This window comes from Phyllostomus discolor, chromosome 9, assembly GCF_004126475.2.
Source record: "Phyllostomus discolor isolate MPI-MPIP mPhyDis1 chromosome 9, mPhyDis1.pri.v3, whole genome shotgun sequence".
Classification (NCBI taxonomy): domain Eukaryota; kingdom Metazoa; phylum Chordata; class Mammalia; order Chiroptera; family Phyllostomidae; genus Phyllostomus; species Phyllostomus discolor.
Window position 1 is genome coordinate 97,164,526 of NC_040911.2, and position 104,181 is coordinate 97,268,706.

Genomic DNA, 104,181 nt, shown 5'->3' on the forward strand with positions numbered 1-104,181 from the left:
GAGTCATTTGCTCCTTCATAGCCCATCTGCAGGGTGCCGAACTCCCTCCCCCTTGGGAGACCAGAGAGAAGATTCCCTTAGAAGTTTGGTTTTTCTGATGCCGGTATCCTCTCCCGGACTCTCTCCTTTGATATCCAGGATGGGGAATAAGAAGAACACACACGTACAAAAAAGCACAAAAACATCTGCCTGCTCTAAGATGGCTTTAGTGCCCCATCCGAGGCAATTTAATCAGCCCCAAGCCTTTGCAGCCTGACACCTCCGGACATGCCGCCAGCTGGCTCTTCGCAAACAGCTCTCCTGATATTTGCTGTGGGGACATGTGGCTGTCAGGAAGGGCCTGTCCCCTCGACAGGCAATGAGCTCAGGACTTGGGCATTGCCACACCTGCTCCTCTCCCCGAGGAGGGCAGAAATAGTTGTGCAGCCATGGACAGCATAGCCTTTTTTGAGCTTGGCTCTGTGTGTCTCCTGGTGTGTGGGCTGAAGGTGCAGCCAGGGGCCAACCAAGGCCGGCCGGGCCCAGAGGGAGGAGCGAGGACCTCTGTACCTGCAGTGTGGCAGCGGCTGTGCGAGGCCTGCTTCCCCCCAGGCCACGGCTTCCCAGATATTTTTGACCATGAGTCGCAGGAAGTATTTTTGCACCATGACCTGTAAAGCCCACGCACCCACACGCAAGTGAAATGAAAGTTTCATAATTCTGCACTCACCTTTACTGTGAGGGACGCATGCTGACCTATTTTATTCTGGTTTAGTCTAGTCTAGTCTGGTCTATATTATTCACTTATTCCGAGAGGGCTGGCCATGACCCATGACCCATGACAAAGATTTCAAAGTCCCTTAATGCAGGGATCTGGGTCTGGGAACTTGGATGGGACAGCACACTACATTGTTATTTTCACGGACCTCGTGCTGAAAGGTAGTCCTTCCTTCAGTTATGAATATAGGCAACAAATCGTAGTAGCATTAGCAGCCCTTGTGACACTGTCACTAATAAAAATCATAGGTCATTTTGTATCTCGTCATAGCCCTTGTGGACGTCTGGAAACAGCATTTATGCGCTTCACCAGCTTAGAATGATGGTTAAGATGCCCACTGCTAGATCTTGTAACTATACTTACTGCTGGGTCTTGTTTTTTCATTTGCAAATAATATATCAATCATGATATCGCTTATTTGAAAATATTTTGATCCTTGACTTTCCATCGAATGTGGTTCCTTTGTAAAGTTGTGTGTTTTATTTTATGCTCGTAACATTATTATTCTGAGAAGGGGGTCTGCGGGCTTCATCGGACTGCCCTGGGCATCCATGGCACACGCAAGTCTCAATAAATGTTTACGGGCAGAAGGAAGGCATGAGGGAGGGGGAAAAATGAAGAAGGGGAAAGAAGGAAGGTAATAGGAAAAAAACGAAGGAGGAAAAAAAGTCTTGATTTATCTCCGAATTGCAATGCTTACCCAGAGCTGACATGTAGGTGCCGGCATGTGCTGAGTGAAGGGTTGTTGTAGGTTTTGAGTTCAGTCTTGAAGTTGGGTTGTGCTTCAAGTTGGCTCTTCTGCAATATCCTGCTGTCTATCCAAGATCTTTGGCTTCTCCATGTACCTTTGAGAATCATTTTGTTGATGTCCACGGAGTAACTCGCTGGGATTTTGCCTGGGGTTGCATGGAGTCCCTGGATCAAGTTGGGAACAACCAGCATCTTGACAATATCAAGTCTTATATCCACAAGCATGGACAATCTCTCCCTTCATCTAGTTCTTTAATTTCATCCATAGTCTTTTCAGAGTTTTCCACAGATAGACCTTATACATATTTGTTGGATTTATAACTATTTAACTTCAGTGGTGGGGACGGTGCTAATGTAAGTGATATTACATCTTTTAGATATGACATTTCACTTGTTCATTGTTGGTATGTAGGAAAGAGGTTGACTTTTGTATATTAGTCTTGATGAGCTTTTTCCCTCTTGCTGCGTTCAAAATTCTCTCTGTCTTTAATTTTAGACTGCTCTGTTACAGCGTGTGTGGGAGAAGATCTCCTTGGGCTGAATCTGTTTGGGAGCCTATAGACTTCATTAACGTAGATGTCTGTCTCTCGCCCTAGATTTGGTAGGTTGTCAGCCACATTTCTTTATTTTTTTAATGTTTATTTTTAAAAAGATTTTGTTTATTTATTTTTAGACAGAGGGGATGGGAGGGAGAGAGAAGGGAAGAAATATCAATATGTGGTTGCTTCTTTCGTGCCCCCTACTGGGGGCCTGGCCTGCAATGCAGGCATGTGCCCTGACTGGGTATCGAACTGGTGACCCTTCGGTTCACAGGCCAGCACTCAATCCACTGAGCCACACCAGCCAGGGCCTTAACCATATTTCTTTAAATAAGCTTTCTGCCCTTTCTCCTTGTTTCCTCCTGGGACTCCCATAATTCATAAATTATTTCATTTGATGAAATCCCATAATTCACGTAGGCTTCTATCACTCCTTTTCATCAGTTTTTTCTTTGCTCTCCTCCAAATGGATCATTTCAAATGCCTGTCTTTGAGTTCAGAAATTCTTTTCTGGACTTGTTTAAGTCTCCTGTTTATGCTCTCTGTTGAATTTTAATTTCATTCATTCTGTTTTTCTAGCTCCAGAATTCTGTTTAGTTCTCTTTTTTTATGACTTCTGTCTCTTTGTCAAGCTTCTCATTCTGTTTGTGTATTATTTTCCTGATTTTATTGACTTGTCTTTCTGTGTTTTCGTGTAGCTCACCGAGCTTCCTTAGAACAGTTATTTTGATTATTTTTCAGGACGCCGTAGACCTCTCCATAACTCTGGGTCAGTGACATGAAAACTATTGTGTTGCTTTGGTGTAGGATCATATTTTTTTGATTTGTTTTTGTTGTTGTTCCCCGAGGTCTTGCATTGCTGTCCACATTTGAAGAAGCGGTTACCTCCGCCAGTCTTTATATCTATCTGCCTTTGGAAAAAAAATACCTTTCCCCGTCAGTCCTGCTAGGGATTCAGAGGTTTGCTCAGACCTTTTCTGTGGAAACATCTGCTTCACATGTCTTGTTTCCTCTCGGTGGGGGAGGTTCTTAAGACGAAGGCTCCTTAGACCTTTGCCCTCTCTCAGTGGGCTGGGTGCTGACAGCTTCCCATTTGCTTTCCCCAGGGTAGAGCTGAAGGCTCCAGTCTGCGTGCCTCCTTCCAACCCCGCGCAGTCAGGCCGGCTTTCCATGTGCGCTCACGGCCGTCTGCACAGACCTGCACTCACCACCCACGGCGTGTGTGTATGTGGTGCATATAGCGTTGGCCTTGCTTTAAAAAAATTATTTATTGATTTTTTGAGAGAGGGGAAGAAAGGGGGAGAGAGAACGAGAGAGAAACATCAATGTGAGAGCAAAGTACCAATTGATTGCTTCTCGTTTGCCCCCTGACGGGTATTGAACCCACAACCCAGGCATGTGCCCTGAGGACTGGGAGTCGAAGCAGTGACTTGTTGGCTTTGCGAGATGATGCCCAACCTAACTGAGCCACACCAGTAAGAGTGGGTCTTGCTTTTTGATCCGCTCTGACAACCTGTCCTTTAACTGGTGTGTTTAGACCATTGACATTCCAAGAAATTATTATTATTTTTTAAAATATTTTATTTATTTATTTTTAGAGAGGGAAGGGAGGGAGAGAGAGAGAGAGAGAGAGAGAGAGAGAGAGAGAGAGAGAAACATAAATGTGTAGTTGCTGGGGGTCGTGGTCTGCAACCCAGGCATGTGGCCTGATTGGGAATCAAACCTGCGATGCTTTGGTTCACAGCCTGTGCTCAATCCACTGAGCTACGCCAGCCAGGGCTGTAATTATTGAATATTGGATTAATATCTGCCATATTTGTAATTTTTTTCTATTTGTTGCCTTTGCTCTTTGTTCCTACAGTATTTTTTCTTCTTCTCTTCTTCTGCCTTTTGCGGTTTTCATGCAGCATTTTATGATTCCATTTTCTCTCCTTAGCATGTTCATTATACTTTTTTAAACACCTTTTTTAGTGGTTGCCCTGGTGTTTGCAATATCCATTTACAATTAATGTAAGTCCACCTTCAAATAACACTATACCACTTCATGAGTAGTGCGAGTACCTAATAATAACAAAAGAACCCTACTTTCTCCCTCCTGTCCTTTGTATCATTTCTGTCATTCAGTTCACTTATATACATCACATAGAAACACAAACACACTATGTACATAAGATATATACAAAAACATACATAATCAAACACAGTGTATTGGTATGGACAAACTGTTATTTGTTAGATCAATTAAGAATAAGAAAAAGAAGAGTTTTTATTTTACCTTCACTTATTCCTTCTTTGAAGTCTTCCTTTTTTTTTCAAATATAGATCCAAGTTTCTGACCTATATCATTGTCCTTCTCTCTAAAATACTTCGGTTAACATTTTTTGCAAGACAGTTGTATTGGCTACAAATTCCTTCAATTTTTGTTTGCCTGAGAAAGTTGTTACTTTTCTTTCACTTTGGAAGGATAATTGTGCAGGGTACAGAATCCTAGGTCGGTGGATTTTCCTCTCAGCACTTGAAGTATTTACGTCACTGTCTTCTTGCATGGTTTCTGAGGAGAAAGTGGATGTAATTCTCACCTTTGTTCTTCTATAGGTGACCTGTTTCTCTTCTGGTTTCTCTTGGGATCTTTTTCTTATCTTTACTCTTTTTGTAGTTTGATTCGTAATTTGCCGGGTGTCGTCTCTTTGGCATTTATTCTGCTTAGTGTTCCCTGAGCTTCCTGGATCTGCGGTTTGGTGCCCAGCATGAATTTGCTGAAATTCTTAGTTATTATTGTATCAAATATTTTTGTTGTTCCTTGCTCTCTTTCTTCTGTTTCTTGCATTCCAATTATGCGTATGTGTTCCCTTTTGTAGTTGTCCCATAATCCTTGAAAATTCTGGCTTTTTTTTTTCAGTCTTTGTTCTTTGCTCTTTGGTTTTTGGATTCATGCTCTGCTGGAGGGAGGAACTTACATTCTATTGGAGGGAGATAAGCAATAAACAAAATAAACACAATATGGTCTAAGTCAACAGGTGGTAAGTGTTATGGAGAACAACAAAGCAGAGAAGGAGAAGAATTGCGAGACTGTGTGTGTGAGGGGAGGTTGTTACCATAAACAGCTATAAACAGGATTTTCAGCTAAAGAGGCTGCTGGGAAGGTGATCTTGAAGGAGGGGATGGCGTGAGCCACGCGGCTAGCCTAGAAAGGATGTTCTAGGCAGAGGGGACAGCCCGAGCAAAGGCCCTGTGGTGGCAGCATGCTTGGCGCATTGGAAGATGGGCTGGTGGCCAGTGTGTCTGAAGGGGGTGAGGGAGGGAGAGTCATGAGACAGGAGATCAGATGGGGTGGGGGAGTCTGGGAGGGTGGCTGGAAAGGGGTGGCATTAGGTGAGCTCTTGTGGGCATGTGTAAGGCCGAGTGAGGAGGACAGTGACCACAGAGCAGGGCATCCTCAGGGGAGAGCTGGGGGGCGGGTGGTGAAAGCAAAGAGGCGGGGGGGGGGCGGCAGCCCAGGAACATATGGCTTTGCAGACCATGCCAAGGACTTTGGGCTGTACTCAAAATGTCATGGTAAGCCTTTGAAAGGCTTTGATGGTGGAGTGACATAATCAGAGTGACAGTGTGACAGAACTCCTCTGGCCACCGTGTTGAGAAGAGCCCGAGAGGGTAGAAACGGGGAGCCGGATCTGCAGGCGGCTGCGATCATCAGCCGGGTCGGGAGTGATGGCACGGCCCGGCGCTGGGCTGGCAGAGGGGCGAGAGGTACAGACTCCAGGTCTGTTCAGAAGGCAGAGCCCGTGGAAACCGCCGACAGGCCGTTCATTGCAGCTCAGTTCCTTAGAGCTAAAGTTAGGAGGCGACCTGAACGCTCTCAGCTGTAGGAGATGGATAATGACTGTGTACAACGAAACATGACGCAGGCTTACAGAAGAACGAGGAAGCCGTCTGTGTATCAATACAGAATGGTCTGCAAGGCGTGCAGGGCGGAATGAGAAACGCCAAGTGCAGGGCAGTGTATCTGGTACGTTACTGCTTGTGTGCGGGGTGAAATGAAACAAAGCAAAAGGAACACACACACAGACACCGCCCTTGGACGTGAGTATTCGGTTCTGCTTCCTTTCTTTCCGTCTTTGTCCTCTCTGCTTTCTAGTTCCCGAATTTGTGTTCTATTGGAGGGAGACAGGCAATCAACTACATAAACAGGTAAAGTAGGTTGTTTCGGAGGTGGTAAGTGTCGTGGAGGACAACGAAGCAGAGAAGGGATGGACTGTGCGAGCTGAGTGTGTGGCCCCCGCAGGCGTGGTGAGGCATCCTTACGAGACAGAGGTAGGAAGGCCAGGAGCACCCAGGTACCACTGACACAAGAGCCAAAAGACCGAATTGGGGCTTTGGTCCATCAGCACCGCATGGGGCAGGTTGCCACTTCTTGTACATTGGGGTGACGAGCCAATGACATTTTCCTATTTTCTCTTTCAGGTGAAGAGAAACAGCCAGAGCTGCCCCTCCAAGTCCCCCAATTCCGCCTCCCCTGCAGATTTTCACACCTCTGCCTTTCTGCACCCTCCTGAAAATAAGACAAGTTCTACCAAGCTTATTTTCTCCATACCTTTTTATTGAACTCTGCAGACCTCATTAAGGGACCATTTGCTTAGAAATTCTTAAACATTTGGACGTATTTTACAAGACAGGACAGCAGCTGGAGGTCACAATTTCATCTCATCACATGCATAAAAAGACACTGGGTTTTTTGTTCCATTTCCTCATGTGTGTGTGTGTGTGTGTGTGTGTGTCTGTGTAATGCTCATTTTCATCTTTACAGGTAGGACTGGAGACGTCAACTGACCGGAGATGAACAGGACCCAAGAAGACAACCTTGAGAAAAGAGCAACTAAGGACATTGGTCATTTATGGCTAATGTGATTGGCTTGGCCCCCATCATGGGCGGGGCGATCAGAATGGCTTTGCTGGCAGAAAAACCTCAACCTCACATCACGGTTCCTTGGAGAGACAGAGGGTCTTAGCTAACAGGACCGGGCATGTGCTACCATGGGGGCATTCGAGAAAAGGAAGACTGTGGGCTCTAAAAGCTGAAGGGCAGGCTGGGCCTCTTTTCCAGCCGGACTCCCATGGCTCAGGGAAGGCGATCCAGTTTCTAGGTGTCATCTCCTGCGTGCCTGCCCCCAGCAAGTCCCAGACCAGAGAAAACCCTTACTTGGAACCCTCGGCTTTGCTCATTGGAAAACCACCCTGTGGTCTCTGCATGGGCTATGTGTGAGCTAAACTAGAACAAGAGGCTGAAAATGCGGAGTGGGAGAGTAGGAAGGAAGCTGGGGCTGCCCCATAGGTCCCCTGGAAGTGTCGTTCTGAGAAGGCTGTGGCCCTGAGGGCAGACGAGTGTCAAATTTGGACATCATCTGGGCCCCTGACTGAGTGAAAGGACAGATGGCATGGGTGGGGCTACTCATCGGAGGGCGCCCCCCGCCATCTCCTTTCTCCCCAGTTAGCAATACCTCAAGCCAGGTAAGAACTAATGAAGTCCTCTCTTCACTCACACATGCGCTCATCAACCGTTCACTCAGAAATCACTTATACATTCATTCAAAAACACAGGCTGGATAACCCTGAGTTCCTTGCGCAGAAAATGGTGTTCCCAGACCTTGACCTTGGGTTAAAGCCAGGATAGGTCTGAAGAAAAAAGGGCCAGTTGCCAGCCCAGCAGCTGCTGGCCTTTTTCTTCCCTATCCGAGCTCAGAGGTCAAGGTCATCCAAGAGAGAGCCCAAAGCCCTTGTGAAGACCAGGGTCCACGAGCCAAGTCATGGACAAATCCAGCTCTCACGGGCATCTTCTCCTGTGCTTCCCTCCTTGTTCTCCAAACGTGGATGAGCTCAGGGAGGCCGGTAGGATGGGGCGGTCCACACATGACCCTGGAGAGCATCCGAACGGGCCGGAATTGGGAGCTGACGTCATTTTTCAGGATTGTCATACTGTCGCAGCCACTAACCTGAGCTGTGCCTGCAGGAAAGCATCTCCAAGGGGGGAGCCTGGAAACCGGCAGCTGCCCAGTCTATCCATTCAGACACATCCTGCCTTTCCTTGTGATAGGGCGGCCGGAGACCGCCTCCTCCAACCCACCCTGTACACACGAAGGGGGACTTTAAAACCTCTTTGTCAAATGCTCTCCTTGAAGAATGAGGTACCCAGACCTGGTGCAGGGGCTACAGAGGCGGGAGAAGGTGTTTGGCCCCCCAGTGGTAGACAAAGCTTTGTTTTGCTGTGAAGCTGGGTTCCGGCTGCCTCTCCCTTTTGGCCCTCCTGGATTTAACTTCCTTGGGTGGGGGCTTTCAAAGGATTTGAGTGGGATTTCTTATTTTATTTGCCAGGGGATGGGGAAAAGCCCTTTTAAAATGGTGCCATTCGCTATTGCCTGGGCAGTTTGCTCCTTAGGCAGCTGGTTAGTGGGTAAAAGATCATTGTCTTTTGTACAGAAATCCACAGGTCTGTGAGGGCACAGGGGCTGGGCAGAAGGGCTGAAGCACCTCGAGACAGCCAGCCAGAGACGGGGCTGCTTTGTGGTTGGCCTTGGGGGAGGGCAGCATGAGCGTCATCCCACCCCACGTGGTTCCTGCCAGGGCACTGAGAATGGGTGGGATGGGTGATTGACGGGGTCACTGACATTGTCCAAGATACGGAACAGGAGGGAACAGGGTCTTCCTGAACCACATTCCCAACCTAGAACCCCCTGTGAAAGCTGCAAATCCTACCATTTGAGCTCCTGCTAACAGCACTCCCTGCCTTTGCCTCAGTGGCTTGAGTCTATGCCCAGATGTTCCAAACACACACACACACACACACACACACCCCAGGAAATAAAGAGAGGGAGAGAGAGAATTTCCCCGGTGGTTCCGTCCCGTTGCTATGCAACGAGAGGGTCCCTCTGCCATCTCCACTTTGTATACCATCTAGCCTCTCTTGCAACACCTGCGGTGTCGGTGTCGGGGAGACCATTACCCAGCACAGCATCGAGCTCCAGGGTGGCGCAGCCCCTCCTACTAAAAGTGCTTTCTTCCTTTGCGCTGAAGCTGACCGCCCTGGCCCTGGTCCTCCTCTCAGACAAGAGAAACTCTCAGAGACCCGCCTGCAGCCCCTCTGACAGGTGGGTGACTTCTTCCTCAGGCGAGCCGCCCCACTCCCTCCACCTCTGATCTTTTCAGGATGTTTGCGGGAAGGCCTGGAGGGTTCGAGGTGAAGTTGAGGGGCCGCTCCAGTAACAGAGGCTCTTCTAATCCATTTCTTCACGTTGGAATGTGGGGCGTTCCCGAGAAATGCCAGGGGAAGACGGTCCCAGGGACACAGACTGGCCACCCGAAGTAAGCAGCCTCTTCCTAGCTGCAGACAGCCACGGGCGGGGGCGTTGGTTTATCTGGGCTCCAAACCCAGCAACCTACTGGGAAATACAATTTTTTTTTAATGTTCTTGTGCAGAAGTTTGAACAAATCTGGTCTGTTTTGTTTGGCTCTGTTTCAAATCAGATAACCAGGAATTTGGGGGCTGGGAAAACTCCGATTGGGGTCTCAGTCCAGAATAATAGACTGGTACTTGGATTAGTTTCCTCTCGGGGACGTTTCGGCGGGACGGGGCAGGGAGCGGTTCCCGGCCATCTAGGAGTCCGGATGTGGCTCCAGTCTCTGATTCGGGGCAGAGGTGAGAGCCCTGAGGTTGAGAGAGAGGCGGGTGGGGTATGAAAACTGAAGTGAATGCAAATTGGAGATTGTCTTAGCTTTCTTCATCTTCCTGCATGAGCTGATGGAAGGAAAAATTGCTTTTTTTTGCCAACGATCCTGCTTTGTGAGGTGTTCTCTGGGCACCCCCAGGGGGGAAACCGCCTGGTGGGATGAAGGTCAGGGCAGACCAGAGACCCCCTGAGGCCGAGGAGGGCGGAGGCAGCCCCTGCCATGGAGACGGAGCTCTGGCTCCATGAAGCCAGCAGCTGCAGAAGGAAGGGGAGACGAGATGGCAGATTCTGGGGACATGTCTTCTCGGGGTCTGGCTGCAAGCCTGCCTGGCCACTGGTTTTTGGTGAGGCTGCTGGCAAAGGATTTCAATGAAGAACTGATAAAAGGCTGATGTGATCTGAAGCCCAGCTTGTTCTCAAAAACCAGACCATGCTCCGTCCTTCTGATTCAGTTGCTGTCACGGGGAGCAGGGCGCTGGACATGGCAACGGGCCAGCCAGGAGGGGCCTGGGGGTGTCCTGGAGCTCAGAAACGAGGCCCAGTGGGCAGTTTGCTTGCATGAGATTTTTGGGTCCGAAATTTGGAGGGGGGAGAAGAAAACTCAGCCCTATCAGGTTCCCAAACGTGTGTGGGAATGAGCCAAACCAAGCCCACATCCCATCCTGATTTCGAGGGTCGCCTGCTCTCGATCCTGCACGTGTGTCCCGGATTCTTGGGAACAATGACGAGAAACACAGAGACAGGACGGAGAAGGTGACCGTGTCGACAGTCTCTAGGCCTGGGGGCAGGGATGTCTGCTGAGGACGTCACACCCTGGCATCTTTCCACGATCCCAGAAAGTCAGAATCAAGAGGGAGCAAAGAAAAGAAGCAGCCCACGGGACAATGGACGTAAATGAAAGAGACCAGAAGATCATCAGTGACGATAATGACCGACGACAAACCTCCTGAAGTGTTACTCTATATTACAAAAGAAAGTCAACTCAATGGCCCTATTATAAATTTGCTAAAAATACACTTTATATTTCTCTGAACAGAAAAATAGACTACTCTGAGATATGTGGACAACCTAGGATGTAGTCACACATCAGATACGTCTAGAGCCAGAAAAATGGCAACGGAAACTGCAGAGGTAACTCTGATTTGGTGGGGGGGGGCGTCCCGGGGCTGGCTTGGGTCGCTTGAGAGCAGCCGGATGCTGTCCTGTGAGCAGCGAGAGGCGGGGGAAGCTCAGCTCAGGGCTGGAGGCTGTGCTCCGTCCTGCTGGGGGACTCGGTAGAGCCTCCTTCCTCCCTCCTATCATCTTCGCAGCCACAAAACAGTCCTTTCCCAAAGAATCTCAGAGGCGGTTCACCACGCTCCCATGTGATTTGAAGTTCCTTGATGGGCGGCTGAAGCCTGGGACCAGCTGGCAGAAATATCAGGACAGGAGAGAGCTAGCGACCTGGCTGTAGAGACCCTTGTCCGTGGTGGACTTGAAATTTGCCTTTGCCCATGGGTTAGACACTCCAGCCGTGACTTGGAGGGAACAGAAATATACAATAGTTTACAAAAGTCAACAATACATTACAGCTTTACAGAGGAGAATCTTGTTGTGTGTGTGTGTGTGTGTGTGTGTGTGTGTGTGTTTCTCCTTAGAAAGGTGGATCTTATTAGGAGAAAGGGCAGAGACGAGGCTACGGTGACTAAGACACGGTGGAAGAGAGGGTGGGGTCAGTCCGACAAAAAGTCTGCACGGCCAGCAAGTCTCGGGGGCGAGCCGGGCGCGTTGAAAGGAAATGGCCTCCTCGGGGTTTTGCTGTTTCCACGTCTAATTCTTCCTTCTTGATCCCCAGTGCTTTTAGAGAAAGGGGTTTTCACGGGAACGAAGGTTCTCTCCTCTTTTTCCTCCCCCCATTCAGTGTGCTTAAGATAAAATTCCTAAAGAAGGCACCGAGAAATCTACTGCACCGGCGTCCTGTTGCCGTTTTTCTTTCCCCGGAGAGAAAAAGGCGGACCGAAGGGCTCCTCCAGAGCTTGCTCACCTTGCTCCGCTGGCCGCAGACTGTCCCCCCTCCGTGTGGTTGGGACACATGGCTACCTGGTCCCTAGCCCTTTCTGATAATGGTGGAAGCTGGGGGGACTCCAGGTCAGCTGGGTTCTGGACGAGTTTCACCGAGTTCGCCACAGGGACCAGGCATCCACCCGCCTCCAGCCCCTAGTTTTGTTTCTTTGGGTTGACTTGTTCCCCCCTCCCCCACTTTTATTGGTTCAGAAATGGGTGGGACGTGGACCACCAGGGTAAAGCAGTACCTGCTTCCAAACCATTACTGTCCTCTCCTCCATCAGTGTCTGTTGACCAAGGTCAGCTTCTCAGGGAGACTCCCCGGCAGGTTTCCTAGTGCGTGGACACAGGTGCGGGTAGGACGCGCACGTATTGAAAACCTCGGTGCGTTCCTTTTTGGCAGGTGCGGGCCTGGATAAACTCGCAGCGCTCTGTTTTCATCGGGCACAGGGTAAAAGCTATATTCCCGCAAGACATACACAAGTAAAAGAAAAAAAAATCCAAACGGAACACAATACTTTCTAAGCATAGTATATGCTGAGTTTCGATTATTCTGTTTCTATAAGAACTCTATAGGACTCTGGCTCTTCAGCCTGAAAAGGTAGGGTCTTCATGATACTTCTGAATTCGTCCTTCAAAAGTGACTCAATAAAATGCTACTTTAAGGTCAGACGAAATGCGTGAGGAAGGGAGGGCCAGGCCCTGTGTGACCACACAAGGCAGAAAGGGCCTTTGGTTACAAGGAGAGTTGCACCAATTGGTTATTAGTTTAAAATGAAAAAAGAGAGAGAATTTCCAATCTGTACACTTCTGGTCTGCTTCAACCAACAAACGAAATGCCTCAATTTGAAGAAGGGGTGGTAAGTTCCTTCTCAGTATATATGGCTATATTTAAACATGTTCACTTTCCTGATATGTAAAATAGACTATATTATTATTTTTTACAGATAGCATCAGCTCTAAAAATATCTGAATCAGAAATCACAACTATTTACTTTTATCAAAAAGCGTTTGTTTTCCCTGAAGTTTCCCATTTGTGCTGATGGCAGACATACACGGCGATGAAAACGAAGAAGAGATGACCCAGGGAGGACTGGCCTGTGGCCGTTCCTCGGTAGCCCTCCCCCCCCACCCCGCCCCCACCCCCCCACCGAGCCCCCAGGGGGCGCTGCTGCCGCCTCTCTCTGGTGTGTCACTAGCACAGCATGACCTCATCCTCTCTCTGTCCCTTAAGTCCCTTTGCATTTGCTGTCCAGTACTCCGAAGGTACTTTGGAAGTGTCAAGATACTTCAGCACGCATTATCTTTGCTAACAAAGCACAGAACAGGACTGTCCCCTCTTGGAGGGATCCGTCGTCCTGGGAGATGCCGAGAAGCAGAGGACACGCGTTTTTAAGGGTGATGGAATGACCCCACGTCACCACACCTGTGACAGGCGGCCAGCCTCTTGCCGCTGTACAGAAGGCGGGCAGAACGACTCTGTGACACTGGTCTCCTGAACAGGTGGGTCACGCTACTGCACTAAGGGGTGGACCAATAACATTGTATGAAGGACAGCGGAACAACACCATGTCTTGTTCCATCAGGAAGACATACACCTGTCACCGTTGAGGACTGACGGATAGACACTGCTGTCCTTGAGACGCCATCTCTTAAAACTGTGTTAGGAGAACAGCATCAGTCCATGGTACTAAAAACAGGCAGATCAATAACGTATTATCCTTACTGACAGACGGGCCAACGGCCTGGCATCATGCTACCCAGTGGCTCAACCCAATGTCACTGAACCGAGGAACAGCCAGCAACACCATGCGGTCAGACCGAACGCAAGCAGACCGATGCCAGTGCATCAAACGAGGACAGGAACACCGACACCAGGAGATACACTAGAATCGCTCACGGTAACGCACAGATACTTATTGCTTTTGTCTGTACTGGCTGCATTGATGGCTGCGGAAAGGAGAGCTGAGCTTATTGATACAGACAGTGACACCGAAAACACACCGACGGCTGGTTGACGAGAAAGAGAACGAAGTACAACACCCAGTGCCCCACCGCCTACCGTCTTCTTTTGAGATGTGCCTGTCCTGTACACGTGACCTTATGAGAGGCCCTCCTCATAGGCCGCGTACCCTTCCTTGCAAGGGGACTTAGGGGATGCTTCGGAGGGGCAGGGAAGGCGCCCGCAGGCTGTGGCCTGGCAGACGACAATACCAGCGCAATATCACCCACTGTGGCTGGACCCAGGCATGGACTGTAGCAACAACCCAACCACAGTCCCCGAAAGTAGCCCACGGGAAATAGTGCTTCTTTTAAAGTGCAAGATGGTGACACTGTCCCTGGTAGAACCTATTTTTGAAAAACATAAAGTGCTTTTTTATTTTAACTTTTTTTTTTAAAAACTTGAATACCACAGGAAACAAAAAAAAGGATTTCTATTATAGTAGATGCTTTCCCTGCCGCAGCAGGAAGTATTCAAAAGTCTGAACGGGGCGTTTCAATTGGGGATTTTTTTCTCCTTTCGTTTTGGTAGGTAAAAAAAGTCAGATCTTATTCTGTTCTTCAGGAACATACAGTCTTTTTGAATAAGCTATTTCTTTTGCATATTTGACACTTGCATATCTTTTGAGTCTACACCAGTGATGCACAGGAAATGTATTCACTCAATAACCCTAAAGCGATGCTCAGCATTCGCACTGTTGGCTGAGTGCCCGCCTTCTGAACCCTTCCCAGATGGCCAGGGGGCAATGAGAATTGAGTACAAGTGGTACAACTCACCCCGATGATATCTCAAAATAAAATCTCAGGTACTACGAAACAGTGAAGTCCATGAAGCCGTTTGAGTAAGGGTTTTGCACTGGGATCGTGGCTTACAGTGCAGGAATTTCTCCATGACACAAGCCTTCCCCCGGAGCCTTCCGACAGTGGGATCCATCCAGGAGGTGATGGACAGGAGTTCCCAGAGGTGGCCAGGCAACACCCAGAGCAAACGGGTCAACCCACTTTTTCAATACCAGCCACGCGTTCCAGTACCCTTCTCCAGCCGAGGCCAGGAGGGATCGGAGAGGTTGCCTTCGGCAGCGGTGATGGAGGGCCGTGAGAGAAGGACGGGGAGCAGGCGGCCTTGGTTACGGCTACAATGTGGTAGTGGTGGCTGAGAGCCCTGCTCGTGTCGCCTCCCAGAGAGGGCAGTGGGGGTGTCCCAAGGAGGCGCCAGGTCCTATGGCTTGGCCAGCGGCGTTCCGGTGGACCGACCGTGGCTCTCAAGGTCTTAGGGAGCTTTCTCTAGAGTCTTTCTCCTTTCTGGGGGCTTTGCAGAGCCTTTCCGTTTCAGAGTTCGTGCAGAAAGGCCCTGTGGCAGGTGAGCTGAGCGGTGCGCCTCGTTGGACCTGGCCACAAGTCTGTCCTCCGGGTGGGGTGGTTCAGATGGTCGGATCCCGCGTGCTCCCATGGGCCCCTCCCCCCGGCAACACCCGGACCTCGGGGGAGATGTGGTTCTCAAGCCTGCACTTCTCCTGACCAGCGGGGGCTTTTCCAGTCAATGTTTCCGCAGAGTAAATACAGTTCTGCCTCAAGAACTTCGGGGAGGTGGCTAAGGGGGAACTTTCAAAGTGGTTCTTTTCTGATCTTGCCCCGACACCGAACTTGGGACTGGTGCTCCCGTGCAGGCTTTTGGGAGGGCTGGAGTCCACACTGTACAGTACCTGTCCCTCGTCATCTGTGTCTGCATCGATGTACTGGTGGACACCTGCTTCGAAGTTGAATGCTATTGCTGCGGGTTTCTCGGGGGACCGGGGGGGTGTCCTAGCACTGGCTGTGGTGTAGACGGAGGACTCCGGGCTCAGCACAGATGTGTCCAAGAGTGTGGCACACTCCAGTCCAGCGACAGCAGCTGCAGCACCGCCCCGGTTCCTGAGAGGGTCGTGGTACATCCCCAGAACGGGGAGTAACGGACCGGATTCGCCCTCCAGGAAGTTGACTTTAAGTGCTCGGAGCTTCAGGGGGTTGTTGGTCTTCATGGAACTCTTGGGGCTCTCGATGAGGAAAGCAGAGTGATGGCTGGCCTCGGGGGTGGGGTTGGCCTCAACAAACCTACCACCACTGGTGCCCAGCGCTCCCCGCCAGCCCGTCTCTGGGGCCATGCTGCCCCCGGTCTTGCTGGGGAGCGACGCCAGAGGGCTGTGGGAGAACCTGGTGGCTTCAGGAAAGTCTGTGGCACAGCTAATGAAGCTATCGATGCTCGACATGCTTCTCATGTCTATGACCCCTTCCGTACGGGTGGGCAGAGGGGCCACGGGGCTGGGGATACTCTCCATCTCAAGTTCTTCCTTTGGTTTGCTCTGGGTTGCCAGCTCCTTGGTATTGAGGATGGGCTGGCTCTGGGCCTTGGCCATCTTATTGTACATGTCTTCCAACTGCTGGACGTTCAGATGCTGAGGGCTGGAAGATGACCTGGCCTTTTCAGGGGACCCCTGCTCCTTGGTTTCAAAGGACTTACTCGAGCTGGTTTCGGAGAGTGTCCTCTTTGTCCATTTCCATTTGTTGGGGGACAAGTGGTTATCTTGTACTTTTTCCTTCTTACCCATATTCTCTCCATTTTTCTCCACCACGATGTCCATCATCTCGATGCTCCGGGCGAAAGCATCTTTCATGTTCATGGACACAATGCTGCCGTTCCTCTTGGCTCTCTCCAGAGCCTCTCTCCGCTTGATTGCTTTCTCCTGCCTCTTCTGCTCCTTGTAGAACTCAGAGAAGTTGTTGACAATGATGGGGATGGGAAGAGCAATCACCAGGACCCCCGCAATGCAGCAGAGCCCCCCCACGATTTTCCCCAGCAGAGTCTTGGGGTAGATGTCTCCATACCCAACAGTGGTCATGGTAATGGTAGCCCACCAGAAAGAGGCTGGGATGCTTTTGAACTTGGTGTCCTCTTCATCCTTCTCCGCAAAGAAGACAAGGCTGGAGAAGATCATGATGCCCATGGCGAGGAAGAGGATGAGCAAGCCCAACTCATTGTAGCTCCGCCGCAGGGTGAAGCCCAGGGACTGGAGGCCAGTGGAGTGGCGTGCGAGCTTCAGGATGCGGAGGATGCGCATGATGCGGAAGATCTGGACCACGCGGCGCACGTTCTGGAACTGCAGCACGCTCTTGTTGGACTCGGTGAGGAAGATGGTGACGTAGTACGGCAGGATGGCCAGCAAGTCGATGGCATTGAGCGGGCCCTTGAAGAACTTCCACTTCTTGGGTGAGGACAGGAACCGCAGCAGGTACTCCATGGTGAACCACGCAATGCACACGGCCTCCACGTGGGCCAGCTGGGGGTTGTCCGTGGTCTGGCCGAACTCGTCAAGGCTCTGGAGCTCGGGCAGCGTGTTGAGTGACAGGGCGATGGTGGAGAGGACGATGAACATGATGGAAATGATGGCGAGGATCTGTGAGGAGAAGACAGTGAGACTTAGTCATCAACCAGCCGTGGGGTGACCACCTGAATACCCCGAGTCTGCAGGAGGCTCGTCAGCATTCAGGAGCGCTTCCCAGCACATTATTCACTGAGTGGCTGGAGGGCGGAGCTAAAAAGCCGATTTGTTCAAACCCATTTATTGTACAGATGGGGAAACTGGCTCAGAGAACTGAAGTCATGAAAGCTCATGACGGAGCCCAGAGGTTGACACATTTTTTCTATGAAGGGCCAGATAGTAAATATTCTAGACTTTGAAGTCTGCAGCTGCAGCTCGAAAGCAGCCTTAGCTAATACACAAATGACTGTGTGTAGATGAGTTTCAGTAAAACCATTGACAAAAAGAGGCAGCGGACAGCATGTGACTTGCGGGCCATGGTCTGCGGACTCGTGAGCTAGACCCGCGGTTCCTCACGACCACGGGGTGGGAACTGCTGTCACGACACGATACTGATGACAGTAAGCGACAGTCACCCTCCCCTGAGTGTTCACGGTACGCTAGGCACTGTGTTCAGCACTTTCCACGTGACCCCTTATTTCATTCTTACAAAACCCCCAAGGTTCTATCTGTAGTGTATTGCACTCTGTCTCCAACGAGTAGGGGGTGGGAATTAGGGTTCCGAAGCCAGGAAGTGGCAGAGCCGGGGCTTTCGCCTCCGCCAGTCTGACCCCAGAGCATGAGCTCCTCACGCTGTGCTAGAAACCAGGTGAAAGTTGCAGACCCTTTTGCTACGCCCACGTGACCTGGCAGGCGAGTCCTAGGAAAGGCGTGGGCGTCCCGGACCCACGTTATGAACTCCCAGCTGGGACCATGGACTTACGGAGGCAAAGGGTCGTGGCTTAACTACCTTTGAGGCCCCTGGGTCAAGAAGAGGGTTTGAAGCCCTGGCTGGCGTAGCTCAGTGGATTGAGCGTGGGCTGCGAAACAAAGTGTCGCAGGTTCGATTCCCAGTCAGGGCACATGCCTGGGTTGCAGGCCACGGCCCCCAGCAACCGCACATTCATGTTTCTCTCTCTTTCTTTGTCCCTCCCTTCCCTCTCTAAAAAAAATAAATAAATTAAAATCTTAAAAAAAAAGAAGAGGGTTTGTCCCACAAAAAGGGCTTACTGGATGTTTGCTGATGTGAATGGAGCCTGTGTTATTTGGTGGCTGATTCAGAAATGCAAGCAGATGTAATACGTTGCTCTGAGGGTCTTTTTCAAAACTACAAATCCAATCACATCCTCACATCATTCCCCTGCTTTCAGGTCAAAATCGAAGTCTCTAAAATTGTCTATCAGCTGCCCCCTTCCCACCTGCCGTCCTGTTCTCAGACTTGTCCCTCCCCTCGGCAGTCCCTGCTGCGGGGCTGCTCTGTCACCGAGCCTGTACGGTTTGATCCCGGCTGCTACTGACTGGCCCAGAGGTCGGACAGGAAGTCCAGGCTCCAACCAGCTTGACGTCAAACCCAAGCTCCAAGCAAGTGTGTCCCATGTCGCAGGGGACAGAGAAGCCATGAAGAAATCACGGGAAGCTGACCCTTTGAGAGAAGCCAGAGAACAAGGGGAAGGGGCAGGGTGAAGGTACGGTGAGGACCCGGGAGGTTTGAGAGAGGATGCAGAGGGTAGCTGTTAAGAGCTTGGGCTCTGGTGTCAGGCCACTTTGGGTTCAAGTTCCAGCTCCGCTACTTCCTTCCTTTGAGCCAGTTAGTTAGCCTCTCAAAGCCTCAGTTTCCTCATCTACAAAATGGGCTAATAACAGTATGTATGTCAGACAGCTGCTTTGAAGATTAAATGTATCAGCACACCCAGAGCACTTAGGACAGCTTCTAGCAGAACACAGCGAGGGTCTGACAAATGCCAGCTGTGGTCCTGGGGGACTATCTCAGCCCACACCACCCCATCGCCCAGACCACCCAGCCCCCTGTGGCCTGGCGAGTCTTTGCTTCCTGCTCTTGTTCCGAAACGGCCCGCTGGATCCTGCACGCAAACACCATTGCTGTTTGGGGGAGTGTGAGGGGCTTCTATCCCCCACAATGAATCCCCACTCAGGACTCCTGGCTGTCAGGTCCCTCTGCATTAGACTCCTCCTACCCCTCTCTTTGGCCTCACCTCCCGCAGGTGCCCAGACTTCACAGTTCTCTAGCTGCTCACGACTGCTGGTCAGTTCTGCACGCCTGTGCTCTTCCTGTCTGTCCAGTGAACTGTGAGCCACCTTAAAAAACCCAGCCCATGTGTCCTGTCCCTTCCACTCTGACGTCATCCCCAGGCGGGTCTGGCCACTCCATCCTTGGGGCTCCCCTAGTATTTTGCCATACCTCGGGGTACATGCCACATACATCGCATCACAGGGTAATGCGTATGCCCATCACTGCCCAGTATCTGTGAGCTTTGCGGGGGGGTGGGGGGGTGGGCAAGGATCAGTTCTTAGGCTTATCTCTGCACACGGCACCCAGCCCGGGGCATGCCAGCGGCAGGCACTCCCGCTGTTTGCTGGCTCTGCTCAAGTTCACCGAGCTACAAGTGCAAGGGTCAGGACCGGCATCCGGTTTTCAGGGTTACAACTACGTATTGATCATTCCCTATGTGTGAGGCGCTGGGGGTTCCACAGGCAGTGAGACGGCCCTGGGGTCTCTCTGGCCAGCTCAGAACAGGACAGGGAGCGCCACGCGACACAGAGCTTTCCCAGCCTCAGCAGCTTTACCCACTTCTTGATGTTTTTGCTATAATGGTGTCTTAAAAAAAGAAAAGACCTTGAGTTTTACATTCTTGGTCTCCACTCATTGAACAAAGAAAATTCTGCAGTCACTTTATAAACTATCTGATACGCACAAAATTAGTAGATCTAATTTATAGATGTTTATGAACCATAATCGAATGACATCTGTGAAGCCACACCCCCCGCCCAAGCTAAGAAACAGAACTCGTCACAGTTACGTGAGACTTCCTGTGTCCTTCTCCACCCCCGAGATAATCAGAATCTCTTCTCATCTCTCTGCTTTGGTGTAGAGTGTTGAACACAAATGTATGCATGCCCGGACAAACTGTTTCACTTGGCCCAGCGCTGACATCACACTGCACGTGTTCTTTTGCTACCTGCACTGCTGTTTCCTGAGTAGGAAAAAAAAAAACAAAACCCAAACCCAAAATGAACAGACAAAATCCACTAACCTTCTTTGTTTTACTTGAGCCTCATCCTAAGCAATAAACCGCTGCTTTTGCATGCTAGGGCTGTGCGTATTAAATATTCATTAAAATAAATATGTGATCATTGGAATAAAACACTTTGGCAGCGCACGTTGGGAACCGCTGCGTCGAGGTCAGGAGTGTGGATCCCGGACCTGGAAGCCAGCACGGCCGTTTACTGGCTGGGTGGCCTCGGGCACTGGAACTTTCCTTGCCTTAGTTTCCTTGTTTGCAAAATGAGGGTTCTACCAGCGGTTCTTTTGGCAAATTCTGCAGAGATGTTTGGTTGCCACAACTTGGGGGAAGGACAACTTGGTGGGTGGAGGCCAGGGATGTTGTTAAAATGTTTTACAATACACAGGGCAGCCCCGCAGGGAAGAAGGGTCCAGCCCCAAATGTCAGCAGTGCCAAGGATGAGACACCCCGGAATATACCGATTTCGAGCCCCTCATAGGCTGGGGTGGGGGGAGACTGTGCTTGCAAAGCTACTGGCTCAGGGCTAGCGAGGCCCAGAGTGGGTCTGAGCTCACGGGGCAGCCAGCCAGGGCCTTGGGCTGAGCCCCAAGATCGCTGCTGCAGCTTCTGACTCCAGCCAGGAGGGAGCCTGCAGGAGAAGGAGTGGATCCCTGGGGAGCCTGTTCCTTTAAGAGCTGGGAGATCCCATTTCCCCTGAGGCTGGTGGGGAAGCCTGCTCCAGTTTCTAACCCCTGACAACTCCAGGGGAGGCCTACATAATTGATGTCTGCGGACAGACCCATGAATTATGCACCCAGCTATCGAACAGTCCTCGGGGCTGTTATTCTAAGGCGGGCACCCCCTTTGTACCTGAGGATGTGCCCTCCCCTTCCTCTCCTCTCAGTCTAGGAGAGAAGAAAAGGGGGTGCAGAGGCCCTGCTGGGTCCTGGGTACCTGCTGCTCAGGGCTGGGTTGGGAGGGTCACAGTGCACCAAGCCCCCTTTCCGGTGTGTGAGCCCACCGAAGTGCCAGATAGCATGTGCAGTCTGTAGCCTGAGGGGCTTCCCTGACCCCTCCCCCTCCCGGCCCCACCCTCAAGACTGTTCTGTCTTCGGGACCCACTATAGTCAAGGCTACACTTCCTGGTTGGGGAACTTCCTAATGTGAGTTAAACCCTGTACGCCTCAGTTTCCTCATCCGTAAGGTAGGGATGTCTGTCATGGCAGGGGTGAAATAAGAATTCAATGAGTTCCTGGACTCTTAGATCAGCTTTTGTTATTCCACAGGCTTACACTTACTGATAAGCCGAGTCCCAACACTATTATTTCCAGGCTGTGTGGCCTTGGGCAAGTCACTTCCCCTCTCTGAGCCTCCATTTCCTTCTCTCTAAAATGAAGATGCAAGTAATCGAGCATTTATCGCATAACAGTCGCTTAATATATGTTACGTTATTAAATTAGTATTTGGGTAATTTATTGTCACCCCTGACCTGAACCCCAGACAGGTTTTGGAGGTCCGGGACTAGGTCTGAGGGTCCCAAGGCCTGGCTACAGCTGTGGACAACCCACAAACAGCCTCAAACGCAAATGAATGAGCAGCGTTGATCTGGTTTCTGAGATGGGTCTCAGCGGTGGGGGACCAGCCAGCACCCGAGTCCTCTCGGCCCCAGCTCAGGCCCCCGACTGGGCCTTTGCATTTCTGGCTTTGCTTTCCCAGGATCTGAGCCCAGCCGGGTTTGGGCAGGACTCCAGGGACTGGGGGAGCAGAGGCGGGAGCCAGGACCAGGGACTTGGAAGTTATCCCCAAATTCCCTCCCTGCGAGGAGGCTCTGGATTCTGGAGCCCGTTGCCTGCACCAAACGGGTGAGTGGGCTTTGGTGCTCCGGGAGAAGAGAGCTGAGAGCAGCCAGGCGCTCCTCCCTCGTCCTGTCCTCGTCTGGGGGTTGCTCACAGGGACGGCCACCTTCGGCTTCAGCAGTCAGCGCAAACTCGTCACGTCCTCTGCATACTCCCCTGCGCTGCCGGGAGTGTGGACGAGGCACAGAGTGTCCACGCGGAAAAGAGCCCGGGCTCACCTCCGCGAGGTGGGAGGACTCACGCAGAGAAGGGCGGGGGCTCGTTCACGGTCACGCAGCCCTCTGAGGTCAAGCCTGGACAGTGACAACCGGAGGCTCGGGCAGGCTGAGGGCTGCAGCTCGTGTTTAAGGGTTGCAAACTGCTTTTCACCCACATGCCCGTTCCCGGCAGCGTTGCTCATAATGGCCAGAAAGTGGAACCGACTCAGATGTCTATCAGCCGAGGTATAAATTCATACCTACGAAAATATGCACTATGCTAGGCCCATACCACGCGACGGAATATATTCCTCCATGAAAAGGAAAGAAGTACCGATACACGCGACAACATGGATGCACCCTGCAGACAGTGGGCTTAGGGAAGGAAGCCAGACACGAAGGCCGCACACGGTATGATTGATTCCACTTGATGAAATGTCCAGATAAAGCAAATCTGTAGAGACAGGAAGTGGTCGCCAGGGCGGCCACAGGATCACCAGTTAACGGGCAGGCGGGGTCTCATTTGGATGAGGACAACATCCTAAAACTGACGGAGGGTGACGTTTGCACAGTTTGGCAAATTTACCAAAAAAAAAAAAAAATCATTGACTTGACAAAGAGATTTAGGTTTTACATGAATGCTCCCTTCCTCCTCTCTCCAGACCATCTCCCGCATTCCCCACGGCACATACTTCACGTGGAACCCTGGCAGGACCACTTACGGTTCCCAAGCTTTACCACCATGGTGGCTCCCACCTGCAGATTCTCGCCCATGCTGTTCCCTCTGCCTAGAGTGCCCTTCCGCCCCCACTTTTCCTGGGTGATTCTCGCACCCCGTCCAGGCCTCAGCTCAGAGGCCATTCGTTCTCGTGAGCTCTCTCTGACCCCCAGCGGCAGGCTGGGCATGTCCATCCTCCGGACGCCCACAGCCCCCAAGCTTCTCCCGTTCACAGCGCTGATCTTGCCGAGCTGAAATGTTCTCCTCCGTGTCCCGCAACAGAACGCCAGCAGTCTGGCGCTGCCGTGTCCCCAGCATGAGACAGTGCTTGGCACACAGCAGGTGCTCCCTAAATAGTTGATGAATGCATAAAGCAGCGGGTGAATCCAACGAAGGCTCCGAGAAGGAAGTGACTTTTCCAGGGCCACGTGACCTGCACGTGGTAGATCCGGGACTCCGTCTCAAGTCTGTGGGGTTCCCAAACGGGTTTCAAGGACGGAGGAGGAGGTGGCTTCCGGACCATCAGACCTTCCTCTCCTTTTATGGCACTTCCGCCTCCCCCAGCTTTAAGGGTGGAGATTACAGCCAGGGAGTTTTAAGTAAAGGGTCACCGGCACTGATCCGATCAAGGGGATTGGGGGCACACTAGTCCTTGTCCCGGCCCTCCCTTGAGGACGGGGGCCCTGGGGAGGCATTGATGAGAAGTTGGAGTCAGGAGCCTGCAGGGGGCGCTCCTGGGCACAAAGAAACGGGAATCCAGGGATCTGTTCCCTTGGACAACAGGATGACGACAGAAGCTTTGGGGTGAGCCAGACACCAGTGGCTTTCATCACGAGAGGGTAACCAAGTCACGAAGCTGGAAAGGAGGTGGGGTGGCCCTGCAGGGGGCGTCCCAGGCATTGCAAACCAGAGGCCTGGGGCTGAAAACGCTATTTTCACGTATTTGCCCACGTTTCAAAATGGGGAGATTTCACATAAAAAATTCATGTTTTCTGATTCTCTGGGAAAATCAGACGACGCGTCTACACTCAACCTGCACTCCCGACAGCAACCATTGGCTGGCGCTGAAGAGCCAGTTGCCCACAGGGCCCCCTAGTTTGCTGCAGGCTCCTTCTCTCTTTTCTCCTCTGTCCGGGCTCCGCAGGCCTGGAGTCTGCAAACCCGGCCTGGTGCAGGTCCGAGGACTGCGACCATTTCCTGACCTGCTATGGCATATGAAGAGCTTTCCAGACAAGATCCGACTCTGTTTGCAGGAGCCTAGGGTTCACACTTGCCAAACCCCAACTCCCCGCGGTGACCTGACTCTTCCGAACAAGCTCGGGGTTGGACGGCCTCTTCCTAACAGTTCAACTGCATTCCCACGAGCCTTGCCAAAGCAGGAATTCTGGGAGCTCGTGGTGTTGCAACCTCTTGCCCATCTGAGGACAATGTCTCTGGTGACAGCGGGGGACTTGACTCTGGTCCCTGCAGAGGGAGGCACTGATAGGGAGCAATGGAGGGGGAGCCAATGTCCTTTCTGCTTGAGTGATTGCCAGTTCCCTACACTGGCTTAGGGCATTAGGAGCCGAGGAAGGGACTGTCAGTCTTAACAGTGATGAATGGCATTGGTTCATCCCTGCTGCAGAGAGCAGTGGATTGAATCAAAAACAAGGAGCACAGGAAATGTTAGCCAAGGACACTGTCCACAGGGTCTGCTGAGCCAACCCCTGTCCCCTTGTCCTCTGCGTCTGGCAGGATGGGGAGTGGGGAGGGTCCAGGGAAGGGCCCGGAGTCCCAGCACTTCTTACAAACTTACACTTAGTAGGAGCTTGCACCAACAATGGTTTCACTATTGCCAAGGCATTTGAACTCTTCCAAGCTGCTTCACATTGAAGCTGGACAGAGAGTGAGGGTTTTTAGCCTGCAAATGTTGATGTCGGACAGAGCCGTGTGGCAGCCTTAGCTCTTGCCAGCTGGGTGAGTTCTAGTCCATTCCTTAACCTCTCTCAGCCTTGGTTTCCCCTGGCGTGAAGTGGGCAGGATTGGAAGAAGAAATGAGACAAAGGTAGATGTTTTTAGTGCAGAGTTTGGAAGTTCTTTAGCTTTTGGGCCACCTGTAGGCTCAGCCTGGCATGGATGATCACAGCGTCTCTCTCAGTCTCAGTTTTCTTATCTATAAGTGGGCTCCCCTCTACCGCACCAGTATCTGTGAGGCAGCCATGAAATCACGGGGGGAACGGGCGTACCCCATCGACTGCCAGTGGTGCCAACGAAAGGTGAGTGTGGCTGTGACAAGTGTGAACAGAGGCCACCCTGCCAGCTGGAGGGCTCCACTGACCCGTGAACGGGTTGTTTGGCCCACACGGTGAGTTACTTGCCAACATTTATTTTCCCACCGAATCCAGGTTTCCAGCTTCTTGCAAAGACTCTGAAGCTCTGGCTACTGTGGGCTTACGTTCCTCTGGGACAGGCCCCAGGGCTGGAGCTAAGCACCAGCTTCTCCAGACCTGTGGCTTTCAAACCTTAACTGTGACTTGTTCATGACGCCTGCCTGGCCTCTGCAGGGATCTGGGTCTGTGAGCCAAGGAATAAGTCATCAGGAGTGCGGCCAGCGAGGAGGGAAGGGACTATGGCCTGCCAGGGACACCGTCACGGGGTCCTCGGGGAATGCTGGGGCCGCTGCTGGGCCCACGGGGTTCTCTGAACCAGGGAGGTGGGACGGAATCCCGTTGGTTCTAGCCCCTTGCCCATCCGTGTGTGGCCTGCTCTTCTGGGTCCCCAGGAAAGCTGGGTAGTTGCTACTTTTGAGCCTCAGGCTGCATCCTGCCGCCCCCCCCCCCCCCACACACACCTGTCAGGACTCTCTAAAGACCCTTGCCATTCTCTACCACTCACTCTGCCAATTAAAGTGATGGAATAAAAACCACAAAAGGGTGGGGAGGGGTGACTACTGTTACTTCAAGTGGCCCCGGAGGGCCTCTCTGAGGAGGTGACAGTGGAGCGGGGAGACTTGAGGGAGGCGAAAGAGCTTGGGCATAGGCATATCTGGGGACAGGCTGCTCCGGGAAGGGGCAAAGGCCCTGAGACAGAGACGAGATGGACGTGTTAGAGGAAGAGGAAGGAGACCGGTGGACCAGGAGCTGCCAGGAAGGCAAGAGGCACTAGAGATGAGGTCAAAGAGAGAGGTGAGGAAGGCCTGGAGATCTGAGAAGACGTTTTTATTCTGAGAACCATCCTCACCACAGAGGGCTTCTCAGCAGGCTGGGGCCTCGGCCTGATGCAGGCTCTAACTAAGATCCTCCGGCCGCATCTGGTAGCAGCCTGCAGGGGGACCAGGGGCACCGGAAGAGAAGCGGGAATCTGAGTGAGGAGGCCTGGCGGGTGTCCAGGTGAGAGATGGTGACTGCCGGGAATAGAGAAGACGGATTTTGGAGGTGGAAATCACCAAACCGCTGATGGCTCAGGCGCGTGAGGTCAGGGAAAGGAGAGCCTGGGAGGGAATCCCAGGTTTTGCTCTGAGCAAGCGGGAGGATGGTGGGGGCGTTTCATGGGCTGGGGAGACCGGGAAGGGCATGCTGGGGAGGCCAGAAAAGCTAGGACTGGGAGGGGCCAGATCCTGAGGGCCGTCCGTGCTAGCTGGGGGGTCTGCAGGAGACCCTGCAGGCAACGGGCAGCTAGGCAAGGTGTTAGCGCACTGGGAGAATATGCATTCTGCCATCCAACAAACGTTTACGAGGACAGGGTTCACGTTCTGCTCTCTGCCGGGGAGCAAGGCTCCCCCAACCAGCCATGGCTTACGGGCACGACTCAGCTTCCTGGGACCAGGACGTAAATTAGGGTGATCTCACCTGCTGAAGCATGCATCCCCGCCCCACCCCACCCCCGCCCCATTCCCTGCTTTAAGAGCTGACGTGTGTTTCAAAACTCTTTTTTTTAAAGATTTTATTTATTTATTTTTAGAGAGGGACGGGAGGGAGAAAGACAGAGGGAGAGAAACATCAATGTGCGGTTGCTGGGGGCCGTGGCCTACAACCCAGGTATGTGGCCTGACTGGGAATCGAACCTGGGACACTTTGGTTCGCAGGCCGCACTCCATCCACTGAGCTATGCCAGCCAGGGCTTCAAAACTCTTTATTTGCTCAAGGAGTGCCCGTCTTCCCCTCTACAAGCTCCATGAAAGCAGGACCATCTTGGCCATTTCTGTGTCTCCAAGGCCTGGACCTGTGCCTGGCACACAGTAGGTGCTCGATCACTATTTATTGAGGAAAAGATTTTTTTTTAAAAAAAAGCCTCTGTCTCCATCTTGAGGGAGTCTTGAAGGACTGAGGGAGAAGATATAAAATGTGAACTCAGGGCCAACTTCACAGTAGGCCTTCCATGAACAGTGATGGAAATGCACAGAAACCGCAGCCACACTGCCCGGAGCCTTGCCCAGTCTCGGTGGGTCTGGAGGCTTCCCCAGGGCAGGACGGGCCTGAGGAGTGGGTGGAGGGGGGAGAGGCAGCCTGTGACCCAGCCGCCCAGGCCCCCGTTTCCGGCCTGGACAGCGTAGGCGTGGTGTCTGCACTAATCCTCTGCTAAGCGGCCGGATGTGTAAGGATGTGTAATCCCAGGCCTGAACGTCCTGTCCTGTCCTGTCAGCTTTATCCTGACCTTGGCTGGGATGACCCAAGTCACGGTGGATGCTCCAGTCCCCTAAGGCCACCCAGAGCTGAGACCCTCCATAGAGTCAGGGCCAGAGACGAAAGGGGGCTCTCCTTTGATGGCAGAGGGGGTGGCAGGCTCAGCCAGGCCGCCCCGACCCTCCACCCCGGCCAGTTTGGGAGTGCATCTCTGCACCCCTCCCCCACTCCTGCATCTCTATCCTAGAGGCACCCCAATGGGGGCAGTGCCACATGCTAACTCACCGTGCTGGGCAAGTAAAGGGATTCATTCCTTCATTTAGCAAATGTGGATCACAGCGGTGACCAAGACAGACCTTGTCTTTAGGGTGCTGACCTTTGGGTGGGGGAAGCAGATATTAAATGAGGAAACATAAATTGAAAAGGTCACTTCTGATACTACAAAGGCAAGAGAATGGGTTAATGCGATAGAGAGTGGCTAGGGGTAGAAGGGCATTATTAGTTCTGGTGGTCAGGGAGGACTTCTCAGAGGAGGTGCCATCTGAGCTGAGAACTGAAGAAGAAGGATCCAGCTGTGTGCTGATCTGGGAGAGGAGCATCCAGGCAGAAGGACGAGATTTTTAATCTTCACAGATCATAGGAGTTGGCACTATTACTTCTATTAATTGAGGACTTGCTTTGTGCCAGGCTCTGTTTTAAGCAAAAACCTCTTTCATATTCAAAACGATCCATTTTGTACATGAGGAAACTGAGCCACAGAGAAGCTGAGTACTTTGTCCAAAGCCACGCGGCTGGCAAGTAGCAGACCTGGGGTTTGAATCCAGGGCTGCTCTCTCCTCCGTGTTCTATGGGTTGTTCCCTATCCTCAGAGCACAGGGAGGAGAAAAACTAATTGTTGAGCATCTACCTTGGACCTCTGTCATCTTTACCTGGCCCTACCTCTGAAGGCCACCCACTGGCCCCCTGCCATGGGTGTCTTTTTCCTCTAGTTCTGATAACACCACCCTGTCTACCTCCAGCTTTGGGAGTGGCCATGTGACTCAGGCTGGACCAATCAGCACACTTCATCCCTCCTAGCCAAAGTGATTGGCCTAGGGATGGGCATGTGACACAGACTGAACCACGGGCAGCAAATCCTGGGACTCTGGCCATAACAACTTGAGAGGAGGAGCTGTCCTTTGACAGGGACTGACCTGGCTGGGAGACTGGGAGTCTGGAGGCTGAGAGAGCTTCCTTGAGAGTGAAGCCCACCCCCAGGGAAGGCAGAGACTAAAGATGGAGAGAGACTGAGTTGCAATGACAAGTCCTAACGATGTGGTTCAAGGGCATGTGTATCTGGGCCAGAAGCCAGAGCCACTTCTGGACTTTGCAATTGCATGAGCCAATAAATCATCCCTCCCTTTCTTTTCCAGCTTAAGCCAATTTGAATTAGATTTCCATCGCTCGCAACTGAAATCAGAATGCTTTTCCTCCTGGAATGCCCTTCCTTCTCCTCTCTCCTGCTACCAACAGCATTATTCTTACAACCGCCATGAATATAGCCATCACTACCACCAGCAACGCCGTGACTACTTGTATTAATACTTCTAGCACCGCTACCAGTAATGAAGCCATCCTCTCCACTATGAATGCAATGACCACTGGGGCCATTACTGCTCCTGTGATTGATGCTGATACTATTATCACCTCTATTAACACCACACTATCCATTTGTAAACCTCTCCTCGGGTTACAAAGTTCACAATGCATGCTGGGTATTGTTAGTTCCATTGTAGGGGCAAGGAAACCGAGGTTTAAGAAGAGGATGGAACTCGCCTACAGCCATAGGCAAAGCTGCACAAATTCATTTCATTCATTCATTCGCTCACCTGCTCATCCATTTATTGAAGAAATGTGGCTGACTACCTTCTGTGTGAGGACAGGCTCCACCAGAGGCTGGGATGCAGTGGGGAACACAGACCCGGTTCCTACCCTAGAGGAGCTGCCACTCCGGTGGGCGCCAGGCCCTTCCAAGGAGCCTCCCTCCCAGGCCACACAGGAAGCCTGACCAAGGTCATCCTCCCCTTCTCAGGGGTCTGGGACTATAGTGGAGGGGCCCAGTTTGCAGGCAGAACTGAAGGACTGTTGTGGATTTTACCTCTTACCTGGGCAGCCTTGGGCTACAGGCTCAGCCTCGGAACCTTTTTCCCCACCAGACAGTGAACTCCCTGGGGGGGGGCGGGGGGAGGGGAATCCTGACTTTACTGCTCTGTCTCTGTGCAGTGCCTAGCGTGGGGCTGGGTGGACAGTGGGAACTCAGTAGGTGCTGGTTAGTGCCTTGTTTCTCAGAGGCAGAACTAGGTCCCGTTCTTCCACCCACCTACTCAACCGTCCATCTATCCACTTATCCAACATCCATCCAGTTTCATTCTTTTGCCTATCTTCCATTCTGGTATTCCTCCATCCACCCACTTCTCCATCTATCCATCATCCATCTTCCTTCCTCCTTCTTTTCCTTCTATTCATCCACCTACCCAACTTTCTTTTTTTTTTTTTTTTTTTTTTTTAAACTAATTTTTAAAGATTTTATTTATTTATTTTTAGGGAGGGAAGGGGGGAGAGAGAGAGAGAGAGAGAGAAAGAGAGAGAGAGAGAGAGAAACATCAATGTGTGGTTGCTGGGGGTTATGGCCTGCAACCCAGGAATGTACCCTGGCTGGGAATCGAACCTGGGACACTTTGGTTCCCAGCCCGCGCTCAATCCACTGAGCTACGCCAGCCAGGGCTCACCTACCCAACTTTCAACCCGTCCATTCTTTCACTTTCTTTCTCTTCATTTTTTCCTCCCTCTACTTTCTCCATTTTTTAATTCATCCATCTCCTATCCACTCATCCAGCATCAAACATCCTTACGTCTTCTATCATCCATTTACCTATCCATCCTTCCCTCCCTCCCTTCACTTCCTGTTTCATTTCCATCTTTCTTTTAATCAATTATTTATTCAGCCTCCAGGCATGTCAGGTCCTGCATCAGCTGCCATGGATAAAGTGACCACCACCTGATCCCTTCCTCAGAGACAGCACGGCAACCCAGAGCAGGGGCTGCTGCTCAGGGCCACGTCCCCTTGTCCTGACTGGACAGTCTGCCTCCTGAGCCCTCAAAGGTATCCCAGCTCTCACCCAGGCACTGTTTTTCTTGCTCGTGTTTGGAAACCTTCCCTAGAGTTCTAGCCCAAGGACCCGGCAGGCAGCACGTATACAAACAACCACTTTTTCCGGCTGTTCCTACAGCTCTTCTCAACTGCCTGCAGGGAACACAGTTCTGGGCCAGGCCAAATTGCTGCACGGCTCTGTACAAAAACAGTACAGTGCTGTTTGAGGACCTACTGTGTACTGGTATAAGGGGGTGTGTAACAGAAAAGATGACCTTAAATTTCTGAGTCCTAAGGCACCTTCCTGGTCAGCTTTTTCTTTTCACCCATTCTGGGGGAGGTGGGGAAGGGAAAGGGGAGTGAGTAACCAAAGTCACCACGCCAGTCTGTGGCAGAACAAGGGCTGGATTTGGGGTCTCCTGACCTGGCTTTCTGTCCCTTACCTGACTATCTCCCCATTCCTGCCAGTACTCCTTGGGCAGGGAAGGATGATTCCAGGCTCCAGGTTTTTGCTCCTGCTATGCTTCTTCCCAGCCCCCTTCCCTAGAAGGTTAACATTTTCCTGGCTCTTAGCAATTTGCAAAGGAGCTTGCAAGATGGAAGAAGCCACAAAAACCTTGATTCTCTCAGCCACTTTTTGAGGCACGCTGAGTTGCTATAGGGCTTACCTTCCCTGACAACACAGTCCCAATCCCGTGCTTCCTTCTAAAACTCTTCCTTCGGGTTTCCTGAGCCTGCTCTGTTCCTCCCCCTTCCAGCCTCTGGAGGGGCCGGGCAGGAAGTGCAAAGGATTGCAGCTGGCTGCATGTAAAATTTGGGGTGCTGGGGCAGGTGCCTGGCCACCTCCCACCAGCTCCAAGAGGAAGAGAGGTGCCCCAAGGGTGGCCTAATTTTCCAGTTTCTCAAGACAAACAAAAAAACCTATTCTGTCTGTGTGAAATCTCCCAAATTGTTAATGTTGGCAATTAATTAAAATATGTAAATGCAGTTTGGTTCAATCAACACACATCAACAGGCTAGATCTGCTCCTTCCCTCCTGCACGCTTGCTCGCTCTGCTGATAGCTGGTCGTCGCCTCCCCCTCCAAATTGCCACAGGAGAGCAGGCTCCAAGGAGAGTGTATTGCTTTGAATACAAATGACATCATAACAGTAGCAGCTAGTAGAAATCGGAGATCCAAACACTAGAATCACCCCTATGAGATATTGTTATTGCCACTTTACAAATGAAGAAAACAAGAGGCTCAGAGAGGTTAAGGAACACGCCCAAGGTCACACAGCTAAAGGACAACCTGGATTTGAATCCAGGTCTGTGTGACTCCAAGACTGCGATCTAGCCCCGTGGCGGCGGCACTGTCCCCGAGGAGGCATGCTGGGAATGTGAGGGTGGACAGGCACTGCTGACTGTCACAGTGCGGGGGTGGGGGTGCTCCTGGGGTTCAGTGGGTGGGAACCAGGGATGGGAGAGACACTGTGTGATGTGCAAACAGTCCTGCATCCTGAAGTCTTGTCCAGTCCCCAATGCCAATCATGTCCCCAGTTTTCTCCCTTCCCCCATAGTGGAAGCCATTATTGAGTGCCAGCTGTATGCCAGGGACTTTGGATCCAGAAGGCCGATGAGGTAGGTGCTATTGGTACCCCCATTTTATAGATGGGACAGTTGCAGCTTGCGGGGTGGGGGCTTGACAAAAGTTACATGCTGTGGCAGCAGGGCACCAGACTATGGCGAAAAAATTTTAGGGTGCAAAATTTAAGGCAATCCTAAAAAACCTCAGTAATCAAATAAGTCATATTTTCATGTAATATTTAAAAAAAGATTTTATTTCTTTATTTTTAGAGAGGGGAAGGAAGGGAGAAACAGAAGGAAAGAAACATCAATGTGTGGTTGCCTCCCACGCGCCCCCTACTGGGGACCTGGCCCACAGCCCAGGCGTGTACCCTAGACTGGGAATCGAACCTGCTGCGACTCTTCGGTTTGCAGGCCGGCATTCAATCCACTGAGCTGCACCAGCCAGGGCTTTTCATGCAATATGTTAGAAAAGCATGCAAAAAATCTATGGTGAGATTAGCTACATCTTCTGTAAAGACAGGGTCTGCCATGCAGAGCTGCACTGGCGTCTGAGGGAAAAGGAAGAACGAATGCTCCTGGTCCCAGATCTTCGTGCCCTAGATTGAGTGCCTTCCCCGCCTCCCCCCGTCCTGGCCCCCTATGGCAGAGTCAGGGTCCGAACCCGAGGCCATACCGATGGTGCCTTCCTCTCTACCTCTAGCCTCAGTAAGATGGGGAGTGGCGGCTAGGCCTTGATTGTGACTGGTTAAATTATAGGCCCCAGGAAACCACAGTTTGTAAAGCAAGAGACAGACAGGCCTTTAATTAGAGCCAGGCGGGTGGGCGGCTGGCTAATACTAAGTTCCCTAAGAGGTGCTGTACTGATGAATTCGCCGGCTTGCTCATCCACTCTGGAGGCCTCTTTGGAAACCTGCTCATAGAAAATTGGGTAAACAGCTATTTGTTCCCTGAGAGAAGGAAAAGGACTTCGCAGCAGGGTGACTGTCACCAGGGTGGGCTGTGGGGGCTGCGGATGGGGCACAAACCCCAGCTGACCTGCTGTGTGGCCTCGGGCAAGCCACAGCCCTCTCTGAGCTTGTTTGCTCATCGGTAACATGGGCATGAGAAGACCCACCTCTCAGGTGTGGAGGGAGATGAGAAAGAACACACAGTAGGCTCACACCCCTATGGGCTGGGTTCCAAATACAATCACGTGAGATGGATAGTCATCGTTTACTCTTGTAAATCACTACCTTTACATTGGGAGGACCTAACACCTGGAAGTTCAACAGGGTGGAAGTCATGCGGCTTATCGCGCAGACTGTGGTCTCCGTCTTTGAGGCTGGGGGGCCCGTGTCTAATGCGGGGGCCGGTAGGGGACGATGAGAGGGTGCAGGAGTAAATAAAGAAGTTTTCGCCCTGGCTGGCATAGCTCAGTGGACTGAGTGTGGGTTGCAAACCAAAGTGTCACAGGTTCGATTCCCAGTCAGGGCACATGCCTGGGTTGCAGGCCACGGCCCCCAGCAACCGCACATTGATGTTTCTCTCCCTCTCTCTTTCTCCCTCCCTTCCCTCTTTAAAAATAAATAAATAAAAGCTTTATATATATATATATATATATATATATATAAGAAGTTTTCTCTGTCTTCCTTCTCAAGTGAGAAAAATTCGGCTGTCATGAGTTTGATGCTTGGATAGAGAAACCCTGTTCTAATGAAAAGCCCGTGGCTGGGGAAGGGGTTCGTGGTGGTCGTGGTTCTGAGAAAGAGTCGGCAGGGGTTCTAGATTTCAGAGCTGCCTGCCCCTGGCCCGACCCCACATGGGAGCTGGCTAACGTCCACCGTGTGTCCACTAGAGTCCACGGGGTGAGTCTGGAGTGGCCGAGACTTCAGAGTGGGTTCAGCCAGGGGCTACTGACTTCCTTGGGAGTCTTTCGCAAGACTGGTTCAGACTGGCCGGGAGATAATTTGTGCTGCTGTTGGCTCCTTCGCTTCCAAGGATAATTACCAAGGACGTGCGCAAGTGGAAGAGCCGCTCGGGCCTGTGCCAGAGTCTGATAAGGGCCATGTAAATAAACAAGCCATTAGGCTGAGGATGGAAAGATCAACAGATACCCAACGGCCTCTACTCGGAGCCTGGCTGGGAGCTGGAGGCTGGGCGCTGTGATTCTCGGCGGGTGGCACTGCCCACAGGGACACGAGCTGGAAACCTGGGGGGTGGGGGATGCAGCTGGGATGGGAGAGGATGCCCCAGACCCTGAGTGGGCAGAGGCCTGCGTGCCAGGCGGCATGCCAGGTGACCTTGTGTTGCCCCAGTCAGTGCTGCTTCTAATCTCCCGAATGTAGGCTCGGGCTCTATTTTATACATAAACACACCAAATATCTTCTGCCAAGGTCTCGTGGACCCCGAGTTTCCAGAAGTTTAACCATCAGAGAGAGCAGGGGAAGAACAGATCTTTACCAAGAGTTACTCACCACGATGGGAGAAAATCACGCAGATGATGATGGCAGTGCCGTCTGCGGCCTCTGAGCTGCCAGCACACCTGGAGCTCTCTGTTTCTGTCACTGTCACACTCACGGTGCTTCTATGTATAGGGAGAGCACCTGACACCTTCGTGATGCTTTCTGGTGTCATTGTCACACCCAGGCATTTGTGTATTGAAATGCCTACAGGTTTAATATAAATTATTTTCTTGTAATTCTCCTTTCTGTTAAAGTTAGGACACTCTGTTGATTGGGGGTAGGGGTGGAAGTTCTGTATATTGGTAAGGTGTATCACCTACGAATTTTATTCTAGGGAAGTGGAGCGGTAACATCGGTTCATGCAGTACTGGATATCTAGAAAGGGGACTTAGGGTTGGGGGGCGAGAACGATCACCCTGAATGGTGTGTGTCTTTATGCCCCACCTACGGAGGGCTGCCTTCCTCCACCCTCTCCTACCTCCCTGATCGGGCCACATCTCTGCTTAAATTTTCATTTTCACTCTTTCTTTTTTTTTTTTTAATCATCACCCAAGGACATTTTTTCATTGCTTTTTAAAGAGAGAGAAAGGGAGAGGAACACTGATTTGCAGGTTGCCTCCCAAAAGGGCCAGGGCTGGAGACCAAACCCGCATCCTAGGTAGGTGCCCTGCCCAGGAATCGAACACACAACCTCTCGTTTACCGAACAGTGCTCCAACCCACTGAGCCCCACCGGCCAGCACATGCTTGAACTTTTTCTTTGTAAAATGTATTAGAACCAAAGTGCAGGGCCTGCACTTGCATGACCCTGAGAGTGAACGCCTTCTGACACTTTGTGCCCCGGGCGCCTCACTCGCCCCGTTCTCTTCCTGGCCCTGCCAACACAGTGGTGGGCATGTCCGTGACCCGCTGTGACGCCTGTCTCTGCCCCTGTGCTGGGCGCCCCAGTGCAGGACCCGGTCTGTGCTCTCCCTAGAGCGCCCTGACTGGTGCCCAAGGCATTGTGGTCCCTGGTTGAATGAATGCAGGGCTGCACATTTCATATACCTGAAAATAAAAATTAATACATTTTAACTCTATGGCACGGCTAAAAATGACCAGTGCTGGGCCAGGGGCCAGGCCTGCAAAGGTTAGCAGCACAGAGACAGACAAGCAAATTACTGCACAGCCGAGTGAGGTGGTCAGGGGGTGAGCGGCCGGTCCACTGCCTGGAGAAACCAGGTCCAGAGCGGGGAAGGGGTGACAGGAGACTTCCCGCAGGAGGAACCACTGGAGCGTGGGGGAGACCAGTTTGCCAGGCAGCCAGCAGCCAAGCGGTCTAACCTCGTACAGAGATGGATAGGGAAACTGAGTCTGGTTCTAGGTTCAACACTGCCGTGCCTTCTAGTGTGAACTTGGCCAAGTCTTTCCCCTTCTTAGAGCCTCAGTTTCTCCATCTATACAATGAATGACCTGTAGGGTCAGCCTGGCCTTCTAGGACAGAGGTCTCACACTGGCGGCTCTCAGGCGGAATGCCACCTGCTGATGGTTCTTACCCGCCTGACGCCAGGATGTATTCGAGCTGATCACCTACGCCTGAGGCCTGCGCGGGGCTGCAGGTTTTGCAGTCGGATGCTGATATTTCAGAGTACGCCTAGAAGCACTGGTTCTCCACCAGGGGCGATGGTACTCCCAGGGGATACTTGGCAAAGTCCGGAGAAAGTTTAGGCAGTCGTACTGGCATGGAAAGTGGTTGGGGGTGGGGCCTGCACTAGCGTCTGGTGGAGAGGGGTCTGAACTCCAAGAGTGCTCGGGAAGACCCCACGACGGGCAGTTCTCCAGCCCCAAGTGCAGCAGTGCCAATGCAGCAGCGCAGCAGATGCCTGCCCGAAGCATCGGGGCCCCTTCCTGGGCCACACCGGCTCCTGGGAAGGTCCCGCAGATCCTGTCATCTCTGCACTTGGTGACTAACCGCCATCACCACAGCTATTGTTGTCCTCTTGATTGCTTTGTCCCCACGCTTTCTCCCCTGCGAGGCCGGGCTCCCTGCTGGCTTCAAGTTCCCCGGGGGGGCAGGGTCTGTCTCTCCACTCACACTGGGGTGTTTCTGGTTCAAACGTCAAAGCACCCAGACATAACTCCCGCCTGCTAAGGCCCCTCTTTCCCACAAGGGCAAACAGACGCACAGAGTGTCACTGGCTTCACGGAAGTCACACAGTAATGGGGGCGCTGGGGCTAGAATTCGAACCCAGGCACCCCGACCTTCAACTCGTTTTTTGGAGCTTTTGTTGCTGGCAGCTGGCCTCCTTTGGGGTTCAGAGGTGCTCTGTCCTCTCTGCTCACCACTCTCTACGTCTTGCCGGTCACACCGGAGACCAGAACTTACAGTGGGAACAGAAACGGAAGCTTCTTGGAATTCCCTCCCCGGGTGACGTTAGCTGAGGCTTTGAGTTAGATCTCAGAAGGGCTTCCTGACAGTGGCGTGTTTGGGGGCAGCGGGGGAGTGGAGTAAAGGGTGGGAACTCAGGTGGCAGCGCCACACGGAGCTGAGCAAACAGGCTCTGGAGGCCGACCTGGGCGCTAGTGTGTGGGTTCGCCTCGGATCTAGAAAAATTCCTTCTCCTCTCCGAGTCCGTTTCCCCATCTGGGCCTTGGAGAGACCCAGATGCTGGCTTTGTGCCAGGGCCCTGTGTGTATGGATTAGGGGGAGAGGGGGACAGGCCGTGGATTCAGAAGACTCTGGGTTCAAATCCCAGCTCTGCCGCTCACCCAGCTGGGCATTCCTTATTGAGAGAGAAAGAGAAGAAACCATGTTGATGTTGTTTAAGTCATTGCCATTTGGGTCCCTGTCACTGCAGCCGAATCTGTGTCCTAAGTGATTCTGAGGATGATTGGGGGCACACTGTGTGCGGTGGTTAACAATGGCCTTTGTGAGAGGACAGGTTTCAGCCCAGACCTGACTGTGAGAAGGTGCTGACCACGGGAAGAGCCCCAGGCGGAGACCAGAAAGCACAAAGGCCGGGTCGGAGGACCCCTCAGGGCTACCGTAGGCGCCAGCGCCCATCCCACCGACAGGCTGTGTGATGCTTGTCCATAGCGTTCTCCCTCCTGTGCCAAGCGGCTTGATTTCTCTGAGCCTCAGTGTTCGCATCTGAGAAATGGGAAAAGGACTGTATTTTCTCCATAGGTAGGGCTTTCGTGAGGATTGATTGAGTTAGTACGCATGGGGTTTTTAGGATGCTGCCTGGTGCACACGGGCGGGTGCTCAGCAGACGGTGGATCTGTTCGCCGTTTTCTCTGAGAGAGCTGGTCTCTTCACCCACTCTTCCCAAGGTCAGAGGGGGCCTCACTCACGGCCTGATGTGCAAGGACTGCTCGGGCAGGTGGAAATTCTCTCTCTCTCACACCCCCCTCATCTCTTTTTCAATTCCATCCATCCGTCCATCAGCTGCCTGTCCATCCTTTCATCCACGCATCCATCTGCTCATCTACCATCTCTCTAGCCATCCATCCATCATCCACCCACTGGCCACACATTATTCAGCTATCGGCCCATCCACATAACCACGCAGTCATCCACCTATCCACCTATCTATCCGCTCACCACCCACCCACGTATCTACCTGCCTGTCCATCCGCCCATCTGTCACCCATTCATCCATCCAGTGGTTCATCCATTATTCAGCTGTCCACCCGTCCATGTATCCACCCGCTCACCCACCTGTCCGTTCACCCAGCCCTCTATCCAGCCATCCAGCATTTACGGAGAGACTGTGCCCGATTCTGGGGCTGCACAACCTAAACAGACCCACTCTATGCCTGCGAAGAGCCCGAAGTGCCTTAGGCAGGGTAAGTACCTAAGCTGCCTTAGGACACATGACGGAGTGTAGAGTTTGAACCCCGACTCTGCCGCTTCTCTCCCATGACCTTGAGAGAGTGGTTTTACGTCCTTCACCCTTAACTTTCTATCCCTCAAACAATGATGACCTCTACCTTCAAAGATGAGACGAGATAAGAAAGGTAGATTACTTTTTACAGGGCTTGGCACGTAGTAGGCATTGAAAGCATGGTTCCTGTTGTTCTAGTGGAAACCAGGGAAGGTTTCTTGGAGGCTTTCAGGCTCGACTTACAAGGAGGGGACAAATCTGGCCACGTGAGAGTGGAGGAAGGGAGGAGACGTCTAGGCAGAGGGCACAGGGAGAGCGAGGGCACGGAGGCAGGGAAGTTCAGGTTCACAGAGGGGCTGGTGGGAGAGGAATGCTCTGGCTCCCTCCCTCGGTGCCCTTGGGCAGCAGGGGCCAGAGAACTAAAAAGAACAGGAGGGCGGGACGGGCCCTGAGGGGGGCGAGGACCCGCGGCCCTGGCGACCCAGATAGCCACAGGCAGACAGAAGTGGGTCATGGGAATTAATCTCTGCCACACGGCGGGCTGCCCTCCACCCATGATCTGGGCTGGTGGGGCCTGGCTGGGTGGGAGGAGGTTTGTTTTCACACTTGGCTGTTCCATGGGCTTCTCAGACTTAACAAGGTCTAGTGGAGCTCTCGATCCTGTACCACCACCAGCTTCTTGCTAGGTTTTTCCTGTTTTGGAAAACAGCACCTCGATCCTCCCAATCGTTGGGCCACAAACCCGAGAGCCCGCCGAGGCTGCTGCCTGTCCATCAGACTCTGTGGGCTCCGCCCTCAAATGGGTCCACAGTCTGACCACTCCTCCCACCTCCACCACCAGCCACGCCCTTGTCCGGGCATCGGGGCACACCCCGTAGGACTACTGCAGTGGCCTCCTCCCTTCTCGCCCTGCGGGGCTCAGCTCCGGTGTCGCTCCCACCGGGAGGCCTTGCAGCCCGCCTTGTCACCGCAGGACGCTCGGGCAGGGCTCTCAGAGCACCGGGTCATTTCTTTCTTGACCAGCTCACTGTCTCGTACACTGGAACGTAGGCTCCCTGAGGAGGGGACAGGGACTGTGTCTGTCTTGATCCCTGATGTATGCCCAAATCCCTGGTACACAGTGGGTGCTTAATAAATGTTTGTTGGATGGATGGATGGATGCACAGCAGGGAAGTTGAGAAGACTTCTCAGAATCAGAGTCACAGACTCATGGGGGAATTTTTGAAACATGTGAGTGGTGAGACTCCTAAAATCATCATCGCCACCATGCCCAGTGCACAGATGTGGCCTCTAGGCCCAGGGAGGGGAAGGAGCCAGCCCTCAGGCACACAGCCCTGCCCTCAGGCACACAGCCCTTCCCGCGGCCGCAGAACCAAGCTGGGACCCAGGCCTCTCAGTGGGGGGCTCGTTCTCGGTCACGGCCTCACGGAACCCTGACAGTCTCTGCCGTCTGCAGACGCTGACGCACCAGCTGCCCCCCTCCCAGCCCCGTGCCAGCCCCCCATCTTCCCCTGCCTCACATGGGGATCTTTTCTAGATGTGTCGGCTTCTGGAAAACCCATTAGGAAGCAGAAAAACCACAGCCTCCTCCCCTTTGGGGTTTCCTTCATAACTGCTGGGGGTGGGGCGCAGTGGGGGTTAGCAAGGCAAGATCAGGAGTTCGTGCTGCCTCTGAGGTCACAGCCAAGGGTGGCCCAGCCCCAGAGCCCCCGCCCAGCCTGTGCCCTGAGTCCCGTTCCCCGCAGATTCCCGACGGGAAGGTCGGTGGCACAGACACAGGCCAGATCAAGCCGATGTTTGCAGCTCAGTTTGGTGGAGCGGCCTTAGTACAACCTCTTTGTTCCCTGAGCCTCCGTTTCCCCATGTGTAAGAGGGGGTGACACCACGGACATGACAGGGAAATGAGAAATCTTCCTTGCTCCCATTACAAGATGCCAGCCACCACTGTTTAAGCACGTACTGTATAAACTCTTCTAAGTGCGTTTATGTTGTGGCTCTGCAGCGGTTCAGAAGGGCGGCCGCAGGAAGAGGTGCATTTACACAAACAGCCCAGAGAGCGGACTCCCCTCAAACAAACACCCACGACACCCACAGCCTTATCTCGGTAACCACTCCGGCCCCTCCCCTTTTCGTCTTCTCAGTTGGTGGCTCTGACCCATTCAACTGATTTTATGACCCTCGGGGGGGGAAAGGCACTGAGGTATAGCTCATTTATACCTCGCAACGCCCTGCGGGAGGAACTATGAACCACCCCCACCTCGCATGTCCGTAGATCAGGAAAGGGCTTCAGGGAGTTGTGCTTGCCCGGGTGAGCGATGGAGCGGAGAGAGAGGCCGGGCCAGACTCCAACCCTTCACGGAGGTGCTTGGTGCCCCTTTAAGGGCTCAGGGGGTATGCAGGGCCCCTGCCTGGGACGGGGCCATGGAAACCTTTCCACCGTCCCCTGGCAACTTCGCCTCCCTGGCCCCAGGCAACTCATCTTCTGGTTTCCCTAAGCAAGACGTCAGGTTAGTAAAACAGACTCCACAGTTTAATTAAAACAAGGATCTGCGCCAGAGGGTCAGGGCCGGCCGGGGCCAGCCAGCCTGGGGACAGTGAAGTGCGGTTGTGTTGTGGGGGGGGGGCGGTGAGGAGAGGAGCTGAGTGAGTGAGAGAGAGAATATGACGGGAGAGGAGAGAAAGGAAGGGAGAGAGAGGGGGACAGATGGGAGAGGGAGGAGAGAATGGAGAGAAGGAGGGAGGGAGGAGGAGGAGGAGCAGGAGGAAGCAAAAGGGGGAGGGGGAGAGAGGACACAGACAGAGTCCGCCTGACCTCAGAAAAGTGAGGCCTGTTCTACTGTCGCCTCCTCCAATCTCTCCCACCAGAGAACCCCGAGTATCTTTCCACAAGATCTGATCTTGTCACCCTCCGCTCTGGAGCCCTCTGTGGCTCCCTAGTGCCTTCAGACTGAATCCAGACTCCTTGCTGTGGCTCTCAAGGCCCCTTGATCTAGCTCCTGCCCTCCCCTCACTTGCCCTCCTCCCTCTTCCCCAACTCCTTACCTCCCCCAGCCCGAGTTCTCCCCTGCCGCCCCCCCCCCCCCCCCGCACTGCTTTCCACACTAGGCTGCTCCCTGGGGCCACCGGAGGGCTGTGCCCTCTCGGCCATCCTCTGGTCCTTCAAGGTCTCTTTAGATATCACTCGGGGGCACCAGGCTGAACCTGATGGGCAACACCCCCTTTCTGAGTGCATGGCTCGGAGGAGGAGAGGACAGCAAAGAAGAAAATGAATGAAAGGAGACAGGATTTAAGGCGGGGATCAGCGTCAGGTGGAAGGGCCGACGGCCAACCCTTCTGAGCACCTACGTGTGCCAGGCCCTGTGCGGAAGACTCTGCGTGAATCTACCTGTTGCGTCTTGCTCCAGTCCTCAAGGTGGGGGCAGTGAAACGGGCCGCCTGCAGCTCTCAGGGCAGAGCGGGGCTCCCCTGGGGTGGCCTGGCTTCTGAAACCACCAGGCTTCACAGCTGCTCCAGACGGGGTGGGGGGTGGTGTGTGGCTAGGCGGTCAGGGCAAGGAGGGAGAGGCAACTTGACATTTGGTGGCTTGAGGTTCTCAAGGTACTCTGAGCTGAGACAAATAGGGGGCTGGCCACACACAGATGAAGGAAAGGTGGGGTGGCTGATATTCTGAGCCCAGCCCCACCTCCGCTGCCCCCCGCCCTTGAGTTTCCCTCCTTCCTAAAATGTGCTCGGCCCAGGCCAGTGTGAGTGCCGGGAAGGCCCAGAGCCAAGGCCGCCACCAAAGGCCTGTGACAGGGTACCGGGCTGTTTCCTCTGTGTGGGTGACCTTGGGAAGGTCTAGGGGACCCAAGAGGGGAGGGGTCACCAGCCTTTCCAGCAACCAGAGGTTGGGAGGGGGCCATGCCTGTCTCTCGGAACGTAATTCCTGTTTAGTTGTCACAGATGTGGCTTCATTCATTCACGCCCTCCCGCCTCATCAGGGCCCTCTCGCCCCTCTGAAGGCCTCCTTTAACCTCATCTCTTCCTTCTCTCCTCCTGCACGTTCCACTCGGGTCCCAACGACCTTCTTGCCATTCTCCGAGCACACGGAGCTAAACATGCCTCAGGGCCTTTGCACGGCAGTCCGCTCTGCCTGGAGTGCTCCCCTCATTCTGCAATGCCGTCATCCACCAGGCCTCAGCTCCCCAGGAAGTCGTTGGGGGGTGGGGAAACGGGGGGTCATTATGTCCAGACCCCCCAACCCCTAGGGGTCTTAAGCTGGGTTTTCATGATATGAGTGTAAGGTTGGTTATTCACGGCACCATTGTTTCCTGTATCAAAAAACGTGAAAGCATCTTCAGGGCCCATTAACGGGAGAATTTAGATAGACGGTGGGCCCTCCATACAACGGACCACTAGGCAGCTGCCGAAAAGAACGAGGTAGTCCAATAAGCGAAAATAGCCAAGGGGTGCTGTCAGTAAACAAAGTGTGACGAGAACCATTATGCGTAAACCAGCTCCCGTTCCAGTAAAACAGAGACCAGAAGAGCAGACACACACAAGGATCTGGGTCTCCTTCATGTGGACAGAGTATTTCTGGAAGAAACCGGCAACGGTGGCTGCCTCTGGGGAGGAGGGCGGGGGGGACAGGGGTGGGAGAAGGACTTTTCGCCGCGTGCCTTTGTGCACATTTTGACGTATACATTTTGACGTTCGTACAAAGCAAACGGATTACCTATTCCAAAAGCTGACGTTGCAACATTTTTAGAACTTTGGCCTTATCTCTAAACGGGTTGCGCGCACAAACGGGGCCACCGGGGGAGCAGGGGAGGAAGACTGCATTCGTCACGCGGCGCCACCCTCACGCCCCGTCACAGACTCGCTCCCAGAGAACGCCACGAGTTTAAAATGTAAATACACAGGCGAGCAGAACAGGCCCCGTGGTTATCTTGTGAGCCTCCCCCTCCCCCTGCACTGCAGTTTCACGCAGGTGGGTCCAAAGCCTGAATTGGTGGAATTTGATATTTTCAGTGTACCATAACTTCAGGAATTCTTCCGTTCTTTTCAAGACAAATTAATATTCTGGGAGTCTCAAAAAATAGAAGTCTCTCAGGCTTCTTGCGGCCCGAGGGGACCCTGTCTCCGCTCCCCTTGGGGAGAGACCGGGGAGGCTCAGAATAGGGAAACAGCCACTCCTTGGGGACCGTGCCAAGTTCACGGTCTTCATGATATAGGGCAGGGTCAGTCCTGCCCCTGAGAACATGTCCCCCGGTGACTGTGGGCAAGAGGGAATTCCCAGCCTACAGGGCTGGTCTTGCCACAAAGGGAGGGGTCTGTCTGTCTGTCTGTTGTTTTTTTGCTGCCTCTTTTGGAAACAGCCCCTTCTGGCGCGGAGCTGGGAGCCCCACCCAGTTCTGCCCAGCTCCACGGAATCGCACTGAGAGACGCTGGTGTTGCCACGGCTGCAGCCGGACTTAATCCAAGGTCAAAATCTCCCAGCGGCCTGCAGGGTGGTGGAAACGACCGAATGGCCCTGCTAATCGCGTATCTGAATTTAACCCCTTCGTGAGCGTCACCCTCTGCGGTCTTCACAGCCCGTGACCAGCCGGGCTCTCGCTTGATGCTCACGGCCCCCCAGGAGGCAGCAGGGGGGTTCATGACCCCCATTCCGCTGGCAGGGAGGCCGAGAGTCGGAGTGGGGAGGGATTGGTCTTCACTGAGACACCACCTACGAGGGGAGGGGTCGGGGTGGGGGTGGGGGAACAGGGTGGGCCTAGTCCAGGGCCTCGGTCCCTCGGGTGTGGGTGGGAGAGGCTCCTTTTCACCCGAGGGGCAGGGTTCGGGGCAGAGGCCCGATGACTCTAGTCGGGGCCGTCTTGCTGAGCCTGGCGACGGGGGAGGTGTGCTGAGCCACCTGCGACAATCCCAGAATACCTCAGGGCCAGCAAGACTTGCCAGACCCGTGTTCGAGTGGTGCCTGTAGCGTTCCCACCTCTCACCAGCCCCAGACAGACGCCCCGGTCCAGGCCACCGACCTTTTCTGCCTGGACAACTGCCATCACCTCCTCACTGTCTTCTTGCTCCTGTCCCAGTCCTTTATAATAAAACACAGTCCATTCCCCACATTCATCCAGCGGGGGTCCTGTTAGGGCCAGAGCCAGACCCTCTCCTTCTTCTTTGCTCAGCCCCCACCCCCACGTCTCCCAGTGTACTCAGAACAAAAGGCAAAGGCCTAACCATGGCCCACATGGCCCCGAGTGGCCTGGCCCCTCCTCACCTCTCTGACCCCTCTCTCCTCTCCTCTCCTCCCCTCACTCACTCCACTGTAGCCACGGTGCCCTCCTTGCTGCTCCTGGAGCTCTCCAGGCCCTCCCCAGCCTCAGGGCTCTCGCACTTGCCGTTCCCTCTGCCCCACAGATACGCCCTTCCTTTACACCATCACTCAGGCCTCTGCTGCGGCATTGCCTCCCTGCCACCACTCTCCCTGACCCCTCCATTTCGAACGGCACCTGCCTCCCATCCACACCTGTCCCCTCACTCCTGACATACTGCGTCTTGGAGAGCTGGCATCTGTTTAATGGTGTCTTAGTGTTCATTGTTATTTTCTCCCTTCTAGAATGCAAACCTCATGAGCTGGTGGGGAGGGGCCTTGATCGTTTTCCTTGGTTGCTGAATCCTCAGCACCTCGCCAGGGGCCAGTGTATGGTAGATACTAAGGAATAAAGATTTGTTAGAGGAGCAAACACACGATTCCAGGTCTTCGGACAGATGCCTCACGACTCGGACTGACTGGGCCAGAGGGCTCGGGAATCGTCACGGATCCTTCTCTCCAGGAGATGCAAACCCGACTTCCTCCTGGGGTCGGGCACTTCATCTGCCGGCCACAAGTCCCAGTCACGGCAGCGACAGTACCCAGTCTGGCTGTTTTGAGACTGGAGGCAAAGCACACTCCGTTTCCTCAAAGCAGTCAAACCAACACAGTGGTAACTTCTCAGAGCTCAAGGTAAAATTTACAGAGCGAAATCTTGCTCCAAATGCCTGGTGCAGGGGTGTCCAACCCGTGACCTGCTGCCCAGGATGGCTATGAGTGCGGCCCAACACAAAAGTCCTAAGTTTGCTTAGAACATTATGAGATTTCTTTTCTTTTTTTTTTTTTAAAGATTTTATTTATTTATTTTTAGAGAGGGAAGGGAGGGAGAAAGACAGAGGGAGAGAAACATCAACGTGCGGTTGCTGGGGGCCGTGGCCTGCAACCCAGGCACGTGCCCTGACTGGGAATCGAACCTGGGACACTTTGGTTCCCAGCCCGCGCTCAAGCCACTGAGCTACGCCAGCCAGGGCTATGAGATTTCTTTTTGTTTCCATTACGTTTGTGTATTTAATGTGTGGCCCAAGACAGCTCTTCCTCCTCCAGAGACCCCTGGACAAGGAAGCAGAGAAAAGCCAGGGTGATTTCTTTGTAAAGAGCAAATGAGATCTTATGCAAAGATTGGATTGGCTTCCATGTCAAAAAAACCATTCGTATACAGAAAATAATCATTCACAAAGACAGTTACCATTAACTGAGCAGCTATTACGGGCCAGGCACAGTGTGGAGTATACTAGGTACATTGTCTACTTAATCCTCACGCTATCCTTGAATGGTTATCCCTGCCTGCCAGCAAAGGACAGTAGGGCTCAGAGAAATAAAGTGCCTCTCCTGATACCCCAGAGTTATTAAGAGGAGGTATTAGGAAGTCAGTACTCAAACCCTGGTTTTCTTACCCCAAATCCAAGGAATGATCCTCAGAGAACACTGGGCCCGGCGACCGGCCGCTAAGAAGGCCATGTGGGTAAGTACAGTCTTGGAGGCCGGGGCCTGAGACAAATAAGGATCCTGCACAACAGAGGCGGCCAGTCAACGCAGCGCCCCGAGCTCAGGCTGGGGTCACGACTCCCTGCCGGTGGGTTCTTGGAGGACATCCAGAGCCTGGCCGTGTTCTCCTCAGAGACACGGTAAGAGGCGAGGGAGGGTGTGTTCGGGAAGTCTTCTCTGGGTTCCGTTCGAGCAGGCGCTCAGCCGAGGGCGGAGAGCAGCCACCTGCTCGCCGCTCCGCTGACTCATTTGTCAGCCCCCCTCCCCTGGTTCTGAGATGACGTCGTAACCCCAGGCTGGGCAGCGAGACCTGCATTTCCAAGTGCACAGCCCCTCAGGAGTGGGAGGCAAGGACACAAGGGGCCTAGGACAGACGGGGTAGGGACCTGCTTCACACGTGGCCCGTGAGGCAAGGTGAAAGGTGGCCCAAATGGACTCTGGCCAACGTGAAGCAGCAGGAAGACCTAGTTCGGGGATGAGCCCTTTGATAGCCCCAAGAAGCATTTTCCTCCAAAGCCTCCCGACCTGCTGATGGGCCCTGTGAGTCTCAAGACACCACTCCCACATTCGTCACCACTCCTCCACCAAGAGGTGAGGTTTGTGTCCCTTCTTCTTGAATTCGGGCTCTGCGATTGCTTGTTCAGTGGGCCAGAGCCAAAGTGATGTGGTGCCAGTTTCAAGACCTGAACCTCGAGAAGCCAGCATCACTCCCTTCCTTTGCCTTGGAAGGATCCCGCTTGGAACCCAGCCGCCATGCTGTGAGGAAGCTCAAGCTACGGGGAGCCGCTGTCCGGCCACGTGGGCGGGACAGTTGAGCTGCCCCAGTGGACGCCGTGTGTGAACATGTGGCAGACTCATGAACAAATAAGATTTTATTTCAAACCGCTACGTTTCAGGGGTGGCCTGTTGCACAGTCATAGGTAGCCAGAGCACCTTCCCAACTTGGAAGGCGTTTCCCGGGTCTTGCAGGAAACCCAAGTCCGGAGGCAGGACGTTAATAATAAAAGGGAGTCCTGGTTGTTTGAAGGAATAAATCAGGCCAGGAAACTTCACCTGTAACTAACTGCTCCCCACCTCTCTCCAGTGTCCTCAATAAGAAGAGCTAAGAATAGTCTCGGACTCTTCAGACAGAATCCTCTATTTCAGACAGAATCCTCTGTGAACCAAACACACCCCCTGAGCCCTCCGTGGTCAGGGGTGAAGGCGGCAAAGGTGGAGAACAGACGCTTTTCCTTAATTCAGGATTCTAGGTATTTTTCGTGGAACATGAAGTTGACTGACAGCTCCAGTCCAGTTTGGAATATCAGAGGCAGTAAGGCCACTGCGTAGGCAAGCACCAGAAACTGCTCCTTCTATTCTTCTCCGTTATCGATTGCACGGGGCTGCCATGGAGATGGAACCGGGAAGAGGTCAGGGGAGTTCAGCCTGTAAATTCTTCATTAACACCTCTTTTTCTAGGGCTTGGACCGGCTCCATGGAAGTAGGTGTGCCTGTTTTGCATGGAAGTGGGTTTGTCATATGATTTTAAAAGTCACTAAAACTCCATCTGTCAAATTGTCTCCCCCCACTCTCTCTTTTTTTTTTTAAGTTAGCTAGAAGTTGCAAAAGGGCTAGGACAAGGCTCAGGAGTGCCAGCAGAGGGGGTCTGAGCAACAAGACTCCATGCCTGCTCTGTGACGGACAGCTTCCATCAGCACTGTCTTGGAAAACACTCTCAGGGACCCAGCGGAAGTGGCTGTCTACAAGCTGCGGTCTCTCCACACAGTGGGACGCTGCTCACCAATGAGAAGGAACGGACTCCTGACGAATGCTACCCATTGGATGAACCTCCAATCCATCACGCTAAGTGAAAGGAGCCAGATACAAAAGGCCACGTATTGTGTGATTCCATTTCCAGCCAATGTCCAGAAGAGGCAGATCCATAGACTGAAAATAGATGGGTGGTCGCCCAGGCCGGGGGGCGGGAATGGGGAGCAGGCATGAGGTTTCTGTCGGAAAAATGTCGTGGAACCAGATTATAGGGATGGCTGCACCACTCTGAAAAATCTGCTGAAAGTTATTAATGTGTACACTTTAAATGAATGCATTTTAAGGTATGTACATTATTCCCCAGTAGAGCTGTTGTTTTAAAAACACAACTCAGGCAGTGTTGCAGGTTCGATTCCCAGTCAAGCCACGTACCTGGGTTGCAGGCCGTGGCCCCCAGCAACTGCACATTGATGTTTCTCTCTCTCTCTCTCTCTCCCTCCCTTCCCTCTCTAAAAATAAATAAATAAAATCTTTAAAAAACAAACAAACAAACAAACAAAAAAACAAAACACAACCCAGGCAAGGCAGGGGGAGGAGATGGGGTGGGGCCGGGAGTTGTTAAGGCGATAAACGAGCGTGTCCTGGTCAGAAGGGCGAGAAGCTTTGACTTTACACCGAATTGGGGAAAGGATGGAGCAGAAGGCCTGACTTCCTACTAGTCAAGAAGAGATTATACTGTGAGAGCAATAAGAGCTGCAAAGAATAATGACGGCTAACGCTTAGTCAGTGTTTATTCATGCCCCGCACTGTGCAAAGCGTTTTACAGGTATGAACTCATCTGCTCCTCTGGACAGCCTCATGAAGGATGATGGGAGGCGATTCCCCATAGGTCTCTTAATGTCCGCGTGCTTCGGGACAAGAGTCACTAGGAGCTTTGAGCTGAACTACCTTCTCAAGGACGTCTGTACAGCAAACGGCCTTGGGAGACAGAGGCAGTACCCGCCATGGGTTGTTTCCCAACCAGTAGAATAAAGGTAAGGTCTCTCTCAGGGGCGAAGGCTGGGCAGGTGTGCCAGCAGCCCCCCTATAAGATTGCGGGGGGGTTCTTAAACTTGGGAACGCTCAGGTGTGACAAACCCAGGTAGTGCCACACCCACCCGGGCCGTTCTGCACGTGCTCCCGCAGAACTTGTGGACCAAGAGAACAGACGTGAACATGAAGCTCACGTGGCCTGCTGTGCTGTGAGTAACGAAGTCCTTTGTCTCTGACCCCCCTGCCTCGTGTCTTCTGCCAGCATCCGTGAAACGGCGGCAGGCTGGCTTGTTAGCTTGCAAGCAAAGTAAAATCTCTGACCCTCCGCGGTTTTTGACAGTTGGCACGCACATGACCCCCATTTCTCAGAAGAGAATTCGGAGGCCCAGAGAATGGAAGATTCTTGTTCAAGGTCACACAGCCAGCAAGTGACAGAGCTGGGATGGAAACCCAGGCAGGTTGGGCAAAGCGGGTGACTGGAGCAGGGGATTGGCGCAGGTGATGGCTGGGCGTGACGGGAGCTGAAGGCCCCAAAGATACACAGGTCGTGCCTCTCACCCTCCCCACCGCACACACCCCCAGAGGCTGCCTGTCCCTACATCCGGCTGCTGGGGCTGAGCAGCCAATTTTGGATGGCCGAGATATATTTAACGGTGAGTCACGCTCTCCCCCAGCAATCAGCAGTGGCAGGCTCCGGAGGATGCAGGGAATATCTCTGGGAATCCATGCCTGAGGGTCACCATGGCAACCCTACCCGACTCACTTGCCAGCAGCTGGGATGCCAGCACCTGAATCGAAGCAGAAAATACTCTCATAGGCCAAGTGCAGCCAAGGACAGGAGCAGGCTTGCCACACGCCATCGCCAGTGGGTTTGACAGGGATTACTGTGGGGGGGCGTGAGGACTCGGTGATAAGGAAACCTCGTGGGTGCGCTGGTGAACTCAGCGTTCCCCGTGGAGGCCCGGTGCCCCTGGCTGGGTGGGACGAGGATGCCGGAGTCTCTTTCTGCCTCGGTTCCCCTCGGTCTCTTTCATAGGTACCCACCCTCCCAAAGAACCCTCTCTGCTGAGGCTTCTAACCAAGCACCATCACAAGAGGGAAAGACGCCTGGCCATGGGGGGATGTGAACCACAGACCTGTCTTTCCGGGTAATCCTCAGGACTTCAGAACCTGGGCCCAGGCAGCCACACTTACACACCTCCCTCCAATAGGAATATTGCAGTGAAAGCAGTTTGAAACCCATTCATTCATTCATTCATTCGTCAGTTTGTCCTCTCGACTGTTCATTCTGATTTAAATTCAGGGTCCATAGGTCCTGCGTAGATCTGGACTTGTTATCTCTCTATCCTCATCTCCTTCTGCTGTCCTTCTCTCAAACTCCATTCTAGCCCACTAACTAGCCTTGCTGCTGTTGTTCGAACACACCAGGAGCTTTGCTGCCCCAGGGCTTGTGTTTGTCCTTCCATCTGCCTGGGAAGTCCTTCCCCCAGACAGCCAGCCAGCCCCAGCTGGACTCCCGCCGGACTCCCTTCAGGTCTCTGCACAGAGCTCATCGCCTCCGAGAGATATTATCAAGACCACCCTGAGAGAAGGCACCTAATCCAGCCTAGCGATGAGGCCAGATACAGACACAAATATAGGAAAAGTCAGATTGTGACTCGGTTCCTCCTAATCGGAACAAGAAGAGGGACACTGAAAATGTGTGGCCGGCACATTGGACCTGGCCCACAGACAGGCAGGTTTTGTTGGGTCTAAAGAGTGTTTTGAGAAGACTGAATGAGTTGCTGACAGTTCTAAAATTCAGGAGGCTTCATTTGAAAATCCCAGTTTTCAACCTCTCTCGAGACACTGGAAAGTCAAGGTGCACATCCCTGAACAGGCCACAGCCGCCGGCGGGGCTGAGCAGCGTAGCGGCCAGCCCTTCAGACAAGCCGTGAGCGTTCTGCCCGCCAGGGTCCTCTTTGCTCAGTTGCAAGCCCACACCCAGCCTTGGGGATCTTTGAGGTGGAGGTGCGGGTCTCTGATCTGAGGTCTCCTAAGGGTCTCTGGTTTGGGATGAAGGGGATGGAGCACAGTCACGTTTTTGCTTTCGTCAGTTAGAACTGAGTTTCTGGACTACTGCAGGCGCTCGAGGCGAAGGCACTGGGTGAGCCAAGGCCCAGAGGTGTGGACGCGCAGGGCAGGTTCTAGGACTGCCGATAAGAAGCAGCCTGCAGTGGGGAGGGACCAGCAGTCATCTGGGGACAGGACTGAGAGGGCCTTGAATGCCTTGCTCAGTCACTTCTACTTCTCCTGAGGGCCATGGGGAGCCACAGGTGACTCTGGAGCAAGAAAAGGGACGCAATCAGAGTGAGCAGTGATGTGGGGAAGGGGGAGTGAGAATCGCTCGGGGTATCAAGCCTGGCCCAGGGGCCAGACGCCCTCCTGGAGCGCATCCAGGGGTGGGAGGGGTGGTGTCTTCCACCAGCACCCTCGGCTCCCAACTCCCTCCGCTGGCTGTCTTATAATAACAGCATTTTCAATACAGATGTTCTGGGCCCCCTGCTGCGGATCACTCAGCCACCCTTCCAGAGAGAAAACAAAAAGTGGTGTTTTTCCATGTCTATTTTAGTCCGCTGCCTGCATCTTTGTTCTCCTTGAGGAACACACGCTCCCAGGGGGCCCTGTGCTCAGCTGTGGCCTGGCAGCCAGGTCTGGACCACCGGGCTGGGCTCCACGGTGGGAGAGAAGCAGCAGGGGGAATCATGCCAGTTAGGCCAGGGGCTTCATGGGGATGCTGGTGTCATTACGTCCCAGAGCCAACGAGGTGAGGGGAAGGCAGGTCATCGCAGTCCACGTGCTTGTCCTAGATGGACCAGCTTTGACCATCCTGAGTGGCTAGGGAGAGCCCACCTTTGTTATCCCCTGAAGATTCTGCCTGAAATCTGGAAGTCTTTACTGTATGGGTACATTTGTGCCCATTTTACAGATGGTCTGGGAGGAGAAATAGGGGTTCTTCTACTCCTGGATGAATCCAGTCCCACCCATTTCACAGGTGGTAAAACTGAGGCCTGAAAAGGCAGCCCGGTTTGCTCTAAATTACAGAGCAGATGGCCACAGCCTGTGACTGAAATAGAAGAATGTGAAATCTCAGAGGGCATGTATTTTGTCTGCCTCGGTCACAGCCCTGTCCCTGTCACATAAAGCAGTAGCAGGCAAATAAGAGGCCTTTGATAAATATACTTTGGATGAATAAATAACATCTCTATAGCTGTTTTTTTACAAAGAGTTCTCACACACGGTCCCTGATTTTGACGTTCAGGATTGCCTTGCAAGTCAGGAATAGAGTGTGTCCTCATTTTCCAGGTGCGGAGATGGAGGTTCAGAGAGGTTTAGTCATCCACCTGAGATCACACAGCCCGGAAGTGGCAGAGACAGGATTTGAATCCCCAAGAACTGGGGGCTGGGTGTCCGTCACGACTTTCAGGCAGGGGAAGAGACTTGGAAATGCCCAGCTGTGAGGTAAAAGCCTTGATCGCAGGGACCGCTCCGGCCTGAATTACACTTACTGCACAGTCTGGGGGAGGAGCAAGGATGGAGACCAAAGGAGCAGCTCCTGGAAACGCCAAACGGAGTCGCCTTACGGCCCACCATTGCCACTCCTAGGTGCATGCCCACAAGAGCTGAAAGCCGCATCCACACATGAACTAGCACATGAGTGTTCACGGCAGCAGTCTTCCTGACAGCCCAAAAGTAGGGACAACCCAAATGTCCACCGCTGATGAAGGATCAATGACATACGGTCTACCCAGACAACGGAATCTCGTTCGCCCACAGAAAGGAACAAACTATGGGTCCCAGGTGCAAGGCGGATGCATCTGGAAGACACTTGGCTGAGCGAGAGAAGCCAGACACAAAAGGCCACGTATTACACGTGATTCCATGTCTACGAAATTTCCAGAAAGGGCAAATCTGCAGAGGCAGGAAGTGGATTAGTGGTTTCCAAGGGCTGAGGGCGAGTGGCCACGGAGACTGACTGCGAATAAGTATGAGGTTTCTTCTTGGGGTGATAAAAATGTCCTAGAGCTAGATCGTGGTGATGGCTGCACCGCTCTGTGAATAGACTGAGCACTATTGAATTATACATTTTAAATGGGTGATTTTTATGCCATGTAAATTATATCCCAGCCAAACCATTTTTTATAAAACACTAAAAGAAGCATTTCCATGACAACAAAATTTCAGAAGGGGGAATGCACAAATGAGAAAATGTCCCCGGGAATGAGCAGTCCCACACCGTCTTTATGATGTCTCGGGAAGGATTTCAAGATAGGATCGCAACCTGGAGCCCCGAGGATTTACCTGAGGGCTTGTTCTTAGAGAGTTAAGGATCTGTAGGACACTGCTTCCTGGCAGTTCTCCCAGATAGCCCAATCAGAGATGAGAAAAAGAACCCAGTGTGATGGTGGGTCTCACTTGAGGCCCGGGTGCTCTGCCTGAGGGTATCACTGTCCTCCCGTTATCCAAGTGAAGAAGAGGAGGCTCAGAGAGGGGAAATAACTGGCCCAATGTCACACAGCCGGTGCCTGGCACACTCTCAGTTACATTATAACACGTGGGACTTGTCCAGACTGGGACCTGGTCCACTTGCCAGTCAAATTCCTTGGTCTCCGTGGGCCTTGATTTCCCCATCTGTACTATGAGATACAGCTCATCCCCCTTCACTGTGCTGGGGTGGGTGGGCTTCAGCCAGACCATGCCCACCTGCCTGAGGTACAGTGCTTCTCCACACTTCACCTGAACAAAGCCAGATGTCTTTTCTCAGGGCCCCACCTGCCCAGGGATTCTAGGCTAGGTCTCTACTATTTTCCTCAATGCCATCTTTCTACAACGTGGCGTGCGGCTCACGCGCTGTGCGTTCCGCAGCCACCTCTCAGCTAACCCTGACGGTGGGATTCAAGAAAGAAGACGAAGTTGCCGCTCTGGGAAGCAGCTGCATGGTGCAGTTTTACAGGCTTTCTTTCCCCCGTGTTAAATGAGATGCTTTTTAGGGGCCCTTGCTTTACTTCTGAGACTGTAGGTTCGGCCTTGGAGTTTGCAGGCCGGAGAAAAAAATTTCCCACCGAAGTATACAGGCAAAGCTGCTAATGCATACCCCTTTCACACCTCCACCCACCCATCCTTCCACTCACCCATTCATCTGTTCATCCATCCATCCATCTCCCCGTTGACTTAGTTAATCCTACAAATATTTACTGAGGGCCTACTACGTCCCAGGAAACGTGTTAATCACTAAGTACAGTGGAAGAAAAGACAAAACAAGCTCTTTGTCCTCATGGAGCGCGCAGTCTGGTGGAGAAGACAGGCCTTTGTAGACGCACAAAATATCCACATAAGTTGGGATGAAGGCCACCCAAGCTGAGTTCAGAATAATAAAGCAGGCCTAATTTCTGCTGAGGGACAGGGGAGGGCTCTCTGGGGAAGCTGATATGAGAGATAAAGTCTGAAGTATGATCTACCAGTGAGGAATGCTCTTGGTGCAGGAGTAGAAGACACTGAGTAGAAGCAGCTGGAACAAATGGGATTCATCACCTCACACGACAAAAAGTCCTGAGATGAGGTTGCTCCATCCTGGCGGGACTCAACAGTATCATTGAGAATCCAAGTTCTCTATCACCTGCTCTACCATCCACAGAGGACTGCCGCCATTCCCAGGCTGGCTCACCTCATGAACCCAAGATGACTGCCATTGCTCTAGCCATCACACGAAGACATGACCACATCCAAGAGTATGAAAAAAGATCCTTTCATCCCCCTGTCATTTTTAAATAGAGGAAAACTGTCCCAGAAATGCCCTGGCAGATTTGATGAATGGCATCACATGTCCACAGCTAAACCACGGCTAGCGAAAGAAATGGGTCAACCATGATGGTCTCAAAGCAGCAGTTCTTACCCAGGGGTACATTTTCCCTCCAGGGAACCACTGGAGACATTTTCGGTTGTAATAGTTATGTGTGTGTGCATGTGTGTGTGACAATGCTATTGGCATGAAGTAGGTCGAGGCCAAGTACGCTGCTACACATCCTACTGTGTATAGGACAGCCACCCTGGCACAGATGGATCCAGATGTCATCAGTGCCAAGGTCGAGCCACCCTGCCTTGGACCAATCAGAACCAAACCCTCAGTCATGGGGGCAGCCGGCAGAAGAGCACAGGGAATTCGTTAGGGAAGGTTTCCTGAAAGCTGTAATAGCTTGGCTGAGTGCAGCCAGGTGGACCCTGGCCAAACCAATCCAGGTAATGAGTCAAGTCTAGCCTCCAGCCGTGAGAATGAGCAGAAGTGCAGATGGCCGCCGCCGCCGCCTTCCCTGCCTCTTCCAGTGGGACGGGAGCCCGCGCGGGCAGGGGCCTCGCCTGTCTTAGTGCTTTACCCTCGTTCCCAGAGCAGTGCCTGTCAACATGGGGAGGTGGGAATGCCCGTGAACACGGGAGTGCTCAACATGCCGTGGTCAAAGAATAAGTGGATGAAGTGGGGGAGACCTGCTCTCGACAGTGACCCCGACTCTGTAAATTCCTGGGTGTCACAGGCAGTGCGTGCTGTGGGCAGTGTTCTGGGAGATGCACGGGTGGGGAGCAGTCGGTCAGCACCAGCAAGATCCCGGAAAACAGGTCGACTCCACCATGATACCGACGGGGAGACCCAGGCACAGGGAAGGCAAGACCGCAGCCCTAGGCCACCCCCTAACGTGGGGGCAGATGCGGGCCAGAGTCATTGTGACCCTGTCCTGACCTCGCATCCACACCAGTGGGTAGATTTGAGTGATGGTTCAGAGACACGTGACCCACCGATCCCAGTTTCCAGTTCCTAAATCCAAGTCTGTTGTGGGAACGTGGGCACACCCCATCTCCCATCTCCTTCCAGAGCACCCCGAAAGGATGCTGAGCGGGGCCACTATTGTTTCGTCAGCGACATGCCCTGCTCAGCTTGCAGAATGGCCACCCGCTGGCCAACCAAAATAGCCCGTTCTTTCAAAATTTATTATTTGCCTTCTCTGCTAACCATCAAAATTATGGGGACCGTGTACGTATGATCCAAGTCTCCCACTTCTCTTAGACAACCAGGAGGCTTGGCCGCACTCCACCCATTTTTTTTTCTGCATGGCAGCCATCCCCTGGAGCCGGGCAGCGGCTGCCCCTTCAGTTAGGACACGAGCGCTCCATTGCACCCCCTGCCCTCCTGGAACCTCACTCGTGTCCGGCCTGCCTGGCACCGAGCGGCATTCCGAGACCGCCACCCAGCCCCAGCTGGTGGGGCACGTGTGAGTGGGTGGGGGCACGTGGAGACCCCCCCACCCCCGGGGGAGGACGGTCTCCCTGGGTGGCCATGGGAACACGCTGCCGTGTGTAACCACAACACATCTTCCACCTGAAACCGAGGGATGACGAAGTACATCTCTCTCCTCAGCTCAGGCACCTCCTGCTCCTGGGGGCCCCTCTGCAAGCGAAGAGCCGGAAGGGGGAGGGGTGTGAGCTGCCTTTTCCAACCGGGGCCCCACATGCAGATGCCTGCAAACACTCCACGTGCTCAGCCAGCCCCGAGACAGGGGCGTTGGGAGGGGCTGGTTCAGATGCCATCTTATGTAAAAAGACCAGAAGATGTTTGATTAGAGATAGAGGAAGGCGTGGGTGTCTGAGACAGGGCTCTGTTTCTGGGCAAACGTTCCGTCCCCCACTGCCTCCCTCCCCTTCACTTCCTCTGGGCAGCAGCACAGGCTGGCTTTGAAGCTCAGTGCCGCCAGCCATCTTCCCCTCGGCCGTGACCCCAGCCCCGCGCCGATGCCCTGGGGCCCCTCAGGCATCCGGCCTGTCTCTAGGCTGCTTCCAGGATCAGAAGGAAACGAGGGAAGGAAGCAGGGGAATCAGCCAGAAATAAGAAGTGCCCCACGCACGCACGCACGCACCGCTTCCCTTTGAAACGAACAGGCTGGAACCCGGAACGGCGGCGGAAATCGAAAATCTCATTGAGAAAAGAGGCACGTGGAGAAGGGAGTGCCAATTAGCACCCAGGCCCCCTCCTGGGACTGTCAGCCATAAATATTAACGGCCGTAATCATCTGGTATTAGTCATAATGCCTTGGAAATTAAGGTCATTTTACTGGGAGTAAATAACTGCCTTAATGGCAGCAAAAGGTGACTGTCGCTCGCTGGCTGGCTGGCTGCCTGCCAGGTGTGGCCCCCGCCAAGGTGATGGCATAAATCGGGAGAGACAGGTCCACTCTGTGAAGTGGGGCAGTGGCATCTAGGGTGGGAGGGGTGAGGGGGCAGGGCCGGGGCCGACCCTCTCCGTGTCCGCAGTCCCCACGCGGGGTCCTGGGGCGCCGCTGCTCCCACAAGGCTCAGCGGCTGAGGGCAGAGGGCCCGCGGCTTTCCATCGCGGCCTGGCGTCTTTGCTGCGCGATGTGGCCCCTTCTCTTCTCCCTCTCCCTCCTTTCCCATCCCCTCTTCGTCTTCCTTCTCTGCCTCTCCCGTCAGGCACTTGTTTGGGGGCCACGGGAGACACGGGAGACACAGACCTATAGCTCGCAAGGCTTCTAGTGTCCCCTCCCCCGTGTTTTTTTTTTTTAAATCCTCACCAGAGGATATGTTCACTGATTTTAGAGAGAGATGAAGGGGAATAGAGAGAGAGACGGGAGAGAGAGAGAGAGGGAAGGAGGGGAGTAAAGGGGGGTAGGGAGAGAGAGACAGAGATCAGCTGCCTCCTGCATGCACCCCAACCGGGGATCGAACCCTCGACCTTTTGGTGTACAGGACGATGCTCCAAGCAACTGAGCCACCCGGTCAGAGCCCCTCCCAAGTGTTTTAATTCCTTTTATAATTAGAAGGATAAAGAATGAACTTTAAGACTGCAGATTTAAAATGTTTTCACATGTACCTGTAACGTGAACACATTTATCTTTCCTTCACGCAGCCAGAATTTAGGGTTTCGTGTTTCTTATGGAGAGAAGCGAAGGAGCCGGGAGCCCACGGAATTCAAAGCACGGTCCCGCTTTTTGCTGCCCCCTCTTCTCCCCCTCGGCCTCCTTCTCCCTGTTCTCTGGGTCCTCCCCCTCCTCCCACTGAGCATGGGATCTTAAGTAATTAGCATTGCCTTCTGGAGTCTCAGTTTCAACCTGTGCAACACGGGCCAACAGTAATAACAGTAACAATGGAGTGAACCGACAGGAACCGGCGTTAAGCAGCATTAATCCCCCGCATTCCTGGAAGGCTCTGGTATGGGGGTCAGAGGCGTGGTCGATCTGAAAATCTCTGGGGACAGGGCCCCTGGTAATGCGTGTTCCCCTCCCCCTCCCATGCTCAGTGCACCATCAGGTCCCCTCTCTCCCCACGTCTTGGGCATTCCCATCCTCTAAAGGGTGAGTGCTTTCCCTGACCCTCTGGGAAAACTCACAAGGCACTTGATTACACTCGATGGAACAAATAATGCCTCTACATTCCAGTGAAAGAAAGCATCCATTATGGCTGGGTCAGGCAAGGTGGGGGGGTTAGCCAGGGCTGGATGGGTAACATGCCGTGCGCAGGACCCAGAGCCCTTGTTGAGACGTTATCATGAATTTCAAGACAGTGGCAGCAGAGGATCACACACAGTGTGGGGCCCTTCCGAGCAGGGGGCTGGAGCTGCCGCATGGGTGGGGCGCCCGTGACAACGCCCGCCGTCAGCACGGAGCTGCAGGCCAGGCCTGCGGGTGGGCGAGGCCGTGGGAGTGGGGGGGCGGGGATGGCAATGACTCCGATTCCCCATCCTTCACTCCACTAGCACAGCACCTGGCACATAGTAGGTGCACAACAAGTTCACTCACTCACGGTTCACTCGCTCACGCCTCTCAGTGCTGGGCCCACAGTGTCAGACGGGACCTCTCCCTACCGGCGGGGGTGGGCAAGGCTGCACCTCTGGGCCAGGCTTGCCGTCTGGCGGGTGGGCTGAGGACCCTGGAGTCTGTGCCCTGGATCCTCTCCCTCCTCCAGTCCCCCCAAGACAGAATGGTCCCTGCTTCCAAGTTACTCCGGCTATAAGCACCCCCACCCCTGCCAACTGCAAACATCACAGGCCGGGAGTAAAAATAAAAGCAAAATAAGGATAATCAAAACTGATAAAAGCCAACATTTATTAAGCACTTACTAGTTGTTATTCAAAGGACCCGCTATACCGTAGCCTACTCTCGTTCTCACAACAGCCTCCCGGGTGGGGCCTCTGACTGCCTCCATGTGGCACACGAGGGCACCGAGGCACAGAGAGGTCAAGCTGTTTGTCCGAGGTCACACAGTCAGGAAGTGGCAGAGATGGGCTTCACCATGGGCTGATGCTGGACCACAGCAGGGAAGGGGAAGGGGTGGTCTTGTCGCCTGTCTCCTGCCTCGAGGCAGGACACCCACAGACCCCTGGGAGAGGTCTTCTCCTGGGAGTGGGGCAGAGAGCCCGGGTTCTGGGGGAGGAGGGTGTGGCCCTCGAGACAGCACGGGGTTGCGAGTCCTGAGACCTGTTACCCTCGGGGCTCCACCACTGTGTCAGCCTGGACGGTCACTCACTCTGATCTGTACTCCCCCCAACTTTGCTGACAAAGTCCCCCCTCCGTCCACTCTGCACAAACCCACGGGCCTCCCGACTGTTCCTAGAATCCACGCCAGTCTCGCCCCAGGCCCTCTGCACTTGCTGCCTCCACGTCTGGGGAGGCCTCGGGCGGCTGCTCACACGGCTCTTTATTTTTCTGGTTTGAACTCGAGGACCAAGAGGCGTGTGTGTGAGGGGAGCATGATCTGTCCTCCGTGACACAGAGGACTTCACGGACCCCCTCCCCGGGTAATACATGTAAAATGTTTCGAATAGCACCTGCCACTCGGTCAATAGCAGCCAAGTGTCTGGTCCGCTTATTATCACCTAAGCTTACAGTCCCTCCCCTTGTCACTCAACCCCTCGTCTCTCCTTCTCCTCATGGCACGTGTCCCTTCCCGAAATTCTCTTATGTGTCTGTCTGCTTGTCTCTCCCGCCAGAAGGTGAGCTCCATCGGGCTGGGACTTTGTCTGGGTCACTACCGGCCCCCAGAGCTAGCACAGGGCTCAGCTGGTGTCCCCTCGCCATGAGGTCACCTCTCTGAGCTGCGCTTTCTTCCCCGTAGCAGCCCTTGCAAAGGCCAAGGAGCAGATGGCAGGCGCGGGGCCCTGCCAGGGTTCTGCGAGGCCCAAGAGGGAACTGCCGTGACGTCACAGTTCCCAGAGCTTAGCCCCAAAAGTCGGCCACTGTGGCCGGAAGGCAGCCCCAGCTCAGCCCAGCATGTCAGGACTTGGAGCCCGCCCGGGCTGCTCACACTAGCTGGCCACTGGCTGCCTGAGTCGGCCCAGGCAGGGGGCTGGCCTGTCTGGCCTGACTCAGAGGGCTGCCTGTCCTTGGACAGCATCCGGGAGCTCACCTGGGCTCCAGCATTCAGCCCTGCCTTGGCCTGGAGGGCAGCTGAGGGGACTCAGCCAATGGAGACCACTGCATGGACCCTCACCTCACAGCCTATCGTTTGGGAGGAGCCCACCTCACTCCCCCAGCTCACCGCCCAAGGTCATGACAGGTAACTGGTGGAACTGGGATTTGAACCAGGGTCTGTCTGATGTCAAAGTGGTGCTTGTAAACACTTCCAGGACATTGCTTCCCTGGCAGGCTGGATTCCAGGGATTCTCAGCGAGGAGGGAGAGCAAACGCAGCCCGGGTGCTGCCCTGTGCCTGAGAAGGGCCTTCGGGTGGAGCTGTGCAGAGACCCTCGAGTGTCCCTGGCCGGCTCCCAGCTCAGATCTGCCACCGCCTTGCTGGGTGAGCGAGTCCTGCCCCCTCTCTGGGCCTCGGTTTCCCCAGTAACATGGATGGCATGGAGCTGTTGGTCTCTGAGACCCTCTAAGACTCCACTTCTGAACAATCCCTGAGTCTGAGGATCTCCAGGGGGCTGCCTTTGCAACCCCCCAAATGGTAACTGTCTTCTGACTAATCAGAGGTCTGCAGCATCCAGAAGGTTCCGTTTCTATCTGATGACTATGGCCACACTGCCGGGCGGTGGGGAGGCTGGGCTGTGGGAGCAGGGAGCGGCCTGGTTGTCCTGGGGTCTCGGCAGAACACACTTCTTCTTCCCACTCTCTCTGACACCTGGATTCTCAGGGCACCGATTCCAAGGACAGGTCCATACACTGAGGGCTTCCATAGGTCAGGGACCTGCCGGAGTGCTTACACATGTAACATACACAAATCTGGAAGAGAGAGACTACTCCTACCCCCTGTGCAGACAAGCAAGCAGAGGCACAGAGGGGCTAAACAGACTGTCCAAGGTCACTCGGCCAGGAAGGGGCAGGCCGGTCGGGTGTGGCCCAGGAAGTCTGTGCTCTTAACATGAGGTTCCCTCCCCATAGCGCAGTTGCCTTTTTGGACTGGATAATCCTCTGCTGCAGGGGACTGTCCTGTGTCCCGTAGGATGTTTAGCAGCATCCCTAGCTTCCACCTGCTAGATGCCAGTAGCACCCACGGCCCCTGGGTGTAACAACCACAAATGTCCCAGGCATTGCCAAGGGTCCCTGGGGGGTCAAAATCGCCCCTGGCTGAGAAGCACCGCCTTACCCACGGCTCTGGAGGAATGGATCCTGCGTCCATCTGGGAACTCCTACACTCCCACGTCCAGTGTAGGCTCCCAGGGGGCACTGCCATAGGTCAGGGACACCTTGGCAGAGGACCACGCCCTGTGCAGGTGACGGGAGTGTGGCAGGGCAGTCTTTTCTGAGGCTGGGGACGGCAAGACACAGTGAGGGGCACTGGTGGGGAGCAGAGAAAACGCTTGGCTGGTGGAGTGGGTTTGCAGATCTGCTGTGTGACCCTGGGCAAGTGCCTTGACCTCTCTGAGGTGTAGTCTTCTCAGCCCGAATTAGAGATAACTGTTTGCAGATTTGAGGTGTGAAGCTTAAGTTAGGCATTGTCATTACGAGTGAGAAAAAAACGAAAACCAGACACTACTTCTACACAGGGCCTATTTAAATAAATTATGGTACCCCCATGGCATGGGAGGTCATGTAGCCATTAAAACAAGTGAGGTACATGTCTTTTTGCTGATGTGGAAAGATGTCTAAGACTTATTAATTTATTAATAGTTAAAAAGCAAGGTACAGAACAGTATGTATGACATAATCCCATCGGAATTAGAAAAAAACCTTGAACTTTCAACTCACCCTTATTGAAAACCTACTACTTGCCAGGTGCCATTCTAAGTGGGGGAAGCGCAGCCGTGGGAAGCGGCAGGCAGAACTCGCCATTTCCCTGGGTCTGGTGGGGTGTGGACGTGAGCATACAGACACGGGAGGGTTTTACAAGGATGTCTGAGACAATGCTTTTTTTTTTTCCCCCCCGAGCCTGGAGATGGCGTGAGTTTCAATCATCCATCGTATACCTTTCTGTGTTGCTTACATCAGCCTTTACTGTGTGCCTGGGTTCATTTTTTCTTTGGTAGTCCCTGATTTCCCCCCATGACTCTCCCCTGCCCCACCCACCCCGCCCCATATTCAAGCCTCCCCCGCATTGTCTTTGTCCATGAGTCCTTCATACACGTTCTTGGACTTGACCCTTCCCCTTCTTTCCCCTGTTATCCCCCTCCCTGGACCCCTCTGGTCACTGTCTGTTTGTCCTTCATTTCCACGTCTCTGATTCTATTTTGCTCGCTTGTTTGTTTTGTTGATTAGCTTCCACTTATAGGTGAGATCAGATGGTATTTGTCTTTCGCAGCCTGGCTTAGTTCACTTAGCATAATAAGTCATCGGTTTTTAAAAGACAGAATAAAAAAAAATTAGAAGGCAGAGAAAGCAGTGCCTGGCCCCCTCTAAATCATTGCTTTTATTATGATCGTGTGTCGAGTAGCCATTTCTTGAGAACCTACCATGTGCAGGATCTGTGCTGGAGACACGGTGGTGAGGAAGGCAGATAAAAACTTGCCCTCGGGGAGTGGACATTCTAGCTGGGGGGGGCGCAGAGCGAGGGGAGGAGTGACCGCAAGCATCGTTAGTGTCGTGGTGATGATGCCCAGGGGCTAAGGGGGGGGGGTGCTGACACACCTGGGGAAACGGGCTGGGGGCCAGGAGCCCCGGACTCCAGCTCCCCTCCCCTGACATGACTTCCACCCTGGGCTGTCCACAGGCGGTGGCCCGTGTGTCGCTCTGGAGCTAAAAAGAACGACCAGCGAAAGTGGACTGAGGACTTTCAACCAACCAGGCAGTCTAGAAACGCTTTCTACGCTTTGGCCTGTAGAACCCTCACGACAGCCCTATGGAGTGAGTACTAGTTTCATCCCCATGCTACAGATAAGAAAGCGGAGGCACAGCGAGAACGGGTCACTTGCCCAAGGTCACACTGCCTGTGAGTGGCAGAGCCAGAATGGAAGCCCAGGTAGCCTGCTCCAACCCCTTCCGGCCCCTTGTAACCACTTCCTCTATGAGTTTCTTGTTTCCCTCCTCCCCCCAGCTCGCCGGGGGCAGTCCCCTGCCTCCATACTGCGCCCCAGACATGATGATGGGCCTCTGGTCCCGCTTCCAGTAGACAGTCAAGGACTGAAGAGCAGCCCTCCGCACCTCCCTGTCCCATGCGCACACTTGCAGGCGCCCTGGCTCTGCCCCAGAGCCCACGCAGAGGAGCAATAAGGATGGACACGAACCGCCGGCAGCACGTGGGTCCTTCTGCCTGCTGTCCTGCAGGGGTAAGGACCTGAGATGGTTCTCAGAGCCCAAGGACCCAGAATGAATCTAACTCCAGCCCCCGGAATGAGCCCTGACCTATGTCACAAACTGAGTCCTAATCTTGGTCACACTGAGTCCTGACTCTGGCCACAGATTCCTTCACGACTTTGTTCCTAGTCTAGGCCCTGACCTCGGTCACCATCTGAACTCTGGTCCTGGTCCCAGACCTGGTCCTAACCGGAGCCATGGCCAGGGTGAGACAGTGACCTTGGTCTCAGACCCAGTCCCGATCCTTGTCAAGAACAAGCCCCGGCCCTCACCAAACACTGAGCCCTGCCCCTGGTCACTTACTAAGTCCTGCCCCTGCTTGCTGGTGGAGCCCTGAGCCTGGCCATGGAGTCAACCATGACCTTGGTGAACAGTGCTCTGGTCACACACTGGGCTTCACATTGGCCTCAGATGCATGACCATCTCTAAATGGTGTTGTTGGCTGTCCAGGTATCTGAGGAACTCTCAGAATGTCCTCTGTCCACCTCCCCCAGAGAGGCAGGGGCCAGCCATTCTCTCCACCTGTGCAGGGACTGTCCAGGTGCCATGTCCCTGGGCCAACCAGAGGCACCTGAGGAGCTGTAGGAGAGGCCAGGAAGGCATGACTTAGACAGAACTGGATTCTTGGGAACCTCCATCCAAAGAGAAGGCTCTCCGACGCCTCCTGTTCCTCCTCTCCAGCTCCAGCTCCCACGTTCATACACGTTCGTCCCGAAACAAATTCCCGGGCAGCATTCCGTCTTGAAGGAAGGGAGGTCAGACAGCAGCCCCCCCGGGAGCTGGGCAGAACCCTATTAGCGGGAAGAAGCACCACCAGCAAGAACGGACCGAGCCCTCGCCCTCCCCACAGAGCGTTACTCACTCTCCCTGGCGGGGCTCGCGGCGCTCCCGTCGGGAGGAGGCGGCGCTGACAAAGGGCGCCTGTCCTCCCACGGCTGGGTGCCCCTCCGCCGGCCACCGGCTCCCCGGTTCGGGGCCCAGCGTCTGAACAAGAAGGGTGGACAGCTTTGAAAAGGGCCCCCCAAGGTGCTCCCAAGGTTGGCGGGGCCCGGGCAGAGCTGGTCACGTTTGGAGAATGCCATGCGTCCTCCTTGAGGCACAATGTTTCCTCCTGAAGCCCCCTGGGGGTTCCCTGCAGGCGGGGGTGGGGTGGGGAACACACATGCATCGTGCCTTCCTCACCCCCACGAAGGGCAGACGTTAGGGATCCAGGAGACTGAGCAGAGGCCGTTCTCCACCCAGCCCCCCTCCCTCCGCTGGCTCGGAAGGAAGGACGTTGTTAGCTCCTCTGGGCCCCGGCAGGGACGCAAGAAGGGGAGGAGGGGAGTGAGCTCGCTGAGGCCGGGTGGGGGTGCTCCAGATGTGCGTCATTCGAGCCCTGCAGCCCCCCGGGACAGCCTGCGAGTTACGCTGAGTTACGTCCGTCCTCGAGAGGGAGTCAAGTGTCAAATCGCCGGTGAGCCGGTCAGCGGGACGTGGAAGTGGCAAGAACAGACGGTCCGCCTGTCAGCCGTGCCGTCAGCCGGACGCAGAGAGAGGCAGGCGGTCTGTCAGTCACTCATCCGTGTGATCAGGTGCGTGGTCAGACGGCCAGGCAGGCAGATGGATGGCCGGTCAGGCCGTCAGACAAGGAGATGGACAGACAGACCCCCCCATCATCAGCTGTTGGTCAGATACAACAGGCACCCAGAGGACAGACAGACAGACAGACAGACACCAGGCTGTCTGCCAGCCATCTTGTCAGTCGGACATGGAGACAGCTAGCCCGGCAGTCAGTCAGACCAGGAGAAGGGGAGATAGACTCTGGTCATTCATCCAATCACAGACAGCCAAACAGACTGTCAGCCAGACAGACAGACGCAGAGACAGGCAGATCGTCCATCCGTCACTCAGCACGGGGTCAGGCACCCGGGGTGGACGGACAAATGGCCCCCCAGCCAGACACTCTGAAAGGCATTTCCTTTAAACAAGGAGATGGACAGAGAGCAATTGTTCTGCATCTAATTACAAGTCCTCACTTAACGTCGGCCGTAGGCACTTGGAAACTTAAACTTTAAGCGAAATGCAACCAATTTTCCCACAGGCTGATTGACAGAAACGAGAGTCAGTTTCTATGGCATGTTTCTGGTCACAAGATCATCACCAAACTTCTAAATAAAGACCCCAAATACTCCTAATGTTAAACACTAAAATAAAGGTGAACTCCACACACACACTTAAGAAAGATGAACAAGCACAAGTGAGAGAATTCTTTTCCAACCCACTTCTCCCAGTTCAGGGTCGAGGACGGCTGGAGCCAATCCCGGCAGCTCAGGGTGCAAGGCGGGGCCCACTCTGGACAGGACGCCCTTCCACCCCAGGGTGCACGCACACACTCACGCAGACCGGGACGGTGCAGACACCTCGGTGCACCCCCCCGTGCACCCACATCTGTGGGGCGTGGGAGGGAACAGGAGTCCCTGGAGAAAACCCACAGGGACGTGGGGGGACCCGGCTGGGAACCGATTTGTTTTCTCATCAATGTTATAACAAAAGGGTGTTATTGAAGGACCTGCTGGACTTAGTTATGACAGCCAGTCAGACAGATAGGCAGACAGGCAGAAAAACTGTCAGCCGTCCATTGCGTCAGCGCTCCGACCACGTAGCCAGACAGGGAGCCAGCCCGCTGCCAGCGTTCCGTCCAACACAGAGACAGACAAACAGCCGATGGCCCCTTTGGTCAGCCCGGTCAGCCAGACACCTGCAAGGACAGACAGACACGAACAGCCGTTCATCCGGTCAGTCACCCGCCAGCTGGGTAGGCACGGGATCAGGAAGGCAGGTAGCCAGTCACGCAGACCCCCCGCCTGTCCGTCTGTGGTGCGGAGGACAAGTCACACGCTGGGCCAGACGCTGTCAGCCAGACCCAACCAGCCCCCGGCCAGTGACTCAGCTGGTCATGGCGATGACACCCAGGCTGGGCATTTCTAACGGGACGCTGTGAGGGATGCTGGGAAACGGGAGAGGTGGGCTGAACACCCCTCCCAGGACCCTGACGCAGCAATGCTGGGCCATCACTGGAAGTTTCCCGGAGGAGGAGGCAGAAGGACCAGGCTCTACAGGCGAGAACAAAGCATTCTGGGTGGGCCAGCCGCCCATCCCCCAGCCAGGATTTCAGGCAGTTCTCCTGTTTGTGTCCCCTCTTGCCCTGACCCTGGTCCTCTTTTAGACACGAGGTGGGGGCCCACACCGGTTGCCCCTCCTCTTCACCCTCACGGAGCCCTGCCCCAACCCAGCAGCCTCGGAGCGCTTGCAGCAGCCTGAGAACATCCCAGAGGCTTACTATTTTTACAGACCACGGGGCTAGACAAGGGGTTGGGCTGTGTGTGTGTGTGCGTGTGTGTGTGTGTGTGTGTGTGTAGTCTTATGTTGGGCCCCCCTCCTTCCTCCAGGCCCTGCCAAGTCCTCCCTCCCTCCCTCAGAGCCTGGAGCTGGGGGGTTGGGAGGCCCTCCTAGGCCACTTCCCATTTTGGGAATTGGGCTGAGAACTATGCAAGGAGACAGAAATAATTCCTTTTTCGAGCCTAGCCAGGACCATCGCAGCCCAAACATTGGCACAGAACCAGTGCTGGCGAGGGGCGGGGGCGGGGCGGCTGGGGGCAGGGCTGAGCCCTGGGGCCCCGGGCAGGCAAAGACCTGGGCGTCTGCAGAGAAACTTGCTCGCTCTGGGCCCCGGGTGAGCTGCGTACCTGTAAGACTGAGCAGCTTCCACTGGGGAGCTGCCAGGCCAGAAAATGTTCGGGCCATGGGGCACGGGGAGCAAGATGAAGAAAGAGAGAAAGAGCAAGAAAGACATCACAAGGGCCCCTTAAGGCAAAGACAGCTTGCACAAGAGACCATTTCTGGAAGCCAGGAAGAGGTTTCCACTGGCTCCCCGAGGACATGCCCCCACTCCTAAGGGCAGATAGACTGTCTGCAAAACAGAGGCAGACCCACTGGTCGCTCAGCACACAGTAGGCACATACTAAATGCAAGGGTCCTTCGGGTTGGAATCCAAACAGAGGCAGCTTCGCACCCTTCCTGGAGCAGGACCCTGGGCAGCCCCCCCAGCGCGCTCAGCCTCACAGTTCGCATCTGTAAAGTAAGAACAAGGACAGAGCCCGCTTCCCACAGTGGCTGCAAGGACTGAAGGGCAAGACGGTGCAGGAAACCTCACACGTAACAGACGTGCAATGCACTGTAGTCCTTCCTCCCTTCCTCTCCTTCTCAAGGCACCACTAGTATTTCAGCGGGGTCTTACAGCGACCCCGCCAAAGGCCCACATCGTCTAAGTGACACCCACCTGGAACCAGCCTCTGTTTTCGGAGCCTCAGTTTCCCCCTTGTGTCAAATGACAGTGAAGACAAGGGGAGCTGTCCCTGAGAGTTCCTTCATCATTGCCAACACCAGAGACCACCTCTAGCGATCTTAACCTTCGGACTGCGTCCTTCCCAGCATGCCTGCTCCCTCCCCAGGCCCCCCCTTCCCCCGGTCTGCTGGGGATCCCTGAGGTCTGTAGAACGCTGACTCCATCCCTGCTACCCCTTTCGTCCACACTGCATCCTCCAGACATGGGGATGGCTCAGCGCGGGGACAGGTGACACAAACCAGCCCATGGGATTGACTTCTGAGACTTCTGCTGGAAGGGTGGGAGTTCTGTTTTCTCCTGGGTGACGTGGTAGCACACGTGAGACCCCCGAAGTGCCTGCGCGGCTCCCACGCGGGAAGCCAGCCCAAGGCCACACTGACTCCCGGAGAAGGGCGTGGCAGAGTGGGGCACAGACGTGACAAAGACATCACGACCCACCCCCACCGTGACCGCTGGACCACACCTCCCTGGGACTCTCCAGCTGTACCATCCAACGAATGCCCTTTACCGTCTGGGCCGGCTTGGTGCCGCTTTCTGTTCCACACACTCAGGTGCACCTCACAGACCCGCCTCCTTCATCACAGACTTCCTGCCAGTTCCAGTCCTCACTGTCGCCTCTGTGAGTGGGTGCTACTCTCCTTCCCTTCTCAGGGGTGAGGAAGGAAAGGAGGCTCGGAGCAGTCCAGTGACTTGCCCCACACCACAGAGCCAGAAAGGGTTGGTGCTCGGATTCGCACCTGGAAATGGCTCAAGCTCCTCTCATCTGCCACGTGACACCCCCCTACCTACCTCAGAGCAAGTGAAAGGGAGAAAAGCAGGAACTGTCCCCCAACTCCATTAATAATTGTCCCAAAGGAGACACGTGTCATCAGGTCAAAGCCTGGAAGATGCTTAGAGATCATTCAGCTTAACCTCCCTCAACTGCCCATTCTATAGATGGGGAGGCCGAGGCCCAGAGCAGGGAAGGGACACAGGGAGCAGGAGGCAAATGGGGAGCCTGGGCCTGCAAGGGCAGGGGGGTCACCTGCTGTTTCCAGCATGCCTAGGGGCTTCCTTTACCCTCCCACCCATTGGGGAACCAGGTGGCTCGGGTGAAGCTGGCTCCAGGCCTGGCCAATCAGAACTGTGCATTCCCCTGGCAACGGTGATTGGCTCAGCGTGGGCACTCACCAAATCAAGCCAATTGGAGTGAGTCCTGGGGCTGGGCAGGGACTGCGGTGCAAGGGGTGCTCCCCAGTCCCAGCTGAGCTCTCTTTGGTACAGAGAACAGGCTCCGGCTCAGCCTGCGGCAGGCCACGGTGGTGGCCAGTGAGAGTTTAACGATCTAGGATCTAGTTCATTTTCACGGTATTCGTTTTTAGACTTGTCTTCCATTTTGGGTGATCAGTTCAAACTGGTTTGTGGGGACCATCCCAATTTTAAAACTGAAATGTTTCATGTCCGGGAAACTGCCTCTGTCCCAGGCAAAAGGGGACAGAAACGGTTGGTCACCCCACTTCAACTCATGGGTATCAGATACTGGTGTTCTATTCATGGCAGGTTCCTTTTAAAATAAACTCCCTTAAATTTCAACAGTGATCTGTATCAGGAAGACTGCTAAGAAAATGGCAGTACCTTTCGTGAAAGGAAATGGCGAGAAATCGGAAAGCTGCATGTGGGTGCCCGAGGGTGCTGGGAGAAACAATGCCTGCAGGTGTGGAAACCCAGGCTCAGTCTCCGGGTTGGTGGCCTACGGGCTGTTCGACCCGAGGGAAGTTGCTCACCCTCTCTGAGCCTCCACATCCTCCCCAGCTCACATGGCGGCAGAGAGGACAGGCGCAGGGGTGGCAGGGGCGGGCGGGCTCCGTTCAGGCCCTTAAATTGTCGGCTGCTCCCAGGACAAAACCCGCAGCCAGCAGCGGCTCCCAGATCCTCAGGGAGGCCCGTCGTCCCCCTGCTGTGCTTGGCTGCTGGGGCCATGTCTGCAAATTAGTCACCACTCAGCCTGCACGCCCTCTCGAGATGCTCACTGCCTGGTGCCAACGAGTCCCCACTCCTCCTTGGCACAGACCGCTGGCTGTCGATCCCCTGCCATTATTGTCTGATAACAGGGCTTGATTTGCCTGCACAGACTGCGGCCCTCGCATGCAGTTAGCATCTAACTGCGGCACCGGGCGTGGAGCGCTGCTCGCTGGTGCCCGTGCAGGTCGCACAGGCGCCCGCAGACGTCTATGCTCGTGGACACCTGTGCAGACACACGTGCACCTTCATGCAGACACATTTAGGTCCCTGAGTGTGCAAATGAGTCCGTATGTGTGTGTGTGTGCTCTGCAAGCCACTCATAGCCTGCACGGAAAGAGCCGAGATGGGCACACACAGGGCCATGTACACACGTGTACAAACAGGCACGTGACATGGGTTGCTGCCAGGATTAGATGACAGGTGCCTGGAGGTACCTAGGACGGTGCCTAGCACGCGGTCAGTTAGCCCTCAATGAACAAGATCACACATGGATTCCCCCCTCAATATTATCTTCCTCATTGAGGTATAACTTACACATAATAAAAGGCCCTAGTTTTAATTGTTCAGTGCAGTGTCTTTGACAATGGATATACCTGTGTAACCATCACCCTAATTAAGATACAAAACATTTCCCTCCCCCCAGAAAGCTCCCTCGGGCTCCCTTCCAGTCCATATCTCCAAAGGCAGCCACTGTTCTGATTTTTCTCGGCACGGTCCAGTTTTTCCTGCCCTTGGAGCTCACACAAATGGAATCGCACGGTATCTTCTTCCCAGCGACTACTCTGCATGTCAGATGCGTGCATGCAAGCACGCACAGCCACACGCTTGGATTTATGTGCCTGGGAGTTCATGGGTGCACCCACGTACACACTCAGAAAGGGCTATTTCCAAGCTGTAAAGCCCAGGCCTCGGTCTGCAGCTCAGCGTAGGCTCCCTGGTCCCAGGTGCTGGGAGCGCCTGGCACCCAGTCCAGACCACGGGGAGGCTCCTCCTTCATCTCCTTCAGCTCCTCCCCTGGACTGACCACTCCCTATGTGCCAGGCGCTGTCCTAGCCCACTCCATCCTTCCAGCAACCTTGGACTCTAGGTACAGTTATGGCCCTTCTCTTACGGGCAAGGAACCTAAGGCGCAGAGAGGTCAGCATCTTGTCTAAGGTCCCAGAACAGAGGAAGCGGCAAAGCTGGATTTGAACTCAGTCCGGCTCCAGAGCCTTCGCTCAGCACCGTGACGGTCTCTGTGCTCACGGAGAGACCGTGAGGCTTATCGCCTGTGCCTGCGCCCTGGCACACAGCAGGCGATTAATATATGTTAGATGCGGCCACCACCAAAGACATTTGCATCCACTGTTTCCGTGACCCCTCAGAACAACCCCTCTGTGCAGACGAGGAGACCGGGGCTCCACAAAGAATCCAGGTCTCCTAACTTAAAACCCCACACTCTTCCTGTTCTCCCCGCTAGGGCTATTCCGCCCCAAGAGAGAGGGACTCTGTTTTGCTCACTGCTCTGTCCCCAGCACCTAGAAGAGTGCCTGGTACCTACTCAGCACTCAGTACGTGTTTTTCCAGTGGACAGCACGGCGGGCAGTTGGCAGGAATTGCCCAGCCCAAAGGCCTCCTTCACAGCTGGGAGACCTGAGCCCTAGCAAGGGGGTGTGACTCGCCCAAGGTCACACCGCTCAGCACCATTGAATCTATCATTTTCTCCCTGCCTGGCTCACCCTCTCTGCTTCCTTCCCCGAGCAAGCCAGAAGATCTTGGAGCCCGCGAGGCACTCTCAAAGCCCATGTTAATGGGGAGCTGGCGTGGCGCCTCTCCCAACTTCATTACGCTGTCCAAGGTCGGCCAGGGAGGCTGCCAAGCGAAACCTCAGAAAGCGCCGGGGGAAGGCAAACAAGGCCCAGCTTGCCAGAGCTTTCACGCTGGGGCTGGGGAGCATTCCTGGCACGGAGGGCAGGGAGGGAGGGAGGGCCGGGCCAGCCTTTAAAAGCCCTTTGCAAGCAAATGCTTGGACTGCAGCTCACTCTGGCCGTGTCCCCACCAAGTCAGCAGAAGAAGCAAAAAACTCTTCAGCCCGGTGGGACAACGGGGCGTGGTCAGTGATAGTCCCTCCTGAAGATGGAGGGAAATGAGAGGGAGGAGGGGCTGCTGGGGTGGGGGCAGGCTGCCCTGGGGGGGCCCACGCTTCCCGGTCACTCCCTAGCACTTGTCCGTGGATGTAAGTTTCAAACACCACGACCACTTCCTCACGTGCCTGTTAGGTGGGGGTCCCTAGAAGCAGAGCCCGAGACCAGGATTCTTATGCACAAGATTCACCAAGGAAGTACCTTTAGGAGGCAGCCAGCGGGGGAAGCAAGTCTCGGCAGAAAGCTACCTTCAGCCTGATCCACCAGGGAGCCCAGGAGCGTGAACTGCGCAGGAGTCCATCTCGCTCGCGGTAAAGTAAGAAGGCAGAGACTTTGTGCCCGTGCCACCCCCCCCAGGTAGTCATTGGCTATGGGCTGCCTGAGGGGGAGGGAGCTGTAAGCCCCCAGCCGGTGACTCCCATTGGCCAAGGGCAGTTGTGAGAGGGGTCGTGGTGAGGTGGGGGCAGCTGTAAGCTACTAGCAGGTGGGGTGCACCAGCCCGAAAAGGGGTGTGGGTGAGGCACCTATTGCACCCACCGCATCGACCGCTCCCCATTGCATTCATTCATCACCACCGAACCTCCCCAACTTAGGGACAAGCCTTAGAGGAAAGACGAGGGAAAGACTGAATTGAGCGGAGGTTACGTTTTCTACCACCCTCCACCGAAGGCCATTGAATCTGTTGTTCAAAAAACATATAAAAGTGAAGAAGAAGGAGGAGGAGGAGGAGAAAGAAGAGAAGGCACTGTCCCACATCTGGGCTAACAGAGTACAAGTTCAATGTCCTCCGTTTGCGGGGCTCTAGTGCCTGTGAGCCACCGAGGGCAGCGTGTCCGAGCTGGAGCTCCGGGGCTCTCTGCGCTGCTGTGCCCGCTGGGGGGACTCACCGAGGAGGAACGCCGGGACGGGCCGGCTCAGCTCCAGGGCCGGGCGGGCAGATGAAGTTACAAGGTGAAGAAAGACAAAGCGGCCTGGGCGGGCCTCAGGGGAGGCCCCAGGGCGGGCCCTGGGAGGGCGGTGAGACCTGATCTGGGGGCAGGTGGCGTGGCAGAGCAGGAGACTGGGGCAGAGGGTCCTTGGGAAGGTGAGGGCCTGGCCTGCAGGTGGCTCACCCAGGTGCCTTTCGGGCGCCTTTCAACCCCAGCTTGGAAAGGCACCAGATCTGTCGGCTCAGCATTTTGAGGCGGGTGAGTCAAGGACTTAATTCCCCTCGTGGGGAAACTGAGGCTTAGAGAGGTTCAAGGACTTCCTTCATTAACAAATGTTCCTTAAAGCACTTGCTGGGTGCCCAGCACTCACTCAGGCGCTGGGGTCCCTCAGCAAACAAAAGAGAAACCCCTGCTCACGTGCATCACAAAGGCGCCAGGAGTGCGGTCAGGAGAAGATGGTCATTGCCATGGAAAAGTAATAATGCAGGGCAGGGAGACAGTGCGGGCGGGGGAAGCCGCCATTTAGAAATGGATGAAGAAGAACACCAGCTCTGGAGTTGAGCGGATTCTGTGTTCGAATCCCAGCTCTGCCACGCACTCACGGCAGAGCCTTGGACAGAGGACGCAGCCTTTTCTGAGCCTCGGTTTCCTCGCCCATGAGAAGGAGGCTGCTGCGAGGAGGGTGCGGTCCACAGGGGCCGGGTCCCCGGAGAAGAGGTTTCAGGGGCGGACACTAAGGCATAAGCGACGTGTTTTAGAATTGTACTCGGAGGGCCACCTGTGTCACAACCAACTGAGATCCTTGTCAGAACGCAGGCCCTGGGCTGCCTCTAGAGACTTGGATTCCATGGTCTGAGGGGCAGACCCGCTGGGGGCTGAGCACCCCTGAGCCGGAGCTTACCCGTGGGGTTCAGGAGCCCGCGGCTGCTCCCTGACGAAGACCCACAGGTCCCCAGAAGGGAAATGCCCTCAGAGGTCCCAGAGCCCAGCAGTGCGCTCCCATCGTGCAGACAAGGAACCTGGACAGCAGGGGAGCACTGAGCGGCCCGCCGGAGGCCACACAGCTGGCAAGCAGCAGAGCTGGGTCTGGGACAGGTGACAGATAGATGGGGGAGTAACAGCCAGTTCAAGTGACAAGCCGGCAGACCCAGAGAGTAGGGGTGGTAGGGGCAGGGTGAGAGTTGAATTTCATCCCAGGAATCGAATCCTTCTGAAGGGAAGATGGGTGCATGTTTCCTTCTGATTGGAGAGTGTTAAAGGATTCTCCACGGACTCCTGATCAGCTCTCTCTTTTTTTTTTTGAAAGACGGGACCCTACTCTTTGAGACACCCTAACCAGCCCAGGGCAGCCCAGCCTCCCAGGGAGCCTCTTCCTGCAGCCAGTGGCCTTGCCAAGCCCCTGTGTGTGCTCATGTGGGGCACACACCACCGGTACTGGGTGCGCCGAAATCTGCATTTCTCCCCCTCACTGCACAGTGGCATCACCTCGGGATCTCTGACAAATATCAGTCCCTGGGTCCCACCCCCAGAGATTCTGACTTAATCGGTCTGGCAGGGGTTGGGGGTGGCCTGGCATTAGGTCTCGTGAGGATTCTCAGATGATTCTCACGGGGAGCCAAGACTGGTTTAGCTGCACGGGGATAAGACACCCAATCAGATGGGTTCAGAGTGAGAAGGTGCCAGCCTTTCCGGTTCTCCTTCCAACCCCCAGACTCCCCGGCGGGGAAAGTCCCAGTCTGAAGCGAACGGGATTTTAACACTTCTCCGAAACACATATGTCTCCCCTTTTAACCCTGGAGAGTAGGTGTTGGGCTCCGACATCCGGCTAGAAATTCACGACATGATTCATGGCAAATGGTACCAATTCTTCGTGATGTCTAATTTCCTCTTGAAACAACTTGATTTAAATAAAATAAATGAGCTGATTTTTTAAAAAAGAATATGAAGCAAATTCCTATTTTAGGAATTTTCCCCTGGGCTCAGTGGTGGTCCCCACATTCATGTTTTCCTTTGACAACAGAGATTGGCTCAGAGATGAGCACATGGTGCAAGTGTGTCCAATCAGAGCCAGTCCTGGGACTTTTGCTGGAACAGCCAGGAATGAGGGCCTTTTTTTCTGCTGTTTTTGGTGCTTGGAAGATGGAGTTTGGAGCCAATGTCATCTCAGCGAGGGGACATGGCCTGTCCGAGCCACAGGCACTAGTGGTGGAGCTGGGATTTGAACCATGCCCACCTGCCCCCGAAGGTAGTACCACTTCTAAGTAAACCACGTATCTGGTGAATTCGCCAGGACCCGTCGTTTTTAAACCTCCCTCAGAACTTCCGTTTCCTGGGTTCAAAGCCTTCCTATTATGGTGTTTGCTTAAGGAAAATCCAATAGCATCCTATAAAATATAACCCAGGTATGTACCTTTAAGAGTCTGAAAGAAGACACTGTAGTCACCACTCGACACTTTGCGAGCAGCAGAGAAGACACTTGGCTGTTTGTAAAAAAAAAAAAAAAAAGTGGAGCCCTTGTTCCTCTCAGCCTGGGATGATAAGAACCTTCTGGATCGAGTTCCAGCTAGACATTTCAGACTTTCTAATCCACTCCCCACTGAAAAGAAGTGTGATGTTAGCTTCCTGCCAACTGTGACTCGCCTCTGAATTCACTCAGCCTCCCATTCATTCATTCAACAGGATTCTGCGGAGGGCCGACGCGGAGGTAGGCACAGAACACAGCAGGTGAGCCCCGCCGCCTGGGAGCTCACAGGCCACCGGGGCTGGGGGAGGGCACGCAGTGATCACACAGTCGCTGGAGGGACGTGAAATTGTAACGCAAACACGATAGGCATGCAGAACTTTGAAAACCACACCCAGGAGATCTGACCTATTCAGATATGAAAGAAAGCTTCCCAGAGGAGGAAACCTTTGATGTGGGAGCTCCAGGATGAGCAGGGAAGAACCGGGTGAAGAAGAGAGGAAAAGCATTCCAGGCAGAGGGAACAGCATGTGCAAAGGCCTGAGGCAGAAGGAATTTGGTAAGTCTGAGATGAGCATGGCTGCAATAGGAGATGAAGTTAGAGAGGTCGGGGGTGGGCGGAGCTGGCCTTGCAGGCCCCTGGGAGGAGGTTCACTCCCTCCCCCCAACCCATTCACCAGTGAATTTGGGAAATTTGGGAAATACAACAAAACATTCACACAATGGGACTGTTTAATACCTTGAGGAGTTTGAGTTACTTAAGGAGAAAAGGAGAAGAGCAGAAAGAAGTAGGCAAGAGCCTAAGAACAAAAGGAGGAAGCAAGTGAGGGGAGCGCTGTGGAGAGGACAGCAGAGAGAGGCGCCGGTCTGGGGCCTGGCCTTGGGAAGGGACAGCCTAGCCTCGAACACGGCCCTGCCCCCTCTTAGCTCTGTTCTTGCGTGTGTAACTCAGCCAACCTCTCCGGGGCTCAGCCTCCTCCTCTGTCAAATGGGGATAATGACAGCGCCTTCCTCACAGGGCGCTGTGAGGGCTACCACATGAGTTAATAACCCTCTGTGGGGTGGCAGAGGAGCGTTAGCTGTGTGGGTGTCGTCAGAGGAATAGGCTGTGTGGCATCCTCCAAACTCGCAGCATCCTCAGCAGGGGCAGGTCAAGGGTGAGCAGTGACTGAGGGGACAGAGGGCCCACAGCGCGGGGCTGGTAGGGGACAGGCTTCGGAGGGTAGCCAAGACATCCCCCGGGGAGACCCAAACCCCTCCTCCCTCAAGTGAGAAAGTCTCATATCTGGGAGGCGGTCAGGTCCTGCATTTTTCTGAGTGACAAGAAAGGGGCTCTGACCCCCACCTTCCTTGTAAGAAACCTCCCTGTCAGGTCAGACTGTGCCTACAGTGACAAACTTGGGGATCCAAAGGCACTGACCAAGGGCCCACGGTGAGGGGAAGGGCATCAAGTTTGGGAAGTTCAAGGGAAGAGTATGTAAGCAGAGTCCTAAAAGATGAGCGAAGGAGGCCAAGAGGGCCAGGGTAGGGGCTGCAGGATCTAGTCAACACAGCACGTGCGAAGCCCGAGGCAAGACCCAGAACGATGTCCGGGGGACCTGGGAAAGGAAGCAGGGAGCCACAGGAGGAGTATGCGATGGGACGGTGGGTGCTCACAGACCCTCAGTGGCCAGGTCGGGCTCTTGGAAGTTATCCTGACGGCAACTAGAAGCCAGGACGGGATACCGGCCCTCCCCACTGCAGCCTCCCCTCACCCCCATCCAAAAACTCTGCACAGGTGGAGTGGACGAGACGGGAGGTGGGCTCTGCATGGAGTGAGTGCACCGTAACTGAATGGCAACGTTCATTCATTCATTCTCTCATTCATTCATTTATTCAACAGGTTTTTGTTTGGTACCCACTATATGCTGGACACCGTGTTAGCATGGGAAGACAGCAGTACAACCTGACCAAGTCTGTCTCTGATGGAACTCGCGATGTCGTGGGATAAGGCAGACAAGAGCCAAATAAACATATCAAATACCAGGCGCTGTAAAAGTCCATGACGGAAAACAAAGGGAGGCAAAGGATGGAGCGTGAAGGTTGGGGGGAGGGTGTAATATAGCCATTTACTAGGGGCTGGGACCTAGCACACCGTCTCTGCCTCCTCCCTTTCCACTGAGCGCACTATCGTCAGTAGAGTTTAAAGATGGTCTTTTAGCGCCCTGGCTGGTATGGCTCAGTGGATTGAGCTCCAGCCTGCGAACCGAAAGGTCAGTGGTTCGATTCCTATTCAGGGCACACGCCTGGGTTGTGGGCCAGGTCCCCAGTACAGGGCGTGTGAGAGGCAACTGATCGATGTCTCTCTCGCACACAGATGTTCCTCTCCCTTTCTCCCTTCCTTCCCTTCTCGCTCTCTAAAAAAACCCATGATTTTTAGCATCTCTCCACCCCGTGATCAATGAGCCTCCCCAGCTGGCACCAACGATGCATTTGGTGTGACCACAGTGACCAGCAAAGTGCTCCACTTCCTCATGTGTCACTGCCAGCCACACAGCTCCTGGGCCGCGGAGCGGCAAGCCACGGGAACCGTTCTGACCCTCGCCTAACACCGGCTGCCCTTCTCTGGGGACAGGGTGGGGAAACTGTCCCGGGGTCCTCCCCTCCCCGGGCTTGGCAGTGCTGCTTCCCTGGGCCTGCTCCAGGTCGGCCAGCGAGGAAAGGGGGATTGAAATGAAGCTGACAGCAGGCTGAAGGGTTTTGGGCAGGGGCAAGGCGGGGGGCCCCGTCTCAGTTGCCTTCCCAAGAATCGTGTCCCCTCCACCAGCACCTCCCGAGTGGGTGGGCGTCAGAAACAGTGTGAAAAAGAGCCATAAGTAACAGGACCCCACTGGCTACAGAGAGGTCTGGGCACCTCCTGTGGTCCGTGTCTTCAGAAACCGTGCCAGGAGTTGTGGACGGTGAGGAGTTAATGACACATAAGGGGCAAGACACACAAAATGACGACTAGGGAACAAGAGTTCCGACTCCAAACATCGGCGTTCCAAATGTGCCTGCCAGAATCCCGGCCATGAACATCACCAAAGTGTCCTGACCTTGAACCTCAGAATTCTGGCTACGAACATGCGTTCCAGCCCGGAACCCCAGCGTTCCGACCTTGCCCGCTACGGTTTCAATCACGAGTAGTGAAGCCCTAGACACATACTCCTTGGGTCCAATTACGGAACTGAGGATTCTGACAATGGATGGCAGGCTTCTGACCTTGAACCCCAGAGCTGTGACCTTGAATGGTGACGCTTCAACAATGAATATCAGAACGGTGATCCCGATGGCGAATTCCAGCCTTGAACTCCAGAATTCCGATCCCTGGCACGCTCATCTCTACCAAGAATTTCTGGATGCCCAAGCTCTCCAGCTTGAATCTGTGGCGCTGAGAACACTCCACAGAGACAAGAAGTTTAATTCTATACAATAAACTCTACCACAGCCCCACAGCCGTTACTTAGAAATAAGCCAAATGTTCAGATGATGAATCAAAATAATAAAAGTAACACCAGCTTACATTTGCTGCACGTCAGGCACTTTGCTGAGCATTTCACGTGCTTTTGTGTTATTCGTTCCTCCGCACAAGCTCGGGGAATTTATTATCCCCATTGTGCGGATGAGGAAGCTGAGGCTCGGAGCCAGTCCGGTTTGCAGACTCAACATCCGGTGCTTTTTCCTAACCACTACAGAAGCTTTTTCTTCCTGCTCTGGCTGAGGCTGGGGAGGGACATGTTGGACCCCATTAGCTAATGAGTTAAGGATTTACCACGAACTTCCCTGATGTGTGTTGGCATCCGTCAGGTATAAGCCGCCTTGGTTTTTGAAGCCAAGTCCCAGCTGGGTGGGACAGTCATTCACTCAACAAACACTTGTCACCCTGTGCTGTGCTTGATGCCAGGAGTAAGGAGAGGGCGGGGGCGGGGGGGCCTGCTGCTTCTGTCACCCACGCTCTGCTCTTTTCTTGTCCCCTTCCTCATGGGAGGGCCTCAGAGGCAAGAAATGGCCCTTCCGCCGCTGCTTTCCATCCAAAGGCTCTCTGCTCCCAGGGGCAAAAACTGGAGCCCCGAGGGCTAACTGTGGTCCCCAGACAGGTTTTGTCTGGCCCACTCAAATGCTTTAATTTTTTTAAATTTATTTATTTTTGGAGAGAGGGGTGGTAGGGAGAAAGAAAGGGAGAGAAACTTCGATGTGCCAGAGATACAGCACCCCTGAATGGGAACCTGGCCCGCAACCCAGGCGTGTGCTCTGGTCAGGAATCAAGCCAGCAACCTTTCCGTTCATAGGCTGTTGCTCAGTCCACAGAACCACACCTGCCTGGGACAAATTCTTTAATTTTTAAAAATCACTTGCCAACACTCAAGTTGGGATACCGCACATGAAAATTAAAGTGTCTGGCTGGGCCCAGAAAGGAACCCAGCCTGGAGCCGAACACCAGCTGACTCTAGATGGGAGCGTATGGCCCGGTTTACCATAGTCCGCACCACTCCCAGCTGCCTCCTCGTCACTAAGGCTGAGTGTGACCTGGCTTCCTCATTGAACTTGCCCTACCCCCGTTCTTCCATCCAACTGCTTCACTCGTTACCACCACCTGCCTGGCCCCTGGAGCCATCTGAGTTTGAGGTCCCTGCTCTGGCCTCCGTGTCCCTGGGCAGAGAGCTTGAGGGGACACTTTTTCTTTGACAGCTTCTCCAGGACCGAGGGGCCTTCTACTCCTCCCCAGGCCCTCCGAATCATTCTTCCCAGAGAGCAGGGCCTGCTTCCTGGGGTGCAGCCTCCCTAGCGACACGGGGCCCTGTGCTCAGAAGGTCCCCACTAGGCTTAACACTTCACCATCTCCATGAATTTTTGAACAAGGGTGCTGCATTTTCATTTTGCACTGCACCCCCCTCCAATTCCCTGCCAGTGGATCACTCAGGACTAGGGGCACACAACACACCATGCACATACAACACACAACACATCTGGCACGCATCACACACTACACACAGCACACTCACAACAGACACACACACACCACGGATTTCTCCATCTGTCTGGAAGACCACCTCTTGGACTGGCCTATTCTCCCAGTCATGAGGCCAATCATGGTCTAAAATTTGTATGCAGGGGTGGGGGCTTGGGGGCAGCAACCTAGAGGGAGGGGAGGGCGCTGGGGGACTTGCCTGTGCATTTGACTGAGCTTCACGGGGGTGTGACGGAGACTGGGCGGGGGGTGGGGGAGTGTCTGAGCCCCTCCCCCTCCGGCTACTCCCCAGCACAGACACTGCGTGAAGGGTCTGAGCGAGCATCGTGTCATCGGAGGCCAGGTTAAGGCGGGGTTTGGGGCAGACGCTCTTTCCTCTCTCCCGTTTGAGAGAAGGAAGAAGGAAAACCAACGAGCATCTGTGCTGGGCCACACAGTGCTGGGCTTGCGCACACACACACACACACACACACACAGTGTCCCAGGTGAGTGAGTGCCCCCGTCTTTCTGACCTGGCACAGTCACCACGCCCAGAGAGGAAACCGAGGAAACGGAGCCCCAGGGAGCTGAAGGGTCTGTCTCACAGACCCTCCTGGGAGGCAGGGTGGGGGTTGTAAACGCAGGTCTCCGGGGTTCTTTCCACTTTTCCTACCGGGAAGTCGGCACACGAGAGGAGCAAAAGCCCTGACGAAGAGGAAGGGAAGGGCGGCTGCCCCGTGTGGGCCTCATCTCAGAATAAACCAGTGGTATTTTATTGCGGAGAGAGGGTAAACAGCACCCAGTCCAAACCGATCATTCAGCGTCCTGGAGGGCCTTTCTGAAGAGGTGACACATAAGCTAAGACGTGAAGGATGAGAAGGGGCAGCTGGCATCCCAAGACATGGAGCCAGAGGCCCAGAGAGGTTACGGGATGTGCTTAAGCTCACACAGCTATCTTGTGCTTTCCCTTCCTCCCTCCCGCCCTGCAGCCCCCCTCTGACAAAGCCCGTCCCCGGCACCAGGCCCCGAGGTGACTGTAGAACACGGGTCCATAAACTTCTCCTGTCAGTGCTGCTGTTTCCAAAAGCAGCCTTAGGCAATACGTAAATGAATATGGCAGATGTACCAATTAAACGTCATCTAGAAACCAGGAAGCCCACCCACCCTGCTTGAGAGCACAGACATTAGTAAGATACAGTCCTAGGCTTGGAGAACATTCTGCTTTAGTTGGGGAGATAAGGCAAGAAGGAATGTGCTAACCGGAGCAGGGGAGGTAGAAACAAAACTTGTAGAAAACAGGAGATCATGTCTGCAGCTCTGGAAGGAGAAAAACCAAGCGCAGATTCTCAGAAAGGGCCAAGCACACCGAAAGGCCCTCTCTGACCACGCTGTGTTATCAGCCATCAACACACCTTGCTTCTTCCCTTCACAGCATACATATTGCACTGTGCGGTTACTCTTTCATTGAATGTGTTACTTGTTTAAAGTCTAACTCCCTCCACTAGGCTATAAACTCCATAATGGCTGTGGAGTCTTTTTTGCTAGCTTACATTTAGTCTTCCCTCTCTGGGAAACAGTACTTGAATTTTTCTTTGGGGAACCCTCTCATTCCCATTCTCGGTTTCATCCTAGCTCCGGCTATTTGGAATGTGACCCATATCCGGCTAAGTGATTGGCTCAGGGATGGACCAATAAACATCAGCCCTGGGATTTTGTTGGAACTATTGGGAAAGAGGCTTGCTTCCCCCTCCCCCCCAGGATGGAAGCCTGGAGCTGCTGGAAATTATCTTTCCAGCCTTGTTGGTGCAGCCTGCTGAGAAGCCACCACAGAGAAGAAGAGTTAGAGATACTGGGAACCAAGTCTTGATGACCCATTTAAGCCCCTGGATTCAGCCCTCCCTAAAGACTTACTTAATCAAGGATACACACACACACACACACACACACACAATTTTTTTTTGCTTAAGTCCATGTCAGCTGCATTTTTGTCACTGCAGCCCCCCCCAAAATCCTAACTAATAGGCACACAAGCGCTTGTCAGGCACCCAGCACGGTTCCTGGCATATAGCTATAAATGTTTGTCATACAAAGAACAGGTGGCACTGAGGCAGGACCTCAAAACACGCACATACACCCACATAGAGTTCTAAGGATCAGAGAAGCCTAGAAAGGAAGCTAACTTTGAAACCAAGAGGATTGTCCCAGGAAGAGGAGGGAGCGACAGAGTCAAATTGCAGTCAGTATTTCAAGGAACAATAAAGGATCTGCAAACTCATCCAAGGCACAGGAGATAAAAGAAAATCGATCCATTCAAAGAGACAGTGGGAACTCCAGGCCTGAGGAGCAGACGGAAGGCTGGCTAACATTATCACCTTATCTCTGCCTTTCGCTCTGCTTCTCCCATGCCCCGACAGGGTGATCGCGGGCCGCCTCTTTGGTCTGCAAGGACTCGGAGAGGCAGTGCTGGCCAAGGTCAAGGGCCCCAAGGACCACACAGGCCTTGGAAAGACTCTGGGAAGGGCCCTAGGCAGCAATTAGTGAAAGGTAGTAGTTTATTTTTAGCATCTGTTTGATTCCAAGTCCATTACCTGGCGGATGGGAGTGATGGTGTGGAATTGGCAAATGTGACATTATTCTCTCAAAGGCACTGTCCGCCTGCCAGGCATGGTGGGCAGTTATGGCGGAGACTGGCCTCGCTGGAGACTGCAATGGAGCAGCCAGGGGCGAGGGAACACCTCACGTGTCTAATTTCGTCCTTGTCCTTGCTGTGAATGGAAGAGGGGAGCTGTCACCACCTTCTAGCCTAGGCGGTGTGCACATGGGGGTGGGCAGGTGGAGACAAGGGAGGGAGAAGGAGATGGAAGGCTATTCTGGGGAGACCCTTGCCTTGTACGGGAGACCCCTCTGACGGGGCGTCATAAGATCATGCAAATTTACCCGCTTACTCACTCAACACATGCTTACCACTAGTGAAGTGCAACAACAAAAACAACACTACTTAACTTGTGCTGCACCCTTGCTGAGTGCCAGGCACTACTCTGGGGGTTTAATGTAGGGTTGGTCCCAAATTATGGATCAGGAAGTTGAGCAGAGAAGTTAAGTCATGTGCCTTAGGGCGCCCAGCTCAAAAGCACTGGTTTCCGGGCCTGCTGTCCTGAGCGTTCCTGTCTCTCTGTGGGTCGGTCCTGGCATCCCCGGAATAATGCATGAGCTGGCCTTCACAGTGTTCTGTGCCAGGCAGGTCTGAACATCAGGTTTCCAGGGCACAGAGGAGGCAGCAGTGGGAGCTGCCGGAAGGGGGTGTGGGTGGCGGAGGGAGGGAGGGAGGGAGAAGCTGGGCCTGGAAAGGTGGGAAGGGAAAGGCTGCAGGCAGACGGGAGGAAGAGGACGGTGCACAGCAGAAGAATCGGCTGGGGCAAAGGTGTGGAGTGGGACTGGGGAGGGAGGACCATTCGAGGAAGGCCAAAAGGCGGGTGTGGTGGGAGCAGACCATACCACGGAGGGAGGCTGGGAGGAGAGGAAGGTGGAGATGTTGGCCGAGGCCTTGAAGGCCGGGGTGAGGAGTCTGTGCTTCACCCTGGGGGCTGTGAGCATGTACCATTTTGCAAGAATAATACTTTTTTTTGGAAAAGAGCTTACTTATCCATTGGGATTGTCAGGTGGATTAAGTGAGACAATAACAACTAAAACAACAACAACAACAAAACATCCTAACAGTTCTGGAGGGCTTTCCAGGCATCAGACCCTAGCTGGAGTGCTCTGCACGCACGGACTCATTTAATCCTGGTGGCCATGCAATGAGGCAGGCGCTGCTACGGCGCCGGTTGTATGAGTCAAGGAACCGGGGCACAGGCGGATGCAATAGTGTGCTCCAGATCACATGCTTAGTGAGTAGAGGCCAAACGTTGAACTTGGGCGATCCTGCGCTCCCATCAGGGCTCCTCTCCCTAAGGCCCTCGGGTGTAGAAGTGCACCAAGTGCTGGGTGTGGAGCTGGCGCCTAAGCATGCTTGTTCTCTTCCCGTTAATTAAACTCTGGCCGCGCTGCTCCTTTAGCCACCGCTTTTTCTTCCTAAGCATTTCCACATCCTCTAGCCTATCAGAGGCTTTCAAACCCCCCCAGAGACCAGCTGCCAAAGTCTCTCATCCCGGACAAGCATCCTGGAGAAACGGAAAGATCCCTGAGCCTCGGTGAGGGTAACAGGAGGGTCCGAGAGGTCTGGAAATGGGCTCCGATCTTTCATCAAGTTGTTGTACGATGTGGGCAAGTCCTCGAAGCATCCTCCGGGTTCCCCTTTGTCAAATGGGGACACTGGGTTGATGAAGCGTGGCTTCAGCACTTTACGAGCATTGCCGTACTTTATCCTCCGGGCAACCCTGCCAGGTGGGTTTGTGTATCACCATCTTCACTTACGGCTATGGGAGGGGAAAGGATTTGCACGAAGTCCAGAGCTAGGAAATGGCGGGGCTGGGATTCAAACCCGGATCTCTCTGGCCCCACAGCCAGGATTCTGAATCTCTGGCATAAGGTCTCCCAGAAATAAACACAAGCATCCAGGATGCCCGACCCGGGGCCAGTAAGAGCCTCAGCCAGACGACTCACAACTCCTAGAAACCCCATGAGTTCTGAGCTGGTTCCCCTCAATTTTTCTCGATGAGGATGCCTGGATGCCCCCCGGGTTCAGGCCAAGGAAGCAGACGCTCCATCACGCTAGTGGCATGGAATCCTAGTAGAGCAGGGAGTGATCCCCCACCATCAACAGCGCTGCCACGGGAGAGGCTGCCAGCCAGGGAGGTAGCTAGACTAGAAGAATTCAGCGATGACACTGATAATCGCCATTGTCATTTACTGAACGCTTACCACGGGCTGGGCACTGGCCCACGCTCTTTGTGCAGATTGTCCCCTAATGGCCCTGCATGGGGGGCTCCCTTTCCCAGATGAGGAAACTGAGACCCAGAGAAGGAAGGGGATCTGCCCAAGGTCATATTCCTGGTAGGACGGAACAGACCACATCCGTTGGACTCCAGAGCTGATTCTTAATCAAGTCTGTGGTGGGCAAACTACTGACCACTGTCCCCGAGTCAAGAATATTCCCTCTTTTGATTATAAAAATTCACGCTAATAAAGTGCTTTCCATTTGCAAATTACATTTACATCTGAAATCTCACTGAGTCATCAAAATAGCCCAGAGAAGTGGGTCAGCATTGAGCAGAGGAGCTCACTGAGCTTGAAGGATTCCAGGATTAAGGAGCACTGGCTTGGGAACCAGACCACCCTAGGTTCAAACTCTGGCTGTGCCATTTTCATTCCTTCGACAAATATTTACCGAGCACTTAGCTGTGTGCACTCCGACAAGTGACTTCACCACTTAGCACCTCCATTTATTTCCTGTTTGTAAGAGTCTTAACACCATTCATCAAATCCATTCTCTCCTTCATCTGAGAATGCCAGACACGCGCTTTCCCAGGCTTCCCCGTAGAATGAGCATGTGACCTGATCCTGGCCAATGGGATTTAAGCGGGCTCTGGGGAAGGGTTTATCTCAGGGGAAAACATGGCACATAGGATGAGATGCCCAAGTCACTGGTTGGATATCGTGTGTCAACACTAGAAGGCTGGAACTGGGCAGCCATTTTGTGATATGAGGCATCCAGCCTGAGGACCAAGCCACCTGCAGGAGCTGGAGGAGCCCAAAAGATAAAAAAAAAATCTAGAATCCTGATGGCACAATGGAGCCATTATCCCAAAACCAGCTACCCTGGAACTTCCTGTTATGTGGGATGATACATCTTCCTCCATATAGAAGCCACTTTGAGTTTTTTATTCTGTTACTTGCAGCCCAAATGGGCAGACTGTCTGGATTGTTGCAGGGATTTCAATGAGATGGTGGGTGTAAAGTTCCACTAATCAGCACCTGGCACAGTAGACAGCAGCTCCTCTGGATACTAAGGAGTTATCTTAGGGCTCAGACTCAGAGACGGCCCTGGGGAACACAGATGCTGTAACCTGGCGAATTAGTCCCCACTGTCTCCTACTGAGAAAGCCTGTAGTTTTCTGAGAAAGCGGAAACCCAGTGGTGGCCCAGCACCGAAACCCTTTCACTCTGTTGGGGCTGACCCCAGTTCCAAACGAGAATCAATCACACTGCCTTTTGCCTAATGGATTTTGATTTTTCGCTCCCCTGACGGCGAAGGCGAGTGCCTGCGCTTCGGCTCGCCTCTGCGTTGCCAGAACAGCCCATCAATTATTAACAGCGACAGCTCAGCCTCCCGGTGCCGCTATCACAAGGAAAGGGTTTGCCGCAGCTCAGCCCACCCAGCCGTGCAGAAAGAACTCTGCTCCTCATATTTACAACAACAGGCCGCCCTCCTACCGTGTGATTTGGCAAACACTCACAGTGACCCTGCAAGGGGGGCCCTTTTACTTCCATTTCACAGGTGGGGGCTGGGGCTCAGAGCCTTGAAGAACTTGCCTAAGGCCAGAAACTGGGGAGGGTGCTGGAGCCGGGCCTGCACCCCGGGTCTGTTCTCGCTCTTAGATGTGTGAGATTTCTGAATCTCACAACCACTCAGGAATGGTCCTCCATTTTACTCTCTCCTTCTGTGGGCCTCTGCGAAGTTTCCACAGGCCTCGCTGCCTGACTGGCAAGGCATCCAAATTGGGGCTGGGGGGTGGGGGGTGAGGTGAGCACAGAGACCTGGGGTGCAGGCAGGCAGTGAGGAAGGCATGACAGATTCCCCAAGCCCTGAGACACAGTCACTGACGGATCGCTTGGTCCATTCATTCATTCCACATGTAGCTATTTGAGTTTCTCCGTGCCAGGCTCCGTGATGGGTGCTGGGCACGGAGCAGTAAATGCAGCTCACAGCGCTCACACTCACGTGTGGGAGAAACAGAGAAATGAAAGGAAGCAGACGTCATTTCAGATGGGGCTCCGAGCCTGTGCAGCACCGACACTGCGTGATGAGACAGAGACTGAGGGGAAGGAGGCTGTTTTCGACTGGGCCCGGGAGAGGTCTCTCTGAGAACAAGATATCTGGGCAGGGGCCTGCTTACATGAGGAGTGAGAAGTGGCTGGCCGTGAGACAGTGTGAGAAGGAGCATTCTAAGTAGCAGGAACAGCAAGCGCAAAGGTCCTGGGGCAGGATACAGCCCGACCTGTCTAGGTGGGGGCGGAGCTAGTGAGCTACAGGAGAGAAGAACAGCTCAGAGAGGTCACAGGCCAGGATTCACTGGGATCCGGGATGCCCTGGTGAAGGTTGGGATTTTATTCTGAGTGAGATGGGAAACCTCTGGAGGATGTTGAGCAGGCGAATGATGGGATCCAATTTACATTTTGAAAGGCTCACTCTGGCTGCTGTGTGGGCAGTGGATTGCAAGGGGCAGCAGTGGAAACAGAGAGACCGGGAAGGAGACTGCATCACTTATTCACGATGGGAAGAACAGGGTCTTTGAAATCACACCCGAGTTTGAATTTCTGGCTACGGCTGTGTTGCCTGCTGTGTGACCTTAGGCAAGTTACTTAACCTCTCTGAGTCTCCCCATTTGAGAAAGGTGAGATAATAATAGAGAATCAGTAAGGGACTAATTGCGTTGTGATACTTCTTACACAGTGGGTGTTTGACCAGTGAGAGTCAGGCTTTCTATACTGAGAGCCAACGAGCTGGCCTGCCTTCCCATCTCAGCTCTCGCTGCAGAACATCCCAGACCGTCCATCTGCCAGGAATGTGTGCTGGCTGAGCCTGGGATCACAGAGAGGTCACGAAACTGTCCCTGCAAGTGGATTAACCCAGAGGAGAGAGGAGGCTGTTTATTCCCAAACAGCGTCTCTTGCAAGCTGGAGCTTCCAGATGCCAATCCACACACTGCCTTTGCCTGCGACCCTCCCCTGCCCCGCCCCTCACTCTCGTGTCTTAGGGGCCGGGGCGGGGAGGAGGGAGAGGGACGTCCGGGCCCAAACAGGATGTGGAGGGCAGGGACCTGTGTCAGGCCTGGAAATAGCAAAATAAGTCTGTTGATCCTAAGCCGGTTAAGGGTGAGTGACTTTGTCTTAAGAGGGAGGCGTTTTGGACATGAAACCTGGGGCAGGATTATGACCAGAGACAGCCTGCAGCCTCAGAAGAGAGAAATCAGGCCTCGGGGTCTGTCCTCCTCAAGACCAACAGGGGAGAGGGAAAACCTGCGGGCTTTCCTCCACGCTCCTGCCAGTGAGCCCCTCCTGCACCCTGCCCCCCAGCCCGAAATGTCTCCTTGGGTAGTCACATCTGGGGAAAGGACCCCACAGGGTGCCCTTCAGACCTGGCCCTGCAACTGAGCCTTCGGCGAAGAGCTAACTGAGCCCGGGGGTCCCACACGACGAGAGGCCAGGCTGGCTGAAGGCGGCCCTGGCTAGGCCATCATGGCTGCCACGCAGGCTCCCCTCTCCTTGTTTCCCCTTCTTCCACAAACACATCGACCCACCCCCCACCCCCACCCTGCTTTTTGGCTCCGCTCTCAGAGGGCGATTTATGTTCAACACGTCTTTTCCAACTTGGTCCTCCTGGACTGTGACATCAACACCTCCCTTTTCTGGCCTCCCCCTGGGCCCCAGATGAACTCCTGGATGAGGCTGCACGCACCGTGCCGTCCTTTATTCTGACATCTAGCACACCGGCCACAGGAAGGCAGGCCCCCGTCTCTTCAAGGCAGCCCCGAACCCCCGTAGGACACAGAGAAGTTGCTCCCAGTCTGGCCTAGCTCCCACCCAAAGCCTCTCTGAGTCCCTTACACCCTCGGCCTTTACCCGGCACCACACAGGCCCCCCGGCCCCCGGGGGGTAATAAAACTCATCCCTGCCTCCTGATTTATTGTCCACATTGCCTCATTCTTCTCTCCTGTTTTGAAGTTTACATCCCCTTCCAATGGCGAAAGCATCTTTACAACCTGCATCAAACCCTTCTTGGAATAAACTCAACACGTAACTAAAGAGCAAATCAGGGGGTGACCCTTCTTCACCCACAAGCATCCACAGCCAGCCGCATGCGTCACGCACGCCCACCCACCCCTCAGAGTCCCTTTGCCTCGTTTTCCTTACTTATGTGAAAACGGCCTGGTCCTGGCCGGTGGCTCAGTTGGTTGGAGCTTGTCCCGCACACCGAAAGGTTGCGGGTTCGATTCCCGGTCAGGACATATACCTAGGTTGTGGGTTCGATCACCCGTCAGGGCCCATATGGGAGGCAACAGATCAAAGTCGCCCCCCCCCTCCAGCCCCACCCTTTCTCGCTCTCTAAAATCAATAAACATATCCTTGGGTGAGGATTTAAACATAAAAAACTGCCTGACAGTATCTCAACATCCTCCAAGCAAGTCTGTAAGCTGCTTTCATTCCCTCCTTGAGGTGAAGCGGGGTTATAAATTTAGGGGTAAATGAAAATCGCAGGGCGACACCCTGCCAGCCTGGGCCTGGGCCCTCACAAGGGAGCGTTATGTCCAGGAGACCAAACACGGCTCCCTACCCCGCCCCAGCAAGGCTTAACTGCTTCTCTGTCCTCTCTTCCGCATTTGCAGCATCATCTCCTGTTGTGTGGGTTTTTGTAAGTCTCCCTGAATCCCTTTCTCCGACAAAGTCAGGGTATAAAGAATTGCATAATAAAAGGATGGGGCGACCAGAACCACATAGGATCCGCCCGAAGGGGTTGGCCCTTGTCTCCAAGGTCTCTGGCTACAGCCCCTCCCCGTTCCTGGTCTTCCTATTTGAAGACCAGAGTCCCCCAGCAGAGATCCTTAACCCGGGGACACAGGCGGAGTCCCGCAGCCCAGCAGCCCCCAGATCCCAGGCTCACCTTGGCAGCCACAGAGGAATTGGGCTTCTCCAGGAGGTCCCAGAGCTTTTTCCTCTTCTCCGCGCAGCACGTGTTGTCAAACTCCTCGCCCTCCCGCTCGCGCAGGGTCTCGGCCTCACGCTTGAGCTCCTCGTTCATCTGCTCCTTTTTCTGGTGGTAGCGCGCCTGGCAGCAGGACTCCAGGTAGATTTCGTCGATGCCCCAGTAGTCCAGCTCTTGGCTGAAGCTGAGCGCGCACATCTCCTCCATCATGTGCAGCCGCCCGGTGCGGTAGAAGTTGAGGATGGAGGTGAAGGCGCCCGGGTGGCGGTCGAAGAAGTACTCGTTGTCGTCGAGGCTGTAGTCGTCGCACACTTCGAGCAGCGAGTCGTGCGTGTTGCAGTCACGGAGCTTGCCCAGCCGCGTGCGGGGCAGGCGGTCCAGGGTGCGCCAGAGTACCTCGTGCGCCAGGCCCCCAACGTTGAGGCGGACGCGCCTGGAGCACGCCTTGCTGCGCACGATCTCCATGGGCTCCGGCGGCAGCGAGCTGGTGGAGCGGGAGCCATGCTTCGTCATGCCCGCCGGCATCTCTGGTCCGGCCGCCCCCTCCCCCCCTGCCCCCCCAGGCCGCAGTCACTGGACGGCAAGGCCGGCCGCCGTGGGGGAGGGGGGCAGGGAGCGCTGTGGGCTGTCGGGGGTGCAGGGGGCCACGCGGGCGCGCGTTATGGCCGTCTTCTCACCTCCATCCCGACGGCTGCGAGGCAGAAAGTGCACGCAGGTAAGCAAACAGGAAGGCACGGCCCCTCCCCACCTCTCCAGCGGGGCCCCAGCTGGGCCCCCAGCTGGCCTTGACCTTCCCGGTGCTTAAGCAGCTCAGGGGGGCAGAAAGCCTGGGCGCTGTCCCTCCCGCCGGTGCTGAAGTCCGCCCCACCCCATGGATGGAGTGACGGGCCACCCTTTGGAGCGGGGAGGGGGCCCCCAAGAGGCGCCCCAGGGACCCGGGAGGCCCCACCCGGGTTTCTGAGGCCCAGGCCTGACCTAGCCGCCCGGGGCGCTGTCCGCCCCTTCGAGTGCTGAAACTCGCTTTTCTCTGGCTATCCCTGTCGAGTCTTGAACCTGGCCCCAAAATGGGGAGAGAGGGGAGCTGCGTGAAAAACTTTTTTTAAAAAAGACTTTGCATCTTTTCCTCCCCATGTTCCGGGATAATTAGAATCTGAAGGCTGGGGATGGCAGATGGCAGCAGGTTTGATTTTTCTAAACCTTAAAAGATTTGGGGGAATTCTGCAGGATTTCAGGTGCCCACCTGTCGGAGGTCACAACAGACTGTGTGGTCACGACAGCCCCGCACTGTCGTGGAGCGACCCCTCTCCCCAAGCCACGAGAGTATCTCTTGAGGTCGCTCCGGCGACAAGATGACCCCTGAAGACGCAAAGCGCTGGTTCCCACACCGCCCTCCCAGGGCCCCTAACCCACCGCAGGAGGAGCGCGGAGTCCTGGGGACCCACCTGCTCCGTCTTCCCCTCGATCCTTCCCCGCCCCCTTCTCCTCCTCCTCCACTTCCTCCTCCTCCTCCTCGCTCCTCTCCTGCGATGGCTTTTTATAACTCCGGGTTCTGCGCCTTTCCCGGGGCTTAGAAGGGAAGGGAAGGGGTGGGGGAGGTAGGAAGCGGGGAAACGAGCTGAATTTTCTGGCCTTTTCAAAACGTGCCCTCCTCCTGCCGCGCACTGGTGATTTCGGGGGCTCCTCTGAGCCCCCTGGCAGTGAAGCTCACGCCCTCTCCCCTCGCCCAGGAATGATATCATGCGTCTCCCCGAGCCCCCAGCCCCTGTCCGCACGCCCCCAGCCCCCACCCACCCCAGCCTGGAGCCGCGGAGCCTGGGTAGACCAACAGGCCGAGCCGCGCGGTAGGCGAGTCCCCCACTCACGTCCCCCTGCGCCCTCGCCGCGGGCCGCACTCCCCAACACTCACCCTCAGGGCGGCCGCCTCCCGGGGCCAGGGACCGCGCATCGCCCCGGCCGCCGGAGCACCCCGGCCCGCGGGCAGCGGCGGACCCGGGGCCCGGCCGGGCCCGGCCTACGCCGGCCGGCCGGGCAAACGCCAAGCCGGGGCTGCAGGCGCTGCGAAGCCGGACGCGCTCTCCGAGGCTGGGGGCGCAGGCGGACGTTGCGGGCGCGGGTGGCAGGACCGCGTTCGGGAGGCGACTCCTGCTCCACCTCCTCCTCCGGCTCCGGCGGCGGTGGCGGAGGCAGCGGCTGCTTGGGCGAGATCAACAAGTCGGGGCTGAGCTTCGGCTCCGCGTTCACTGCGATTCTGTCCCGCACTTCAGAGCGCCCGGAGTCCAGCACCGAGGCGGGACGGCGCCACCTGCGGGTAGCAAGCGTGCGCGTCGCTTAACTCCTGCCTGCCCGGCCTGGCAGGCTGCCGAGCTTGGGGGCGGGCTGGAGGCTTGGGCGAGGAGGAGCCTGGCAGTCCCTAACCTTTCCACCTGGGTTACCTCCACTGCTTTCCTGGCAATCCCGCCTTCCTTAGTCCCATCAACAGCGTGAGGTGAGTGCCTACTGTGTGCAAGACACTAGGAAAAGCGTCTGAGATTCCACTGTGAACCGAACCCAAACGCTGGGCACCTGGGCAGCTCTTGGAGCTGGCTGGAGACACAGCGAAAACAAAGGCAAAGGATGATGTCCCAGGGCCATGTGCGCTCCGCTCCGGGGGTAATAAAGCAAAGGACAGGGACAGAGGTGGGGGCTGGGGTCGGGTTGCAATTTTAAATAGCCCTTGCTTTCATGAGTTTCCGTTCTAGGTTCTAAAATGTAATTCTAAAATAGATTCTAGTGGGGGGATGTGGACAACGAACGCATCAACCAATGTACAATGCGGCAGTTGGCGATAACTGAGAAGCAGAAAAATAAAGCAAGGTGAGGGGGAGAGAGAGTGAGGGGTGAGCTGGTTTATCTAGCCTGGTCATTCATCCATTCACTCATTCACTCATTCACGTTATGGTGGACAGCTAGCTGCCGAGAGCTTCCTGGGCGCCAGGTCCTGTGGCAGGCCCGGTAAAAGAGATGACTTCCCCTGGAGATTCCTGTCCCACGGGGGGAGGAGGAGGCGGAACTGATCCACAATCCCCCGAAGTGAATAGAGAACCGAAGGGCTTACCCGCAGAGGCCAGCCAGCTTTTCCTAAGGATGTCAGAGTTACCCCTCCGCCACCACTCACTCATTTATTCTTTCACACGCACATTTACCGCATGACACGTGAACAGGCCGAGGGACACAGCAGTGAGCCCCAGGCCCTGGAGGAGAAAAGCTGTGAATGAGCCATTAGGCCCCACGGGAAGGTCCTCTCCCTCCCTGACCCTTTCCTTCATCTGTAAATGTAAAGGGATTCCCCCCCCCCCATAGAGTCGAACATATTATTACATGGCTTTAATCTGTTCACTTCTCGTGATCCTTGTCCAAGGTGCCGTCATCTTGTGGGCAGAGGCCAGAGATGTGGCTAAAAACCCTCCAGCACGCAGCACAGGCCCCCACCATAAAGAATCCTCCCGCCCTGCATGGCAACAGCGCCGAGGCTGAGAAACCCGGGATTAATTTTACAGAACGCCACGGCATGTCCTGGTCTGGAAAGGCTATTCTTTCAACCAGCAATTAGTGAGCACCTACTATGTGCCAAGCACTACTGTAGACACTGGAGACACACTGAGGATAAAAAAGGCAGTCCTTATGCATAGTCTGGTGAGGAATGCAGTTAAATAAAACAATAAAATAAATGAACTGATCATTTAGGTTATGATAAATGCCACGAAGAAAGGAAACAAGAGGAAGTGAAAGAGCATGCCTGAGAGAGGCGTCAGCAACTTTAGATAGGGTGGTCAGGCAGGGAAGGCTTCCCGGAGGAGGTGACACATCCAAGCTGAGAACGTGAGGGCGGGAAGCAGACAACTGTGGGACGTTCTGAGGAAGGGCATACAGGCAAGGGAAACAGAAAGAGGAGCAGCCCTAAGATGGAAATGAGCTTGGAAAGGGGGGTTACAGAGGTGGGCAGGACCAAGCCACGCATGCAAGCTTCCCTGGGATTTTTATACTAAAGGTTAAGGAATGAGTTCGAGCTTAGAAATCACGGTGAAAAGCCATGACAGAGGTTTAAGCAGAAAAGCCCCATGTGCTGAGATACGCCTTGAAGTGGTTCTTCCTGAGGCTGTGTGCATTGTGGAGTGTCGGGGGACAAAAGGCGGCAGCAGGAAGACCCACCGGGAGGTTTCTGTGACTGCCCAGGCCAGTGGTAATGGGGCCTGGACTGGGACGATGGTGATGGGGGGTGGCTGAGCAATGCCAGGGCCACGAGGCTCTGCCAGCAGAGACTCCTCCGCCAAGGCCAGCACTGGATCCTCCATTCCATGCAGATTCTTTCTCCCTGGGTGGCCTGAGTCCTGAACTGCTGGCTGCAGATTCCGATGAAGAACATCTGGATCCTCCCGGATCGCGGAAGTGCAGGCGAATGGGAACAGCTCTGTCACTTTCCTGCCAGCAACCCTGTTGCCGCAACGTGTCCGTTCATTTGCTCAACGAGGATCCAGTGCCACCTTGCTCAGGGAGACGGTGCTGCCAACCTAGCGGCTCCGAGTGCGAGCTCTGGAGTCAGAATGACTGGTGTCGCTACTTACGCGCAGAACGGCCTTGGGCGAGAAGTCTAATCTTTCTGGGCCTCAACTTTCCTTTCTGTAAAATGAGGATGGAAATCAAGAGAGTAGTACCTGCTTGACAGGGTTCTTATGAGAAACTTATAGAAAGCACTCACGTGTTAACAGCTCTCATTACCTGGTAAGTTGCAGGCTACCCAAGGGCAGGGGCTGCTCTGTCTTGCTCATCTCAGGTAACAGAATCCTTAACTAATAGGGGCCTAAAGAGTAAGGATATTTAGTTATCTTACATTAGAATTCAGAGAAGGCTGGTATGAGAGTTGATTCAGCAGCTCCACTGTGTTATTAAGGGACCAGATTTCTTCCATCCTTTTGCTCTGTCTTCTACACTATATTGGCTCTTTATCCTGGGCTTGTTGCCTCAGAGTCACAAAGTGGCTGCTACCACTCCTTGCATCAGTCTCCGTAAAATTATTTTCCAAGGCAAAAGGGATAATATGGCAAAGGTGGCCAATGATAGTTCTTCTGTCATGCTTCTCTCTTTTTTTTTGACCATCTCCCCACCCACTGCCAAGTTCCCTACCATAGGTCACATGGCCACTCCTAGACCAATCATTGACAAGAAGAATAGGACTGACCCCCCCCCCCCAGGCCTAAATTCACCACTGCCCTTACAGAACTGAAGTTTGTTGAACACGGAAGAAGTAGAGATAGAAGTTGGGTCGACAACCAGCAGTGTCTGCCACACTGTTCTTCTACGGCCCAGCACAATGCCAGGGACAGAGTAACCGCTCAATAAATATTTGCTAAATGAATAAATAATCCTCTTATCTTGAGGGCATATATCAGGAACTTATGAATAAGACACACCTCTGACCTCAGAACTGTCCAATCCTATTGGTGGGGGTGGCTACAAGGTATACGGAAATAAAATTGGCAAAAAGCTCTCTTATTGTTCCCTCCCTGACTCTAAGTCTTTAATAAGGAGACTGACTCCCTGAGATGATGCACAGCTTCAAGTCAGCTAAACTGATATTTGTGTATACCCTTAAAAAGGAAGGAAGGAAGGAAGGAAGGAAGGAAGGAAGGAAGGAAGGAAGGAAGGAAGGAAGGGAGGGAGGGAGGGAGGGAGGAAGGAAGGAAGGGAGGAAGGAAGGGAGGGAGGGAGGGAGGGAGGGGGGAAAGAAGGAAGGAAGGAAGGAAGAAAGGGAGGGAGGGAGGGGGGAAGGAAGGAAGGAAGGAAGGAAGGAAGGAAGGAAGGAAGGAAGGAAGGAAGGAAGGAAGGGAGGGAGGGAGGGAGGGGGAAGGAAGGAAGGAAGGAAGGAAGCCATGGCTAGTGTGTAAGCAGTGTTCCGGTCCTCTGGGCAATCCTGTATGACTGCTAGCAGAGGTCAGAAGCTGGTGATTTTCGGACTTGTATTTTTTGACCATTAAGTTTTTGTTTTGTTTTTTAAATTTGAGTCAAGATTTAAATATTAGAGGCATTGACATAAAAATCTGGATTTCCGGCTCCTCTTGAAAAATTAGAGGAACTCGTTAACCCGGGGCCCGCATTCCAGTGTAACGTGGAAACTTTGGCTGGTGCAGAGCAGCGACTGCCCTTGAGTCACAGCTGCCCCCTTCAGGCAGGATGTGGTCTCCAGTTCGCGGCGGTCTCTGCCTCTCCCCACTGCTTCTCATTCAGCACACTTCCTCATTTATGTTGCTTGCTGGTCTTGGTATGAGTTTAAGTCTGTGCTCCTTGCGCACAAAGACCAAAAAAGTCCGAACAGGTTGTTCTGCCTCCCTCTGGTTCCTCAAACTCTGCACCGTGCCCGATTTGGAATTTTTCTTTTCTAAATGAAAAGACTATATACGTTATTTGGAAGCAATAGGGATTCATTGCCTAGAATTTTCTGTCATCATAATTGGAGAGACTACCTAGAAATACAGACAATCTGGGGGAAAGTGGAGCCCAGAGGCTGTGATACTGACTCCTGACCATGTCCTCAGAGCTCCTGGATCCAGTCATACCTGAAGGCAGCGCTCTCTGGATTTTCTGGCTATGTGAGCTGGCAAAAACCCCTTTTCACTTAAGCCATTTTGGGATGTGATTTTCTCATTTATGTCCCCAAGAGCCCAACAGATCCAATTTTCTCTCTACTAAACAGAAGCGTATCATCTCTTTATAATGTACTTATCACAAACAGGGCAAAAAAAAAAAAAAAAAGAACTTCCAGGAAACAGGGAAAAGAGAGTAATAAAGCTCAGAAGGTTCGATAAAGAAGAGTTCAAGTGTAACCACCTAATTTTACAGATGAGAAAACTAAAAGGCTCGTCGAGAGGAACAGCAGCCCAGTTTTCTAAGCAACGAGTGGGCAGCCGAGTACCAGCGCCAGGTCACAAACTATCTCCTGCTCAGGCCTCTGAGACCTCCCCAAAGCTGAGCGAGGTCAAGTTGGCGCAATTCATCCATGTAAATACAGGTGAATCCCCCTCTAAATTGTGCTGGCAAGAGACGTGTCCATTTGCAGTCAGGTTTTTTTTTCTTGGACTCCATAATGCCAGCCATTACTTATTTATAATCCCACTGAGTGTCCTACTCAGGTTTCTCAACACTCTGGGCACGGAGCAAGACTAATTAATCCCCGCTTCCCTCTCCTCCGTGGACCCCTGGGAGGGAATAATTGCTTTATGAGGGCGGTTATCGGGGGACCCAAAGGCTCAAGGGAAATCACTGACATCTCTAGATGGAAGTCACTCAGGACCACTGCCCTTTGCTGCGGTCTCACCCGAAGTTCCGGCAGCCCCAGGGATGTTTCCATCAGCTTGGACTTCAGTCTCCTTGCCCATCTCTCTTCTTGCCACACCCCGTACTAATCATCATAATCATGGGGGTAATTGGGTTAGAGAGAGTCTGCCTTCTACAGTCGCTGGGAGGACTAATGAGATAATGCATATGAAGTGCTTAGCACCGTGCCTAACATCAGTAAATACGCATTAATGTTAACAGTGGTGGCACAATACTAACAAGCAATAATAGCAGCTCATGTTGATTGAATAGTTACTATATATTAATATTAATACTAGGCACTATACTAACGGCTTTGCATGTGTCTGACATCATTTAAAATTGTGTCTAGCTTTCCCACCCTTGGGCTGAATATTCTAATATAAAGAGGACCCATTAGCTGTTGGATGTTACTTGAGGGACCAGATGTCTGTCTAGCGCCTGTTCTGTGCTAGCCTGACTGTCTGCTCAGCGACCCGGCCATCCATTCACCCATCCATACACTCAGCCACCAAACTCTCCAACTACACGCCCACTCAGTCATCTGCCCGCTCACCCGCTGATCCATGCACTCACCATGCACTCGTCTTTCTTACCATTTATTCACATATTCTAACCACTAGCCATCTTTCCACCCACTCAGTCACCCACCTACTACTTCTCCATCCATCTCTCCATCCATATATCATTCATCTTGTCACCGACCTATCTATCTACCCCTTCCTCAGCCATCCATATGCCCATCCATGTACCCAATCACCTGCCAATCAACTGACTCACCCACTCACCCACCCATGCATCTATCTATCTACTCATTTACCCCTCCACCCAGTCACTCATCCACCTCAAATACCCATGCATCCACCCCAAATACCCATGCATTTATCCACCCCTTACCTACCCACCTACCTGCCCACCTGCCCTTGAATCCATTCACTCACTTGGCCATCACCTAACATTTTTGAGTGTTTACTGCCTGTGATGTTCTGTGCTAAGCCTTGAAATGGTCTGTTGGGCTCCGTCCCTGGGAGGAAATGTGGTTGCCGCCAGAGGGTCCCCGCGGAGGGACATAGGCAAACCTGCATGTAGTCCATTGAGCCCTTTTGCGGCCTGGACTTTGCCAAAGCCATTAATTCCCAGGGTTAGCGGCCAAACAGTGATGAAATGCAGGCGAGGCTGGACCAGGGCACGGGCTTCCAGCAGAGCAATTAGAGGTAAGCGAATATGTCTTCCCCGTGGAGGAGCCTGGGAGCTCCGAGACAGGAGGGAAAAGGAGTGACTCAGCAAAAGGAAGGAATCGAAGCCACGTAGATCGAGAGCTAATGAACTGATTCTCCTAAGATAATATTTCATTCAAATCCAGCCGTTCAGTCTTCGGGGACTGATGTCTCTCCTGCCTCCCCTCTGTCGCCCTTGTCCCCCACTGCCTGATCTCACCTGTCTCCTCGCTGGTCTGCCTCCCTCAGTTGTATCCTGGCTCAAACCCGACCTCCCCCAGCTCCCAGCGGGACCTGTGAAGGCGCAAGGCTGAGCCCCGCTATGCTTCCCAGCCAGAGAGACCACACAGGGAGGCCACTGGGAGAGTGAGAAGAAGCCCTGAGTGACTTGGCCACCCCAGCGTTCCATCTGAGCACAGCCTGTTAGTCAGCCCCGGCAGACACCGTCTTTGATGGTTCAGGTTTCCCTCCGACCCTGACACCTGACTGCAGCTACCTGAGAGCTGCCCCAAGTGAGACCAGCAGAAGAACTGTCCAGCCAAGTCCCTGTCAACCTACAAAACCATGAGAAACTATAAAAATAATGTCATTTGCGGGGGGGGGGGGGAATGTGTTTGTTACACAGCTACAGATAACTGATACAGAGCCTTTGCTCAGGCTGCTTCCACTGCTTTCCTGACCCCAACCATCCTTTTTCCCACACAGTAAACTCCTATTCACCCTTTAAATTTTTTTAAGTTTTATTTATTTGTTTTTAGAGAGGGAAGGGAGGCAGACAGAGAGAGAGAGAGAGAGAGAGAGAGAGAGACATCAATGTGCGGTTGCTGGAGGTCATGGCCTGCAATCCAGGCATGTACCCTGACTGGGAATCGAACCTGCGACACTTTGGTTCGCAGCCCGTGCTCAATCCACTGAGCTACGCCAGCCAGGGCTTAATTTTTAAAAAAAAATATTTTTAGAGGGAGGAGAAAGGAGAGAGGAAGAGAGGGAGAGAAACATCAAGTGGATGCTTCTTGCATGCCCCCTACCAGAGGTCTGGCCCACAGTCTAGGCACGTGCCCTGACTGGGAATTGAACTGGCAACCTTTCGGTTCACAGGTCGGCACTCAATCCACTGAGCTACACCAAGCAGCACTCCAATCCCCTTTCAAAACCCAGATCCAGTGTCACTTTTCCTGCCTCTTCATGGTCTGTCTGGGTCAGATGCTATTTCCTCGGGGAAACTGTATTATGAGGCCAACTGAGGATATTCATGTTCCCATCTCCTCCATTGGCTTTGAATGACAATATTAATGCATTTAAAGCTCACAAAAAGCTTATGAGGGAGATGTTATTATTATCCATTATCCCTATTTTATGGGTGCAGCAGCTGGGACACAGAGAGATGCCCCAGATCACCCTGGTATTTTGCGGCTCAGCAGACATTCAAACCCGGGCAGAGCCTGTGCTCAGAACCACCACGGTACATGGCCTCTCATTAGAGTCTAAACAGTAATGAGTTATTACCCCTGTTACCCCATGTAACACGAAACCCACACACACGTGACTCCAGGTCTGTCACAGGAGCAGCTCCCAGGCCCCAGGACTCTTGGTTATTTCTCTGGGATTTTCTTACCCTCGTGATCACAGGATGACTCCAAGATGGGGAGGAAGACGGAGCTTCTCTCACACTTTCGAAGCCCCCCCCCCCAAGACTTCCCCAACCACCTCATTGGCCTGCACTGGGTCACATGACCACCACCAGTCCAATCACTGGCGAGAGGGGCTTGAGACCTATCGCTGGACTGATTAGGAGGTTGGGCCTATTTGGGCTGAGCACATGGGTGCCTATACTGGAAGGATTATTTTAGCAAAGAGGTTGGGGGTTTGGTTCTTGGCCCGGAGATGAGCATTTTTCCCCACAGTGGGCAGCCCTCAGAACACCTGAAATAAAGGCACACAGAGATCCTGATCATTGCAAGGGTCCGCTGCCCCAGGTGTGCGAAGTGGGTGCACCGGCCTTGGCCCTCCCAGGCCACCCGGAGGCCTCAGGATCGGTTCCCAAGGTGACAGGAAGCACCCTGCCTGCTCTCCCCAGTCATCACCCTCCTTCCCTGCAGACACATCCGCTGGATCACATCTCAAATGGTCTGGGTTCCCAAACACCAGTGCATTAAAGGTGTTTGAATGTTCGTCGGTCCACCACGGAATGAGAAAAATAGGGACGATGGAACGAGGATCTTAAAAAGCTAAATTGATTGCATTGAAAGGAAAGCTGCTGTTGACTTTCCTACTTAAACCCTCTAATGGCTTCCTGGAGCACTTAGAATGGGAGCAGGTCGCTCGCCCCGGCTACTGGCTGCCGAGGTGTGCCCCACACACATCTCTTGCCACCCCTCGCGGCCCCAGCCTCCCAGCCTCCCTGTTTCTCAGGCTCACCAAGCCCTTTGCTGCTTTAGGGCCTCTGCACGTGCTGTTTCTTTTCCCTGGAAGGTTCTTGATCTGGTTCTTCTCGAGGCTGGCTACTTTTCATTCAAGCCTCAGCTCATCTGCCATCTCCTTGGAGAGAGATCCTCCCTAACCATCTCCAAGGCCATGGCTACCTCCACCTCCATGTCTCTACCGCATCCCACTGTGCTGTTCGCTTGTCTTCAGGGTCCCCTTGGTGCCTGACACCGAGTTCACGTTGACTCGCTTCTTTGTTGTGTCGTTTGTTCTGTGTGCGAGTAACATCTGTGAGCACGGAGACCTCCCTGGATGGTCGCTGTCTCCTCCCTGCCTGTCTCCCTGCTTCCTGCCTGCCCCTCCACCGCCCATTCTTCTCTCTCTCTCTCACACACACACACACACACACACACACAGACACACACACACACAGTGGGAGGGATCCTGCTCAAATTCAAGTCATCATGTCCCTCCTCCACCCAGAACCCTCTGTGGCTCCCAGCCACACTGGCCTCCTCCCTGTTCCTGGAAAACACCTGAGAGCTTCCTAACGCAGGGCCTTTGCACCTGCTGTTCCTTCTTTCTGGAACATTCTTGTCTTGGATGCCCACATGGTTTGCCCCTTCTAGTCTCTGTTCAAGGTCACTTCAGAGCGGCCTTCCCTGCCGCCCTACTCAGAATTGCAATTCCCCACCCCCTTTCCCGCCTTTATTCTTCTCTACGGGACTTACTATCATGACATATTTTATACTTCATTTTATTTACCTAGCCGATGAGGATGATTTTTAAAAAAAAAAAGATATATACTGATTTCTTTTTTTAAAAGATTTTATTTATTTACTTTTGGAGAGGGAAGGGAGGGAGAAAGAGAGAGAGAGAGAAACATCAATGTGCAGTTGCTGGGGGTTATGACCTGTAACCCAGGCATGTACCCTGACTTGGGAATAGAATCTGGGACACTTTGGTTCGTAGCCCGAGCTCAATCCACTGAGCTACAGCAGCCAGGGCCAGGATGAATTTTTTAGGAGTTGTTTTACTCACTGACAGGCCCTATTGCCTAGAACAGTACCTAGCAATGTGTGGTGCTCAAATATTTACTTTAAAAAGATATATAACAATTTATTGTGATGTAGTTAACCATAAAATTGAGCCATTCAAAGTGTACAAGTAGTCACTCAATGGTTTTTCATAAATTCATAGAACTGTCCAAACATCACCACATTTAATGTTAGCATTTCATCACCCCCAAAAGAAACCCCTTACCCACTAGTACTCAGCCCCTATTTCTCCCCATCCCCCAGTGCCCGGTACAGTGCCCCTCTGGAGAGAAAGACTATTATTTCCCAGCCTCCTGTGTAGCAAGGAGGGTCATGTGACTAAGTTCTGACCAATGGGACAGAGGCAGATTTTCTCTCCTTCGCTATTCACCTCTTCTTGCCGTCTGGAATGTGAGCGGAATGGCTGGAGCTCAAGCAGCAACAGTGGAGCCCGAGGTGGAAACCACAGGTTAGCAGCTGCCGGAGGTACCAGAAGGAAGGGGCCTGGTGAGTATGGAGAGGCCACACCACCTCTGGTCTCCTGTATCCGCCTGACAGACAGTGAAATGTCTGCTGTGTGGAAGGGAGTGTTTTAATGTGAAACTTGTGGCTGTGTTACTTGACACGCCCGTCACTCCCGGCCAAATCCAATCCCAACGGATGTGCCTGCCTGCCCCCCCCCCCCACCGCCACAGACTGAAAAACTGATGGGGGTGGGGAGGACATTTGCCTCTGCACATTATCTCTTACTCAAATATTTGGGAGAAAAAACCCACAATTTTCTCTCTTTTTAATTTTTCCCAAATGTAATTCATTCCCCCGCCTTCTTAAAATGTAAACAAATCCCTACACATGGTGAAGGACAGAGAACATGAAATGCATTTTCAAGACAGCCTTTTTGCTTTGGGGTTGTGAGCCCCCACCCCAAAGTCCCCTCCATGGGTCCCCTGTCCCTCTCTGCCACCAGGAGGACCAGTGATGGGAACAGTGTCAGGGGGCAGGGGGCCCTGCACTTGAATCCTGCATCTACTGCTTCCTAGCCCCTGACCTCTGGCAAGCCGCTTCTCCTCTCCACCCCTCAGCTCCTTGCACCGTACCAATGGAGAAAACGATGCTCGCCTGGGAAGCGCGGCCTTGTCCTCAGGGCCCTGCCCCAGAGCTGGGCACGGGGCAGGCGCTCCGGGCTCCCGTCCCAGCAGCTAGCGCTGCCACTCCCCACGCAGCTGGCTCTCCCGATCCGAGTCACGCTCGGAGGCAGTTTCACAAACAAGGATGACTTCATGT

The 104,181-nt window shown here is 53.9% G+C and overlaps 1 protein-coding gene across 2 annotated transcripts; it reads right to left on the reverse strand.

Moving 5' to 3' along the window:
* Positions 1 to 14,324: 14,324 nt before the first annotated feature.
* On the reverse strand, positions 14,325 to 93,507 carry KCNB1 (potassium voltage-gated channel subfamily B member 1). Of its 2 annotated transcripts, XM_028524252.2 has the most exons (3): positions 92,779 to 93,507; positions 90,831 to 91,563; positions 14,325 to 17,239 (listed from the first exon to the last, which is right to left on the reverse strand). In XM_028524252.2, exons 2-3 carry the CDS (start codon positions 91,395 to 91,397, stop codon positions 15,230 to 15,232), a joined length of 2,577 nt encoding a protein of 858 aa, XP_028380053.1. In that variant the 5' UTR covers positions 91,398 to 91,563; positions 92,779 to 93,507; the 3' UTR covers positions 14,325 to 15,229. The 2 variants fall into 2 exon arrangements, with proteins under 2 accessions (XP_028380053.1, XP_035865853.1); XM_036009960.1 differs by lacking the exon at positions 92,779 to 93,507 and having other exon boundaries at positions 90,831 to 91,934.
* Between the last annotated feature and the right edge of the window lie 10,674 nt (positions 93,508 to 104,181).

Bases quoted from the DNA above. Each gene is read 5' to 3' on its own strand.
- KCNB1 (XM_028524252.2), bottom strand. From the start codon at position 91,397: ATGCCGGCGGGCATGACGAAGCATGGCTCCCGCTCCACCAGCTCGCTG. The intron at 17,240-90,830 runs GTGAGCCTGGGA...TTCTCCTCACAG, and splicing joins ATTCCTCTGTGGCTGCCAAG to ATCCTCGCCATCATTTCCAT.